The 144179-nt window shown below is 45.5% G+C and overlaps 5 protein-coding genes and 2 non-coding genes across 7 annotated transcripts in view; 5 read left to right on the forward strand and 2 right to left on the reverse strand.

The window, feature by feature from the left end:
* The first annotated feature begins 10968 nt into the window (after positions 1-10968).
* LOC115310904 (probable serine carboxypeptidase CPVL) lies at positions 10969-19675 on the forward strand. Its single transcript, XM_040223240.1, has 4 exons — positions 10969-11150; positions 12459-12633; positions 13382-13712; positions 18867-19675. Exons 1-4 carry the CDS (start codon positions 10969-10971, stop codon positions 19673-19675), a joined length of 1497 nt encoding a protein of 498 aa, XP_040079174.1.
* A 6586-nt stretch (positions 19676-26261) lies between these two features.
* Positions 26262-35194, forward strand: LOC115310905 (probable serine carboxypeptidase CPVL). Its single transcript, XM_040223241.1, has 5 exons — positions 26262-26268; positions 26722-26818; positions 28169-28349; positions 29542-29884; positions 34380-35194. Exons 1-5 carry the CDS (start codon positions 26262-26264, stop codon positions 35192-35194), a joined length of 1443 nt encoding a protein of 480 aa, XP_040079175.1.
* Positions 35195-40962: 5768 nt separating this feature from the next.
* LOC8040364 (sodium-dependent proline transporter-like) lies at positions 40963-82235 on the reverse strand. Its single transcript, XM_040223229.2, has 14 exons — positions 82064-82235; positions 79178-79309; positions 77265-77466; positions 72429-72572; positions 63658-63790; positions 62762-62896; positions 60755-60858; positions 52838-52962; positions 49951-50063; positions 49736-49864; positions 46328-46427; positions 45145-45245; positions 44900-45055; positions 40963-41388 (listed from the first exon to the last, which is right to left on the reverse strand). Exons 1-14 carry the CDS (start codon positions 82233-82235, stop codon positions 40984-40986), a joined length of 2151 nt encoding a protein of 716 aa, XP_040079163.2. The 3' UTR covers positions 40963-40983.
* Trnap-ugg lies at positions 46599-46671 on the reverse strand. Its single transcript has one exon. It is a non-coding gene; the product is annotated as a tRNA-Pro (tRNA).
* On the forward strand, positions 47158-47230 carry Trnap-ugg. Its single transcript has one exon. It is a non-coding gene; the product is annotated as a tRNA-Pro (tRNA).
* Positions 82236-103274: 21039 nt separating the features above from the next.
* LOC121045674 (serine/threonine-protein kinase haspin homolog) lies at positions 103275-108004 on the forward strand. Its single transcript, XM_040498770.1, has 4 exons — positions 103275-103399; positions 103843-103916; positions 104770-105007; positions 107907-108004. Exons 1-4 carry the CDS (start codon positions 103360-103362, stop codon positions 108002-108004), a joined length of 450 nt encoding a protein of 149 aa, XP_040354704.1. The 5' UTR covers positions 103275-103359.
* Positions 108005-135289: 27285 nt separating this feature from the next.
* LOC115310910 overlaps positions 135290-144179 on the forward strand; it is an 8894-nt gene continuing 4 nt past the window's right edge. Inside the window, exons 1-3 of the mRNA XM_040223233.1 lie at positions 135290-135561; positions 140694-140931; positions 144143-144179. The exon at positions 144143-144179 is cut by the window's right edge and continues 4 nt beyond it. Of these exons, the coding sequence (XP_040079167.1) occupies positions 135484-135561; positions 140694-140931; positions 144143-144179 (353 nt within the window). The 5' untranslated portion in view covers positions 135290-135483. The remainder of the gene's footprint in view (positions 135562-140693; positions 140932-144142) is intronic.

The raw sequence follows: 144179 nt of genomic DNA on the forward strand, positions 1-144179 counted from the left end.
GCTTCCAAACCTACTTAAATTCCTTAGCTTCAAAAATATTGATCCTATTAAGTCATCGAGAGAAGATATTCGAGAATTTTTTTCCAGTGTGGTTTTTTAATAGTACTTCCCAGAGCGTTGAGATCTATAATCCTTCGTGTTTTCTGTGTATATATCTAAATGTATGACATTTTTTGTGTATGTATCCTCTCAATGTATCTATGGTATGTATCATGTATTACATAAATACATAGTTACAAAGAACTCTCAATGTATGCTTCACGTTACTAAGAAAAACGTTAATATTGTGGCCTAATTACTTTTTGAGTGTCATTGCGTCTTGTTTATTTTTTCTTGTACCACTGCTGTTTGTGTGAGAGGGAGGCCGGGGACTCGTCAAGCTGCATGATGCAGCTTATTTCCTCGCTCTCCCTCCATCATTTGTTTGATGGAAAATTAAACGTTATTAGTATTATTATAAAATAACCCGCCTTCTAAGTGACCATCCTCATCGTAGAAAGATTATCGAAGGAAGTATGTATGCGGCGAGCCTGAGGACAAACATGAATGTTTATTCTCGTCACCTCAAGGGTGCCACTTTGGTTACTGTGCTCTGGTGCAGTTTCTTTTTTGCAGTATTTTTAGCAAGCTTAGGTTTTTAAGTTTTTGTTTACTTAATGGGCAAGTTGCAGTGGCTTAGTGTTATACATATATATTTTTTAATGCGTGTTGCCAGTTTCTGTGTTGTGTTTTGTTCGGGTTAGAAAGTTATCAATATCTGTTGTTTTGTATTTTTATGGGTGACTAGTTGTCTTACATCTTTTTAATTCAGTATTCTTATGCGTTTTCTTTTTCTTTCTTTAGTGTCTTTTGATATCTGGTTCGTGCCGGTAATGTTAGTTTTCTTTCTCTGTTCAACTTTTGCCTTGGACTGTATAATCAAAGGGAGGGGCTTCACGCCTCGTCAGACATGACAGACTTTTGTGATGGCCCGCCAGACAACTGTACTACTCGTCGGATAGCCGAATGAAACCTTCATCTGATTTATAAAATAAAACGATTGAAGACGCATCTTAACTTAAAACGAATTCGCCCCTTTCCCGCACCTTCATAGCAAGTGCAGTGGTAACACAAAATTTACTGTGCCTTGCTTCGCAGTGATGTTACTTATGTTGTGCCTCCACGACGCGAGCATCGTCGAACGAAGCGTCTTTGACATGTATTAATGCAAATATCCTTTGACGCAAGGATGACTCTCTGGGAGGCTGAGGAGGAGTAAAGGTCCGTTCACACTCTTGCGACCGAGTACGACCGAGAGAGACCAGACCGGTTTTTAAAGGCCCGTTCACACTCTTGCAACCGAGTACGACCGAGAGAGACCAGACCGGTTTTTAAGCCTCTTGCGATCTCTTAGGACCAGCTCCGCTGCCTCGCATCCGGTCCTAAGAAGTCGCTCTCAGTCGTACTCGGTCGCAAGAATGTGAACGGGCCTTAAAGGCCCGTTCACACTCTTGCGACCGAGTACGACTGAGAGAGACGAGATCTCTTACAACTTCTTAAATGTTTCTAGAATGAGGGAACACACTGACATTGTGGCGCCATCTATGCGGTGACCCTAGAACTGCATTTCACAAAAGCGAAGGTTTTGCGGGATTTCCGAGGTCAAATGTGCGTAATACCCATAGAAAGGCTCGTTTATAACATTGACAAAAGCTTTTCGAGCCAAAAAAGAAAGGATATTGCGCGAGAAATAAAAAAAAATATGCCGGACCGCCGAGTTTGCACTGCTTCCCAATAGATGGCGCCAGTGTGTTCTCTGGTTTAAGAAGTTTTAAGGAACCCAGGTTTAAGAGGTCGCAAGCAGTCGCAAGAGTGTGAACGGGCCTTAAGCCTCTTGCGGTCTCTTAGGACCAGCTCCGCTGCCGCGCATCTGGTCTTAAGAAGTCGCAAAAGGCTTAAAAACCGGTCTGGTTTCTCTCGGTCGTACTTGGTTGCAAGAGTGTGAACGGCGCTTAAAGGGGCACTGACACATCAAAATCATATTTTTTTTTATTATCCGAAACGATGGAGAACGATGCCGGGACATTACCCACAAAATTTCAGATTTGGGAATTCAGTATTCGTGAAGTAAAAAAACAATTTCCAAATGCCGAATTCGAAGTTCCCGCGCGATCGGCGCCGGTGCCTTGACGTCAAAAATTGAGGAGACCTGAGAGTCGACTTCCTTTCACCACTCCCTGCTGTTGCCACGGCGACCCAAAGCGAGGAGGAAAGGAGTGAGCGGCGGCGCGGACCGGTTTTGAGCGGTGTCGCCTGTTTTCCGTTGGAGGATACAAATCCAGGAGACGACACCACAACGAACTCCCGATTTTTGGTATTTCAAAAAGAAGGGCCGTAGTGCGTTCGCAATTGCGTTAAAAAACATGTTTTAGGATTGCCGTAATTAAATGTTCTAGAGATGTCGCCTACAAAGCTTCTAAATTTCCTGATTTTTGACGTCACCGATCAAAAGAAGCGAGGAGGCGAGAGGCGGGAAAATCAAACGCCCAAAATAAAAAGGCGCGCGCGTGCGCAGGAAAATTTTTTTTCGCGATGCGGTTTTTTTTGCGTGTCTATGACTGCAACTTGCATCGTTTTAGACAATAAAAATAAATACGACCTTTGGGGTGTCAGTGCCCCTTTAAGAGCGAGGGAGGGAATGGGGGACGGCGGTGGAGGGCTTGTTTCGCTATGACGGCTCTGTCGCATAAAACCCTGCCAAAGCTGGGGCCCCAGCCGCAGTGAAACGCGAAGTTCACTTCTCTCGTAATCGCACAACTCCAGCTTTATCCCTGCTATTCTGCAACTCCCCGTTTCCTAGCTCCGACGCACTTGCTTCTTCTCGTCCCACTTGCCTCCCAAGCACTCTGAAACCGTGTGTGCAAGCACGCTTGCTCTGACATCGTGTAGATATAAGGACACATTGGGGACTTTTAGCGAACCGTTACCATATTCCGCGTACCGCTCGCAATATAAGTCTCAGAAAAAAAAAATAAAGAAAAACGTGCACCGTTTACCCCCTCAACTCGCAGCCATAACAAGCGGCCACGTGATCTGGAGCCGATTATATTCCGCCAATGTTGATCATAGCCAAGCGCTGGGGTTGGCAAAGCACAGGACACGCGCTGAGTTCAAGACATTGTTGTGGCTCGGCTATTGTCGTCGTTGCAGCGGTTGGACACGGGCCACTACCCGGATGCATGTCGAGGTATCGATTGTCACGATCCCAGATCGAATGCGTACGCAGTCTTCGCGTCCACTGTGTGAGCAGCATTTGAATATCGTCACCACAAAGCTCGATGACGCATTCCCGGGGATTGTACTGTTGCCATTGTCCCCACAGCTCCGTCATCAAATTTCGCGAAGGAGCGAAAGGCGGCTTTGGAAGGAGAGACTGAAAGAAAAGCTCCGCTTTCATCCTTTGAATTCCGCCGCGACGAAGACGCTTCTTGGTCAGTGGTGTTCCGTTCGAGTTTTCTTGGGTCCCACTAGTGCCAGGAAGTTGGTGTAAAGTAAGAAATATTCCTACCCAATGTCGTTGCACAGCCCCTTTAATAGTATGCTTCGAAGTATGCTTCAAATGCTCCGGTATTGCGGTACACGCAACACATTATCGGTTCGCTAAATGCCCCTATTCACGCAGTACCGTTTCCGTACCGTTTGACTACGTTTTTAGGGCTTAAGTTTGGTTCGCACAACCACGTTTATTGACGTTGCATTACGCTACAGAAGCCTACGTCTCCTTACGCCACAAGGCACCGGGACGTAAGAAAACGGTGCCGTGCGAACCAGACTTTACATCGAGTTATGGTCGCGAGTCACCGGGACGTCCATGCTTCGCATAAAGCTTGGCAACCAATTCAAAGCGCTAAAGCTAGAGAAGAGGCGAACTGGTTTAAAACAGACTACGATTGGGTCAGTTACTAGTTCAGTTACGGTACTGCCCATAGACGCCGCTTTCACGAGCAGTACATCCCCCTCCCCCTTTCCACGGCTCGCCTCCTGTCGTTCGACGCGCCAGATTTTTGGCGGACGGCTGCTATGGGGTGATTCCACGTCAGTTCATGCAATGATGGTCCGGGTCATAATTTAGATATTTTTGTTAAAAATATATATGAAAGCCATGTTCTTGGGAGGAACATTCAGCTAGATATGAACGCCGTAACAATTTTTTTCGCTGAGATATAAAATAGAGAAGCTTGAGGCGTGGAAATTGAGAAGATTTCACAATGCTACTTTGCACAGTCGTCATTTCCTTATCGAACATTTCACGGCACCATAACTTTTAGAGCGCAGCTCTTAGGGGCCCGTTCCCGGCTTGAGCGGCGTCGCCGTCGGCGTAACCAAGGTCATCCCAAGGTCACGTGACCCCCAAGGTCACGTGACCCCTCCCAAGGTCATCTCAAGGTCACGTGACCCCACGTGACCCCCTGAAGGTCACGTGACCCCTCGAGGTCACGTGACCCCTTCCAAGGTCATCTCAAGGTCACGTGACCCCAAGATGACCCCACGTGACCCTTTGAAGGTCACGTGACCCCCAAGTCACGTGACCCCTCTGAGGTCACGTGACCCCCGAGGTCACGTGGTCGCCTCCCCAAGGTCACGTGACCCCCGAGGTCACGTGGTCGCCTCCCCAAGGTCACGTGACCCCTTCCAAGGTCATCTCAAGGTCACGTGACCCCACGTGACCCCCAGGTCACGTGACCCCTCTGAGGTCACGTGACCCCTCTGAGGTCACGTGACCCCCCGAGGTCACGTGACCCCTCCAGGTCACGTGACCCCCAAGGTCACGTGGGGGTCACCTTTGGGGTCACGTGGCCTTGAGGTCACCCCCAGGTCACGCCTCCCCGAGGTCACGTGACCCCCTCCCCGAAGTCACGTGACACCCCCCCCCGGAGCATATTAAAGAATGAGGGGAGGAGGAGGAGAAGGGGGAGGGGTCTACCCTCCCCTCAGTACCCTTCACTCCTCCTCCTCAAGAGCTGCGCTCCAATTCGGCGTTACAGGGATTTGTAAACGGCTTTCACTTTTTTAATAGGTTTTACTAAGGTTATACAACACATACATAAAAAATTAAAAATATCCATAAAATATTTCAATGCAAACAAAAATATCAAACATGGCACAAAAACGCGTTTTAGAGACATTCACAATTTTTTTGCAAATAAACCATCCTTCATAATACTTCACAAAACATATCAAAATGCGCGTATTTAAATATTCTTTACGAATATATAAAGATAATATGCCCACCCTTAAACATATTTTTGTTATCAACTCGGAAATTCGGCTGATTTCTCAAAATGTGGCAAGATTGGGCGTCGATATTTAAAAAACTCCATCTTTTATTTTCTTTAAACTGCCCTTGGCACTTTGCAGTGACCTGAACTAACCTGTGATGGCAAAAGATTGAGTAACATATGACCTCCAAGCGGGAAAAGCTACGACAAACCTTCACTCGGAGCGAGCCGACGTCTTCGTCATAGCGGCTTTGCCGCACGGCACCAAACGTTTGGGCGTTAGTTATGGCATGCATTTTATATTATTAAAATTCTTTTTTTATACGCGGTGAGTATTAGTGACGTGAAAAGGAACTTTGAGCTGGAATACCATTAATTAGCTTATAATTCACAGGAATAAAACGGCCCCACTCTGCAAATTCGCTACATATGCATCATGCATAAGCTTAAAACTCTCACTTGCGCGAATGGCCATGTGTACATCTGGCCTCTCGGCATATGATGACTTTCACAGATGAGTTTCCTGGATTCCTTTGACAGGTTTTACGGTTGTCCACTTTGCTTGCTTCACCGCACGAAACTCTCGAACTCGAAGACAGTTGTGAGCACTGCGCAGAGTGGTTTGACGCGATTTGCGAAGTGCTGAAGGCATGTAGTTCCCACCAGGAACGCAAGCGATTGTACGTGCTTCTGCCACCAATCATCCTGAAGAAAACAATATTGCGTCTGGTGTCGGGTGCGACTGCCTACATGATTGATCAAACATGAAAACTGAAGCGCAAAGGTGGTGTTTGGGCAACCCCTGATCCCTACATGGGGAAAAAGGCGAATGCCGAAGACGTGGTGGTTGCAATTGAGTACTACACACGCGACGACCTCGCATGCTCCGTTCAAAGCCCCGACAAAAAGGACGTCGTCAAAGCCATGATCAACGACATGTTCAAAGTCGTAAAAAGGTTTATGACCCGCTCTATTAAGGAAACTTACCAGCTGTTTAGGAAGGACCATCCCCAACCCGAACTAGGCATCTCCAAATTTTATTCCCTACGACCAAAATGGGTAAAAAAAAAAAGTCCCGAGCACGAGGTGTGCGCATGCATATATTGCGTCAATTTTCAGTTGCTTTTAACGGCAATAACAAATGCCCAAAAGAAGACATTTACTGAAGACGACCTCAAGCGCATCTACTTCTTCTGTGCTCCACAGAACGATTGCTTTCTGCGCCGTTGCGAAAAGTGCCCAAAAACTCAGAGCATCTCGCTGCAGTCGCTTCATCTCGACGAAGACGAAGAGATCTGTTTCGCGTTATGGGACGCTGGCGAACTCGTCAAAAAGGTTATGGACACTTCTGCCTTCCTGCGGCAATAAGAGAGCGAAAAGTATATGAGGCATTCTTACATCCTTGACCTTGAACGAAGCCTGATACATGACACAAGAACCGCCTTACCACCCAAGGCAGTGATGTTCCACTTGGATTTTGCGGAAAAATGGACAGTACTCTTTCCAACCGAAGTGCAGAGTTTTCATTGAAAAAAACTCAAGTGTCTCTCTCCACAATAATAATAATAATAATGCTTTATTTCCATCCTTTATGATGGTGGGGCCCAAGAAAAAAAGCTGCAGTAAGCAGCTTGACGAGTCCCTGTGCCCCTAAAATGGACAGCGGAAGCATGCGGGAAAACAAACAAAAAACAACATAATAACGTGCTAGAGGCAATGATGTTACAAATCAGTACACAAAACTAAAAGCACCTTCTGCAAATGTTAAGAGAGAAAAGGATCATGTACAAGCATATAATAAGCGCAAGTCTCTAAAGGCTAGATTTTCTAGGTCAATGTTATTGCTGTTAAGGTTGTTTAACAAATGCGGGAGTGTGGAGCTTAACATTTGAGAGCCATAATTTGTTCGCTGCGTGACCATCTTCCATTTCTCTGGGTTACGGGTAGGATACGGAGGAGAAGCTTTCCTCAGCGACGCAAGGTTTTCCAAAAGACATGTACCTCTTATTTTTTCACTTTTATAACTAGTAGAAAGCCAATACTGATATAAATTGTGACTAGTGATTATTTTAAAGTTCTTAAATAAATCAGCGGTATGAAAGTCGCGTGGCACGTTACATATATATCTCAATATTTTCTTTTGCAACATAAAAAGTTTATCAATATTGGTAAATGTTGACGTTCCCCAAACAAGGTGGCAATACGTTAAGTGGGAGAAAAATAATGATTTATAAAGCAATAATTTAACATTTGTTGGTAACACAGATCTGTATGGATTTATAATACCCACTACTCGAGCTAACTTTGGGATAAGATAATTTATATGGTTATCCCAAGACATACCCTAACTAAAAATGACTCCAAGAGTTTTAAAACAACTAACAATTTCGATTGGAGTAGAGCTAAAAGTGAGCACTTTAGACAGCACCACAGGCTTGTTTTTTGGACGAAAAATCACAGCTTTTGTTTTATGAATATTGATTTTCAAGGAGTTGCTATCTTCCCAACTTTTTATCTTTGATAAGGTCAAATTTGCCATATCGATTAAATCGTCGCAAGTATCGGAAGAAAAAAATACGCTCGTATCATCCGCGTAGATCACGAATTTTGCGTGCTTATTTACGTTAACGATATCATTAATATATAAATTAAATAGAAAAGGTCCCAATATGCTCCCCTGTGGGACCCCTGACGTGATGAACCTTACAGTGGATGAATAACCGTTTACATTTACATACTGTTGGCGATATTCTAGGTAGGACTGCAAAAGCAGCAGAGCTTGTCCGCGGATGCCATACGCTTCAAGCTTTTTAAGTAAAACCACATGACTAAGGCAGTCAAACGCCTTTGTAAAGTCTGTAGTGCGGTACGTCCACAAGTGCGGTACGTCCACGCAAGGCACGCAAAGCTTTGCCGTTGTCACCGATGGTACACGACACATGACACAGCTCACGCTCTTCTAGCCACATAGGCCATAAAAGAGTATGTTAATGTTCATTTCCCAGTCTTTTTTGAAATAATTTTTGTATCAGACGGAGCGGCGGCGCATTTCAAGAATCGCTTCCAATTCCACGAATTGTCTCGGAAGCCGCACTCTTCGGCAAGACGGATCTTTTCAGCCACTGGACACGGAGAAAGCGCTTGTGATGAAGTAGGTGGAAGAACCAACGCTCACCAAGTTGAGACCTTCGCTCAACTCAACGATTGCCACCGCTAAAGACTTTGTGGAAGTGCTACGTAAAAAAGTAACAAATGTCATGCATGTTCCACCTGTCTGTGGAACGGGTTCGAGAGTTTCGTGCGGTAAACCAAGCAGAGTGGACCACCATAAAACCTGTGAGGGGAATCCAGGCTTCTCATCTGTGGAAGTCATCATATGCCGAGAGGCCGGATGTATACATGGCCACTCGAATAACTGAGAGTTTTAAGCTTATCTATGCATAGTTAGCGAATTCGCACAGTGGGGCCGTTTTGTTCCTGTGAATTGTAAGCTAATTAATGGTATTCCAGCTCAAAGTCCATTTTCGCGTCACTAATACTCAGCCCTTATGAAAAAAAGAATTTTAATAATATAAAATACATGCCATAACTAACGCTCAAAACGTTTGGGGCTGTGCGGCAAAGCCGCTATGACGAAGACGTCGGCTCGCTCCGAGTGAAGGTTTGTCGTAGCTTGTCCCGCTTGGAGGTCATATGTTACTCAATCTTTTGCCATCACAGGTTAGTTCAAGTCACTGCAAAGTGCCAAGGGGAGTTTAAAGAAAATAAAAGATGGAGTTTTTTAAATATCGACGCCCAATCTTGCCACATTTTGAGAAATCAGCCGAATTTCCGAGTTGATAACAAAAATATGTTTAAGGGTGGGCATATTATCTTTATATATTCGTAAAGAATATTTAAATACGCGCATTTTGATGTGTTTTGTGAAGTATTATGAAAAATGGTTTATTTGTAAAAAAATTGTGAATATGTCTCTAAAACGCGTGCCATGTTTGATATTTTTGTTTGCATTGAAATATTTTATGGATATTTTTAATTTTTTATGTATGTGTTGTATAACTTTAGTAAAACCTATTAAAAAAGTTATGGTGCCGTGAAAGGTTCGATAAGGAAATGACGATTGTGCAAAGTAGCATTGTGAAATCTCAATTTCCACGCCTCAAGCTTCTCTATTTTATATCTCAGCGAAAAAAATTGTTACGGCGTTCATATATAGCTGAATGTTCCTCCCAAAAACATGGCTTTCATATATATTTTTAACAAAAATATCTAAAATATGACCCGGACCATCATTGCATGAATTGATGTGGAATCACCCTATGGTAAAGGCAGTGTATTCTATGAAATACGTTTGTTTAAAAGCAGAGCGTCTAGATGGCGTTTTACTGTAGTCTATGGAACAAATAAGCTTTAAAAAAAATCTAGATAGCGCTCCAAACGGCGGGAGGCGGACTGCAGGGAGTTAGTGGGTACTCTGCGTCAGTTCCACAACGGAGTAACGCTGGGTTTGGTTTACAGCATTACCTTCGAAGCGTATCAAATCGAGCGGGAACCAATCACACGCACCGTGCCTCCCTCCTTCTTCCTTTTCTACCCATCTCCAGCCAATAACAACATTCAAATCTCGATTCTATGCGACATGGTCGCATCAATATAAACGCAACAATTGCAACCCAGGAGAACGGGTAGAAAGGTGGACGGACGACACAAAACTCCACACAATACAAGTAGTTGGCACGAACATATAAACCACGGATGTGCTGGCGACTTGACGTTGTATCACTTGCGTCGTGCTCCAAATTTACTCAGTCTCACGCTGCAGTAAAGGTTTTGCACTTTGACGTTCAAAAACCCACACGTGCCTACCATCGTTACGTCTAGGTTATCTTTCCAAATGGCTCGCGAGAGTAACTTGGATCTACTTGAATGAGATAAGCAACACGTCGAATGTAGCACAATCGAACGCTGGTGTGTAAATGGCCTAAAAAGTCCCGTAACAAAATAAGTATTATCGCGCAGCGGAACTGGTGATGCATAATTACTAAAAAAGAAGAAGTAAACAATAGACACGGGACGAACAGTCGTTGCAGTTCTGTCCCCGTTTTGTGTTTGTCCCGTGCCTTTAGGATTTGTTTTTTAATAATTTAGATTGTATTGATGAATTTTCTCTTGGCTACCACTCGGAGGTCAGTGCGGTGAATATCGGACACCAGTTTTGCATCAGAGTTTGGATAATACTCGTGTTCAATCATTAACGACGCGAGTTCTAGCCCAATATTGTCGTAGAACTCGTGTGGCGAACTTCCGTAACTCTACGAAATCGGCCTAACAAAATTCACTCACAAAATATTTTACAAAATCTGTGCCCGACGAAAAGGCAATCGCTATGCTCACAAAATTTCTTAACGCGGTCTTTGGCCTTGACACTCACACGCCTCTAGTGCACTAAAAGCTATTTCTGTTGACACAACGACGAAATATATATATATATATATATATATATATATATATATATATATATATATATATAAAGGGAACCAAGATATATCCGTATTCAACACACCGAGAAGGAAATTAGCAACGCTCCGCAAGAGGTCGAACCTTTCCTTTTTTCTTACTGCGTTTCTTGATGTGAATTTAAGTATAGAGGGACATAATAAAGCGAAATTGCCTGTTTTAACCTCCACTGCTTCACCACCTATACCGGCAGATGACGGAATGCGTCTTCTATGCATACGGTTGCAGCTTCATATACGTCTATGTTTTGTCTCAGGTGGAGTTCGTCGGGCTTAAGAACAATGCCATGTCGTCGCAAAACAATTTGATGGGTGGTCCGATCAACTTGAAGGAAGAAAGGCAACGGAATATGACAGTCTCCTGGTTTAAAAAAAGGCTAGTCTGGTTTTCAAAAAAACAAATCCTTCCTTTCGCTTTTATTCTCGTTGATCGTATATGTGAACCACAACGGCTCATATCGCTTGGATGTCCGTCAAGGTTTAAAACTTTCCGTACAGGCATAAACATGTGCCTCAGGTAGCTCACATTTGAGGTGGATAATTTAAAAACATGGCCAGCCTCTTGGTGTTCCCACATTTAGTCTTTTTAATTCTGGCACCAATATCAAGTGCAAACGGGTGAGTCTGCAACCTTTCGTTAAATGGGAAATATATTGCAGCTATATGAATCTGAGGTAGGCAGGTGAAGTTATGTTTCGCTTACGCTCCGTTTCACGATAAACCTCACACTCTAAGAAATGCCTGCGCGCATACTTACCCGCAAAACACTCGAAGAGCCAATCTCTGCGATTTGAGCTGATTTCATAGATCGCAGAGATTGGCTATTAGGTTGAAGAGTTAAAGGTTTCTAAATGTTAACGCGTTTAGAAACCTTTAACTCTTCTACACTGAGCATGGTGTAACGTCGTGCTTGCTACCAAAGCGCTGACTGCCTTTTAAAGCTCTGTTATAATCCGACGTTGAGCGCAGCAAACGCAGCGTAGCGCAGGACGTGCACCTTTATTGGGCCGCCGAGCAGGAACTGGATATCGGCGTCCAGTCTGTATCTGTGTGCGCTGCTCTACAGCGCGTTTACTACGCTCAACGTGGGAGTATAACAGAGCCTTTAGATTTGAACCTATATTGAGCTTCGCCGTTCTTCGAGCTCGTTCCGTTGCATATCAAGCTAACGAGTACTCATTCGAGCGAAACATTTCTGAGCAATGATTTTATTTCGAGGAGAGTCACCATGCTCGAATGAAGTATCTTACTACAGGTAATAGATCTCACTCCGCGAAAATCTAATAGCATCAGTGCTTACAGCGTTTGCGTAGTAAAAACGAATGGACAAGGGCAGCCTCTGAGTTGGGAGGGGTGGCTGCCACCGTCTATCGTCGTGGACACAGCCTTCGAGAGAGTCGAGACAGCCGTCTTTGTTGTCTTGGCAAATCCGGTATCTCGGTGACTCGTCGGCGGTCCCCTCCCTCGCCGCAGCACGAAAGCGCGTCAGCGGAAACAGCCCAGTACGCATAAAGTATCTCAGAAGCGGGCCGTCTTCACCCTTAAAGGAGGATTTGGTGCTGTATGTGCGCTCCTTAATGCAAATGAGCGGAGTAAAATCTGTTCTCCTAGTAATGCGTATGCTCGAAATTCAAAAGAGATTGTAGCTCTTTGACGTTTACGTCAAACTCGCGTTTCTTTTCAGAGAGAATTCTCTGTTTCTTACGCCATACATCAAGCGAGGAAACCTCGATGAAGCAAGGAGATTAAGCTACGTGGAACTGTTCAGCAGAGCTGCAGGCGCGGCAGCCCATTCGGGATACATCACGGTCGACAAAGAGTTTAGCAGTAATCTCTTTTTTCTGCTTATCCGGGCAAAGGTAATATCCTTAGATAAACAAAAACAAGCAGATAACAATCAGATTTCGTTTTACTTTATTATATTGAGCGTGTTTTTCATCATTGAACAAGTCGTAACCCATACTTTTGAGTAAATGTAAAGTAATGCTATTTACAAAATATGTAATACTTTAGTATGTGGTTAAATGTTTCTTCCTCTCCTTCTCAGTGATTTGTTACTTGGTCTTATTTGTTTGTAAAGTCTATCTAGTGTGCCAATAGACATTTTGCCCAAATCCCCTCAAAAGTTGCGAGCGTAGCATGCAACAAATTATGGGACCGTTTTGTTTGCTTTTCCTCATTTTTTTACATCTTGAACCCGTTACACCGAAGAGAGCGAGAAAAAACAAAAAGGAGGAGAGAGAGAGAGAAAGCACTACTTTTACTTTTGCTCGCTTGTACTCGGTTGCCTTCCTGTCCTACGTCACCTCCAAAGTCGGCTCCATCGTCAGCCAAAGCCGGTTCCATTAAGGCTGTGCGCGGCATTAATTTCGGTAACGCTGGCGACGTTGCACGCTTTGCAAAACGTGTATTGAAGGCTGGCCTTAGCAACGTGTTATATTGAAGTATAATGAGCAACTTCATCCTCAGGACTGTTTTTAGTGACAAGAAAATCCTCGTTCAAATTCAATATTTAACAAGTTCTTAGCTTCACGAATGTGGCCAGAACCAATACTTTAAACTAGACAAGCGCTGATTCGTAAATAACCAAACACCCCAATATTTCAGGAAAGCCCATCGACTGCGCCATTGTTACTTTGGCTTCAAGGAGGACCGGGCCTCTCCTCGCTCTTTGGGCAGTTTCTGGAAGTGGGACCCGTTGGAATCGATGCCAGCGGAAAGATTTTTCCGAGAAAGCTCACCATACAACAACGGATGAATATAATATTTCTGGATGAACCTGTTGGCGCAGGGTTTAGCTACACCACATCACTACAAGGTCTCGCTTACTCCCTCGACGAAGTCAGCAATGATATGCTAGAATTTCTGCAACAATTTATCCTCTTGTTTCCGGAGTTCAAGGACCGGGACTTCTACGTCGCGGGAGAATCTTACGGAGGTAATGATTTGCTTTGGGTGTTTGTGTTCGTCTCGGTCACTGTAAAACCTTTGAACCTAAAATTACTAGCCACAGTATGACGATTTACTTCCTCATTCAAACGACACATATTTAGCTGATCGCTTTAGGGCAGCATTTTTAGTACACAAAAAAAGGCCCACTTACTTCTTGCTATAAGGGTGGTTTCTTCATGGCTTCTCAAGGAGCTCATTCAAGTTCTAAGTCCGGCTCCTATATAATGATTGTACCAGCGTTATTCATTTTGTAGGTGTAAAGTCCATATCCACTTTGTAGAATGTTGCATACTTTTCAGTTTAAAGTGTTTTCTTCTTCATTAATAGTGAACGAACGTTAAGGTCAAAGGCACAAAAGTTTCCTGACAGTTCTATTTTTTTTAAAGAAAGCTGTGGCGCGCGATCTAAATTGTCACTCAATAAAGCTTTGAAATTCTGCTTTTGAACCTCCACCAAACCCCTTTCATGTGCTAAACAAAGAGGTGAATAAAACAATAAAGCTGGCGAAATGATTGACTGGTCAAGAATATACCGGATGTTTCAAGTAGCAACCAAGCTCTTAAAATCCACTGCAAAATTCGGCTTCTTAACCTATCGTGCTGCGATTATGTACAGAATTTCCCACAGGTGGTGTATTTGTCCTATAAAATTTGCAAAGAGCGAACTTACTTGAGGAAAAAGAAAAAAAAGGCTTAACTCCTATGTAAACGCAGCGAAGTCACCGGTCCTCAATCAATAGGGCGCCCTATTGATTGAATACCGGTGGCTTCACTGGGTTTCCATAGGAGTTAAGCATTTTTCTTTCTTTACTTTTCCTCAAGTAAGTTCGCTCTTTGCAAATTTTATAGAAAAAAATGCACCACCTGCGGGCAACGCTGCACAAAATCGTAACGTGATAGGTTAAGAAACCGAATTTTGCGGTCGATTTAAAGAGCCTGGACGCTATTGGAGACACACGATAGAAAGGAAAACGTTCAGCTGACTCTTCAAAAACCAGCACATTTTGAAAGTAATAATAGTAAGTTTACTGAAAAAAAAAAAGAAACGCATAGTGTACACGTAATTTTTCGGGACCTGCCATTAAAAGCCCTTTTGTGCTTGCGGGCATGACTCGACATCCAGCAGATACATGACCACGACCAATGAAAATAAAATAAAATAAAGCAAAGAGAAAATAAACAACTGTAAAACTATTTGGTACGTCTATACCTTCCCGTCAGGCACTTGGGAGAGTCGACGGCTGTAATCTACGAAGGAAGCTCGGCGAAGGACGAGGCTATAAAAATGTGTCTAGACCTATAAAGATAGTACGTACTGTTAGAGTGAGCCTGGAGGAACGATATGCTTCGTGTAGCAGCGAAAGGAGTTATCTTAGGTCTGAACTTTCTTTGAACCTTTCCGTACGCCGAGCTTTGTAATTGGCCACGATCGTCACGCTGAAACAAGGGCTTGGTGGTCTTCATACTATCTCCAGAACTCAGAAACGTTGAATTCAGCTTAAAATGCATGAGTACACCTCCAGCGCTCTATAATAAAACAAAAAAAAAATATTGTGATTTATTTTTATTTTTTTCTGTAGAGCACGCTGGTACCGATCCTTTCGAAAAAGAAATGACAAAATTCCGAGTATAATAAAACATTAAAAATATGAATCCGAAAGGACGTTAAGAGAGTGAAATACCATGCCCATTAGTTCTTCCGAACTTGATGTGTTTCCTGTTTAATCGCGTTTCGACTTTTAATGTTTTCAATAATTGGTTAACCGCCTTCTGTGAATGACGCTTCTCTTTAAGTAAAGGGTTGAACGAATGGAGGGCCGCTAACTTTTCTAAAAGCGAACAGCTCTAATAGCTCCCTACAGCTTAACAAACGCTGGACACGGCTCATTCTTTTCAAGCGTTATATGCTTCGTATTTTCTGCCTATGCGTTCTTACCTGCCAATACTATGGTGCCTGAAACGCGTCTCCGACTGGTGTTTTTACCGCGTTCAAAAAAATGACCCCTCGATTTCCGCCTGATGACGTCAAAGAAGTGACATTTTGACGCCGGTCGCGACCCTGGCGGTGTTTCAGCAGCTGTGGTGGATATAGCAGACGCCTGTTCTGCGGCAAGTCGCTCTTCATTTTGACAGTCACCGGAAGCTACAGAGCAGCCGGAAGTTGGGACGCCTGGAACGCCGTGACAACCGCGGCATTCGCGTTCCCTCGTGCTTTTCGACAGAATTTCTACGACCAACGGCCAAGACCGCGGCATGTAACAGCATGAGACTCCGGCGTCTCTGACGTCATTTGTGGCCCCTTCAGGAGCGTTTTTTATGCATGGGCAGGATAGGACGCTAAACACACTAGTCAGAGACGCGCACCAGGCACCATGCGAATACTGCCACTGCCTCAGAAGCCATAAAACAATTTCAAAGCGACCAAGGCACGCTCAAGCCTCCGTATTTTCTTTTTTTTGATCAATTATTCACTGAGAACTTAAAGAGATTGTCCGGTCTAATTTCGTGCGCGAGAAAACAATTGTATATAATTGTTACTGCCTCGAAACCATAGTCCCCGCAATATCTTTATTTATATGCCCCTCTGCATGAGTGATTGAATGTGAAACTGTTACAATCGGCATCCTAGCGTAAGCGGTGCTTTCGTTGGCAACATTGTAGCTCTGACGTCACATAACGGAAACTGATCATTTCCGTCTCGTCGTTTGCCTGCGAGTGAATGCCGCAATGTGCTTACTTTTTGTTGTTGTGCTCAAGTTGTTTCGTGAATCGGTGAGAACTGTGTTCTGCGGTTTGGTGCCACAACCACCGGGCAGCATCTGCGATCCGCGAGACGCTTAGCGACGAGCAAAATGGATCGTCGCCGTGCGTAGGAAGCATAAGGTTCTCGTCAAAATAGCAGAGCTTGTCAAATTACTCATATTTTGTAATTAAATGACATTACTAATTACTTTGCTGAAAATTGCTGAAATGTAATTAGATTACATTACAAATTACCACAGCCAGAAAGTAATTAATTACCATTACAAAATACTTTTAAAAGTAATGACATTACTTTCGCATTACTTTTGCATACGTTTACAGGCTGCGCCTACACAGGCCCAGCCTGTGTAGGCGCAGTTTCAAACACTGCTGGCGGCTAAATTCTCGTGTTTTCCCACTGCATTTTGTGTTTCATTTTGCATGTATTTTCCCCAGGACATTGGGAAGCATTGTACCACATTTGAAAAAAAAAGCAGTAAACTATTTTTGTTGGGTACGCGCGCGACAGAACAAATTCGACTGGAATGTTAGTTATTGTTTTTTTTTGTTTTTTTTTACGGTAAGTTTTGACGGCGCCGTTCGATTAGCCGCGTGTCAAACGACAAAGCGTTTAGCTGTCGAAAATAATTTACAAAAGAAGATAGCCGAAAGGCGTGCATTTTTCACGCTCACAAATAACATGTTTACCGATGAACAGAGGAACGCACGCGACTGATCCGTTTCCCACCCCAACCCGGACAACTATTTTTGGAGATGATCGAGGACCCTACGCGGATTATCTCTGGGAGGGGGGGAGAACAATTGTCATTGTTCGCAAAATCGCGTCGAGGGCCGTTCCACCAGGGGCCTTAGTTTGACCTACTTCCCCTCCTTCGTTTCCCGAGAATGTCGAGCAAAAAAGCTCGAATGGCAGGCACTTACCAGCCCTATTTCTCACAGTGGAAGATAACACAGAGAGGGTACGCAGCATACATCAGAAAAAGTAAGCGGAAACTTTCAAAAGGGGCCAGAAAACATCGAATGCAAAACCGCAAAACATAGGTAGAGAATCGCGCTGAGCGGGTTTTCACAGTTCAAGAGAGTGGAAGAAAATGTCTAGCTGATAGCGGGCGCGAGAGTCGCACCAGCCGCATTAGCATCAGCAACATAGCGGCGGCCAAAGAGCGTTTTTTGGAAAGGTGTAGAGGAAAAAAAGAAGTAAAAGAAAAAGAAAAGCGCTTTTGTGTATTGTGGACACAAAAATATGCCTGGTGCGAAAAAGTAATTAGGTAATTTAATTACAATTACCGTCGCTGGAGTAATTCATTACATTACTAAATTACCTGCTCCAAAAAGTAATGAATTACATTACTAATTACTGGAACAAGTAATTAAATTACTGTAATTTCATTACAGTGATTACATTACTGCCAGCTCTGCAAAATAGGGATCCATCTTATGCAGCGATTATTTTACAGAAGACAGCTACGAGCTGAGCTCTAAGCGGACAAAAGGCTCGTAAGCTGAGGTGTGATGCTGTGCTAAGGATATTCAACTACGCGTCCACTCTCTTGCCGACCAAATCGAATCAGTCGGTTTGATTATGCAGAGAAACCGAAAACTCAACAGCTAGGCCATCTTGAAACGATGCCGAAAGTTACATTTAGTACATGTGCAGCCCGATTCTGTTTGACCCGCGTGCAGCGGAGTAGCTAGGCCACCCGGCACCTTGGGCCCTTGTGCCTTTCGTCGCACCCCCCCCCCCCCCTTCCCTCCCCTATTAACTCCCCGAAATCCGATCGGTGGCCTACGCAGTTATGTAATCGTGAAAGGGCATACGTTTGCTCTAAGCTAAAGACTGTTTTCGAGCAATATCCTTCTAAATAGCGGGACTTGTTCGCACACGCTTTTTAACTGCATAACAGGAGACGCATTTCAGTAGGGTACAACCTAGGAGACTATATGATTAAAAACAAAATACGAGACATCCATCGACCAACGCTCGTTACCCCGACCATCTGGCAATCCTTTGCGTTATGTGTCGTCACGCAGTAGATATGGACGTCAGCCATTGACACTGGATAAGTTCAAGGTGCAGTTTCGTATGCACGCTCACGAAAGCTTTAATAAAAAAAAATTAACTTGACATTTTTCCATATAAAGGCTTCCTTGACGTAAGGAGTGCTTTGGGTTTCGATCGGATAATCCCTTTAAGAAATGTGGCGCGTTGTTTATTATATTTACGACCAGTGCTTCGTGACTCGTGCTCTGAAGTTCTTATTGGTCAATGCCTCCATCTCATTGGACTGCAGAGCGATTCAAAGATTTCCGAGACTGGCCATACCCTACGTTTCTTAATTTGTCGGGAGCTATAAGAAAAGTTTTATTCTTGTTTGCAGCGAGATACACGGTCGGCATCAGCCACCTCCTGCACAAGGAGAGGAAAAAGAAAGTCGTGCCGCTCAACTTGAGGGGCCTGATCTGCGGCGTGGGATTCCTCGGTCCCATCCTCGAGGTCGCCGACTCTGCAGAGTTCCTCTTCCAGAACTCGATGATCACCGAGAGGGGCAGGTCTCAATTCGCGACCAGATTCAGCCGCCTCAGGACCACGGCCAAATTCAGCGAGTCCATGGCCTTGCTGCTGCTGATGCGAACCATCTTCACGTCGGACCTAAAGCCCACACTCTTTCAGCGGCTGACCGGATACCAGAACCACGCCAGCACCCTGTACTCGCATAAACCTCCGCATATGACGGCGTACGAGAAGTACGTTCAGACGAGGGACTTTAAGAGAGCTGTTCACGTGGGCTCCGCCGTCAAGTTTGAGAACAACATGACCAAACTCATGCTGGGTCTGAAGGCTGACTACCTGACGGATATCACGCCGCGAATTACTGACCTCCTGAACAATTACAAGGTTTTGTTTTACACGGGTCAGATGGATGCCCTGTTTCCGTCGGTGAATCAACAGAAGTTCTACCGGACTCTTGAATGGAAAGGTGCAAAGGCTTTCCAGAAACAGAGTCGTGAGGAGTGGATGGCGGGAGAGGGCTCTAAGCACTTAGCGGGGTACAAGACCCAAGTCGGCAATTTTACGGAGATGGTTCTAATCAAGGCTGGACATTATGCCGCAGTGGACGTGCCAGAGGTCACGTATCACATGATGGCAGAGTTTTTTGGATACACAGACGAAAGGAAAAAATTATAAGTAAAGGGAATTATCTCACGCTTTTTATTGGCCTATTGTCGTGCCGTACCAAAGTTCATGCGCGATTTTTATAGTTTGAGGTGCAATCTAATAAACCATTCTGCAACTGGAACCATGACCTTGACACGCGTGTCGGGATGATTATTCTAAACCTTGATTCTAAACTGGATAGAGGAACTAGGAAGCTGTTGTTTTTGCTATATGATATTCCAGAATACATATGTGCCAAAAAGTTTCTGGATTGAAATTTGCCAATATATTTGGCACCTATCAACGATACATCACTCACCGCAGAGTTTAATAACGCCTTAATCTGAGTTAATTACAAAGCAAGGGGTATCGCGAGTTTACTCGTAAGAAATATTAGTTAATTAGGTTTCCTGAATGTTCGCGTAAAAATTGCCTATTGCGGTTTGTCTCTTAGGATCACATACGGTAGGTTGAGTGAAGGGGACTCTGTAACGTGACTGAATAAATTTGAGTATTCTCTTCATCATCGTTTCTTGCGCCCAGTTGAAGCCGTCCTTTGCCTTATTGGGACATATTGTTTTTGGACATTAAGACACACCATCTTTTTGTAATATCTTCTATTACTTGGAGGCTCTTAAAAAATTGCGCGTTTAAAATATTAAACATTTTTGCGAATTACGCGTTTACGCTTCTTAAATTACGTTTTTATGAGAAAATTTAAAAAATGCTTTGATTATTGCATTAAATACTAGGTGTACGGATTCTCGTATAAAAAAAAACAGTAATATTTAAAAAAAATGAGGGCCATCGAGGCATCCCAGCTGCAATCCGTAACGTCAGCTTTTGACAAGCCGTTTCCTTGAACTTCTATTTTCTTTACGGTTTCACAATAGGTTGCTCAAAAATAGTTCGCTCCACATCTGCAATAAGCCCCGTAACCTCTATGTGCGCAGTGTAGGAAGAATGTTAAAACGTAAAATATTTTCATGAAGCATGGAGGTGCGTGTAGAGGCATTCCTGCTCAAGAAACCAGGATTCGACTATTTACGTGTGTCACTAACATAAGATTAATGAATGTTTCAAACAGGTTCTTAAGGGATGTTGCTAGCTGACGATAACGAAGGTTGTATGCAATACGCAGACAAGATATGTTCCGCTTCTACGGGCGGATTCGCGCCGGCAGCGAGCGAATTTTGGAGCCAGGTGGCGAAATGAATTTGTGGCTGGCGGAAAATTTGAATGGGGATCCCGGACCGATGCAAATTTTTCGCCAGTGACGAGCGGATTTGGCCACGCGGCCCCAATATCCACTCGTCGCCGGCGCGGATGTTGCCGCAAATTTGTAAGTATATACAGACCGTAAAGGATGATCGTGATGCCGTTTATAGCCTTAAAAAGAAGGTCAAGACATTCTTATATATATATATATATATATATATATATATATATATATATATATATATATATATATATATATATCAGAGTGTCGAACCGAAAAAAATACGAGTTCGGTTACGGTTCAGGTTCATGTAAATTTATTTCGTTCCGATTCAGTTCCGGTTCGATTAATTCGATCCGCGAACCGGTCCGCGAACCGGTCCGGGGCGCTGAACCGGTTCGCGAACCGGTTTGGAAATTATAACTGACAAATTGCAACATCAAAATAAATTACCCATAAAACATCTGAAATCAGCACATACGAAACGGGATACATCGTAGTGTAAGGCTCAGGGATTTCTACCAGGAATGGTTTCTTTATGTGCACTCAAAGGTTACCTCACCGACGTTTACGCATTCGGACTTCATCTAATTGGGTCCGACGCAGTAGCTGTAAAATCCGCGACTTCCTTACAAACCCACTTACAAGTAAAACTCGCTAACTATCCCGCCACCTCGGCGTGTAAGCAATTGAAGGAACAGTGGGGAAAAAATACAGCTTTCTTTATTTGAACTAGCCTTCGGTAACTCAAATTAGAACCTTAAAGAAGCTTTCATTAAACAAGATACGGAATATGAAAAACACTTCACCGAACGCAACGCCAGAAAGACGTAATAGGATAAATATTAAAATAGAAGAGTTCGCTGTCTCACAAATATGTTAGCTTCTAAGTGCCTATACGAAACCGGATGCATTATTATCAAACTCCACAGCCTTTTCTTTTCTCATTCCGATGGAAGCAAGCTTCAAGAACTCGCGCGTTCTAGAAACGTGTTATGAAATGAGCACACAGCAGCATTTAGGATTTACGAGATTGTAGGAAAATAAAATCCCGTGACGCGATTTTTTTTTTTTTTTTTTGCACAGCCTTCCAATTCTCTTTCTTCCGTGCAAGCCGCGACCAGCGCAATACTGGTTCCTATGTCAAGATTCATGGATGCAGCGTTTGTCAAGATTCATGGATGCAGCGCTTATATTCCTAAGACTGAGTGGAGAAGAAAAATATGTAAGCGAGGTGTGTGTCAGTTGACGGCACTTAAAAAACAAATGGCATTGATAGAACCTTCATTGTCAACAGCGCGTGGCCGAACCGTTTTGACATGAGCCGGTAACCGTTATTTTTTTTTCCGGTTTAGTTCCGGTTCGGGTTCATCGCGATAACAATATAACGGTGCGGGTTCGGGTTCAGTTCCGGAAAAAATACCGGTTCGGTTCCGGTTTTCGGTTCGGTTCGGTTATATATATATATATATATATATATATATATATATATATATATATATATATATATATATATATATATATATATATATATATATATATATATATATATATATATACTTGTCCAGAGCTATAAACGAAACTCGAAGTACTTTCAATCTATCCGAGTCAAAGGCAGTCCAACTGTACGTGGTAAGCAGTAGCACGAGACTACCACACAGCAACCTGTCGTTCGATTTAAAACGCGTTCCATGTCTCTTTTGCGGGAAGTGCTCGTGTGACCGGGAGGGTGGTGGGGGGGGGGGGGGGGGGAGAGAGAGAGAGAGGACGGGGAGAGGAGGGAGCCGCGAGCCGCGCTTTGACACGCGAAGAGCCGCAGCTTGGCCACCACTGGTCTATGTTGTTGCGGCAGCCCAGAAACACTTGTCTAGACTATTGTTTCTGGACTGCCGGCAGGAAAGTCAAGAAAACAGATTTTAAAACGAATGGACAGATTTCAAGATTTCGCCTAGTGGCGGTATGTGAAGCTCCGTTGGAATGCCGCTACGTCATCGGCATCTAAGAAACAGCGCCAGTTAGTTGCAGTATGGCTCTCCCATGGAGTTACTTAGTCCTCGGATGTGACTTGGCAGGGAATGCTAACGAGTTTACAACGCTGTATCTGTTAACTTCCACAGTGCTTCCGCAACCTGCATTCCATACCATCAAGATGGTCGTTCTGTGCAGGCGTTAAGTAGTAACACGGTGAACCGAATGCTCGTGGCACTTAAAATACTTGTATGGCCTTGAATTATGTTACGGGCAAGCTATATATAAGCGATAATGCGTACAGTCGTCAGGTATTACTATTAGGCGATGCCGGTTGGTGGCGTCAACGCGTGACAATTACTAAAGCCCCTTGATAAAGGTGTTTTCACAAGTACCGCCAACCATTGTTGTGGAAATGCGCAAGACACGTGCCACGAGCGGGTGCTCCGCCGCCATTCGCTTCCAAGGGCCGCTCATTTCAGTGCTGCGCCGCCATTTGCATCCAAGGGCCGCTCGAGACCTGGGCCACGTGCGCTCGCGCATTTGGCGCTACTTGCAAAGACAAACGAAAACATATCGAGGGGCTTTAACAATTACTATTGCCACGCGTTGACGCCACCAAGTGGCAACGTTCGCAACTACAGTACCCTTGGTTGTACAGGAAATATTGACATCACGAGCGCGACACGGATTGCGCTTCTCGCTGGCCGACTTTGAACCTAGGGGTAGAGAGTTCGTGGCCACGTCATTTCGTTACCGTACCCCTTCAAGTAAAGTGCCCATGAGATATAACCCTTTTTTTGCAAATATAAAATTAGATGACGATTTCGGATGTATCTTTAAAAGAACAGGCTTCAAATATTGCCTTCCCTGCAATATCAGGAAAATAAAATCGCTCAAAAGTTTATGTATAACCACCAATGAGTTCGCAAAGTAAAACTGAAGTTTTGCGGGTGGCTATTTTTTAGAAATCTGAGAAGGCGTCGGTCGTGAGATGTACACGTCTTGTATCGATGATGCTGGCTGTATGTGACGCTTGTTTAGCAACGCGAATTCAATGCTATATCTCATATTTTTGTCTGTGAGGTATCATCTTTTTGGGGAATTCAAAACCGTTTACTCAGACTTCACGCATCAAAAGTATCAACGAATACATAAATGGTTCGCCGTATGTACTGGTGGCGTCTTCAGTATGAACTGACGCGATTGATGCGAGACCCTCAATTGCGTGAGTTCTGACGTAAATGAGTCGAGTGCCAGTTCTTGCACGAGAGCGTCAGTTCCTACGCGATTTATGCAAACGAGGTTCTCTACTCATTTGCATCAGTTTCTACTGAAGTGCCACCTGCTTAGGTGCCGAAAAGTTTTTTTTTTTGTTTTGTTTTATGAGGTATACTGCGCTGCGAAGCTACACTGAACACTTAAACACGCAAGCTATGGGACGATATGGTAGACAGAAAAGCACATGAAGTACATGTGAAAGCGCAGGCTAAAAACTGTTTATTTTGGGTTTTTTTCTTCCTCCTTTATACCCTTGTTTTAAAGGACGAAGATTGCAGATAATTCTCGGATGATAACTCTGGATGACTAATGTCATCCTCGACGAATCAGGCAATCGTCATCCTTCATAACAAGGGTATAAAGGAGGAAGGAGAAGAAACGAAAAATAAACAGTTGTTATGCTCCGTTTCACCTTATGCTGTACAGCTGCGAAGGCTAGAAACACGTGCTCGTAGCGTTGGCAGCGGCCCTTATTGCACGAGAGCTTGTGCCGCCGAGATGTGCCCTAGAGCAAGGAGCTCGCGCTTATAGCATTTCCTGCGGTACATCATAAGGTGAAATGGTGATATAGAGTATAGTCTGCGAGTTCACATATACGGCGTCATGTTCTTTTCTGTCAATCATATCCTCTCAGAGTTTACTTGTTTACTTGTTCAGTCTCACTTCGCAGCGCAGTATACATCATAATGTCAAACCGACAAGCCTAACTTTAAGCATTGTTCTATTTTTGTCGATGTCTTTGTTGTGTTATGTCGCAGAAAACGTTTCTAGCCATGCATTCTCCCCACTAGTAGAACATTTTTGCTGTTATTGAATGTCAAAATTTAGAAAAAACTGACATTTTGATAACTTTTTTTTCAAGGAATCATTGTTTTTTTTCCTCCGACGGCGATCTTGACAACTGTAGTAGCAACAACGCTCTGCTGACACTCAGCAGAGGTATTCACAAAGGAGTAGGAGAGAAACACTTGTCCTTGGTTAGACGTCCGCGGAATCCTGCTGTGTTTTATATTTCATGGTAGTTGACTCAGCAAACTGTCGAAGATAACACCGCGGGAAACAAACTGGTGGTCAAGGTAAGGGTAACACATTGAAACACATTTTGGTTTCGGACATGCAGAGAAGCCGACAGTCCGACTGGTTGTGCTACGGTCATTAGCAGAGGTGTATACTGCCGTAAAATCTATTAAGCCACGCCGAAGAGAAATATAAAAAGACAAAGAGAAAAGGTTCTAACATTTTTCTATTGTAAGTTGCAGTACGCATTTTTCTCATTTTATTGCAAATGTTCACTTTTTTTTTTTTATTTTCGCAAGACGGAGAGTTAAATTTATAAAAATATTTCTACCAGCTCTTAGCGGATTTACACTACCTTGCTGATGTCTCTAATATAAATTTAGTTGCTTAAAGAAAAAAAAAATTAAATCTTGATGTGAAAAGAAGATTAACGCAATTGACTCTCGGCAATGTAAAAAAACATTTATGACGTAATTAAGTTCTAATAATTAAAAACAATATACGAAATTGGTACTTAAACTCGACTTCTGAATAAAGCTGGCTTGTAATGTATTTCCCAATGCCGAACAAATGCAGTTTAAGTTTCAGAACCTCCACAGACGTCATGTTTATCTTCCTTTTATTTTAGTTTGTTATAAAGCTATAAACCAATCACAGCTAAAAGAATAATTTCCATCGTGTGTGGCAAACAGGAGTCAACCTGGTCCCGCTTCTAGAGTTATTGGCCCCGACCGGGACCGATTGGAGCGCTGTGATAGCTCGACCGTGACGTAGGATGGGGGATCACGCGGTAAGGCTAGCTAATACGCCTTGCTTTGGTCAGGGTCTTTGGAAACCGTTCGGTCGGTACATTTCGCATTCTTTTCTGTGTTTGAAGCCTGATCAGTACACGCGTGGATCGGCTTCGGCAGTTGTCCAGCTCAGGGAGCAATGGTAAAGTACTGTTCGGTGCCGCAATGCCGCAGTTACGCAAACGATCCAAACATCAGCTTCCACATCTACCCCAAGGAGAAGCAGCTGCGCACGGAGGGGCTTGTAAAATCGAGAGTTGGCAAATTAAACTCTAAAGAATTCAACAGTGTGCAGCAAGCACTTTTGAGATGAAGCTTCGTGTAGGCGGTTGGAGCGAAGATGTTGGGTGAGTTATTTCAGTGAACCTCCACAAAAGTGTGCGTGTGTCGAAAGGGGGGGGGGGGGGGGGGATTTTGTTGGCAAACGTAAGAGAACGACGTTATCTCGCATTTTGTTCGAAGGGGTATTCACACGAGGGAGAAATTCCGGGGATTTCTCCCCGGCACGCGCGCATCACGAGATGAAAACGCGAGGCTTTTGCACATCGCAAAGCCTGACGTTTTCGTTGTGGGATGCGCGTGCCGGCGAGAAATCCCCGAGATTTCTCCCTCGTGTGAATACCCCTTAAGCGACAGACACAAAAAGTTTTCACAGAGAGTGATGCCACGCATTCGTGTATCACATCATTCTTCCATTTAGTGTTATCTACAGCTCGTGCAGGTCTGGAGTGAGTGCCGACGTTTGGAGAACCAATCCAAGGAACGTGTAGCAATCCTTATCCAGCTTCATCATGTTGCAGGAGAACACGTGTCCAACTTCAAGAAATTTTTCTCCCTCGAGCAACAGCCGGAATGTCTCGTAGGCCTTGTTTACGAACGCATTGATGCTGCTTTCAGGTAGCACGATTGAAAGGGGATACACAGTTGTAACGGAATGCTCGGTCGAATATAAGTTTAAAAAAATCCCTTACCTTCAACGGTAGGTCGCACTTCGTCAGCATTCATTCCGGTGCACGAGACAGCTGCCAAAAACGACAACACGTTGGTTGCAGCGACCGGTTTCCTGCTCGCCTGCAAACAGCTCACCGACCCCCTGGAGACATTGGTACGGTGGCCGATTTAGGAAATTAACGTGGTCGAGTGGTGAAATGTAAAATTGGGCTGAAGGAAGCCTTAAATACCAGCAGTCTTAAAAAAAGAGATGACCGAGACACTCTACCCTTGACGCAGAGTGCAGCAAACGGTCACGTGATCCCGCGACCTACGTCACGACGATAGGCCCGTCAGGTGGCGCCACGCCATGTTCGCGGGGCTAATAACAATCCGCATCAAGGATACGTTTTGGATTATTTATGTGCTGCATTATGTAAGAGCATTCGGATAGTTCATATGCTTACATTATTTTTTGTTGTTTATTCTTGCAGGATTTAATTTAGATTACGATTTATGATGGCATCGACCATGCTTAATAACTTGGCAATGATCCCCTTTTTTCTTGGGCTTGGTGGGACAGCTTATTTTATGGAAGATGAAGAGCCTTCCTTCAGACCACCATCTGCTCCCGAGTTCGAGTAAGAGCACGAATAAATTACTACTCTATAGTAGAGTAATATCTGCTTCAATTATTACCAATAGGTTATAGGTTAATATGTATATATATAGGTATATACAGTGTAGGAAATCTGAAGGGTTTACTTTCCCGCAAAGCACTTGAGGGGATCAGTCGCTGCAGTCAACAGAGGGATCTCGGCTAATGATTAGACTGATACTGATAACATGTTTAGAACTAAAAGACAGTCTGCGTTGTAAGGGTTGAGCATGGCAAAACGTCGTGCTCACATCTGGACAGCATTTCTATGTCTATGTCTATGATAAACATCCTTACAGCCTTGTCCTTCGACTACCTCCCTCCTTAAGTTGTAGCGATTAACTGCACAATGCACCCTAACCTTCAGGTTACTTTTTTAACTGCGGAAGTCGGGCATCCAGTCATCATAAACATAGAGAGTTATTTGGAAATCTAGTTCAACATTAACTGAAAGAATGAAGAAAAGCGCACTTTCAATTGTAAGCTGGTGTGAAGCACATAGCCTTGAATCTCCCAAAAGTTACACAGATAGCAGGTCTGTAATGTTAACCGCTTTGGATCTAGCCTGAGCAACCGAAAATAACCATATCGTTAAAAGTCCCGCCCTGAGTTCTAAAGGAAAAGTAAAAGCATGTAATATTATGTTTTATATACTACAGTGACTTTGGACCATTGCTTTTGTCAAAGTACATCGAGAAGGGACACGTTAAACTGGGCAGGGAAAGAAGCAGAGTCCATTTATTTCAAGAATATGGACACTACAGAGCATACTCTGGATTCATCACAGTACAAATTGGGGAATCAAAAGCCAATTTATTTTTTCTCCACGTCGAATCAAGGGTAATGTCCATACACTTTCTCAATCAATCTTTTTACTTCAAACTATTCCCTCGAAAGCACCGTTTGAGAAAAGCGTATTTGCGTTTCATCCATTAGAATGACGTGAAAACTTCAGTCTATATTTAAGGGCCATGCGGAAAGCAGGTCGTCTGCTTCTTGAGCTGGGGTGTCGGCGAAGTCAGAACGGCGCAGAATACTCATTGGCTTCAATTTGAAGGATATATAGACTTCAATGGCTAGATGCTTTGAAGTCTGCCCACTTTTTTCCAATCAGCCAATAAGAACTCGGCGTTCTGACATTACAGCAACCTTTCTGCAAGAAGCAGGCGAAATTTCGCTCCGCATAGTTATAGTTTCGTTGTGCTTGTGTTTAGTCAGTCCGAGTGGGCGGTTGGTGCTTCTGCTGTAGATGAGACATGTAGCCAGTGCAGTAGCACTACTAGCCCGGTGTCTTTAATTTGCATAATATTGTGGTGATGCACGACCACACACCGGTATGACTCTAGTCCAGATTGAAACTGTAAGGAAGATCGAACCCATGATCCCTGTGTTCCGCATAGCTATACCCTTCGCTTCATCTCCACCGAACTGCTTCATCTCCACCGAACTGCTTCAACTTTACCGAACACGACAACCGATGCCACTCTTATACAAGTCAGAAACCTACTGAGCATAGCTGTCCTCGGAAATCATTAATGCAACATAAAACGGCAAGCTATGAACAAAACAAAAAGTTTTTTGCAGCTAATGTCTTTTTTTTTTTTTTGTCATATAAACATATTGAAATTTTGACTCTGGCAGAAATTTCGAGACCTTGGCTGAGGCTGGCCGTGAGTCTTGCCATCAGCCTTCCCTTTGAGTAAGCTAAAATGTGTAGATTTTGAATACAAATATCTTTGAGACTACGACAGATCGTTAATCCGGCTCCTTAGTCAAAAATTTGAATCAGAGCATATTTTATTCCATATGTTTCAGAATCTTTGAATTTTTCAGAATCTTCCAATTTCAGAATCTTCAGAATTTTGAGAGCTTGGCTGAGGCTGGCCGTGAGGCTTGCCATCAGCCTTCCCTTTGAGTAAGCTAAAATGCACAAATATTGAATACAAATATCATTGACACTACGACAAATCGTTAATCTGGCTCCTTAGTCAAAAAGTTTGAATTAGAGCATATTTTATTCCATGTGTTTCAGAATCTCTCAATGCAAAAACCCCTCCTGCTTTGGTTTCCGGAAAAACCCGGACGGTCTAGTCTCTTCTCCCAGTTCGGCGGAAATGGCCCCGTTGGATACAGATTGGGGGAAGAAGGAAGATGGGTTCTATTTCACCGACAGCCGTCACTGGCCGATTTTTCAAATATAATATACATCGACCAAAGTGCCGGATGCGGGTTCAGCACCGCTACTTCTCCGAAAGCCTACGCCAAGTCCATGGAAGACATCGTTCAAGGAATCTTCCTCTTTCTTGAACAGTTTCTGCTACTGTTTCCGTGGTATAGGGACCGAAAGTTCTACCTGGGCGGTGAAGCCTACGGAGGTGAGTCAAACAACCACAAAGAGATTAACCGAGAAAAATATTTATTAGGTAGCTGGGTCTATATAGTCCTCCCAAAAGGGAGGGACGCTCTTGACAGATGTATTCCTTCAGAAAGGGAGAAGCTTTCGTCCCTGAAAGCTGGGGAGCAAAGTTCCTCCGTCGTCTGCATCTCATTATGGCGGCCCCGAATCGGGCGAATCCAGCTCAATATGGCGTCGCGAGGACGCTATACGTCTATTGTACGGGGCGAGAGGCGCAGCAACTAAAGGCGTAATACGAGATTTCCGCGAAATGTATTTATTTCCGAAGCCAGCTTCTCCCGCAGGCGAAAACAACTTTAGTTTCGAAAGGGATCACCCAGTCTTCTTGTCGTCGGCAGTGCGATGTTAAACAGAGACAACCGATACCCAATTACTTCACGCGCTTCACGCCTTGCTTTGCTATTTCTCGAGCCACAATTCCTTCGTCAGCACCTCACATCGCGGAGGAGTGGTAGATCATTCACGAAACCAAAAGCCGCTCTCAAAATAGCAAATTCGAAGCAGCCCTCGGCTCATCGTTGCACGGTAACCAGAAAATATCATGTAGCGAAGCGAAAATGAAGGTTAAATGGCTCGTCACCGGATGTCAGGGTTAATCAGAGTAATTGCAGGTAGCAAGGCTAGGTGGCGCTAGTTACCACGCAATTCCATGTGCTGCAAAAACATTTTCTTTGCTCACGTCACCATTACGCTTCAGGAACCTTTATTATACGCACGTGTAGATACGTTACGCGTGCCACAAGCATCAGCTCAACATACACAACGAGCGCATACACATACCCGACACATGCAAACATCAATACAACCATATACTATGAACCCGATTACTACTTCCGAGCGCTGTGCTTCCGTCTTTTATACCCGTCATTTTTAAGGTACGGATTTTTTCGGTGCGCACCTAAGCAATAAATTGTATTCCCAGAATACTGATTTATTTTTCAGAAATGTCATATACCTCTGAAAGTATATTGAACAGCTGATAAAATGAATCATTTAGTAAAAAGGAAACGCTCAAGCCGTAAGTATTAAAAAGACAATAAGACAAGACGCTCGACTGCGGTTCCAAACCATGTGTTTGCTTCCCCGCACAGCAAGTCGTAGCCCTTTTTCCTACCGTAGTATTTATTTTTCTATTTGTTCTGTTCGCGTGCGGTTGAAATTGTCGTCTTCAATTAATTCCCGTACACTCTAAAAATTGGCTGCTCGTCTACTTACCTGCAAAACTCTCAAAGAGCCAACCTCTGCGATCTACGAAATCAGCTCAGCGAATTATGAGGCGGAACATACGTTTAAACCTAAAAAAGAAGTCTGTGCTGTTTCATTGCGCAATGCAAAGCGTCATGTTGACGCCGACGCCGACGCCGACGCCGACGCCGCTCAAGCCGGAAACGGACGCCTAAAGAAAAGTTCACAATCTTGCGACCGGGTACGACCGAGAGAGATGAGACCTGTTGAAACCTCTTAAAATTTCTTAGGATTAGAGAACACACTGGCACTCTGGCGCCATCTATGTGGTGACCGTGGAACTGCATTTCAAAAGAGCGAAGGTTTTACGGGATTTCCGAGGTCAAGTGTGCGTAATACCTATAAGAAAGGCTCGTTTATAACATTGACACAAGTTTTTCGTGCCAAGAAAGAAAGGATATTGCGCGAGAGAAATAGAAAATATGCCGGACCGGCCAAGTTTACACTGCTACCCAATAGATGGCGCCAGTTTGTCCTCTCATTGTAAGAGGTTTCAAGGCACCGAATTCTACGAGGTCGCAAAAGTAAACGGGCCTTTATGTTTTGCAATAAAACTTTGGTTAAGGCTAGTTGGTTCATATCGATTAAAAGGTTAAAAGGCGCGAACAAGCAGGACGAAAAAAGAGACACGCACGACACGGACAGGCGCCAACTTCCAACTGATTTATTAAAACACGAATCATCGTCAAACTCGATCCCAATCGCCTAAACACAAGCAACTGATAAAAATTCCTATCTCTCATTACACACGTCCTTCAAGAAACACAATTTCTTTGGTTAACAGATAAAGAGATGGCATGCTTACGCATCTGTCAGCCGCTTTGCGTACACAAAAAGCCTCGATTAGTTAGTTCTCTTTCCATTTTTTCATTCCCTTTCTTGATAAACCTTGTGCGCTCAAACAAAGGATCGCACACATATCGTTTGCAGTGCTCCGCAAGATGCCCACCCGAATTATTGCGTACGGCAAGCTTCTGTTCGCGCGCTCTTTCATTAAAACATCGGCCGGTCTGACCGATGTAAACTTGGCCGCAACTGAAAGGAATTTCATGCACCACCTTAGTCACGCATTAGGTGTATCTTGCTACATGTTTCTTTGAGCACACTACAGACTTTCGTTTAGTCATCGCTTGGCATATCTTTGAAAGTTTGCACGGGGCTGAGAAGACGACGTTAACCTGTGTCTAACAGCCATTTTTTTTAAATTGTGGGACACTTTGGTGCAAATACGGTATCACCTGCACTGGCATCTTGTCTGTCTTTTCACGACTTTTGTCAACACCCTTTCGTTTAATTTTCTGTAAGAGCCTTTCACACACACTTGTCACGGCCCGCTTGACGAGGGCAGGTTACCCGAAAAGCTTAGTGACAAGTGTCTGTGAAAGGCTCTTACAGAAAATTAAACGAGAGGGTGTTGACAAAAGTCGTGAAAAGACAGACAAGATGCCAGTGCAGGTGATACCATATTTGCACCCAAAGTGTCCCAAAATTTAAAAAAGATGGCTGTTAGACACAGGGTTAACGTCGTTTTCTCAGCCCCGTGCAAACTTTCAAAGATATGCCCCGCGATGACTAAACGAAAGTCTGTAGTGTGCTCAAAGAAACATGTAACAAGATACACCGAATGCGTGACTAAGGTGGTGTATAAAATTCCTTTCAGTTGCGGCCAAGTTTACATCGGTCAGACCGGCCGATGTTTTAATGAAAGAGCGCGCGAACGGAAGCTTGCCGTACGCAATAATTCGGGTGGGCATCTTGCGGAGCACTGCAAACGATGTGGGTGCGAACCTTTGTTTGAGCGCACAGGGTTTATCAAGAAAGGGAATGAAAAAATGGAAAGAGAACTAATCGAGGCTTTCTGTATACACAAAGCGGCTGACAGATGCGTAAGGATGCCATCTCTTTATCTGTTAACCAAAGAAATTGTGTTTCTTGAAGGATGTGTGTAATGAGAGATAAAAATTTTTATCAGTTGCATGTGTTTAGGCGATTGGGATCGAGTTTGACGATGATTCGTGTCTTAATAAATCAGTTGGAAGTTGGCGCCTGTCCGTGTCGTACGTGTCTCTTTTTTCGTCCTGTTTGTTCGCGCCTTTTAACCTTTTAACCTTTATGTTTTGCTTTTTCATACCCGCGTGTCGACTGTAGCGCCGCCTGGATCGGCCCAAGATAGCAGACGGCCTTCCTATACTTGAGTCAGAGCGCAGGCAAAGGCTGAAAGACACGCAAATAACTGCACACAGGCTAAAAGCGCACTGTCACGGTCTACCAGCCTCAAAGGATGTGCTCAAAGAAAGACGATGAAAGCCGTGACGTTGCACAATCGGCGTTATTTGATTGGCGACATGAGCTCATAGCATGCGCTGCGCTCTGACAGCATAGGCATTCCTTTTCCCTCCTCGTCCCTGATACACAACTCTATTGCTATATTTTGCTCCTTCGCGCTGACGCGTTGACGGTAGCGCCGCCTGGATCGGGCCAAGACAGCAGGCGTCATTCTTCAAAGGATGTAGCTACTTTTCCGTATAAAGGGGCTTTAAGCAAAAAAAAGCTCTTGGTCGTTTCAATGGGAAACTGAAGCGGTTCTGTATTAGAGTAAAACACTCAAATCGTCTTAATTTGGCCTCCAGGATCACGAATATTGAGATTATTTTTCAATTTGGTGCAGGGGGCTGCAGGAAATCATTTTCGAAGCGCCGCAGAAGCCCCTCTTTCCCAGAGCGTTGCGTCATATAAGGAGTTTTTCGGAATCTCCACTCTCACGCATCTTCAACGCCTATCAAAGCTAGCTATGCATATGCGCTCTTGCTAGTTTCAAAAAGAAGATAAAATGACGTCACGACTGGTGTCAGTGCGGAGGAATATACCTAAGAAGCTTGCATTTGAACGTGGTGCTCACACGAGTGACACTGGCTTGGAGGCCGAAAGATCCTTTTATGACGTAACGACAGGTCAGATGTTTTTTCGTGTTTTCTCGCGTCCTCGGGGGAACGAACATCATATTCAAATTTACGGGTTAAAAATACTCTGGAATTAACCTCTATCTTGTTTTCTTCAAGAACCTCTTCAGCTTCCCTTTAACTACCAATCTTGAACTAATTCCCGCATATCACTTACGGATACAAGTTCCTCCCCCACTTTTGTGCCCATTTAAAATTGTCACTGAGCATCTCACAAAACTTCTGTTTTATTGCTCTCTCTTTAAACAGCCAAGGTAGCAGTGGCAGCCGCTGGCGCTTTCCACCAGCGCTTTCATCGCCTGAAGTTGCAAGGAGTCATCGCAGGGGCTGGACTACTGGGTCCCTTGCTACAGCTGGCCGACTCGTCAGAGTACCTCTACCAAGTCGGAATGCTAAACCGCAGAGGAAAATTGCAGTTTCAGCAAAGGTTCGCAGAAGTTCGACGGCTCAAAAAGAAAAGCAAACTAAGAGAAGCATTCAAACTTCTAGAAAAGACAATATTCGCCTACACATTTTCGGGATTACCAACGTTATTTCAAGATCTAACCGGATATAAGGACTACGATAGCGTTGCTCAGTCCGAGGAACCTGAAATATTTAAAGTTTTGAACCAATTTTTTCACGCAGACAAATTCAAAAGAGCCATTCATGTTGGAATTGACGCTTTCTTCCAACAATATTACTACGACGTATCAGTAAACCTCATACCCGATTACTTTGTTGACTCGTCACAAACATTCGTAGAAGTCCTTGATAGATACGAAGTCCTAGCTTATTCGGGGCAGTTCGATGTGACTTTTCCTGTTGCGAACATGCAAAAATTCTACGAGGGTTTGAAATGGAAAGGAACCGAGGATTATGCGAACGCCGAACGAAACCAATGGCGCAAGAAGATTCAAGGAAACGATTTTCTGCTAGGATACATAACGAAAGCAAAAGGATTCACAGAAGCGGTGTTACGACGGACGGGGCATCGCGTATCGTATGACTCAAGCTACCTTGTTGCTAAATTGATTGAAATATTCATGAATGCTAACGTGACTGATCCTAATGACTATTTGTAAATGAAAAATAAATAAAGCATACTGTTCGAAAAAATTTCATGAGAACAGGAAAATATTGTAGTTTGTGGAGAACCTTTGAATTGGCCTCCACGGGCCCGGTGCCGAAGCTAGCCCACATTCCCCGCCGTTGTGAACACCTGTTGACTTCTCGAAGACCTCCAGTGCCAAAGCCGACATTTCCCGCCAGCCCGGGACCCTTTGAACCCCGTCACGTAAACAGCGCCGAGGATAGCATGCCCCTCTTACCTAACGCGAAGATCCGTTGACGTTCGCGTTGTATTACCGAGCCGAGATTTCCCGCCAGATAGGCGCCATGGTTCTCGCCTGTGGTCTTATGAAGAAAGGGTAAAAGCACAGGCGAGCTGGTGAAGAACTTCCATCGTAAACCGGAGACACGGAAAAATAAAAAAGAACGGACAAAACAACAACAAGTCTCAACTTGTTGTGTTTTTGTCCGTCTTTTTATTTTTCCGTGTCTCCGGTTTACGATGGATGTGGTCTTATATGGGCTTGAGACTCTCCGAGGGGGCGAAGGGGGCGGGAGACAATATAAGGCAATATAAGGAGGTAGCAAACGGGGGTTTGGAGAGTCTTCATTTGAGAGCCTTTGTGTGACGCGCTTCAGTTATGGGTCCAGAGTTAGGAGTCTTTGAGGGACAGACTCCATGGGAATTTTATCGGGAGGCTTCCCGGAGGTCTTGAGTAGAAAGAGTCTCGACTTCTATATATTTTTCAGTAAAGGGCCTAGATTGAAGTCCTTATGAAGGTAGTGGATTAGCTGCAGCCGCCACCGGAGGAGAATGAGACTTGGACGACGGAATGGTGAGTTATGGTGAATTCCGGTCGCAGATCTCGAGCGCTCCAAAAGCGCTCCATTTGGAGCGCGCGTATTCCGCCGCTCGCAGGTCTGGCTTGAGTAGGTCATCGTCCGCTCGCAGATCCCTGGCAGCTCCCGCCCCGTGGAGCGCCCCAAATCGTGCCACAGGCGCTCCGTGAAATCCCACAGATCTCGGACGATGTTGACAGAGCGCTCTACGCCATTTCCTTTAACTCGGCGTTGCCCATGAGCGGGGAGGTGGGCGAGGTCGCCGGCCGGGCCGTCAAGTCGGATCTGTTTGGATACGTAGGATGTTTACGCGGGATTGTGACGGCTCGAACGCTTTTACCTCGCGTAGATAAGGGATGCAAAGAAGGGACTGGAGCGTGGCAAATCGCAAGTGCTGACATCTGTAATCGTGAGAGGAATAACGAGAAACAGAACGACAGAAAAACCGGAGGCAGACGCAAGGTTAGGCCTGTTCATTTTATCGCTACTGATTGTTCACTTTTTAAACTGTTCTCCCCCGGCGTGTTCTCGTGCAATAAAGCAAGAAGAGATTAGACAGCGACCGTGCAAGTGAGGGTGTGTTACCTCATCGTGTTTATTAAAGTCGAACAGCAATCTTAACTCCATCGATGGCAATCACTGTGCGTGCCTTGTCGTTTCGAGGCGGCCGAAAGGCATGTGACGGTGGCGAACGCGGACGTGTTCCTCGTTATTTGAGACATGGACTCTGTTATTTGTGACATGGGCTCCGTACAAATAACACATGACACAGGCTGGGCATCGCCCAGTCTATGTCGTGTCAGGTGTATGATTCCTACGGCTAAGCAGTGTCAGTTGTCACGAAACGAGTTTTCCTCCACCGGGTCGCAGGCATCGGGATTCAATCGTCGATCGTAACGATCGACGATTGAGGCCTTTAGTTATGAACTTAATTTTCTTACCAAATGAAATTGCAAACTTTTATGTTCGAGAGACAATATATTGATGGTGGTTCTGAGGCCAAATATTCAGGTTTTGCAGCAAATGCTAAGAAATGCTGTATACACTAATTAATTAGGAATGCGTTTTTTTTATTTGTCTGCAACTTCAAAATGTGCTCTAGTAACATATTCATGTTTCATTGTACAAGCCGCTCGACAGGTCAAGTTTCTGTTTCACATTAACAGAGGAGAGTCCACAAATTTATGAATGAAGGGAAAATGAATACGACTCTTACCGTGTTGAAGCCTTTTTTATGACCAAAAAATTACCTTATAGAACAATTGGCTTGTATGACCTTGCATTTTTCTACTTAATCTATCACAGTAGGATGAAATATATATTGCAAACTAAATGCCCAGCTTTCCTCCACCCTTGCAAGACTGTACATTGGACGGGCAAAAACAAAAAAATCACCCAACTCTTAGGTTCTGCCCGATAGTTAAAAATAAATCTAAAAAAGTAGAATTAGCTCTTGCCACTTCAGTCTATCTTTGTTTGTCGCCCACCCGCTTTATTTCTTCACCATTTAAGCCAAAATTTTGAGCCCGCTGCCTCCTACCACAAGAGAAATCATGCAAACGATGTCTCAATGATCTTAGCTTAAAAATATACTGAACCGAAATTTAGATTTTGCAAAAGAAGGTCGCAGAAGCTTTGAAGGGGACGCTACAAACTCAAAAACGGCACTCATATATCCATATCTCAAACAGATGGCCGTACTTTTGGAAAAGAGGGGCGCGATCAAGCGAGGTCTTCGACGCCATTGTCCTCCTGGAAAATTTGAGAATGAGGGGAAGCGGCCTCGCTTCACTCCTCCTCGCTTCGGCTCACCACCTCGACGGGACGAAGGGAGGAAGAGAAGTCAAATTTGGGGGTTTTACGTGCCAAACCAACGACGGGCATCTGGCACGCCCCAGCGGAAGACTGAGGATTAATTTGGACTACCTGGGGATCTTTTGACGTGCAACCGAAAGCTCGGTTACACGGCGTCTTCTCCGCAATAAGCCTCCGTCAGATTGCGGGCCCCTCGGCCGGGATTCGAACCCGCTACATGGGGAACCATAAGCCGACGCTCTCGCCTCGGAGCCACCGAGGCGGCTCGAGGAGGAGAGGGAATGAGAGTCGTGACGTAACTTATCAGGTCGGTCTTGTCGGCCGTGGTCAATCGCGCACTTCTTTTCCGAAGATACGACGATCGGTTAACGATATTGTTGTACCAGTGATGTTTTGGGGCTTTGCAGCGTGCCGCCTATCCGGCCAGCCTTGCTTTGTGAGCTCAAAATTTTGGTTCAATATCCCTTTAAAGAGATGGGGAAGGAAATTTGGAAGTTTTATTTGACGATTGAGATGGGCATCAGGCACGTCTCAAACAGTGTTGACCAAGTTCTAGCCCGAGCAGACAATTGCGTTCCGCACAAATCAATTCAACAGGTATGGTCATAATCGCGCCGGGAACGATACCAAAGAACTCCCGTGACAGCGACAAAAACGTTAACTAAAGCGCTGCGTGACGTCGAAGCATGACGACAATGGGCTCTTTGTCAGGCGATTGGTTCAAACGTATGACTTCCGCCATCTTGGAACTACCACCCCGCCACCTATAAGGCGTTGCAAATACTCTGTATCACTCCAAGTCCGACCGCCGCCAACGCTACGATCTGATCGAGCTGTGACGATGTGCTCCAAAAGCGCATCGTCTCAGCGCTCATCATCTTTGCGCAATTGCAACCACGAATTAAACAAAACACGCGCAGTGAACGCACCGTGATCCTGCGCTTTTTTTCTCGCTTTAGAACCGCCAGAACTGACTTTGTTTTAATGCGAAAGCCTTAACTGTGCCATGGAGCAAACCGACGTTATCAGCTTTTGAAGCCGCGCCAAACGGCACCTAAATTCCCCTGTCCCAGGGAGCGAAGCCTGCAGTCTGTAGCAGCGAATTGATGGATAAACTCCCATTGGCTGGCGCGTGGCATAGTTCCAAGGAACGCCACCCCGCAGAGAAGCCCTCTGTATGGCGCAGCGGCCCGGCCGCCGGAAAGAGGGAGAGGACGGCAGGCCGCAGAGCCCACCCGGGCAGCCTATGCACAGGGCGCTCAGCTGGGCTCAGGGCGGCGCACAGCTTGTAGGAATACGCTACGTATACGAATGCTTTCGCCTTCATACACGTTAGCAATCTTAAGTGTCTTTCTGGTATTTTTTGTTTGTTTCCTCTTATTCCGTTCGCTTCACTTCATCATTGCCCCTGCAGGACAGGTTGTTGCCACTTTAGGTGTTACTCTGCCCTTCACCATTGCATAGACCTTTGTTGAGGCTCGTCAACGCCAGCTTCAGTTGCTCGACATCTCGGTTAGACTAAAGTCACTGGATCCTGGGAAAGTAGCGCCATTGCCTTCCCTATCTGCTAGCCGGACACAAACGGATACTGACATACAGACGACCCAAACCTCGCAAGGCGATTGGCTAATCGGTCTGCGTTGCCATGGAAATCGCCATCTTGGTCCATTTAAATCTTCGGAGTTTCCAGGGGGTCGTTCTAAACCAGTCGCGCCAAGATCACCATGGAGCATCATCGTACTGGAAGCGTTCCTCTTCAATATAAGAGTCTTTGGCACTGTGTATGTAATCAAATTATTAATCAGGCCCATATCCCTGGATCTCTTAAAATTATGTTATTCTTCTTGCGTATTTCAAGACAGTAAACTTATTTTTCAGTGCCTCCAAGCACCGACACAGCATCTGGTGGTGGTACGAACGTGTACGCCTGTTTCGCCGGTGTGTTGTAAGCAAAATCTCGCTATACAAAAAAGACTCAATAAAGCTACCCGTCACCAGCGAATCTAGATAGGCTCACCAAGAACGGAGGGGTCAAGGAGAAATTGCTCATTTCATGGACCAAGATGGCGACCATACGCGGAGCTTGGCGTTACTTTCCCAGGATCCAGTGACTTTAGGTTAGACAAGAGAAGGTCGGCAGTGGAGGCTCATTCTGGCGCGTGTTTAAAGGGGTACTCCACAGGCTTTTTCATTGTCTCTGATGTGCTTGAAATTTTGCTAAACTCACCAACAAACATCTCTAAAATAGTATCCCAAATATTAGGTCAAAATATTCTTTTTCCGTGAAGTTGTTGAATTTACTGTTTCGGTCCTCACCGCGTTTTTCAAACTGAAAGTCTCTACTGGCAACAACAAATAAGTGACGTCAGTGGAAGGACGGGGTTTACTCTTTGGACTGTAGATTTTGTTCCGAACTCATTCGAAGCAGTTTCATGGTGTCGAATGCTTTGGAAGCTCACTCCAGTACCCGCGCTCCAGCACGGAACAAATGATTGGTATATTCTATTTTTTAGACTGCTTGCTCTCGACTGGCAAGCATGCCTGCCACTGACGTCACGGCACTGAAAAGTGCGGGTATATTTGAATGTTGGTGTTTGCATCATTTTCATTTCCCGATTTCACAATAACTATTATGAATTTCACGATACTAAATAATATACCGGAAAGGGTGAAAACCGGGGAGCCAACGTATAGTTTAGGTGAGGTATAAAAGCACGCTTCCCAGGCTCTGGTAGTGCGGTATATGCGGAAAACGGTAACGGTTTGCTAAAAGTTCCTAATGGTTCATGTAGCATCGGCTGAGTGCGGACTTAAGAGTGAAACGTAGTGCAATTCCACTTTGTCGTCATGTTATGCGGTTCTAGACGTACATGATACACAATGTCTTTTTTTTTTTTTTTTTGTTCAGCATGCAGTGTTTTATCATTCGAAGAGTCTTCACGTGGCTTTCTTAATGTGCCTTCTTACTGGTTAGACAACCTTGGCTAGGATCAAGTGTTTCCATTGAACGAATATTCGTTCGAGGGAAATATTCTTGAAACTGAAAATCATGAATTCTCAAAAATAAAGCGGTTTGATGACATATACCGAACGCTTCGCAACAAAGACATCAGCACCCGAAACCCGGTCCCTTTTTAATCGGAATGCATCAAGCCTCCGCGGCCATGTTGGCCTCTTTGTCAGCTGCAGCTGCCGCGGTCTCGATGCCTTCTTCTCTCATGCCGTGAACCGTGCCCGGAGATGCGGCTCGCGACGGCCCTCCGGACCCGCCGGACCGCTTCTTTCCCACGGCCGACGAAGAGGGAGAAGTGAACGTTTCGTCGACGCCAGCCGTGTCCCTCGTGGGAGGTTCGCTCTCCAGCGCTCTGGATGGCGCCGCTTCCTCTTTGTCGAGTTCCGGTACGGGTCCCGCAAACTGAGACGCTGGTAGCGGGGGGTGTCCGGACGCCGATGGTATTGAGGTGCGGCTGTTCACGAAGCTCGTGTACTGGTCGAAAAGTGCCTTGTCACTCGGTCCCCAGTCTTGCGCCGGATCGAGACACTTCACTACGTTCTGCGTATGTTTGTGTTTAGAAAGTTCTTAATTAATCGGACGGCTATAGTTACTGAGAACTCAAGAAACGTAGGGCGTGTTTTTTTTTCAACTTTCCCGTTTTTTTTTGTTCGTTCTTCGTTCTTCAGCACTCCAATTGACTTATGTCTCAAGCTCATTGGCTAGTGAACGATTAGAAGAGGCTTCCGACATGGCACTCCCTGCGTTCCTCATGTAGTTGAATCGTCCCCTACAAGTAGAAAGCTCACACTTTGTCAGAATGTGCCCTGGGCACGTTAGTTTTACCGTGTCCGATTTCAAGACGTTGTTCTCCTTCTGTAAATAAATAGAGGAACAAACTTGTCAACGCCGGAGGCGTTCGCAGACGACCGAGTTAGCGACGCTATTAACTTGGGGCGACATCTCCCGATAACGGTAGCGAGCAGAAGACGTACTCAGTCGTCTGCTCGCTGTGACTATCGGGAGATGACGCCACAAGTTAATAGCGTCCACAGCTCGATCATCACTCGCAAACGCGCTCGACATTGCCTTTGGCGAGTTTGTTGCTCTCATTTTCTACAGGAAACTATCTACGCCTTTAAATTTCACACGGTACAACTCACTGGGTCAGTGCACAGTTGGTGAAAGTTGGAGCTTTGAACGAGCAGGCGTCGATATTTCCGGCTCGATTCACAGCGTTGAATCCGCTTGTGCAACGTTACACCCCAAATTACGATCAACAATAGCGAAGGCTCGAAGCCCTCATTTATACGTGTAACAGTTACTCGAAATCCGTAAACGTTCGTACAGGCCCTGGCCCATACAGCCCAGGTGCGCCCTCGAGAAAAGAGTTCATGCCCATGGCCTTCTCTGAGGTAATCCTAAGGCTTTTTCGCATAATTGGGTTTGAACGTGACCGAACAGTTTGGAAGCTTTTCGGGCTTCTTACTACGAGAGAACACATAGGCGCCACCTATCAGGTATAGCCCTGGAAGATCTTGCAGCTGTCGCCAGAAAAAGGCAAAAAACGTTTTTCACTTGTCCTGCCTTCCAAGGCGTGTTTCACACCTGCAATAAAGCTTCGCTATCAATGCTAGGATGCAGGCGAGCTGGTTAAGTACTGATATTTTCTAACCATAGAAAGTGGGGAAACATAAAGACAAGACAACAAGAATGTCCAATGGAGATGGGTGTTATCCTGTCCCTCTGTTTCCTCACTGTCCGGGGTTAAAAAAGTCAGGGCTCCGGTGTCTCGTAAACTTCGAGCGTGCAAGCACAGCGAACGAAAGAACGCATTGAGCGCGTGCTGGACGTTCGGCATACGAACAAAAACGCACTGCGATTTTAGTCCCGTCAGTGACTATAAGACGGCGTAAAGGAAAGCACTACCAAAGCTAGTGCTCAGGTTGAGTGGCCCTTGACTCGCGTCTCAATCAGTACTCGCCTTTTCCCCAGTCTCTCCAAAGATTCCATTCGCTCAGTCTTAACGAAAACGCGGTCTCTACCCAGGCGCCCTGTATCTACAGTGGGTTCCCGATGAAAACAATGTAGTATTGTTTTTGCACCTAAAATTACACTACTCATCACCAAATGCCAAGTACCTCCGCCCAAATTAACGCCAATGGTGCGGACCAGATGTCAAAGTTTCAAAGATTGCCCTGATATTATTGAAGGGCTATATGCGATTTTCAGAACTTTTCGATTTAAAAATGGGTGCTGACGAAGAGGAGGAGGGAGGAGGAGGAAACTTTATTATTGTTCCGGGTTCAGGTATTGGGGGTGGTGGAGGCCCAGAGGGCCGCCGCGACCGCCAGGGCCCGGGAGGTGGTCAGGACTTGGGCTGACTCCTCCGGGTCGCGCAACATCTGCTCCCAGAGGTTAGAGGAGGGAAGAGGGGGCTATGGGCCTGCGGGGCATTCGCAAAGAGAATGCCGTGAATGTCGAGTGCCCCGCAGGCAGGACAGGCGGGGGTGGTAAAGAGGTGTGGGTGAGTGTGTATTAGTTGTGTTCGGTGGGAAAAGTGTGCGTTTGTAGGAGACGCAGCATGTGTGCTCCCTCTTCGGAGAGGTGGGGGTGCGGGGGTGGGTATTGGTGGCGGAGGAGGCGGTAGTGTAGAGTAATATCCCTGTATTGCAGGAGGGAGGTAGGCTTGCCTGCAGGGGCATCGTGCGTAGGCGCAGTTGAAACGGCGGCTCGGTCGATGAGTTCGCGAGCACGATCGTGCACCATCTCATTAGCGCCTACGCCTGTGTAAGCGGGTGTCCACAGCAGGGTCACGGTGTCGGATGTAGGGTTGTTGGTGAGAATTTGGAAGGCCATGGGGGAGATATTGCCGCGAATAAAATTGCGGATGGCCTGCTGAGAATCAGATAGGACGAATTGGGGGGGTGGGGCTCTGGGCGAGCGCAAGGGCAATGGCCGCTTCCTCCGCCGTGGTTGTGTTCGTTGTGAGGATGGTGGCTGCCGTGACTTTTGGTGGTGGATCTTGGCCGAGAACAGTTACACAGTGTGCAGGTTTGTGAGGGTAGGGTGTGGCATCAGTGTATAGTGTGCATGGTGATGGTGGGTATAGTTTGGCGTGGATGTTGGCTCGTGCTAGTCGCCGGGCTTTATGGAAAGTTGGGTGCACGTGGTGAGGGATTGGGTGGACTCGGATGCGGTTACGTATGTGCGGTGGAATGGGGCGTGGGGGATTGTAATGGTAGGGGGGAGTATGTTTATAGTGTTAAGAATGTAGTGCCCTGTGAGCGAGGATGTGAGGCGGGTGAGTTGGGACATGTGGTGGGCGTCTAGGTGTTAGCGTATTGTGTTGTGTATGCTGAAGTCGAGCAGGCGGTGCGTTGGGGCGTGAGGGGGGAGTAGGAGAGCATGTCTATATGTTTTCCTGAGGAGCGCATCAAGGGAGTCGAGTTGGGTGGGTGTAAGGTTAAGCTAGGGTAGCTGGTATAGGATACGGTTGAATAGAAAACTAAACGAGTCGGAGGCGGTCCTGTTCCTTGATGCCGTGGTGTTTAGTGGCGATCCTTCTAATGAGGTGTGAGGTTTGGGTAACATATTTCTTTACGTATTGGATGAACTAACGGATGGTTTCGAAACTTTGGTATCTAGTCCGGATCAATAGCGCTACATTTCGGTGGAAACTGAGCATTCGGCTATGCAAAATTCATTCTCGCTGTAGAAAGAAAAAACAGAAAAACTTGGAAATATTTCTTGGGACACACTAAATATTGGAGACTCGTTCGGTTAAAAGATGGTTCAGACGACACTGTGTTCTTACGTTACGAGGCTTACGTACGCTAACGTCGAGTAACGATCGCAAGTCACCCGCACACCCGCGCTTCGTACCTTAGCGCTGCAACCAGTAGCAATAAACCGGTCCCACTAAGTGTTCCACGCATACATGGCACCCCCATAACTCTGCCGAGGACTGGAGTCGTAACTCGACGTTAGCGTATAGGTAAGTTTCGCAAAGTAAGAAAAGGGTGCGGTGTGAACAAGCCTAAAGCCCTACTCCGAAATCTGAATTACGTACGAAGTTGTTCTTTCGCATGTAGAAGAAAGCAAACAGGGGAATCTGGAGCAGTCCGATAAGAACAGTTGCCATGCCAAGGACGTCGGCCCAATAGGGATAGGCGTAAGTACCCAGAGTAGTCCTTTTTTGGGTGAAGAATGTCACGATGACGATCACCTGCACCAAATGAGGAGAGTCATTATACGGTGTGCTACGAATCAATACGTACAAAGAAAATAGGTGGGAAGTGCGAGGGAACTACTTACAAGGAGAGAGACGGGACAAAATATGCCCCAGCAGATCTTCAGAAAGAGACCCGGTGGAGACCCGAGCATAAACTCGACATCCAGTGAAAGCCTTTTTATTCCTAAAGGGAAAATAAAAGAAGCTTATATTAAACCAAGTGATTTTTTAAACATTTCTCGCAAGGACTGCAGCACTGCCGAGGCTACTAAGTGATATGTAGGTAGAATCACTTGGTAACTTCCTCAAAGAACTGGGAAGCCGCCTCCATGGCTCCGAGGCAAAGCGCCGGCCTACGGATCCCCAGGTGGCGGGTTCGAATCCCAGCCGAAGTGCCCCCGATCTAATGGAGGCTTATTGCGGAGAAGGCGACGTGCAACCGAGCTTTCGGTTGCACGTCAAAAGATCCCCAAATGGTCGAAATTAATCTTCAGTCCTCCGCTGGGGCGGGCCAGATGCCCGTCGTTGGTTTGGCACGTAAAACCCTTCAAATTTGACTTAAAGACCTGTGAATATCGTGGTGAAGGAATGTTACAATATCTTTTCTTATCTTCAGAACCCTGCAGATAAGGCTTATGTCTTATCTGCAGGATTCTGCCCACAAGCAAAGAGACCCCGGACTAACACCACGACAATGTCATCAGCAGTGTGGATCACGTTTCACTACGGGCAGTTTGGTGAGTGCGAAAGCGAACAACAGGGAACATTCAAAATCGCAACATCATTGCGACAAACCGTGGCATTCGATCGAGTCTCCACGCAGAAATAACGTATCTTCGTGTCACCAAAGCTGCTACAGAACCAACGTTCGTGGCAAATATCGTGAAACACTCAAAATGTGCAGTTTACAATTTAGGCACGAGTCTGCAGTCCGAAGATCTAGGAATGCTTATCGCATCTGAATCGCCACAGCCATAAATTTTCCTTTTTATCAGAAGTGTAGTATGTATCGACGTTCTATTTACCGGAAAGCGAAGAGAATGTCAGATTGGCTGTAATGTTTTGTACGGAAGAAAAAGATTGTAACCCTCCTTTTCGCCCGAGTTGGCGTAAGACTCCCTTCTTAATTGCTTGACGCCTCGCGCACCTCGAAAGTGCGCGCGCAGACAACGCACGGCAGAAGGACATGGAGCGGGAACTGGAGACCGGGCGTTCGAAAGATATACCCTGCCGTTCCCATTTTCTTCACGGGTTCGGGTAACTCACCGTACATCCAGCACACCGTGAAAAGCTCAAAGGCCGCGATGATAGGAAGGATCATGCCTCCTATGTACGTGTCAATGAGGTTCAGTACGTACAGTCCACCCTGCAAAAATAAGATGAAAAAAAAAAAAACACACACACAACGTGCGTTCACCATTTCGTGAATAAATATACGAGATGCTATAGTACGCCTGGAGAAGGGGAACAAGAGGGACAAAGGACAAACATAAATCTCCAAACACAGCTAGGTGACTGGTGAGCGACCGAAAAAATCCGCCTGGTCCGGGTATCGAACCCGGGACCTCTCCATTCCAAGTGGAGCGCTCTACCAACTGAGCTAACCAGGGGTTAGACGTCAGTAGAGCAAACGGGTTTTATCAGCTGCCACCAGTCGAACACCAACAAGGGTGAAGCTTGCAATTTAAGGTTATAATTATAATGCAATTAAATGCAAAGGTGCAAGCGAGCTGGACAATAGTGACGAAAGTAATCCCTGGAGAAGGGGAACAAGAGGGACAAAGGACAAACATAAATCTCCAAACACAGCTAGGTGACTGGTGAGCGACCGAAAAACCTTAACCTTATAACCTTATAACCTTATAAACCTTATAACCTTAAATTGCAACCTTATAACCTTATATTTATAACCTTATATAACCTTATATAACCTTATAACCTTATATAATCTTATATAACCTTATAACCTTATATAACCTTATATTAACCTTAAATTGCAACCTTAAAACCTTATAACCTTAAATTGCAAGCTTCACCCTTGTTGGTGTTCGACTGGTGGCAGCTGATAAAACCCGTTTGCTCTACTGACGTCTAACCCCTGGTTAGCTCAGTTGGTAGAGCGCTCCACTTGGAATGGAGAGGTCCCGGGTTCGATACCCGGACCAGGCGGATTTTTTCGGTCGCTCACCAGTCACCTAGCTGTGTTTGGAGATTTATGTTTGTCCTTTGTCCCTCTTGTTCCCCTTCTCCAGGGATTACTTTCGTCACTATTGTCCAGCTCGCTTGCACCTTTGCATTTAATTGCATTATAAATAATGCTATAGTACGCCATAAAACCAACACTGTACGCGAACATGATAGCTCACAACCCACTGGCAAGAGTATCTCCCGCCAAAACATTTCTACAATGTCAAAAATGTATATATATATATATATATATATTAGAAATGACAATAATAAGTTACAATGGCCTTGTTTTTTGTTACTTTAGTTCTACTTGCTTCACTGTTAGCTCGTCCCGTATTTCTCAAGCTGGTCAGTGACTGTCGGGCAGTTTTTACATGTTTTAATGGATCTCGTGTGGCAATTTAGTTTGCACACTCCATTCATATTAGAGCTTAGCTTAAAGGGAAACTGAAAAGGTTCTTGAAAAAAACGAGTTCAAGTTAAATTTTGAAGTATTTTTTTCCCTTGATTATGAATATCAAGTTCGTTTTCCCGCGCAAGAAAACACGAAAACCCTACTACCATTCGTTACGTCATTAAAGGATCTTTGGGCCGCCAAGCGCGTGTTGCTCGTGTGGGCATCAGCGCGAGAAATAGATCTTTTGTCGTATTACCCAAACATCGAAAATAATGCCGGGACCACCCGCTGCGACTGCTGGCGTCTTCAGATCTAACTGTTCGAAAACAAAAATCTAAAACAAAGGGCACTCGACAGGCGCGTTCCAGGGACGCCTTATTTTCGTTATTTACTTTGACCCCTTTCTATAGGGAAGGCGAGCACGTGCAGCGCGTGTACCTACGTTCCCAACATTCTCTTTGGTGCTTGGGTAATTTAGCGAAAGGTCTATTGCAAGCTTGCCAGCTATACTCCCCCGCACTGACACCAGTCCTGACGTCTTTTTGTGACCTTCTTGAAAATAGCAAGAGTGCGCGTGCATACATTTGATAGGCACTGAAGATGTCATATCCATAACTCTGGATATGGCATCACGCTCTGGGAAGGAGGGTCCTTCTCTGCAATTCGAAAATTGTTTTTGGCACCTCCGTGCACGAAATTGAACAATATTCTCGATATTCGTGACCGTGGGGGCCAAATGAAGACGATTTAAAATTTTTTACTTAGATACAGACGCGCGTCTGCTTCCATTTAATCCGTATTTTTGGTAGAGAATAAATCAAAATTATAGTTGCCTTTTAGGCAACTAATTTTTTTTAACCGAATAACGTCAGAGAATGTAGTTTAAATATTGAGCTGGAATATAATGCGGAGAAAGGGGGAAGAGAGAGTTCTTTCTGCTGACTAGTGTGCGAAAGCACTAACAAACAAATAAATAATTACGATTTTGCCGCCTTTTCAAAGCACAAATATTAAATCAATAATGGTTATAGTACGAGCCGAATTAAGGTCAGCGTGTCCAAACTAATGGATGAATCGGAACAATATATTGTCACAAATGACAGAAGTAGAAGCACCGAATATCTCGTTTCGAACTGAAAGGTGACTCGGCAAACTTGTGGCAAACAAAATAAAGAACGAGCATCGAGACAGCAGAAAAACTGGCGGTGATTCGGCGGCGTAGCAGCAAGCATGAGGAAAACTGACTCGACAAGGTCACGCACAGGTCCTAACGTAATGTGAGTAGGCACCTGAAAACTTCGGCCCAGAAGGCTCGAGTGTCGAGCGTTCGGTGTGACAATGAACAGGCACCTTCGAAAACAAGAAGGTAGGACAAAATAATAAAAGTTACGTCTCGAGTAAGAATAAACACGAACCTTGTTGAAGTCCGTGACCAAGCGTTCCATGCCCGGCCAAGCTCAGCCCCGCGCGCAGCAATATAAAGCTTCCCCTCTTCTTTTCTCTCGACCTCGCTATGACCCCCACGAATTGTAACGAATCGATCTACTGCTGCCATTAAACACGTCTGTGATTGGGTAGAAGTGGAGGAGAGATGGGGATATACTACTCATGATTGGGCACCCTCTCCAGTCAATGCACCTCGGTCACAAGCATGTACACGTGGCCTATATTCCTTCGTCCCTAAGCTGACAGGCTGGCCAGAGCTAAGCGTTCACCGGACCAATCTACCGTTTTTTTCTTTAATCGCCTGCCCACGCTCTATGCGTGTGGGTGCGTGTGTGATCACGTTGCCAAAGATCGACGTATGATTGGTCCTACCAGCTCGCAGCTTTTGCCGTGCTTTCTGCTTAGGGGTGAGCGGAGTATGCACCTTTCTAGCGCTTTGTACACGGGCAAACACTGCCGAGTCACTGGGCTCTTTCCAGCGAGCCTGGCGCCTGATTTTTGCAAAGTAGAACTTCTGCGTATGGTAGAGGGCGTTCCACAAGAGAGTAGAAAAGACGGCAATGGGCAAAAGGCGAATATTGGTATGGTCCATAGAGTTAGTTGAGGTCTGTTGTCTGCACAACGCAGGACGGCGTACCACATACCTTTGTTGCCATGCTCAATCCAAGAATGAAGCTAAAGGCGGAGGCCCCTAACGCCATCGAAGACGGATACAGCCGTAACAGAGGAAATTCATCCTTGAATGGCACCAGGACCGATTCGAACATAGAGAACTGCGAGAAAAAGTTTCCCGTACAGTTTGCCTCCATACAAGTATGAAGACGATTTATTTCCAAACAAAGTCCTCGCGAAAAAATACCTGACTATCCACCGCTAGCAGCAGCAGCATTAGGAAGAAGGCCAAAGCCCAGAGGTTGGGCCAGGCGATCAGGCTAGCCGCCTCGGGATAGGTGACAAAAGCGAGGCCGTGACCTAGAGAAAAAAAAATTGGCGACGTCAGTCCGCATTGTGATTGTTATTTTTTACTCCAGCACTTTCCCAGGATCTCTTCTCTCAATAATGTAATCTTTCAAGCCTTTCCTGAAAATCCATAAAGAGCCAAGCACATGAACGACAGAAGTGCCGGTCCGTCATATAAATCTGACCACATTGAAATATGTGTCATTGGCCTCCGATATTCCAGGTGCACTAAATGCGCAGAGGCAATTTTATATTTTTACACTCGTCAGTTGTATTGTTGTGCATATGTCTGGCCATTATACTTTAGCTCATGACGATTTGCGCGTTTTGTTCTGACCATATTGACTGGAGACGTGAGCTCGGGGCGAAGGCAACTGGCCCCCTAGCACGAGAAGTGGCGCAGCCGTGCGCGTTCCACAGAAAGCTCGCGCAGAGAAAAACAAGCGCAAGACTATGGTGCCTGGAACGCGTCTCTGACTGGTGTGTTTACCGCGCCCAAAAAAGTGGTCCCTCGATTTCCGCTTGATGACGTCATAAACAAGTGTCATGCTGTCGGCGGTCGCGATCCTGGCGGCGTCCCAACATTTGTGGTGTATGTGGCAGCCGCCTGTTCTGCTGTAGGTCGCTCTCTACTGTGACAGCCAACGGAAGGTAGGCCTGGGACGCCATGACGACAGCGACACTCACGTTCGCTCGTGCTTTCGCCAGCATTTCTACGCCCAATCGCCTGGATCGCAACAGGCAACAGCATGACACTCCGGCTACACTGTCGTCATTTGTTGGCACTTGGGGACCTTTTTTGATGTATGGGCGGGATAGGACGCTAAACACACCAGTCAGAGACGCCATCCAGGCACCATAGCAAGACCAGGGATGCCAACTTCAAGGTATTCGCCTTTTCGACAAGGGTGCAGCCATCTTGAAAGTCGTCAGTTTTCGTAAGCGGTAAAGCATTGTTTTGATCTCTCTACACCGCTGGAAGGTGTTTACGAAAAATGGGTGATTGTCACACATTCTTGTTTTGCCTCACTTATATTTTCTTTCATATTCCAGGTTGAAATATTTTATTATGTTTTCGTCCCACATAACAGATAAGAAACCCACGTGGTTGAGAACGACAGGAAAGAGAAAGCGCCTATAGAAAAAAATAGCACACTTTATCCAAACGCAAACACAAACGACTTCTCGTATTGATGTACAGGTTTGGAAGACGATCCTTCCGCCATCTGTTGGTTCAGGATCACACTAACCAAGGGCGGGGTTCCACCTTAAAGGGACATTAACAGGGTGTTTATGCTCGCCAAGGTTTTATATTCGTACATGACATGCGAGAATCCAGCTGCCCAAAAGCACAATTTGCGGCTCAATATTCTTTTTTTTTTTCCTCCCGAAACCGGCCCATCGAAAACTGACCGGTTTTAGTCGCGCTGACTCTCCTCTTCATGGCTATGTGCGACTTGGAAACCAAACAATCACCAAATATAACCAAAGTCGTGGGTCATCGAAAGCACATATTCGATAATATAGTAAAAAATATGAAACCCATTTTTGTGGCTTCAAAAAAGCTGCCATTATGTTGATTGAAAAAAAAAATATGTTGCAAAGTGCCGAAAGCACATGCGCTGCGTAATTATCAACATGGCGTTGTTCGTATCGCGGAATTGCGAGAGCAGCTCGGGAGTCGCAGGCTGGATTGCTGTACGAAGCGGACTAGGCGATACCGGCGAAGACGGGTGTGGAACCTCTACTTCAGAACTGTCCTTCACGGTACCCTCGAGTCTGTCTGGCTTCAAGATCGGAATGCTTAACCGATGAAAACACTGAGGATTTATTCTGTAAGACACGCCGTACCACAATGCTGATCCACACAAAGACGCCGCCGAGTCGTCGCCCTCCTCCTGCCTTAAGACATCGCGCTTCTTGCGAATACGAATTGGTAAGACCTTGAAACACGCGTAAAAGTCAAACACAAAGTGCGTACTTTGTGTAGAATGGGCATGCGTACAGTTTATTCACTACGCGCAAATCTGAACAATGCGGGATGCTGCCCCACTTCGAGCCTGTGGAGTGCCTTAGCAGCAGAGAACTGGCAGCAAACTTCTTGATCTACAGTCGACTGGCTGCGTTACTGCGAAAGAGGAGTTCTCCCTCGTGTGCTTGACCATTACAATGCTAAAAATGTCGTCTGCTTCACACAAATAAAAAAGCGGAGGAAAAAAAAAAACGCTGTCTGGTGTAGCCACGTGACTTCCGTCCAACTCTCTCCTCCTCTATATTTCTCCCTCCTCTCTAGTGGACATGTCGCCCCATTACTTCTTGCTCTTGTTTCGGTTTCGGGCAGTTGCTTTTTTTTTTTGGTTTTATTAAAAATATGCGTGACTCTGTAAAAAAATTATTGATTGGATACCTTTCTGACATCATATTAAATCGTTTTTCAATAAATAAAAATAAATTCGGGGGGGGGGGGGGGTGTCAGTGTCCCTTTAATGTACGTGATCCATGCAAGAGTAAGCTATTTTACGATTAAACAGGGTGTTTTACTTGAAACAATGCGGCTGTAATAGTTAAGCCACGAATGCTAATCTCTTGGACACCCTTTCTGTAAGCCTAAGGGTGTCAAAAGTGTTAGGTGTACAAAGCTGTTCATAACTCTTGCGAGAAAATGCTGCTCGCAACTTATCACTGATTGGTCTGCCCATGCTCTCCAGCGAAGCTACAAACAGAACACTTGCGTCGGCCAGTGGCCGACAATGTGACGTATAGTTAAGACCGACTTCTGTTCTAACCTCCTTCGGCGACATCTGATATGTCGAGATCCAGATTGTGAGCCATGTTTCCAAGAACAGAGAAGACGACGAGCCCGCCGATAAGGCTGGTGAAGAAGTCCGCTGCTGTGATGTACATGATGTCTCTAGAAAAAACAAAACCAGAGCAGAATGATTCCCAAGGCTGCACTCCATTTCCAAGCCCCAAAATTGTATAACGTCTTATAAGAGCTCTTTATTATTCAGAAACTATGAAGACAAATGCCATGAATATCAAATAGATGCACATTAGAAAGCTGAATTAATCAAAACTCAACATATCTAGATAATATAGGAAATTAATTTATACCGTTAAAAAGAGATATCGTGGTTATATTGGCACCGAAGAATAGCTAAAACTAACCGAAGATTTTTGTGTTTGTGGGCGCCGCGTAGTTCTTATGGGAGCATTAAGTGAGTGCCATAATTCATAAATGCGCCCGTTTACATTCTTTTACATCCGTTTACAGTCCAGCAGCTGACCGTGCCCTTTGCAGATGTGCTGTGCATTGTTTCGCACACCATCAAGTTGGACCCCAAGAGGCTGGCGCACCCACAGGGCAAGACGCTGCTTGGGCAGGAGTTACTGGAGGTGGTGGAGGCACACCCCAAGGGTCTGCCCGCCATCAACGTCACCAAGGACATGCGCATCCAAGCCATGGACTCTGTCGATTTGGTGCAGCGCTGTCAGATGCTGGAGGAAAAGCTGCTTTCCAGTGACTGTCTGGGCTGCCCACTCTTCGAAACACACTTTGATCAGGGGAGGCGTCGGCAGCGTCTGACGGAAGAGCTGGCCCGCATGCGCCACCTGCTGTCCGAAGAGAGCTTGGCCTCGATGCCGGACTACCAGAACCACGTACTGGCCTTGGAGAAGCTGGGCTACCTGGAGCCTGAAGGGGCTCTGACCCTGAAGGGCAGGGTGGCCCGTGCCCTAAGCAGCTTTGAGGTGATGCTGACAGAGCTACTGCTCCAAGAGTCCCTGCTCACCCTGGGGGCTCCCGAGGTGGCCGCCCTCTTCTCCTCCTTTGTCTTCGAGCAGAGGACCGAGGATGAGCTGGTCATCCCAAAGTCCATGGCGGCCGCGGTGCACAAGTTTGGAGAGGTGGCACAACGAATTGGAAGGGTGCAGCGGGAGTGTGGCTTTGACGAACCACCGGACCAGTTCGTGGAACAGTTCAGCTTCGGCCTGTGCAACGTGGTCTACCACTGGGCTAAGGGAATGCACTTTGCGCACATCATGGAGCTGACCAAGACGCAGGAGGGCATCATCGTGCGCTGCATCCAGCGGCTGGACGAGCTGCTGAAAGATGTGCGCACGGCCGCCGGCATCGTGGGCAACCCCGAACTGCGCGCCAAGATGGAGGAGGCCTCCCGACTCATCCGCAGGTGATCAACCAGACGACTCGTTCCTCGGGGTCAAACAGGGTTTATTACCATGACTCTGGTCCAGACTCGGGACAACAACTGCCCTCGGCCACACGGGCCATCCCTTTTCTACCCTGTCGGCGCCGGGTGCCGCCCCCCCGCTAGTCGCCGGTTTGGCCGCCGTGTGGCGGGCCGAGCGCCCCACACCTCCCCCCCCTTTTAGAGGTCGAGGTCTAAGATGGCCTCCTCGTGGGCCGGGTCGCGGAGCAGATCCGGGCGGACTTGGCGGAGGATCCGGATGGCTTCCGCGACCTCCAACGGGCGGGGGGCTGCCGGAGGTGCAGCAGGAGGTGGCGCGGCTCGGCGAGCCCAGTCCGCCGCGACGCGGGCCTGGTGCAAGGCGCCCGCCAGGTGGGTGGGGCGGTGGAGCTCCGGCACTCCGCAGACGGGGCACAGCAGGCGGCGCTCCGCCTCGTTGTATACGGCCGCGGGCTCGTGCGGGTGCCGGTCCTCCAGCGTGTTGCCCCGGAAAGGCTCGGGGACGGACTCCGGGGGCGCGCCACGCTCGGGCCGGGGCTGCTCCCTCCAGCGTAGCGCTGAGGCCCAGCCCACCGGGCGGTCCTCTACCAGCACAGACCAAGTCGCGACGGAGGCACGCTCACGGCGCGGCGGGAAGCGTGCCGCCAATCGCCTGAAATGATAGGCGTGGCGGGAACGCTCTTGGTGGCAGTGACGATCCTGCGGAGGAAATAGAGAACGGGCACACGAAGAAAAAGGACGAATTAACGGGTCTGGTTGTGATACGTCAAACATGCTCGGAGACACTCGCGAACAGAACAATCCCTTTGTGAAAACAAAGGGCAGACCCGCGGGAAGGAGATGGATCCTCTCCCCCCCTCTCCGCGAAGAGACGCAGCCAGCCAAAAAAAAGGATATGAATAGAACAGGTGATGAGTCACCGAGGGCGTAGGTTGTACCGCCTGGGCGTAGTTCCGTTGTCCAAGGGCTGGCTGGGAGCTGGGATGTCCGGGACCTGCGGAAAAACTGCTGGCTCGCAGTAACGCTTGAGCTCAGACACGTGAATTGGGCCGTACTGCTGTGTACCATGCAGTCGTGCTAGGCGGTAGCTCAGCGGGGAAATTGTTTCCGTTATGCGAAAGGGTCCATCCCAACGGTTGGCGAGGGATGCTGCGAAGCCTTTCGACGCATCGCTGAGGGGATGTGTCCGACGAAGTACCAGGTCTCCAACCTGAAAGTGGACACTGCGGCGGCCCTTGTCGTACTGGGCGGCCTGTTGAAGACGAGCGACGTCGAGGTTCTCTCGTGCTTCACGAACGGCCGACGAGAGTCGGTGATGGACGTCCTGGGCGAACTGCGCGTATGGGCGTCCATTCTGCGCAACATCTGTGTATAGAAATGAATTTTCCATTGGGAAGGTTAGCTCCTTACCAAAGTTGAGACGGGCAGGCGTGAAACCAGTGGATCGGTTGACCGTGGTGCGCGTTGCAAATGCCATCTCGTCGAGTTTGACATCCCAGTCTTTGTGACGGGCTGTGTGGGAAATCAACATCATTTTGAGGTTGCGGTTGATCCTCTCCGTGATGTTGGCTTGCGGATGATACGGCGAAGTCAGCTTGTGCCGTATTCCAAGCGCAGCGCAGGTGTCGATGAAAATCTTGCTTCGAAAGTACGAAGCATCGTCCGTGATGAGCTCTGCAGGAAAGCCGAATCTCGTGAAAACGGACAGAAGGCAGTCCCAGATCCGCTGCGAAAGAAGCTTCCGTAAGGGGAACAGTTCGACCCACTTGGTGAAGTGGTCAGTCACAACAAGTAGGTACCGATTTCCGCGAGGACTACGTGGAAACGGTCCCATGACATCACATGCGACAATCTGCCAAGGCGACTGGCTAACGACTGGCTGCATTAATCCTGGTGGTTGGCCTCCGCGAGGTTTCGCCTTCTGACACACTGGACAACTGCGAGCATACTTCAGTACATCCTGCCTGATTCCTGGCCAAGTCGCAACACGACATAACTTATCGTAAGTCTTACTGCCGCTGCTGTGACCCGCTAATGCTGAATCATGGAAGTACCTGATGAATGATTTGCGCAGCTTCCGAGGTATCACAATCCGGAAAGGCGATCCATCGCTGTCGTCGTCTGCCTGGGGGATGTAGCGGAGAAGGAGTCCGTCCTCGCTCAGCAGGTACGAGTCGAACTCGTCGTCGCTTCCGGTGCCGCTTGCTCTTCGTGCCGCAAGCCTCTCGCACACGCGTCGACAAAGTCCATCTTCCTGCTGGGCCTTGCGGAGGTCTGCTCTGCTCACCAACGTCCCCCACCGTGACTCCGAAGTGCGGGCCACGATGTCGGTTAATCCCACCAACTTCGGTTCCGTCTCAGTGGGAGGGACCTGCAAAGGAGCCCGTGACAGTGCGTCTGCCACAATATTAGTTGCTCCTTTCCTGTAGGCGATAGTGTAGTCGTACGCTTGCAGTGTCAGAGCCCATCGTGGAAGACGTCCGGCTGGATTCTGCAAATTCTTCAGCCAGGAGAGCGCTTGGTGATCCGTCTGTATCTGAAAGGAAGCGCCATCGAGATACATGTTAAACTTCTTGAGGGCGAAGATGATGGCGAGACACTCCTTTTCCGTCACGGAGTATAGTTTCGCTCGGCCGCTGTCAGCGTGCGGCTAGCGAAGGTGACTGGGCGAAGAACGTTGTCGTGTTCCTGAAGGAGGACTGCGCCCAGGCCGAAGTTGCTGGCATCTGTTTGGACGACAAATTGTCGGTTGAGATCCGGCAACTTTAAAGAGGCGACGTCGGTAATTGCTTTCGAGAGCTGAAGGAAAGCGACGCGCTGATCCTCCCCCCACCGCCATTTCTCGCCTTTGCGCAAGAGCAAGGTCAGGGGGTTAGCGATTTCGGCGCAGCGAGGGATGAACTGGCGATAAAACCCAATCAATCCAAGAAACCGCTGCAAACTCTTGACGTCGTGTGGCTGCGGATACTCTGTTATTGCACGCAGCTTGTCCTCGTTGGGGTGAAGAACTCCATTGTCCACTACAAAGCCAAGGAGGTTAATTTGTGGTGAAGCGAGCTGCGCCTTGTCAGGGTGAATCGTCAGGCCGGCGTTGCGCAGGCGCTCGAGGACGATCCCAAGATGCTTCAGGTGTTCCTCGAAAGTCTGGGAAAAAATAACGATGTCATCCATGTATGCCATGGCGAATTTATATTTTGTGTCGCCGAGAACGATATCCATTAAGCGCTGGAAGCTAGCGGGTGAATTGGAAAGGCCAAAGGGGAGGCGGGTAAATTCAAACAATCCTCTGTGGCAAGTGAACGCAGTCTTTGGCACGTCCTCTGGATCAATCTCAATTTGCAAAAACCCTCGACTGCAGTCCAAAGTGGTGAACACTTTCGCGTTGCCAATCGCGTACATAACCGAGTCAATGGAAGGAAAGGGGTACGAATCTCTCACCGTCACTGCGTTGAGGCGGCGATAATCCACGCAAAGTCGTACCGAGCCGTCCTTCTTCGGAGCCAAGACGACGGGGGAGGCCCTTTTACTCTGGGACTCTTGCACTGCTCCGGTATCCAGCATCTCCTGTAGTGCTGCGTCTAGTAGGGCTCGCTTGTGGACGCTGAGGGGCCTAGGGTTGCACCGCAGTGGTCGGGCGTCACCAGTCTCGATGCGGTGTAGCAACACGTCGGTCTTGCCCGGGGTTTCCATGAACATCGTTGCGAACGGCTGCAGGATGCTCTCGAGCTGCTGCTTTTGCGAGCTGGTTGCTGGGCACGCGTTGAGGGCGTCTCGGATGCCATCAGGAAGAACTGCAGCTGGCCGCGCTGTGTAGTGGGTCGGAAGGGTTGCGCCGGTGACGCAGTCTTCACGTCTGGTGAAGGGGGTCACGTGTGGCTGGTTGTCCAGCCGATACCCGCCGGCAGCAAAGTCGAGCGAAATTTTTTCGTCTGCAATGAAATCTCGGCCCAAGATAACAGGTACGGCCAATCCTGGCAGATAAAGGAAACGCTGACGCCGCGTTTTTCCGTCGAAAGAAATCCTCAGCCTTACTGCGCCTGCTGCTTTTGTTTGCGCGCCTGACGCTAACTGCAAAAGCGTGCTCGAACAACGGAGCTTAACATTTCTTGATTTGCAGAGTTCAAAAACGACGTCGCCGATAAGCGAAACTCCCGCGCCGGTATCGAACAGGGCGGCGAAAAGAACTCCGAGCAGAGAAATTGTTATCCTAGGCTCGATGCTGTGGTTCGTAGGTCGTACTCGACATACAGAAGGAAGTATTGCCGGCGACTTACATTTCCCGGGGCTGGTGGCGGCCTTGGGCGGCGAGGTCTCCGGGTTCAGCGCCGCGGGCCGCCTCGGTTTCCCTGGTCAGGCAGTTCTCGCTGCTCACGGGGCCGCCGTTGTGGGCACTGGCTGCGGAAGTGGCCACGCTGTCCGCAGTTGTAGCAGGAGTCATTCTGCCGCTGGGTTCCCACGTTGCCCCGTTCACTCCCACGTCGCCGGCTGCCTCTCGGCTCCGCCGGGTCATTCCCACGTTGCCAGCCGCCTCTCGGCTGGCGCTGGGGCCTTTCGGCCATCTGAAGATCTCGCCGAGGGTCATGCAGCCAGCTTTCGCTCTCCGGGAACTGCAGCCGGTCCCTCTCGGGGTTTCGCGGCACCCGCGGCGGGCTTCCACCCAAGTGCGGGCCCTGGGGGGACCAATCCCAGGCGCCTGGGGCTTCCCTCGGTCGGGAATTTAAGCTCACGCTGACCCCAGCCGGTGATGCAGCACCGAGCCTCCCGCCGCCATCCCGAGTGCACTCAAGGGTGTCCAGGGCGCGGGGCAAGTAGGCGTAGGCGCCGACCCTTTCGGGTGGGCGGTGAGTCGGAGGGGTGCGTTCCAGGGCGGTGCGTGCAGGTGGCGACCACGCGCACGATGGTTCGAGGGCTTCTGTGGCGGGGGGCGGCGGCCGGTAGTCCACGCTGGCCAGGATCATGTCTTGCACGCCGCGCGCCGCACGAACGAGGTCTTCCACGCTCTCGAACCGCCGCCCCTGAAGATAGACGTGGTAACGGGGGTGGCTCTGTCGGATGATGCGTGCAACCCTCTCCAACTCGGGAGCAGCTTTCGCCGCTCGGTTGAACAGCTCCTGCATGGCCCGGATGTATTCGACGAGGCCTTCCTCTGGATGCTGGGTACGTCGTTCGAGCTCCCGCTGGACTCGGGAGTCGTACCCCGGTGGCAGGAACTCTTCTCGGAAGCTACGGCGGAACGCCTCTAGGGACGGAAAGGGAGTTTGCAACACCCACCATCGTCTCGCGCTCGCTTGTAAGGCGAGGGGCAGGATGCGCTCGAGCACGTAGCTCTCCGAGGCGCCGGACGCTCGGGCGTAGACGTCCAGCTCTTCCAGGAAGTCGGCGACGGACTTCCTGTCGTCGAACCCCGTGTACACGGGGACCGTGAGCCGAGGGTGAAGCTCGGGCCCACGCTGCTGCACATGGCCGCCGGCTCCTCCCGTGCCGGTTGCGAGGCGCTCCGTCACCAACTGGAGGGTGGCGGACATTCGGGCCATGAGCGCCAGGACCTCAGCCGACGACGGACCGGGCTCCGCGTCTTCTTCGCTGGAGTCGCCGTGGTCGGACGGGGGCTGGGACTGTTTCTTGGGAGGCATGGAAAAAAGAAAAACGCGCGACAAGGGAAAAAAACAGCACACGCGAACACGAGGGAAGAAAAAAAAAACGCGCCAACAAACTACGCCAAGAAAACCGCACCGTCAGCGACGTGCAGACCGCGGTGATAGGCGAGCGCGCAAAAAGTCACAATGAACAAGAAAAACACGATGCGATATAGAAAAAATGAAAAACGCGAACCGCGACGAATCAACGACCGAAAAGAGATTAAGAAACGCAAAGTAGAAGAAAGGGAGGACGAACCGTCTGGTCGAGATCACCGACGACGGACGACAGAGTCCACGTTGGGCGCCAGATGTGGCGTTCGCCTTCCACCGTCCGCCGCAGGTGATCAACCAGACGACTCGTTCCTCGGGGTCAAACAGGGTTTATTACCATGACTCTGGTCCAGACTCGGGACAACAACTGCCCTCGGCCACACGGGCCATCCCTTTTCTACCCTGTCGGCGCCGGGTGCCGCCCCCCCGCTAGTCGCCGGTTTGGCCGCCGTGTGGCGGGCCGAGCGCCCCACAACCCTTCTTCGGTCAGTGCCAGATGCCGCCAGGCTGCATTTTGCGTCAGCTTCTGTTTATTTAACCAGCAGGAGGATTGAAAAACTATATATCGCTTTCTATCAGGAAAGGCCACCAAATGCGGTGACAAACCTACACAGTGATGCTGTGCATGAGCACAGCATTAGAGGCACCATTCTTATTTTTTTTTTCTTACTATCCTCTCGATCTTGGTCTTTCTTAAGGAAAAATACTATATAAAAATGAAACTTTTTGTGATATAGGAGCCATGCTCGGTGTTGCCCTTCAAAACTATGTTGACGAAAACAGTAGATATATCAAATATTCTCACATTCTGAGATCGTTGCGAAAGTCGTTGAAGCTTCCAAGGCAAATGATGGTACCCATTGCCGCTCCCAGGGAGTAGAAGATCTGTTGGCACGCCTGCTGCCACACCTGATTTTGAGCACGGGCGTGCACAGAATAACGTAATGAACATTGCAAGTTATGACTGGCAAACTCGGTGAGGATGTTTAGTACTTTGTCAAAAGCCGTTCGAACAGTAACGTTTGATTACATTCAACTACGTTGAATTGCATCAAGATACAACTGTATGACTAGCAAAAACACCAACTGACACGGCGCTTGGTTGCCATGGTAACACAGAGTCTTATCCCGGAGCCGCCATCATTTGAAACCTGGTCAACGCTGTGTGAACGGGTCCTTCTCAGGGCCAAAACACTGCTGTTTTAGTATTCTGTCAGACGTTAGGACTAAGGAGGCGAATATTGCAACTCTGGTTGGTGACAAGTTAAATATGCCGTAGACAATCCCCCTCCAGCACGCACTCGTTGGCTTCTGTTGAACTTTGACTGCGCTTGCACCGAACCTCATAAAATACTGCATGTTCAAACTGGAGGAGGAGGATGAACTGCGTTACCAGCCTGTGACCGACTGTAGCTTTCTTTACAGTATCTATAAGAAAAAAAAAAAAAAACGCCCCGTTCCCCGTGCTTCATTTGTGTGGTGCAATTTTTTGTGGTGCCGACAAGGATTTGGAATAAGAATGGTGAGGTGTAAGAGCAACGAACTGGAAATTTCGCTGTTCTTTCCAGAACAGTGCTTCGTTATTTCTTTTGATTGTCGTCCCTTTTAACTGGATGACTCAGGAACACAAGTTGTTTGACTTCAAAGATCATGATGACGAGCTTCGTTGAAGTTTCATTGTTAAGGCAAGACAAGCTTCCTTTGATTGAGATCCGCCGTATATAACGGCACGAGACCTAACTAGCGCGATATTAATATGAGGGTAAGGCATCGCTCAAGCTTAAAGGGATACTACATCGAAATTTTGGCGCTTATATATGGTCTATTTGTGTTCCAGAGAGCAGTACCCCCTCAGACACACCAGCATCTTGTTAAAAACGAGACGAAAATAATTTTAAAAGACATTAAACGACTAGCAAAGACTACGTGGTGGATGTCGCTAATGCCTTGCTTGTAATGCCCGTCTCGGAATCTTGACAGGTAGTGGCGATACCTGTCTCACCTCCGACCACCACGAGAGAAGTGGGGAAGGAGTATCTCTCCTCTCCCCCGAGACTCTCTTTTGCGTGTCCCAGATGTCGGTAATGTCGCTGTACGAGATCATAGAAGATTAACCCGTCACCCAAATTCGTACAAAAAGCAGCTTTGGGGTTAGTTGCGGTGGTTCGATCGTTGACGTACTTCGGCCGCTTCTGTGGTTAGGACATCCTCTAAACGTCAGCCTTGTCGCAGCCTTGCTCGTCCCGAGACAATCTACGTCACGATAGTGGCGGATATCACGTGCTCTCCGCTGACTTCTCTCCGAGCTCTTGCCAGAGAGGGCAATTTATAACGAAAAATACAGCCATGAGGCTCGAAATACAAACGTGCGATTGTCATTTACGGATATTGTGGATCATATTCAACCTATTTCTGAACACGATATTTCAAATTTTGTTAAAGTATTCCTTAAAAGTTTAAATAAAAGCGGGAGAGCATGTTGGTTACATATTTTTCTATGATTTTTAAACAGAAAGGCGCAACAACGGACAAACAAAAACACGTCATACAGGGATGCATTGTTGAACAAAACAACTGGTTTGAATATAATGCGGGGTACTGTCTGTATGAAGTGGAAAAAAACAGCTGAAGAAGGAATACGGGTAGAAGAAATATACATAGTGCTGCCTGATTCCGATTGGTAATGAACGGAAAGGCAAGAAGCAAATCAGAAGCTTGCTTCGTGTTGTTTCGTCACTTCTTTAGATGCGTTTAGTTTTAACAACCATAAGACTTTTGCGTGTATTCAGGCATATCCCAAAGTGTTTTTCACCACGAAAGAGAACATCTTCTCCCAGCGCGGAAGGAGGAAGTACTTGATGCCCTTCATGGACCCAGGAAGGGTGACACCGCGGATAAGGAGCACCGTCAGGATGAAGTACGGAGCAGGAGCCGTGAAGTACACTATCTGCGCACAAGACAAAACAGGCAATTATATGGCAATGCGTCCCTTCGCAATGCGTCTGTACATCGCTCATACGCTCAACACTCCTGGCACACACATGTTGTGGTCGTTGAATTGAACATATATGTCCATTTATTTTGAGGGGGTCAAGCTAAGGGGAGACATAAAATAAGGGCACAAATGTCTGACGAAGCTATCTGTCGCATCTGCAATTCTTAAAGGGAGTAAATAATGCATAGGCAAAACAATCATACATGCAAAGTTTTTGGGTAACAAGCTAAAAAATAATCTAAATTTCGCTAAATTAGCGACTGAATAAAAATAACAAAAAAATTCATGAACAGAATTAATACACGATTTAACGTTTGCAGGGATATAGACGGCTACAGCGTGATATACGTGATATCCAGGAATGTTTTTGTATTGAAGCGCGTTTGCGATAGCAGGCGTTATTCGTCTACATAAAGAATGGGTATTGCTTGGCCACTACTTCTTAGTAAAGTTATCCGTAAACTACTCGTAAGTATTCAAACAGGCAACGTTAGGTCCTGAGTCTTTGGCCTCTCACCTCAGCCGCAACCCTACATTCGGGGAAATATACTGAGTATTCAACAATTCATAGCTTAATTTTACGGAGAAAACAGCGCCATTTATAAACCTTCCATACAGCCTGAACAATTGCTCGCGTTAATTACACCAGACTACACTGACGTGTTGTCAATAAGAGGGTTCTATATCTAGGCTTATACGGAATCCTGCCTCACCTTTCCCGAGGTCTTGATTCCTTTTATCAGCGCGATATAGACGAAGACCCAAGACAGGAAGAGGGAGAACGTTAGGTCCCATTGAAGCTCTCCGGGAAATTCGATGCCTTGGCTCATCGAAAGCACTTGTCGGCTGCAACAAAATATACCTCATACTTCGTTAGGGAATATCTATTCACATGCTCTGTTTTACCCTTGCCTGGTAAATTTGACTAGTGGTACCATTTTTGGATTAGTAGAAATGTTTTCGCCAATATCAGTACCAATTTTTTTTTAAGAAACTTTGCCTTTTGACACACTTTGTGTGGACTTGTTTGTAAACAGTGCGTTGGCCTTTATCTACATGACAATCCTAGTAAAAAGAAAGCTTACTAAAAAGCGAGAGATAAATTAGCAACAGGCTAAGCCTCACTGCAGGATGTTTTTTTGGGGGGCACAGCTGGCTGCTATCATTGGGTGTACAATACGCAATTTCCCGGACGATGCCATGTCAGACAACACATGGGCCCGAACACACTCTAAGAAAAAGTGAGCACCCCCCCTCGTCATCGTGCGTTTTGACGGCTGTAACTACCCCACAGGCTTACTTAACTACCCGCTGGGCTCGAGCCATTGAGAGTTAGCACCCTGTTGGCAGGTGACAAGCATGGGGTAGTCACGTTTTATAAACTCTTGAATTGAACATTCAAGTGCATGCAGTCGTTCAATAGTAAAAGTCACTTCAAAAATCTAAAAAAAAAAAAAAAACTTGAAACGTGTTTTTTTTTGTGCGTTGGTTATCATTTATTCAAATTTGAACCGGTCGAAACAAGCGTGTGGCTCAGTTCGCCTAAACTGGCAGAAAACAAACAAGTACAGGCAACCTTGGTAGGCACCTGCTAAAACCCGAGGCAGATAAAAAGTATCGCGGTTGTCCTTTTTGGTTCCGTCGCGGGTTTTAGCATGTACAGCAGTAAACAGCTGGCAGCTGGCGTCGTGCTCGAGGAATTTAACCAAATCTCTAGAAAAGCACAGGAAGCTACGCACAGGCGTGAGTTGACTTGAATGTTCGCCGGACGAGATACTCTCGTCGTCTTTTATTGTGCGGCTCAGTAAAGAGCGTAATCTCAAAAAAAGGTGTGATCGGTCAGTTCTGCGTGCAGATCAGTTGCAACTGGCCTCCTCGGTTCCGCCGAACTTGCGCGCCTGTCCTACCCAATTTTTTTGCTTTCAAGTGCAGTGAAGTATGGGGCATTGAACACCACGACTGAGGCCGGACAAGACGAACGTACACAGATATCTGGGATCATGTCCGTGTATTTCACTATTTCTCTGTCTCGAGGTACATGATTCGCCTTCTCTGGTTCATTTGGCACATTTCATCGAGCATACTCGATAAAAAAATGCTTCAAACAAGGCCGGTTCAGACACTAGCGTTTGACAGCGTTGCGTCGAGAACCGAAAGCCACTCACCGGCACGTCTGTGCTTCGTATCAAGCGTGGAATCCAATTCAAGGAATCATCTTGGCACGCGATATAAGCAGCAGGGATGTCCTGATTTCTTGCTGCCGCAACGCAGTCAGACGCACGCAGTCAGACACTACTGTCTCGAGCAGGATTTAGATAATTTAGCATACGTATTTCGCGTTCGTTGCAGGTGAAGGCACGGGCCCGAAAGCAGCAATTCTGCACTGTCCTCTTGGCGCGAGCGCGAATACATAGAACGGATATTTAGCGAAAAGAAGAAAACTGAAATAACGCTTCGGGGAGGACCGGCGGACGGGCTTCGCTAAAATCACCTGCGCGTGCTCAGTGTACTCAACGTGTACCCAACCGCCGCTAAATTCAGTCTGGATATGTAAAAAGAGAAAAGAAAATGCATCAGTATGTTCAGAAAGTTGTGATTGCAGAAATTGGTTTTGATAATTAATACAATTAATTAAACAGGCTTCTGTATATTTGAAGTGTAGGCAAGCGAGAAAACGAAACTGTTCAAAATGTGACGTGTAGCAACTATTCAAATTTATTTATAACCTGCAGTTCACTTTTGCAATGGCCCTACATTAGAGATACGAGCGCTTTCCTAAGGGCAGTAGAGGAAAAGAACATATACGGCTAAATCTTGCACAGTCTTTTCGTATTTATGCGAAATATGACAGTGGTCACCATCCTAATCGGTCACATAAAATACAGCAGTATATAAGCTGGTGGTGTCGACTACCCTTGTGTATAGGAATGTAGAGTGTCAACATGTGATGTTGTATCTTGTGCTGTTTCTGAATGCGTTGATGTAGTGATGTCTGTATGTCGCGTATGAGTGAAGTGTGGCGTGGGATATGAACGTACGGCATTGTCCGGCGAGGCGCTCAGAGCAAGAATTGCTGGTTTCTTTTTTTCTTTAGTTTGAGCGCTGTCCGTTAGGTGGCGCGTGTCGCCGCCCAATTCAAGGGGTTGCGCGTTTATGTGTCTACTTATTTGAGTGAAAAACATGGAGGCTTTCCATGGCTCCACGTAGCAGCCACAAAGGGTTCGGTCTGGTTCGGTTCTCGGCCTCTCGTCCAAATGGGATCAGTACCATAGCCAGTTGAATGGGTGTTCCGTGCGGTGAATAGCGCCAAGTGCGTGCACAGACGGGGTGAGGATTACCAGGGACTTCAAAGTGGATAACGAATGCTAACAAGTGGGCAGGAGCGTTGAACGATCGGAACGGACGCCGCTTAAATCGGTGATGCTTCGCCTCGCCGCTGTCAACCGAAAACGCCGGATCACTTGCGGCAAGCCCAACAAGCAGATGCTCTGTGCAATAAAGACATCATTCCATTTGTCGCTATTTTGTTTCCTTCTTTGAATGTTTTCTGGCCGCGAAGTAAATGCAGCCGGCCTCGCGAAAGCAATCGCGGACAAACCCCCTCGAATGCGCCCCCCCCCCCCCCCTCCTCACATCGTCGCCCCTACTCGTATTAGGTGCGGTGCCGGTGCTTCGAGGCGCGTTTCGGAGTGCTTTGTGCGCACGGAAGGCAGCGAATGGGCGTACGCACTTGAGAATCGTATTTTAGCAAAAAGCAGTCCAGCTCGCTAGGCCTCACTCGTATTGCTCCACTGTCGCTCGCCAGCCGCCATGTTGCTTTTGGGGGTGCTCGCTGTGATTACCTGCTGATTGCGTGCCGTGTGACTGCCCATGGGGTTGTTAGTATAACGAAGCGGGGGTAGCGATATCTGTGACGGCTTCTGACTACCCCAAGTGTAGTACCCTACGACAACCCTTTTGTTGAGAGTGCACAAGCTTGGTAGCAATATGGCGCTGCCCAAAAGCAACTTTATTTTTGTTCTTTCGTAGCTTACGTTTAGGTTTGAGGCTGTGGCGGTGCGGCCGAGAGGCATAACGGCGAGCACATTCCTCTCCACCGACACGTCCCCCAGACGGCATTCTCAGAAGACCCCGCGCGCAGCAAGGGCCAAGACCCGACCTGCCGTTTGGGACTACCACTCTCCCTTCGGCCAGCTGAGCGATTCGCTGCGAGGAGGTGCCGGGAGAGGAGGACGCACTGAAGACCACGCGCAAGCCAGCACTAGGCGAGGCGATTTGGGACCAGCAGCCGAGACAGAAGTTGACATTGAGAATTCATCGATATTCCCAATTTGGAGATGTAACAATCAGTTAAATACATTTGATATTTTAGTAGAACACACGTCACTACACTGGTGACTTCCAGAAAGCCTAAACCTTTACTTCCCACCCCACTGGGGCTTTCAGAATCGAGAGCTTATTCATTTCCGCCTTTATAGTGTCTGAAAGAACTCACACAATGCGTTCTCAAGCGGCACCGCTCTTTGGGCGAAAATATGGTTGTTGTCTGGGAATTTAGAAAGTCCGAAGAAGCCAAGGAAGAGCCAAACTTGTTCTTCTTTGGCAAAGGCCTGGGTGTGTTGGCCCTAATTCGCCAAGCAAGTGCCAAAGCTATGCTTCGGTTTTGGTAGTCTGGCTGCCATCTGGGCCGGCTTGCTAGAAAGAACATCTTAGCTGAGACTGCGTGAAAGAAAGCACTGCAAAGGCTGGGGGCCCGCGAGCGTCGTGAGATATGTGGTTTGAGTCACGCTCAGGTCGTGCGCTGGCTTTGACAGTACTTTATTTCCCCCCAGTCTCAGCTGAGACGCCGTTTAAAGCAAGCCGCGGCCCTGGCATCTTCGGGCCTAAATCGTCAAGCAAGCGCCAGATTGAGGCATAACCACTTCTCATCGTTGGTCTTCAAGTGAACATGTTGGGCATAATTTGCCAAAACAAGCGCCACATGTACGCTTCACTGCATGATTCTTCGGTTTGTATACGTGGTATCTTCAGGGAGTTTTCGGAGACCGCGATTCCTCCTCCGTTAAGCTCTCCGCAACGAAGAAGCCGCTGCTGCGCCCGCGAGCCGATGGCCTTGACTGTAGAGTTCCGGGTATCGCAGTGAGTTGCGGAGACCGTTGCGGGACGGCGAAAACGATCTACGAAAACTCCCTTTTGTCTGAAGTCTGGCAGTTCGGCAATTACGCGGCGAGCCAGAGCAGTTGCAGAAAGGCAAAAGAAAAATACTCTGGCAGTAATTAAAGCCTTAGAAAAAAACCGCATCCTGCGCAAGTTAGACCCCTTGGGCTCCCAGGCTTGTGCCAACTTAGGTGTTTATCTGGCGTGTTTCCCATGGGTTCAAAGAGAAGTTTGAAAGGACGACTGAAGGGCATATTTGCATGCAGCTATAGCATTTCACCGCGATCGTTTGACAGCGTTACGTCGAGATATGGCCGCGACTTGAGGCCCGTTACCTCACTGGAGACTTCTTAGAACCGAATGTATCGAAACCTCTTAAAATCTTTTACGACGGGATGACACGCTGGCACCTCCTATCGGGTAGCAGTGGAGCACTTGGGGGTCTTGTATAGTTTCCATTTTTTTCCCCGCATCATTCTTGCTTTCTTGGCTCGAAATCTTTTTTTTATGTTATGAACAAAGATTTTTCATAATTAGTACATATATTTGATATCGCAATTAACGCCAAACCATCGCTCTGGTGCAATGCAGTTCCAGGGTCATCGCAAAAATCACGCCAGCGTGTCAGTGTGTCCTCTCGTCGTAAGAGATTGTAAGTGGTTTTAGAGCGCGCGCTCAGTTCTAAAGAGTGACAAGTGTGTGAATGGGCCTTTCGTGGGACATCCATGTTTCGTGCGTGCCTCGTACCAAGGAGAATCCTAAAGATGCCAACACACGTCATGCCGCGTTCACTTTGGACCCCTTTCGAAAGTCACACGCCGATTATTAAAAGGTTGAAACCACCGCACGATAGCGGAACAACAGACATCGTAGAACGTTTCAGTCATTCCATAAGATAGTGAACGTAGGAGCGCGGCCAACCCAAGATGCCGACGAGCCAATCAGACAGCGTCAAAAGTGCAACGTCACTTTACTCATCTCATTTTCTGCGGGAGCCTTTTTGCTTCCTTCTAATTCAACCAAACGCATAAAGTATGCCGTGACGTTGCGGTTTTAGTTCGACATCGCCCTTACGAAAAATGAAGCGATAATTATAAAGAATTCACTCAGTACACCAAGTTGAGTCTCAATGGACCTTTTCCATATACCGACGGCACCAGACGGTGGCTGCACGAACTAAAAATCGAGGAAGTGACCTAACTGCGCTACCAATCGGGAATGGAAGCTACGGGGTCCATATCACAAGAGCGAATGACATTTTAGCGAACGGCGACATTTGAGCGAATGGTCGTTTTAGCGAATAACGGGGGCGCGCGTTAACCCATCCGTCGCGCTGCGCTTTACGCCGCTTCGCGGCGACAGTCTGCGGCAACTCATTACAAAAATATGAACTCCCTTGGCCCACCCGAAAACGCCGCTTCGCGGCGTCTGACTCTTCGCTAAAGTGTCATTCGATGAAACGTGGGCGTTCGCTAAAACGTCATTCGATCAAGTGAGTGCCTCCCGAAGCTACGCTACCAGTTTCTTCGCTCTCTGAGCTGCGGATCGTGCCCAACGCTAGTTTAAAGAGCGGCATCCGTGGCGTCCACCCAAACGTCGTGTTTTTAGATGCGGAGCATCTCTTGATCGGGTCTATGTCCCGCGGCGTCGTAGTCCGCACTCACACTACGCACGCGCAACACTCCTCCTTCCCTCTTTCCAACAGCTGCGCGTTACTCTCTCCGCTCTCACTCTCTACCAGCTGCGTGCACTTCGCGTGCGTTCGCTTCTACTCACACCGCGCGCGCATGCGCAACTCTCCTCCTCTAGTCTCCTCTCCTTCAAGTGTGAATATAAGCAGCGGTAGCGCGCTGCACGCGTTCAGTTTACCGCTGTTGACTCCACTTCACTTCGTTCTTCCGATGAAGTGTGATGGAAGCAACAGTCACGTCAGTTAGTGGGCTGGCGCAAGCAAGCACCACCCCACAAACTAACAGCAACGCTACGTCCACTGAAGACAAAGCTGCACAGCGAAGGGCACGCGACGCTGAGCGCAAACTCTTGAAGCGAGCGGCAGACCCTGAACTACGGCAACGAGAAGCGGCGTCCATTCGTCAACGTCGAGCGGCGGATGCTGAACTACGACAACGTGAAGCAGCGGCGGTTCGAGAACGTCGAGCAGCAGAACCTGAGGTTCGGGACCGTGAAGTTCAACGCAAACGTATGAAGCGAGCGGCGGAACCCGACCTTCGAGAACGGGAAGCCGCGTTGGTTCGTGAACGTCGAGCAGCAGAACCTGAGGTTCAGGACCGTGAAGTTCAACAACGTTACTAACACCGTTAATAGCACCGTTAATAACGATCCGCGATGCTCCGCATCACCCCATGGTTCCCTTCGGGAAGATGGTGTAATACAATATATATATATATATATATATATATATATATATATATATATATATATATAATTGCATATATATATGTATATATATATATATATATATATATAATTGCAGCACATATATATATATATATATATATATGCTGCAATTACGTGTTCTACTCGCTGATCAACAGCCTCCTTCGGAATTCCCTCGATTTTTCGTGCCGACTTCCACCGCTTGGCATCGGACGCTCGCGCGTGCGCAGAACGTTCGCTTCTTGGAAACGATCCATTGAAACTCAATAGTTTCTTTTTTTTTTTTGAGTCATATTGTACCTTCACAGGCTATTCGACATTGCGTTTAATTAAATGTTTAGCGATTGCACTTTATTATTTTTTAAATAGTGTTTTAATTTAATTTTCGCAATAGAGTTTCAAAGGAATATTTTAAATGTTTCAATAAACGTTTTTCTAACTGCATTTAAAAACATCCTGCCATGTGTGGGGAATTTTCATCTTATAATTCCTGAAAGCATAGAATATGGAGGAAACAATGCACATTAAGGAAACAAACAGAAACATCATAATGTAGTCACAACGCACTAATCACTCTCCCTTGACAACTCCACCACCTTATTACGTATAAATATATAATAAGGTATTCATTTGGCCGGTGACCACCTCAATATTTATCGGGGCTCTTAGTATGCTATCCCCTCCTCAAAAGTCTGGTAAATTATAAACAGTGTTGTGACGTTGTTAGACCCTATCTCTTAGTAAAAACAAAGCAAAGCAACAACAAAAAAAAACGCCTTGGTACAAGTAATGATCGTTCGGTGCTGTCGCTAAATCCACACTCGTTTGCATATCTAATAAATAAATTCAAATAGATGGATACTGAGCTCTAAACACGCAAACCCAATCGAATTATTCATGAGGAAATTCAAACGAATATAGTTTGCACTCTTAATGAACAAACTCAATCTCATTCTTCATGAGTAAATTCAAAATAACCAATATTGGGTTCTTAAAGACCAAACTCAATTGCATCACTAATGAGCAAAGTCAATGAAATTGATATTAGGCTTCTTTTGACCAAACTCAATCGCATTCCTAATGAGTAAATTCAATCGAATCGATATTGAGTTTCCTATACCAATCTCAATTGCATTCTCAATGAGTAAATTCAAAAGAATATTTATTAAGTTCTTAATCACCAAACTCAATTCCATTCATAGGGAGTAAATTCAAAAGCATCGATATTGAGTTTCTTATGACCAAACTCATTAGACGTTGAGTTTGTATCGAGTTTCAACTGACTCTACAGAAATACATTAGAAACTCAACTGAAACTCATTGATCATTTTTGTAAGGGCGTGCAGGGTTTCCAAAGCTGCCACCCGAGAGCAGTCGTTCGAAACGGGGGTCCACACTCCGTTTCGCATTTAGTCCGACGACCGCATCCGACTCAACGGTCCCATGGAACTATTAATCAATGCCGCGACAAAAGAGCATCGCCATGGCGCTCGCCATCTTTCCGCGTTTGATATCTGCGGAGAGCAAGTCGTCTGCTTCTTGCCCAGGAGTAGCGGTGACGTCAGAACAACACCGAGCTCTGATTGGCTTGTATTGAAAGATTAGTGGGTAGACCTCGATGCTAGATGCCTCGTGGTGTACCCGCCATATTTTCATTCAGCCAATAGGAGCGCAGCGTTCTGACATTGTCGCAAGCATTGTGCAAGAGGCAGACGAACGTGCGATCCACATAAGGAGTCTTGTCCCCGTGCCATTTTTAGCGTTTGCGAATAAAGGCACTTGGTTTGCTCACTTTCTAAAGCGACGAACACGCGCGATGGGCCGTAGATTTGTAAGCGTTGAATGATAATTTCAGATGCCCTCGCTATTTAAAAAAGAAGTAAAAAAGAATAGCAATTGCTCATTTTATGCGAAGAAGCACTGTACTTACTAGAAGAACTGCTCTGACGCTGACTGCGTGGCATTGGTACAGCCGTAGCTCGCGTTGATGTAAGCCTCGTACGGAACAGGAACGGATTTGCTGCCGCGAGTAACCGTTACTGTCCGGTTCGCGGTGACGACTTGGTCGACGTAGCTTTAGGAAGGAATAAGAGAAACAGTCAGGGTAGGTAATTGCAATAAGAAGTGATACTGCGATGGCCCTGGCCACCGCCATCTCAGAATCGCGTAGTGTCTTGCAGTGTTGGCTGTTACCCCTTATATGTAACGGCGTTACCGGTAACGCCTTATTTTTACGGTAACGTAGTAATTTATTTTTTTTATATTTTCAAAGTGGTAGCGGATAGCGCATTTCCGTTACTTATGCCAAGTATCGTTTAACGGAGTAACGTTACGCGTTACTTGTTTCCAAGGTTTAAAAAAAAATTACACTTCAATTGTTTTCACATTTTTAAGCGCCAACTCATACAAATTCGGGCAGTGACCCAACATACTTTCAAATGTTTGCCTCTCTTTTCCCTGCACAAACGCTACCACTTTGGAGAAACCCCAAAGACCGCGCCTTTTATCGCGGTGTAGAAAAACGCCCTCGTTCTCTAAATAAAAAGTAATACAAAATTAACCTGCGCTACTACTTTTTATTGGTAACGATAACATATTTCTTTTATAGTAATGTAAAGTAGGTCGGTGACGCTTTATTTCTATTTTATTAAGAGGTAATGAGCAACGTATTCCGTTACTTTTTCTTCTGTGACGCCTACAACACTGTTGTCATGACAGTACCGAGCACAAACTGAAATCAATGAGAGGTTGTAAGAAAACTAAACAAATGCCGTCAAACATACACCATGTTTTCGATTTCGTTTACATAAATTCTGAATATTTTTGGTTTTCCAACTTTTATATTACACAATCAAGCGGGCGCGAGCTCGTAGTTCTCGACACCAAGCAAAGGCCTCAAACATTCATCACGTCTAAACCGCCATGCAGCATATGTATTTAAGGCAAGTAGTCAAAAATAGGTTGACCTGCTTTAACGACACCTGGTCTGCCCTCTCCTTTTTTTACATTTTGTTCTGAACTAATTATTTAGTTTCCAATGCAAAATTTTTGTCAACTAGTCTTGCTGGCTATTTTCCTTCATTTTCCTTCGCTTAGTTGTTTTTTGTTTCTTCCAAAGTTTATGTCAATCATTTACGAAACAATTTTATATCTAGAGTCAGCCACTTCAAAATTTACCATAGATTCATTTCCTTTTATAACTACCTGAGCCTATGCGAAATGAAGTAAGTGTTAATGTTTAAAGGTTGACGTGTAGCCGTATTCCTTCTATAATAAATATAAAATGTGTCTTCTCGATTATCACGTTTACATCTTACTTTATGGGTTCAGTGCGCATCTGAATTGATTAGAACCAGCGATAGGTTCCGTCCGCTTTTTGTAAATTGATGCCGGACCCAGTCAAAACGTTTTAACAGCATTCTCTCAGTGGCATCCTTTGGTTTTTTTTTTTTGTTTTTTTTTTTGGTAAATAAAATGTGGATTGTTTCACTAAACCTCCTTTGCGTTCTTCGTAATAATTTTACAACACAAAATATAATTCCACAACGAGAAAACAATTTATTACGCCTGCCTAACAGGTTCAGCGCCATTTGTTTTAAACTAGCAGGCGACCTGACTACTGCTGTAGTCATTGACAGCTCATGAAACGCAGCAATAGACCCTTCTAAATGATGCACACATTATGTGCGGCCGCCATTAGTTTGTCATGCAATATGAGCGCACACTGGACACGAGCGCTTTATCAGCATTCGGAGTGCACTCGGATCGAAACGCATTCCACACGAATGCTGCGTCAGCGCTCGGCGTAATCTCGGAACCAATTACGGGCTTGACGCCGGAAGCGATGAGACCAACAAATGGTGGCTGCGCATAATCTATGCATCATTTCACCATTTTGTGGAAGAGTCTCTTTGTTCTCCGGTGACCTTATTCGCTTTAGTACCGCAATCCTTTTGGCCGCGGTGCAAAAACAACGTGCTCGAAACTCGCCACGCAATGCATTTATTCAGCCATCAGCGGTCATAACGCTCGCATTACAGAACAAGTGGACACACCGCAGCTTCGCAGACGTCTGGGCCATGAATGAATAGAGAGCTTTAGTATTGCGTAAAATAACAGACGCAACCGCTGTACGTTTGAGCTAGCATCGCGTGCTTCAAGCTGCGAATGCGCACCGCAGTTTTAGGACTCCCGACGCAAGTGGAATCTGGCACACGCAACGCTAACGCAAACGCACACTGTTTGCGTTTGCTATAGTATACGCAATAACAAAACTTACTAATATTGTGAGAGGGTACACCCCCTTCCCTTCCTTCCTTTTTTTATTGAAGTTTATTTACTGAAACTGCAACTTCCTGATCCTCTTTGTAGGCTAAACTCCTCACTAGTGATTAAGGAGAGACCGTAAGAAATGTGCGAGTCTGAAGTTTGTTTCGCGTAGTTTTATTGCTTACACAGTTCCTCGAGTACCACCGTCGGCTTTGTATGCGCCGAGAAACTGACTGAAAGGAGGAGACAAGAGCGCGCGGGAAACGCCAGAAAGCCGAGCTCTGATTCAAATAACTAGTGCGTAGACCTAAAGCTAGCTGCCTCTGTTTCCGCTGCACTCGACGAACACGTTCAAATGCAAGATCCAAGCGCCGGACGCAGCCGTTCCGTGTTCTAAAGCGTTCGACGAGTGCAATGGAGACAAAGGTCCCTATTGAAAATTCCATCAAGATACGTAATTTGGGACACTGACTGCCAGTCAGCAGCCTTGGTGGAACGTGATGGACCATCAGACGTCATCTGATGGTCCATCAGATGACGTTTGACTGCCACTGCCAAGGGAATTTCGTGAACAATGGCAGCATTTATATAAGAGTAAAGCTATACGCACTCATAAATATCGCCAAATGCCTCGATAAAACAAAATGTTCGAGAAAAAAAAAAAAGAAGGAAAAAGCAAGACCATCGCAGATGGAACCCGTGACCACTTGCGTACAAATCGGACACCTTAACCTCTATGATATGCCATCGCTTTGGAATCTCGATTTTAGCATTCGTTTTATACGAGATGCTTCAGCTGCAAATGCAGTTAAGCCTTCAACATGTTATGCAAAGCACTCGTACATCACTCGCCGTACTTCAGTTCTACTCACCTGCCAGGTAGAGTACTTTCGCGTCGTAGAACGATCCTTTTGTTTGCGCGTCTCCGGCCCAGTAGACCTGGTACACATTGTCGCCTTCAACTACGCCGCTAAAGTCCCTTACATCGTCGGAACTCACAAGAGGCTGGGTCTTGTCGAGTAGAAATTCTACTAAAACATAAGACATTGTAGAGCCCGGGCAGGATCCACAGGTTGGAGCAAGCGGGCAAACAAAACGAGTCGAGAGCGACCGTTCTTGAAAGCTCGGCAAAGCCTCTATGGGCGAAGCGAAGTGGCATGTTCGGCGTTTAGGCGGGCTTCTGATCAAGGTCGTCGGTCGGCTGCGTGTCATATCTCTAACATCAGCGGTTTTATGGGCTCACGTCCCTAAATCGTTTTCTGGTGCATAGATTAGTTTTCGTATTCATAGATTTAACGAAATAGTATCCGAACGAACTTTACGTCCTTTGACCGTACGTCTGTCTGCACGTCAAAGCTTTTTGACGTACAGTCAGAGACAATTGATGTACAATCAGAATCGCCACCAAGACATCTTAATGGCATTTCGCGGCGGCCGACTGCCACCAGGAAACCATCAGAAAGCCGACAAGTGGAGTCTGACTGGAGTTTGACTGTCGGTCAGAGACATGCTTGACTTACAGTCAGGCACAGTCAGCGGTTCACTAGGAAACATTGACTGCCAAACAGGGTTACATTGATGGATTTTTCCTCTCGGGGTAGCTAGCTTTAGGTCTACCCACTAATCGTTCCAACCAGAGCTTGGCGTTTTCACGTCCCCTCTCCTCTTCCTCAGTTTCTCAGTGCACAGAACGTACAACAGTTTGAGCAGTCAACTATGACGGCGGTGTCTACAGCGTCCCTAAATGTTGATTTCTCCGTAAGTCCACAATTACATACTGAGCCAAAGGTGCAATTATTCAGCAGCTGGACCAGCTGGAACAAGAGCCCTGGGTCAGATGGTAGCCAAGAAGAAAGATAGTGATAATCTAGGCTCCTTTCACGCATAAACTGAAAATTGTGTTAATGCTACATGCTCGTTGAATGAGTTATACGTAAATCGTTCGCCACGTAATCACCCGCACCCACGCACGTGCAAGGAGGGGATTCAGGAGTTGAAACGGAGAGGTTGGTTGGCCCGGCAAGCGCGTAGCTCTTACCGCTCGGTCTGCTTCGAGGTGAGCGTAGTTTTATCGCGGAGATGCTTCGATGGCGCCCTCTTATGTCTTGCATTCGCGACGTCACGACCAGGGTTTCCATCGGAGTGACGTCGAGAATTGTGATCCTCGCTACTTATCATCATTTACGATGAAGGAGTGAGGAGAAAGCACCGTGGAGGCTAGGAGCCATGTCGTTCTTAAACCAAAACACGGTCAGACTTGAAAGTCTAAAAAAATATGTTATGCCCGTCATTTGGTCAATCACGGTAAGCCAGGCACAACAACGCTTTAGGTCCCGCACATATCTTTTAGGAGAGAATGCTGCCCAGCAGTGCCAAGGTCGCCCGAGAGCGGGCGATCACGTGACGGATCGCGCGGCGAGGGTAAGTGAAATAGGGCCCTCTACATGCTCACGAAGTTCGCTCAACAGTGAAACGAGCTGATGTCTGCGTGCGTTACTTGTCAAAGAGATGGTGATTCACGGTTCGGCAGCTGGTCTCGTTCCTGTCAAAGCACATCTCGTTGGCCCATTTCTGATCGCAGGAAACCCAGGGAAGCGGGCTCTTCAGGGAGTGCACGATGTAGATGAGCGCATACGCCAGGATGACGTTGAAGTAGAGGCAGATGAAGAAGCAGGTGTAGGCCATGCACACGCCCAACCCTGCGAAGCAGTGACGCGAGCGCTCATGCTTTGCATCGTCACACCGACGAGCAGTGTGGTGCCACACAAATCCAGCCTGCAGAAGCGGTCTGCTATATATCCCCCCTCCCCATGTTTACAAATTAACAAACCACCTTGCAATCCGCACAGTCCAGCGTGCGCAGGTTCGTCGCTTCGTAAAACGAGTGAATCATGCGCCACACGCATAAACACTGAAAATCGAACCGACCAGATGCCCTTTTTCGTAAATGTATAGACCAACACACTGTTTCCTAACAAGCCCAAACCAGATGTGGGCAAAACAGGCAATTCCCAGACTGTGCGAAACGCAAGTTCGTCTGCTTTTTGTAAAGGGGTTGCAGTGATGCCAGACCGCCGAGTTCTTATTGGCTGATTGAAACAGATAGTGGGTAGGCCTCAAGGCATCCAGTATTCAGCTCTACCCACAATCCTTTCAATCATAACCAATCAGAGCTGGGCGTCGTTCTGACGTCATCGCAACTCCTTTGCAAGAAGCAGACGACTTGTTTTCCGTATAAGTGTGGCCGTTGGGGTGCGTAAGATCCCGATTTGCGTGAAGCGTCTGCGCATATGCGCCCAGCCAATAGCAGTGCCGAAACAGCAGACTGGCGTTAGGGCCGCAGCGGTTTGTGTATACAACATTTCTACGTTTACAGAAATCACGACTCAAACAGGCTAAATCGCAGCTCAGCGCGCGCCTATTCGTCCCCTCGGCGATCAGAGCATACTACGTGCTACAAAAACGAACGGTGAAAATGGAACCGGCCTGAAGCCCATTTTTTCTTAGAGATCTATATACACCATTCTAATTTTTAAAAAAATCACAGCTCACACGTGCTACATCACAGCCCAGCGCGTTCCTATTCGTCCTCCCGGGGGTCAGAGAAAACTACGTGAAACAAATAGGAACTGTGAAAATGGAACCCGTCGGGAGCACTTTTTTTTCCTTAAAGATCTACATGCACCATTCCAATGTTTACAAAAATCACAGCTCACACGTGCTAGATAACAGCCCGGCACGCTTCTATTCCTCGCTTCGCAAAGCGAGCAACCGTACGCACAAACGCTGAAATAGGCACCGGACAGAAGCCCTCTTCTTGAATAGCATATATATGCAAATTCGTCGGACGACATTATTTTGGGGTACATATTCTGAGCGTAAGCTCTTAACGTGCTCCTAATTGTAGCGTGGAATTGACGTTGCAAAACATAGTGGAAGCTCGCCGTTACGTTGCGAATCAGTAGCCAAGGACCAACGTTATTAGCTCAACTCAGTTACGGAACTGCCGATGCTGCATCCACAAAAAGTGCCGCACTCCCGCAAGGTTCGCGACCCACCGATTTGTAGACGGGGAACAATGTACATGTACGTTATGAATTACGGAGGCTTTAAAGCACAGCATCTATATGGCGCTGAAACACAGCATCTAGATGGCGATTCAAAGAAGGGGTAGCGGATTTAAGGAGGGGGGGGGGGGGGGGTACCCTCTCCGGCAGGGTTCCACGACCTAGTTGACCTAGTAGCGTTGCGAAGGATTCAGCTATTACTACCAGTGAATACTTCTCATAGCCATAAAACCTTGTCGCAATAGTGTGTCTTTGAACGGTACCAAACGGAAACAAAAAAGTTTATTACGAAACAACGCAGGACAATCGAGGACAATTTACATAGGACAAAAAGCAAGCTGACCTTTGGACAGGGGGAAGCAGTTGAAAGCCGCCGTGGGACCCAGGTTCTGGAACTGCCCGAGGATGAGTTCCAGGTAGTACATCGGCTTCCCGACAGTAATCATCAAGATGATGTACGGTATGAGGAAGGCCGCTGCAACATGTTTACTCAAATAAGCCTGAAGCACGTGCTGGCCATCAACTGCACGACTGTGTGCTCGAGAACAAAATGCAAGATATGTTTGGCCACAGATACGTCATGTGTAAACAGAGAACACAACCGAAAATAAAATATAAAACAAAACGAACAGCAAAATTTGATACACCTGGTGTTAGAACCCTATATGCACCCTCTCTTGAGTAAATCGGTTTTCTATGTCCCTTTTCCTTGGTCGGAAAATAAGGCAGCATGAGCTAAATATCATGCTGCCTTATTTTCCGACCAAGGAAAAGGGACATAGAAAACCGAAAACTCCGCCACGCTGCTAGACTCTCCTCTTAATTAATGAATCGGTTCGCTCTTTTCAAATGCTGCTGGTTTCACTACCAGAAATGGCGAAATAATGATGGGATAGGACAAGAATCAGTGCAATATAAAAAAAAAAAACAATAAATGAAGATCACATAGGTACATTGCACTAGGTATTTATGACGAAAACATTGTGTCTTTTGACTGAAAGGGCATAAGAACGTAATTTTTTCTATGACAGAATGTAATCGTGGATGGTTGAGCTATAGGTCAATACCAAGAAAGGCATGACATCTGATGGGCTGTCAATGGAAGCGACGGATCCTTACGTGTGACTGTGCTTCTAGGTATCAGCTTATCCGCAAATTTGGAAGGTGCCCTGATATATCTGCCATAATAATTTTCAAATTAAATACGACCTCAGCCAACACAAAGATCCGAAGTAGTCAATCAAGCAGCTCTAAACCTGTGTCGTCACGGAGCTAAGGGGCGCCACTGAGCAGCGTGTGAATGTAACGTAATATCTGGAATCTGAGGATGCCGGATTTTTTTACATCGCACTCCATACGTGGTCGCTTGCCTTCGGACGCGGCGCGTTAGTTCGTTAGTTCTCTCACCGGAGGCGCAAGATACGCGACCGAAAGAGCTTCCATCCATATACAAAAGAAAGACAACTGGGGAAGTAGAGATGATAACTTTAAGAATTGTAAAAGGGTGTTGGCGAGCGCGACGGTGTGTTCGAATCACTTATCAGATGCTTTCACGACGACAACCCTTGTGTGAGCACGGGTACCGCTGGACCATGCGGACAACTCACTCTTTCATCCTGCTTGTACCACGTTTACGCTAAAAAAACGAGTGATAGTTCTTTTGCAGGGGCTCCCGTGCCCACAAGTGTTTCAGAAAACCGTGTGCGATTGTGTTGATACGGTATGCCTTCTACTACAGCTTTCAGGAGAGGTCGAGTCTAATGCTGGCTCTATGATTAAACCTCAATTAAAGCAGTTTAAGTAAATGTACTCAATGTTAGAAGACGTCAGCGTGCGCTTACTGAAGATTGATCAAGCTCAAGTTGTAATACTCGCTTCGCCAAACAAAATGTTAACAAAGCCAGGAATCTTTGAAAGGGTGACTGTCATGAAAGTAGCCGTTGTAAGCCTCGTGAGGATAACCCCGTGACCCCCGTGAGGGTAACCCTCGTGACCCTCGAGAGGGTAACCCTCGCAACCTTCGTGAGGGTAAGCCTCATGACCCTCGTGAGGCTTACCCACTTGAAGGTACAGAGATTTGTAAACGTCTTTGAAGTTCTTTTTCAATTTGAACTGTGTATAATGGCTTGTTTTCGTGCTTTTTTTTTCTTTTTTTCTAGAAATTCCAGTCGGGCTTTTCAACTGCCCGCTTCTTTACAATGCAAAATTTATTTTTGCACTAAATGTAAAAACTCACATGCATTCAAGCTCTATATGCTGGGAGCTTTGACTTTTCACTCTAATTGCCAAAATATTAAACGTGGTGCTGCTGCTGATTTGATTAAGCTTGAATGTTCAGGGTCTGCATAAATGCAAATGAAAGCAGGACTGCTTCTGAGTTTTTAAAGATACAACGATCGGGACAGAGAACTAGTAGGTTTTTATCTCAAGGGAGGAAACCAGGACAACAATGGTGGCATAATTGTTTTCCAACAAAGTGTGACAAGAAATGTTTCTGAAACTGTAAATTAAAGTTTGAAAAAATATGTAAATTGAAAAGAAATTACTAGAGCTGAGCGCCTTCACCTTGCTTTGCCCAGTGCAAAAAAATAAGACCACTACAGTTAGCAGCATTAAAATCAGGGATGAAGACCTGCGAGACGCAAAATTTGTAATTATCCAGAACAAACATAAAAACATGGTATTGAACAAAAAATGGAAAGTTGCTAGCGAGACAGCGAAGCTGAACGAACGCCCGTTATGCGTCCTCATTACGTTGTGCCGGGGTTCCGCCAGATGGCAACACAGAAACTTCTTGCCGTCAATAGTCGTTGGCAGGTTTAATGTTTAATGTTTTTATTTGCTCAGGAGAGCGCGGCACCGCAGAAAGGCAAAAGCCCGTACCAAGGAGGCCCGCGGTGCCGTGTCTAGTGATGGTGATTATGTGATGATGTAATGTACAGATGAAAGTGATGGTGATTATGATATGGTGTGTTAGGCCTAGCAGCAATCTTCGCGGTGATGGTTTTCGTGGTGCTGCCATGGGCTGCTTACTTCTGGCAGGCCAGTCTCAAGCGCCTGGAGAGGGTTCTTCGCGTGCCATACTTGCAGGTTAAAAGTTCAGTGGAAGCTCCTCCCACCTCTTTCCACTTTAGCAGAGCAAGCGCTGCTGAGGAGGAGACCTCCTCTCCAGCGTTTGCCCTGCTAAAGTGGAAAGAGGTGGGAGGGAGAGCAGAGAAGAATGTCTCACCTCCGCCGTTGACGTAGGCCATGTACGGGAACCGCCAGATGTTGCCCAGCCCGACCGACATCCCGATGCAGGAGAGGAGAAACTCGAGCTTGTTGGCCCACTTCTCCCGCTTAGGCTGGCCCTCGTAGCGGCTCAGAGGCAGAGGGTTCGCGGCCTCCGCCTGAGCCTGCATGTCACTGGTAGGGACGGGGACGGACGGGCGAACGGTCCAGTCTACTGCTTCTTCGTTCTTTGCACAGCGCGTGCCTCTTGCGCGTAAACGAAGCTCGCGGGATATGGCGTTTCTTTCTCTTTTCGCTTTCTCTTAAAAAAACGCCTGGCGGCCGAAACCTTCTGGCGGCCGAAACCGAGATACAGTGCAGCAAGCATCGCCTCCGAGATTCTCGGAGACCGTAAGAATCTCGTAGGCCACGAGAAAGGGATGGAGGGAAGCAGTCGTATTGCGTACTCAAACTTTCTCCGCTATAGAGCGTAACGATGTCGCCGGACTCTAAAAGGCTACGCTCCCGTTGCCTAAAAATAGCAAGTTTTAGTAGACCGTGTTTCCCCCACCGATAACCCTCCGCTACGAAGAAACCGCCACTGCACCTGCGCGCCGATGGCCTTGGCTCTAAAGTTACGGGCAGCGGAGGGGGTTAGCAAAAGGGGAAGTACGGTCTACTAAAACTCGCTAATAAAACTAACGACTATTTAGGACCTGAAGATTGCACTTGGGCGGCTGAAGGGGAGGTGCGTTCAGTGCCTGCTTTTATTCATGGCTTGAGAGATTTTTGGCGTACTGGCTGCGCTCCTTAGGTCACGATCAGCTCTATACTTACGACTGGAGCCACTAAATAAGCTGCGCTTAGAGTATCGGCACTCCGTTCCACGACATTGTTGTGGGCGCCGCCATTTTGGCTCGTATGCAGAACAGACGCAACGGCCGATCGTCATGATTCAAAAGTGCGATTCCCTCAGCATTAGATTCGGTGCTAGGAAGGTCATGTAATATTGCTTTGCTCTGTCGCGAACGGTTTAAACATTTGTGGAGGGCGGAAACGCATTTCCTGTGATTTCAGATAAAGCTTCAGATAATAATAATAATAATAATAATAATAATAATAATAATAATAATAATAATAATAATAATAATAATAATAATATTTATTTTGGTTCAGGAGAACCGCGGTGCCGCAGAAAGGCAAGTAGCCCATACCAGGAAGGCCTGCGGCGCCGCATCTAAGGACGATGGGATGAGCGCCGCTGAAACACGGCCCTCCTTAGAGTTCTTGTATACACCAGATAACTGGCAACCATGATTTTAAGACACAATATGGACAAGTGCCGTTACTCTGAAGCGTAGCTTATTTAGTGGCACTACTTACGACCACGCCATCTGGGCGTTCCCTGTGGAAGAGCCACACCGGATATCTCGCCCTTCAAAAGACACAAAGCAAACTATTCGGCGGAATAATGGCTAAGATGTCACCACTCAAACAAAAGCGCGTGTGTGTATGAATGTACTATGTGCGCTTTCGACGGCTTCCTTTTCACGAAAGCCTTTTCCTCGACCAACTCAATACTAACGACCACTCCATCTGAGTGCTCCCTATGGAAGAGCATGCTCCCGGCTAAGGACCGAGTTTTAGCGCCGCCTAGTGACAGGCGTTCTCACTAGGCGGCACGAAAACTCGGTCCTCCTACCTAACTCCTACCTCATCAGGTTCTTCTGTTTTCCGTGGATGCGTGCCAGCTCATCGCGTTTTCTGGTTTCAAGAGCGTTCATGCTGTAATATGTTTTTCTCTGTGTAAAGGATACTGAAGGAGTCCAATTTGTTAACCAGTTTGCTTTATTTCAGATTGCGCAGCCAACACCTGGTGGTAATGGCTGCGCCCGCGCGCCGCCGACGCTATAGAGGCTAACACAAACTGGTGCAGCCCGAAAAAATACGAAATAAAATACCGAGTTCCAGACCCCGCTACGAGGCGCCGCTGAAACTCGGCCCTCCTTAGAGTTCTTGTATACGCGTGATTAAAGCGTCTATAAGACGCTTTAATCACGCGCCAGATTGAGCCGCCATAGCCGACCTTCTCTTGTTTTACCGAAATGACGAGTCACTGAAGCGGGCATTGACGAGCTTCCACAGGGGCCTATGAAGGGAGAAGGACGCAGTAGCACCTAAAGAGGCGATAACCTGCCCTGCAGTGGCAATGATAAAGTGAAGCGAACGGAATAACAGGAAACAAGAACTGAAGGTCGGTTATGGCGGCGCCCATGCACAGCCGCCTGAAAGCGTCTGAAAGGAGGCTATGGACCGAACATAAAAAAAAAAAAGAGTTATAACTTTTTTTTACTTTAGTGTTTTTTTTAATTTAGATGTGATGTTTTTACCGCCATTGGGCCCTTCTGTAGTAAATCCTAGTGTGATACTTTATCAAGCGGACTTATGAGGTCACTTTATACGCTTCACCCGGCTTCGGGATCTCGCTGTAGTTACAAAAACCAAATTGAATAATTGTTCACTATTTTTTTTTTCTTGAGGGCAAGGGCGAGGTTTAGAAGAAAAAGAAGCGGAGTTAAGTCAATGTCCACTTTGCAAGCGTGGGCACGAGGCGAGTGTTGCAGAAGGCAATCTGAAGCAGCACAACGCTTTGAGCAACACCATGCTAGTCGCAATCCTGGTGAAGGTGGTCGCCCTGGTGGGAGTGCTCTTCATGTTCCACCACATGGGACCCGTGCTTCCAAGCAGCAGACGCATCACCCACTTTCCCGACGACGCACCTCTGGGAAACGACACTCCGCTTCAAGGACGTACGTAAACTGACCGATATATGTGGTCTATACGGGAGAGACGAACCCTAGAAACACAAGACTTTTCAGGCCTTCCAAGAGACTTCCGGCCACTGGGTTTCGGCAGGTCGTCCTATCTTGTTTATGCGAACAGGAGGTATTCGCTGGACGCCATATTTGAGGGCGCTGTTTAAAGCGCATGCTCAGAACGAGCTGACATTATTAGGCTTTGAAGATGTTCAATCTTGATCGTGTGGAAAGCACGTTGTAAAAGAACTGTGGAAGCTCGCGATCAGCACGCACTCAGCGGTCGAGCACAGAACAATGGCCACAAGTAAATACTCCATATATACTTTGTCTCTCCTTAGTATGGACTATTGTTAGCCGCGCGTGCTGAAAGCGCGAGCTAGTTGCTTCGAATGAAGCCTCGGCGACTGCACGAGCGCTCGCGCAGCGAGTGCTTCAGACAAGGCAGTCAAGGCTAGCCACTCGCGCTAGCACAGCATTTGCGGTTAGTCCATGCTAAGGTGAGACCAAGTATAGACGCTTGCAAGCATGGCGTCCAGACAGGTGCCCAATGCGTGCAAGCACGCACAGCATGCACGTGAGGATAGCTTTGGCAGGCCGGCAATTGCAGGTGCTTGCTCAAACAAATCGGCCGCCAGATACCCTGTTTCAAATCGTCTATGGGAGGTATTAGAGCCACTAAATCAGCTACGCTTCAGAGTAACGACACTTACCTATCTTGGTGCTTAACCTTATGGTTTTCAGTTATCTTAGGCCTTATCTGAAGTCAAAGGAAACGTTTTTCCGTCTTCCAGAAATGTTTTAGCAGTTCGCGACAGAGTGAAGCAATATCACATGAGCTTTCTGACACTGAATCTAAAGCTGAGGAAGTCACACTTTTGAATCCTGACGATCGGAAGTTGCTTCTTCTCCGTGCTAAGCACCAAGATGGCGGCGGCGACCACAACAGTATCGGTGAACAGAATGCGGATTCTCTAAGCGTAGCTCGTTTAGTGCCTGTAATCGTCAAGACGCTCGTCTCCCTTCTGCGTTTGCTACCACCAGCGAAAGCAATTCCCTCGTAGTAAATGCACCAAAGTTCACCTTTTCCGTTTCAGAAAATATTATATGTTAAGTGATTGAAACCTTTCGTAAAAAGCTCATTCAAGAAACAAATGTTCGCCTTGAACGTAAATTAAAAGGCAAAATTATAATTGTTGATAAAGCATTTGTTTTTGTAAGTAGGCAATTTATAATGCCGCCGTGTTTACAATCTTCGTGTGGTGTAGGTCAAACGGAGGATTTCATCAACAACCGCGTCAGTACAGTCCTGGCCATGATGGACACGGAGCGCTTCAAAACGGCTGCAAATGCTCTCCGGGCTGCCGCGAACGCTGTCGCCATTGCTGACACCATGGAGGAGAGGCTTTCTCCTACGGTACTCCTGATCATTATCCCGGTGATACTGAGCGTTCTGTTTGCAAGGTACTTTCTAATGTTATACGTAATCATTGAAAACAATTTATTGCAAACTTTTGTTTATATGCTTGACAGAAAACAACACACACATCGACTTTAAATAGCGCTGTAAAGACTGTCCGAAATTGTTGACATAAATTGCAAACAACAATTCAATATATATGTATACAAACATGCGACATAATATAAAAGGGCTGAATGCACTCGTTTATTAGTAGTGCGATCGTCGTGTCAAGCTGTGAAAAGCACTCATGCTGACAAGCATTTACAGCTTAAAGGGGTACGGACATGAAATGTTTTGCACTTGTTTCTTTGTTTAGAGGTGGTCTATGTTGTGCCGGCAGCCCAGAAACACTAGCCTAGACTAGAGTTTCTGGGCTGCAAGAAGAGAAGTCAAGAAAACCAGTTTTAAAACGAATGAACATATTTCAAATTTCGTCTGGTCGCGGTCTGTGAAGCTCCGTTGAAATGCCGTCACGTCATGAGTTCCCAAGAAGCAGCGCCACTTCGCGGCAGTACGGCTCTCTCGTGGATTTACTCAGTCCTGAATGTGACTTGCTGGGTAACGTGTTAACGCGTTTATTATGCTTCAATCACCCATAAGTTGAAACTGCAGCCAAAGGTATACAAGCGCGAGCTAGTCCGCGCTTGTGGCTTTGAGAGGCATTTCTAGCGCGAGTGCGCTCGTTCTGCGGAAGGACGCTTCAAAGCAGCGACCTCGAGCTCTCGCCCTCCGATACTACTGCCAGGCGAGATTGTTACGCGTTGAGGGGACCAAGCCGCAAGTGGCACAACTACAATGCTCTTGACCGTGCATGAACAATTGACGTCAAGAGCGCGGTACGCATTGTGCTTCTCGCTGGCCAACTCTGAAGCAACGGGCAGAGAGCTTGCGCTCCACGTCAATTCGTCTCCGCACCCCTTTAAAGGGGCCATGAAAGGATTTCTCTACTCCTTCCTTCTTAGCTTTAATCCTAAAATCGAAGGCGAATCGAAAAATGACGTCGTCGTGACATGCTTGGGCACCGGTGCGATGACTCCAAGCTTCAACCCTGTTTTTTTTTAAACCCACCATAGAACTTGCCATTCGCAGTTGCGCATAAGTTCTGTCAGGGCACTCATTGGCCACGAACGCGAATCCAAGTATTCGTTCACGGATTGATTGTTGATGAGCGCATACGCCCTTGTGACGCAGTTCTCGTGTCCAATGCGTAAGGTGGGGTCGGTTAACGTCAGGTTGGCACCGCTGACGCGCTTTGGGAACCGCGGATGTATCCTAGCGAAAAGGCGGAGAACTTTTGAAGAAAAAAGGTACGAAATAGTCCGCTACACTTTCAAATGTTCAACCGAAAAGCTGGCTTTTGACTTTTTACCCTCTTTCTTTTGGAATACTACACGACATGCCATTAATAAAGTCCCAATTAAAAATCCTTTATCCCAGCCCGAAATTCGTTTCATGGCAACTTTAAGGGGCTACATAACCAAATATTAAAAGACTGATTAAACTTGATTGTGTTCAAAGAGGAAACCATAATGTCGAACAATTTCACAATTAATGGCAGCATGTGTCTTTGTGCCTTAAGATGGCCAGTTGGGCTAGTAGGTTGTACATTCTTCAAGTAAAACGCCTAAAGACTGGGACAGAAGAAAATAGATGCTGATAGGACACGCTAGCTGTACTTTCAACTGAATTTTTATTTCGAAAACACACAAGCGAAACAACACCTCTTCGCTGGCGCTCTCTGATGAGGATTTAGGGTATATCCGCAATTAGCAAGTCATGGAATATCGGGTGTAGCCTTTTTATTTTTGATTTTTTAGCCGTTTTTTTTTTCTCGCTTCGCTGGTGTGTTTTCAAGATCTGAATTCAGTTGAAAGTACTACGTGTCCTGTTAACTTCCATTTTCTTCTACCCCTGTCTTTAGGCGCTTTATTTCAACGATGTATTTATGCCTCAAGCTGGATTCTTTTCTGTGACACTTTCGCGGTGCTCCTGTTCGAGTCAAAGTAAGCGTAAATGCTTTCGATTATGAAAGTAAGATTCACCATACAAAACACTCTCAGTTAGCTTAGCGTACAAGCAGGGTAAGTGACACTTTTGTCGGAAATACCACTAACCTCAATTAATTACCGCTATCATTGACCCGGTAAGTGTGACGTCACTGCTCCAAACTAATCGTTGCTAAGGACATTGTTTTGGACGAATACATGGGGACTTGAATTCGCTTCGTAAGAACGATCGGTCAAAAAGCGGACGTTGATTTTAAACTTAAAGAAATAATAGATATAGGGAGCCTAGATTTCACGCTTAGCACGATAAACGTTTGTCGAGTATTGGCTGTTTCTGAAATATTTGCCACAACTTCCGATCCTCAAGACGTCTCGAGATGCCGGCTGCAGTCGACGAACACATGACAAACGCACACCGAAGGACTGAAGTATATGGCGTCTGCAACAGTTTGAATCGTTCGCAGGATGATACGATTTCTATTTTGCATTTATTTGGAACATGGCAGGCAGGCCTAAGAAAACTCCCCATGTTTATAACAACGAATTGCATTAGCGCACCATACAGGATACAGTCTTACCAAAATTATCACACGCATGGAGATCGGCTAAAAATACAGCAAGGAGAGCATCTGTTTAGAACTTGATATCGAAGCAGCGTTGAGCCCTCTCTTTGATTCTGCAGATGAAGTGCATTGTAATGAAGGAGCAATTATTTTGACTCCAACATGAGTGGTTTCAGAAACCAAACTTCGCTTTTTCATGCTCGCATGATGGGTGTGTTTGCTTCGTATCTGCTTGTAATCATCCCACTGAAAAAAAATCCAACTCATTCTTTAGTTTTAAGTAAGACTCCAAAGAGCGAAGGAGCTCGATAATAGGGAGTCTTAGAATATTGCACACTTAAGCTTTGCGTGCGCAAACCCACTGCGCATGGGCCAAACGCTAACCACGCTTTACGTTTTGCGTGCGCTATTTTAGCGTACGCTATTTTTCGGAAATTGCATTTGTCGATAACGACGGCCCTAGCAGCGGTTTGTTTGGAGCAGAACGCCACATTGTGACGTCATCGCTAACGGGGGAAAGGGGGGGGGGCAATGGCACACCGAATCTTTCATGTCACGCTTATTGCTCTGAAATTCGTTCTTCAATATTCTTATCGGCAGATGCCACGATCTGATTGGCTGCTCAGAGGTAATACGGAGCGCAAGTTCGTCTGCTTCTTGCACAGTGGTTGCGATGATGTCATAATGTGGAGTTCTCTTTGGCTGATTGGAAGAAATAGTGGGTAGATCTCAACGCACTTAGCATAGAGGTCTACTCACTATCCTTTCAATCTAAGCTAATCATTGCTTAGCGTCGTTCTGACGTCACTTAAACGCCTGTGCAAAAACAGACGACTTGATATCCGCAAAAGATTCTCAATCATAGCCCCACCCGGCATTCGCTAAGCGCTCAGTGAATGTATACAGCGATGTGAATTCAGTTAGAAGACATTTCGTCGAACACCACAGCTCATGTATCCGGAAGAAGACGGCGATGGATCTGGAACCGTGGCAGTCACCGGAACCATTGTTGCCTACGAGGGAGTCGGACGTGTCGGCAGGTGCTTGGACCCCGGTGCTACGGGGTAATAACCCTACGGGCGCACGAGCGAGTCAGCCACGATTTCGTGCGTACATTTGTCACGTTCGTGAATAGTTCTTAGAATTTTTGAAACCTTATGTTTGAGTTCTTGGTTTGAAACAATACGCCCTTTGAAGACAGAAGCATTGCTCTTCTTTTGTTTGTGATAGAATTTGTAAACTTAGAACTTTGAGTCAATGAAGTCAGTCTAAAGGAATCTTACTAGGTAAGCCTTTAGGATGTAAGAGATAATTAAACATACATGACTTTCGCGTAATGTGTAATATCGCACATACGAGTAGTCATTTTTTAGAGTTCCCCTATTTTCCCCTTTTTTGAGAGTTTTTGTCCCGTTTCCCTTTTCTTCCCTAGCCTGGGGTTTTGTTTGTAGTCATAGTCATTTCTACCTCTTTTTCACGAGGAAAACGAATTTGTGGTGCGAAATGTATAAGACCGAAGGTATATATACGCTCAGCAGCAAGTTCGCCTCAATGGCAGCTGATGTGACGTCGTGTGTATTGGATAAAATAAACTAACCTGAAATTCACGCCTATACCTTTTGAATCAGTTGACAGCGTCATAGCCCGCGAAGCTTGATTCGTCAAAGACTGAGTACTAAAGTTTTATGACTGATAAATGATGTCTTTCATAAGCTGAAGGGTTATAAACCTGTTGTTTGACAAAGGCATATTCAAGGACGATAGTTCTTCATGTTTCAAATTATTAAAGAAAAAAATTGTCTTCAATTCTTTTTTATGAAATGTGAAATAAGCTGTTTTATATTCAATGTAGGTATTGTTGAAATATTTTTATCTCCTAAAAAATCACAATCAGAGCAGCTCTTCACTTCAAAATGTGTCATGTTAAAGGAAATTGTTAATTCTGCAAGCAAGTTCTCAAAGTTTAAGTTGCCTTAATCAGCAGTTGTTATAGCTGGGGTTAGGAGAGGCATACGGTGCCTACACCATACCCGCGTTTGAGCTTTCCGAGGCAACTGCAAGGCGGATGTTAATGATATAGGCTTCTATGAATTCTCCAAATTATATAAAATATGCCTGCGTTTTTAATATAAACGTTCATCATAAACGAACTGAGCGCAAAGCTTGGCGAAAAATTATGTATGAAGTGTTGGCAATTTAGAAGTGTATCAGGGATCGTTACTGAGAAAACAAGCTGGTTTTTCGGCCTTTGTAAATAAAATATATATCATAGAAGGCTAAAACTCTGTGAGAATATGAAGCTAGCGGTTCGGATAGAAAGCAAAATTTTGATAGCATGAGGTTACCTGGACCACAATATAATTATGGAAAACAAGATTTCTCCATGAACCAACGTCCACCCAAGCTTAATATCGTCAAAAAGAACTCGACATTGTGGACGGCTGTGGCATTCATACCAGTAGAAGACTGTCTTGACTCTTACCCTCTTACTGTCTTACTCAACAAAGCATTCATCTGCATTTTTTATGTTTTTCGCTTTTGCTATTATCTCGGCAATATTCGCAATTTTTTTTTAATGTCAATAAATGTCAATATGAAAAGGACATTATTTTCTTTCATGCTCAGAAGGTTTTCTTGTTTTGTTTTTCACTGAAATAAATGTTTCAGGTGCCCACAATGACATTTATCGTCTTGGCGATATTAGGTTTAAGTAGATTTTGGCCCATAAGTAAATTTAGTCTTTCAAAATTATCTTGTGGTCTTGGCAACGTCATGTTCTGAAAGTGTCGGATTTTATCTTACCATTAGTGTTACATTCTCACGATGTCGGAGTTTTCTGCGATGCACATTCTATTTACACAAGCCGAAAGACGGGTATCCTCTTTTCTCGAGAACTTCCTGTATAAGTAACGTTTGTTAGTGTTTATTGTTTTCTTCTTTTTTTACATTGTATTTTATTACTAAATGGACAGGGCGGTTAACGTCTCGGCCACCCTTTTTGAGGGATATGCATCTTCCAAATTGCATTGATTCATCAACCACAGGTAAGTCTCCATCTCATTTTTTCACGGGTTTAATTTCTTGAACTGAGGCACGTTCTGTCGCTTATCCTCTTACTGTCTTACTCAAGAAAACGTTCATCTGTAGTTTTATTTATGTTTTTCGCTGACGCTATTATCTCGTTAATCTTCGCTGTTTTCCTTTTTCTTTTTTTTGACCCAGTCTCGGTGTTTTTGTCGAAAAGACTATCCCATCACTGTTTGACCTCTAGCTCAGTTGAACAGCTTTTCTTCCGTTGTACTGACCTCCTCTAATTGTCTTCTCTAACCACATTTGCGGAGCGGACTCTGGACACAGGGCAAAATACGTACACAGGATTATTTTTATAATTAACGCACAGACAGCTGCCGTGTTTCGAACATTTTTATGTTTTTGCTGTATTTTTTTCTCAATTATTGATGAGAATATTATCCCGCGTTCCACATATCTAAAGTTTATCCCTTGGAAGTACATAACGGTTAAGCACAGCCATCAAAACGACTTTGAATTTGTTTTCAATACTGGTTTGTAAGACGCATCTTACACATTCGAACAACAGTGATGATCAGTACCCTAAAAAAAAACTAAAAAAAACATTCGTAATTAGATTGCAAATGCATGGGGAATTTTAAAACCGGTCTTCAAGAAGCGAATATGTAGCGAAAAAGCAACAAAATTGACTCGACGGCGCTTGCCCTGCGCGCGGTGTCAGAACAGTTGGTGCTGCGCCACGCGAAAAAAGAACATGTCGCCCCCGGGCAAAGTTGCCGGTTGTTCACCACATACACATCGATACACTATTAGCGTAAATACGACATCGGCACTTTTTAGTCTTTCAGTTTGTTTCCAAAGAGTATCCGCAGGCTAAAATCTCGTACCGCGTAGGTTAGCGCCCCAATCGATCACTTCAAACTATACAGGTATAGTTTTGATGAAGGTATTTGAATTCTACAAAAGAAGAAACATGAAATCTGGTGATTCAATGTTTCGCTAACAGTGTTGCGCCATGTACCCCATAGCATTATGAGCTGAAACACCTGACGCAGCTTTCTTTCGCACCTGCGGTCCTCACAAGCTTTTCTTGAGAAGTATATGGGACCTAAACTTCCTATTTCATTTTAAGTTGGGAGCACGGCTTTCTGATAAACTGGCTCGTACAGTGCTTAGCGATATGACCTAGATTGCGCGAACGGCGACCAGGCAGTACAGAACACGCTGCCTAGCAGTCAGCAACTGAAGGGGCAGAACGGCAAGGAAGAGGGGGGGGGGGGGGGGTGGATTGAATGTGTCCACTCACCCGCCACGAGCCATACCTCTTCACTCCCAAGGCACACATGGTAGACGTGGGAGAGCTTGATTTGTACTGCCTGGTCGCCGTTTACTTATTCTAGTTCATATCGCTAGCCACTGTAAGAAAAAAAAGCTTGAAGAACTGTTTCAGCTGCGTAGCCCTTCACTTGCTACTTACTGCTTAAGAGGTTCCAGTGTATTACATTTCCGTGAGTCATGCCAGCTATATCCGCTAATTTTGGCAGTAGAAGCATTACCCGCCAAACTTAGCGGATTTAAATGACTTGGGTATATCTCGAAGTTTGGTTATCATCGTACTAGTGCCATCGCCGCCACTAGGCCTTCTTAGGGGAGCCGCGTCGCTCCTATTGGCTGGTGTAAACGATCATGTGCCCTTAGCTACAACCAACGGCGTTCTCGTCACGAGTCGTGGTATGTGTCTTCATACACGGACAATTTCACAGGGATTTACCAAAAAAACGTATTGCATGTATAACGATTTTTTTAGGTATGAGCACCAAAGTAGTGTTGCATGTTTTAATACTAGGCGCAGCAACCACCAGTGAAATCAGAAATTATCTGATTTGTCTAAGTCAGCACAGAATAGGAGACTTTTCCGCAACGCCAAGAAGAGGATAGCTATTTTACGACATTTGTAGAACGATGTTCTATTCGTTGATGACTAAGAACTCCTTTTATTCATTCGACAGTAATCATGAAGAGCAATCATTACTTTTATTGTCATCCGAACTACGTAATTATAAAAAGTTCAATGGTTGCTCTGCTTTGTATGTGAGAACAACTATCTGGACTGTGGTACGCAATACTGTATAAGTTCAATATACCCACAAAGTGGCCTCCCCGCTTACACCGATTGTTCTATTTCCGTGAATTGTCTATTTTTCGTAGACACGGACGGATCTCCGGAAAGATGTATTGATGGAAGTGACAGAAGCGATGAAGAGGTCATCAAAAAATCTCCGGGAGTAAGCTCGTCCTCCAGCATGTTCCGTAAGACATCCTTCTTAAATAAACCTGTCCTGTCTCAGCCTTCTTTTTTGAATGCTATCTTTACAAACTTTAGAACATAATTAATGGCCACCAGAAAAGAGCCGGTTATGAAACTTAAAATTAATGATGATCAATGGTCCAGCTCTGCGCAACCTTCTGGATGGCGTGTTGATTATTGACTAAAACTGGAGACCGCAGTACATTCCAAAAGCTAAGCACTTGCGGATTTTTTAATGATTGCATGTCGTGAGACGGTGGAGTAGGCAACTGTCTTAAATCACACTTAAGTAACGTTTTTCAAATCAAAATCAACGTTGCGCAAATTCTTCCGCTCAAAAGCAAATTAACTTATCAGCGAGATTTAATAGCCAGCATACTTGATGTCACTGCGCAGGTATTGACGTGGACGTACCAAAAAAAGAAATCCACGCTGCGCTGAAGATCCAGAGATGGTTCCGCTCTAAACTCCAATACAAGGCGGAGAGCCACTGGGAGCTTACTAATGTCATGCAGCCTCATGATGCGGATCGTTCCGAAGCCACCCACGCTTCAGAGTTTGTGAGCTTCGGCAATCAGGGCCTCAGCGATGAAGTCTACTGCGATATGCCGGGTAACCGGGCTTCGCGCGTAGAACGGATTGAGTGGAATCTAAATCATGGATATGGGGACGAAGGAAACCATACTGGTGACTGCGCTGACGTCGAAGCGATGAACGACTCAGGTAAAAACCGACTATATGAGGTAAATATATAAACTATGGTTGTGCGAATAGTGCTACGAATAGCAATGAATCACTCATAGCCTTCACAGGGAAGATGACAATCAGATGTAAGGAATTTTTCACAGTGTTGATTCCAGGAATGATACGACCCTATTCGATCCTCAGCATTAAGGCCCGTTCACACTCTTGCAACCGAGTACGACCGAGAGAGACCAGACCGGGTTTTAAGCCTCTTGCGACCTCTTAGGACCGGAGGCGGTGGAGCGACGCTGGTCATAAGAAATCGCAAGAGGCTTAAAAACCGGTCTGGTCTCTCTCGGTCTTACTCGGTCGCAAGAGTGTCAACGGCGCTTTATTCACATATACTCCTACTATAAACTGTTCTAGCGCGTAGGCACCTAAGAAATATTCCACATATGAGAGACGTCGGTATCTTGCTATCACACTACCAAACTGACACTCAATTTGGGGGTTTACGTGCCAAACAAAGACACTGATCAGCCAAACCATTTTGACCACCTACTTAATAATATGATTATTCACCATGCAAAACAGTGGCAAGGGTCGTCTGCTGCGGGGTGCCATATACAACAAAACCTGATGAACTGTACCCTGAGAAACACTTCTACATTGAACTGCACTATATTTAGCTGTCAGCTGGGCCGTAGGTAGCCGCCTATTTTGCTTCACCAAGCGGGAATGCCTCTGACGCCCACATTCTGTGATGAGACATGGACGTGCAGCACCTCAGCATCTACTAACATTTTCACCATCGTTCTTCCACTTTTTATATGTACTAACGACGGCTCGCAAACACCCGTCGAGCTCTGTAGTTTCTGAGATAGTTGTTCTGAGCCGTCGGGCCATCACTACTTGCGCTTTGTAAAAATCGCCTAAATTAGCACCCTTTCCCAATACATGCACGCGTAGTCGAAATAGTAATCCGTCTGAACCCTCGCAGCCGTTAATTACCATCCAGATAGTCACGTGGTAGATAGGGCGGATGGCGCGACAGCTATAGGTGCGCTCATTCACGGACTGTTGGGGCGGTTGTAATGGTTTGGCTGATTATTATATGTGCTACACTATACCAAATTGCGCAAAGGAAGCTAACCGAACATACTCCAGTCCGTACAAACGATTAGCAAACAAGTTGATTGAACACTGTGGCTTGTCACGAACTAAGACAAATTTGTCTTATGAGTAATGCATCCCATATAAATTGCGAGTGACCCATTTGTTTTCCTAAAACTTATCTGCCGTTTTACATATACGTTCGAAAACTAAGATTTGGCTGGTCTTTTTTTAAATCATGAGACGCTTGAACCTCAATAACAGTGTCTTTTTTTTTAGCTCAGGTATCGATAGCTGTTTTTAATATGTATTTGCCTAAATTGCTACTTTTGCAGCTCCATAGCTTGGTCACTACATGTAGTTGTCGTCTGTGTGGGCATAACGAAAACTCCGTAACTATTACTCCATCATTGCGCTTGGACAAACAAATGCGACTGGGCATATTCACGGAATCTCAAAGCCTTTAAAACGGGCCAAGTAATAGGCACAAAAGCACTGTAATTAAATAAACAGCGAAACCAATCGCCAATACAAAAGGATTCAAAGAGAACGCCATTTTTTAACGTTGCAGTCGTGTCGGAGATAAACGGGAGCTTTTCGTCGGACGAGAGCGCCTACGCCAAACTACCCAATCCAACGCCGTCAAAAGATGTCCTCGAAAGCCTCGTGGAAGACGCGCTGCAGTTCGGCACGCTTCAACCGGGCTCGTCGTCGAAGATGGTTTTCGGTGACCTCCTGGGTATGAGCAGGCACCGAGCCCCCGTTACGTTCAGGGTCCTGCTCAACGAACTGTAAGTGACTACAAGTTGAGTGTAGAGAAAGTGGCACTGACCATAGACTAACTCGTTTTATGCAAACAAGCCCGCATTTGCCCACATTAGGTGTGGGCAGTGCGCGCGCGCAGTGGAACGCCGTCTACGCATGCGCAGTGACGACAGCAGCGCTCCGCAGCGGCGTGACGTCAAAGCTGCGTGTTTGTGTATACTTCGTTCCACGTCAACGTCAAGTCGGAAAGCTGTCGAGGCCTAGAAGACACACTAAAAGGAATCCACGCAAACTAAACGCCTAGTTACACCGCACTTTGCGCCTGATTGGAAGAGCCGGTTAACGAGAACGCGCAGAAAGACGCCGAAAACCGTGACGTGGCGCTTTTGGGCTATGCTTGACTGTCCCCTCGGCTCATAACGTCGGGTACGCTTTAAAAATATTATCGAACGGTTTGTTGCGTGCGCAAGCTCAAAACTAGCTCTCACTCATCGTCTGCCAAACACTACAAAGACTTACTTTACTTGTTAGTGAGCGCGTTCGTAATGATGTAACTTTCGGAAGAGTTTTGTACATGAAGACAGGGGACGAGACGACACATCAAGATCTGTTGTCCGCTTCCCTGGCTTTACGTGTTAAACCCTTTCTAAACTTATATACATTACTGATGGTGTGGGAATGCAAGTTGCGGAGCTCAGCAGCCAAGAACATATGTTCCCGAGTAAATACCAGCTACTCATAGTAAAAGTAAACAATGAAATTAAAAGAAAAATGTGTCTTTATATGAAACATACGTAAAAAAATGGATCGGCCATTTTTTTCACATTTTAATCTTAAATGTTTTTTTACGTTTCCTCTATTCTCCGTTACACCCTTCCTCCTATTTCACCCAAGTTTTATTCATAGTCAAAGTCACATGTCTGTGCGTTCATTTTTGTAATTGGCCTACATGCCTGCATTTACCATCATATTTTCTCGTTTATGTTTGTCCAAACGTCAATGAATTAATATAGTGCGAGACTTGCTGGAATAATGACATCTTTTATCCAGCCACCGTCTCTTAAATATACGTATGCATGTGTAAACATTTCTGGCGCCCGTCTTCAGCGCAAAAGTGTAATTGGGAATTGCTTGCTTTGCAGGATTTTCTTAGATCGCCCTTGATGTAAAGTGAATGCATATCTTTTTTCTCCAAATTAAGAATCTGATATTGAGCCTTACAGATCAGCTGTTAATTGCGAGGACAACATATGTGACTACCAGTGAAATCCAACATCTATATTTTATTACTTATTGCCTACTTTGACTGTGTAACCATACGATGTTGTGGAACTGTTGGCAATGGTGAATTGATTACCCGGGAGCTTTATGCTCCATATTCCCTTGTTTTTACCCTCCACTTCAGAGGAATCGATGGCTGCGTGAAACTGCGGGAGAGTTGCCACTCGGAAGTTTTCCGCATCAGCGGCATCCGAGGCATCGCAGTGCTCAAGGTCGTTCACCTCGAGTACATAGTGCGCCACCTGCAGCATCTAGTCAACGAGGTGCAACTTGGCCTGTGAGTCCAGCGTTGCACTCTATAGCATCCAATGATCATTATACTTAGACACCTTAATCGTTAATCGTATACTCGCATTTCATCTGAAACTGGCTACAGTGCCGCTTGTATTCGCAAGACATAGGACAAAACAATTCCTGACTTCAGCCAATGCCACCTAGAAGATAAGGCCAGCTCGTGACGTCATCGTTCGATGATCTCCGACCCGCCTCAGGCGGCAAACACGCCAAAGCTTGGCGAGAGGGCGCCACCATGCGGCAGACGCATGCGTCTGGCGTCACCGCGTGTTCGCGTCGCGTTCGTTGGGATACGTCGCAAGACGGGCTGGCAGCGATGCTGACGCAATGTGGGTGCCACTGTGTGGATCCACGAAAGGCGCCGCAGCCTTGTCTTTTAGGTGGTCTTGCTTTAATAGGCACTTTAGGCGGCCCCGTCTCAAGACTATAACGATTTGTAGAGCTCGCGGTGGCTTGGGGCCGACACATCCATCGTGCCATTACATCCATCGAGCAATTACGTCCAATTTCGTGCCATTACATCTATCGTGCCCGTACATCCATACTGCCAGCACATCCATCGTGCCATTAGATCCATTTCTGGCCAGTTCATCCAACGTGCCATTACATCCATCATGCCGTTACATCCATCGTGACATTACATCCGCCGCGCCATCACATCCATGGAGCAACTTCGTCCAAAAGCGTGTCATTACATCCATTCTGCCGTTACATTTGATCGTGTCATCATATCCATCGAGCAGCTTCGAAAAAAAAATCTGAATGTTTTATAGAATCAAATTATGATATACTAACGTTCTAGGGCTTCTCCTTTGTTTCCTGTGGCTCCAGAACCAATGCAGAGAGCAAGTCGTATGCTTCTTGAGCAGGTGTTGCGGTGACATCAGAAAGACGCCGAACTTTGAATGAAGGACAGTGGGTACTTTAAAGCAAGCTGCCTTGAGGTCTACCCACTATCCTTCATTCAGAACCAGTCAGAGCTCGGCGTTCTGACGTCACCACAACCCCTGCAAAAGGACGAACTTGCTCTCCACATAAGAATGTGAATAACGCAAAAAGCCCAGTGTCGGCCATCTTGGCTTCTATGGGTGCGCTAGAATGATGGATGTAATGGCATGCTATGGCGTCTTAACAGGAAAGATGAGCAATTGCATCCATCGAGCAACTACGTCCATCGAGCAACGACATCCTACGAGCAACTACATCCATACAGATGTCAACGCATCCAACGAGCTAGTATATCCACCGTGCCATTACATCCATCGATGGATGTAATGGCTCGGTGGATGTACTGGCTCGATGGATGTGTTAATACGTAATCGCTCGCGATCTAGTTTACTAAGACGGAAGGCAACCATGGGCGTCCGTAGAGGGGTGCAAGGGGGAACAGTTGCCCCCCTCTAGAATATTGAGGGGGGTGCGAAAAGGGGTTGGGGAGCTGTACCCACACCAGTTAATGGGTACACCGGCGTTTTTTTAGCTACCCAAGACAACTACATTTCCTGAATACCTTTAATTTACTGTTACCAACATGCTATTTAGTATCTGAAAATTATAAAATGGTTATTAGAAAAATTTAAACGGCAAAAGAAAATTGCCAAAAAAAGTTTTGATTGCGCCGCGCGCGAGACCGGCGAAACTTGCTTTCTACGCGTTGTGCCTTTTTTCTGCGTCACTGCGCTTCCGTAAAAATGTCCACGTGTTCTCAACGGCAAGTCTCACGGCATACACTGGGTTTATAAGAACTTGTTCGGTGAATGATGAAGAACGGGTAGAAAATGTCTTCAGCACGCTGCCGCCAGCCTCCGAAAGGCTCCGTAAACGCAATTTTTCGACATGCAAGATGGCCGTCCGGGGGCTTCACTCGCGGGAGCGGGATGCGCGATCCAGTAATTATCATTGAGATTAGTGGTTTGTACAAGGAAGTTAGAAGTACTAGGGGGGGGGGGGGGGGCGGGGGGGGCACGTTGCAATATTGGTGAAGCCTAGTCATAAAAAGTTTAAACGATGTTGTGCCCAACGTAACCCCTAGATCCCTCAGGCTATTGGTGCGCGTGACATGTCACACGTGGGATGGATGGATGATTGTAGAAGGATTCCTTGCAGGCTTCCGCGCGCTCCGTCCGGTAGGTTTTATCAGATCGAACTCGACTAAAGCTAACTACTGTCATGTGATGTGGTCACGTTGGCCGTGATAAGTGAGGAGAGTAAGGAGGAAAATGAGAAAGAGGCAAGGCGTCAAGGGGGCATGGCTTGTGGAGGTTACGCGGCTAGCGTCATGCCCTCTCCCACCCTTCTATCGTCCTTGGGTTTGTAGCCCCAAGTTCAGGGTGCGGCCGTGAAAGCAGGTACAGAGTAACGTGGAAACGTGCTGAAAATAGCCAACATCGTCAACATTCCGGGAGGGGGGGAATAAGTATGCACCCCCCTGGAAAAATTTCTGCGGACGCCCATGAAGACACGTTAAGATAATGCAAGGCCGCTTCAAAGTTAGCCTGCCGCCGCCAAACGTGCCAGACCTGACCCTAGGTTATGGGAACCATTACGCTTCGTCGAAGTGGGCTATTTCAAATCTTTTAATGCCACCCCTAAGGTTGGGTCAACACACTAGAGCGTGCTTTGACCGCGTGTAGTATTAAGCCGGCAAAGAAGACACTGCGATAGCACAGGGTCAACATGGATCCAATAGCTGACGGAAGTTAGGTGTGATCGAGTGTTATCCGCTCTTTCAATCTTTTGTCGAGGGCCGGCTTACGTGTTGGATGACGCTAAAGGTCAGCCAACACTTCTGTAAAACTGACATTTCAAAGGAAATTCAGCCGAATGCATTAAGGTCAAACAGTTCGCAATCTCAAGTGTGCATTTTCTGTACTTCCCGGAACCTTTACCAGTCTTTGGTTTGAACGACATTTAAAATGTGTGACCAAGCCGTTTAACTCAGCCGGAAAAACAAGATAACTTTGTATATTGAAAACTTATTGAGACGAGTCGTCGTTTTTGTTTTGCTAGAAAGCCCACGTCTAAGATATTCTCGTAAAAAAATAACAATATATATACGTGCTTATCTAAATTAAAAAAATACAAAAAGATCCATTCGTGGAATCTTAGGGAATACGTTTTAATGACCCTTGGAGACGCCACACACGTCCCCATTTGGGAAATGCAAACGCCAAAACCTCAAATTTTCTCTTTTGGCTTTCCCTTTTGATATCTTTATTTCTTGCTGCCTCTTTTTGGCCTCGTTGCGGAGTCAGTGTTAGCTAAGAATATACCAATGGTTCTTCCTATATTTGCTCCTTTTCTGTGCTCTGCTTGTCACCGTACGTCGACACCCTGAGTACGGTCATCCACGTAACTCGTAGAACGAACCACATCCATACCACTGGTGGAAGTAACCGCATCCATATCACTCGTGGAGGGAATTGCGTTCATCGTTTTAACTACACACACACAGTGCAGCCCACGCACCGTTACTATACGGAAACCCAGAGCGAAGAACAACCGGCGACGGCAGAGCGGGAACTGGGCACGCGCGCATTCCACCGCGCCGCGGCGCAACACTTCCTAGTTAGCAAATCCGTAGTACTGAATGAGATGGCGTCATCAGAAAATGCCAACGCTGGGCACAGGGTGGACATGAAGATTGCGTCACCTTTCGGCTCAAAGGTGACTCGAAGCCGAGCGCTGACGCAGCACTGTTTTCGAATATGTGTACTGCGTTGGCCTTTCCTGACGACGCCATCTCATTCAGCACTACGGCTTTGTAATCTAAAAGGTGTTGTGCGGCGCCCCCTCCTCTCTGGCTCCGTGCCAGCGATGGGCTTGACTTCGACGAAAACGAAAGGGTTCTTTTCGACGGCAACCCGGCGGTGTCTGTCAGTTTGTCAGCACCGGGGAGAGAGGGAGAGGTTGACGCGTGCTGACGTCAGCGCTTCGGACCAATGGAATTGTCGCACGCGTCACCCTCTTTCCCTCCTTCTCCCTCTCTCCCCGGCTCTGACAAAGGAAAGAAACCTCCGGGTTTGCGCCAAAACAAAACCTCTAATGCTAACGCATTAAAAAAAGCTTTGCCATTTTTATTTTTAACATTAGGACGTTCCTAGCTGGTGTTTAGCTCTAAGAAAAAAAAAATGTGGTCAAACAATCATATGAATCATAAAACACACACACACAAGCACATCGTGTCATGCATAAAACTTTCCTTATCTTACTATAGTGCTTCGTCTTACTATAGGCCACTCGCTTGCTTTGACGACAAAACACGGGGCGTAGCTTATTATATCCTTACTCAACTTTCTTTGTGATTCGTTCCTTGGCGTTCTTATCCTCTAATATACTTCAATTTGATTGGCTGCAAAAAGATAATGAGATTCTCTGGACTCGGCACACCCAAAATTTCTTAAGCCGCCCATGGCTATATGTATAACTGGCAGGAGATACCTGGTGGTTTCGATAGCCTGAGTACATCCGTATTTTATTTAATTTTAAGCATTCTGGTTTCAAAGGTTTCAGTCTTCTTTTCTTCCTTGTGAAACCGATTTGTGACATGCAGGTTCTTGAAGGACCTGAGGGAGAGTCTCGATAATCGGACCACGGGATTCTCCGAACTTCGAGAGTGCGTCTATTTTTTTAATTAATTTTATATATATAGAAGTTAGTAAAGCCGCGGTCATACTGCTTATACATCAAACAAAATACAATCTGCCAGACATCAGTAACCGCGATATCCGTGGTTTGAATGCCGCGTGTCGTGTTTTTCCTTGAACTCGTTGCCATGCAACATTCGAAGCACGGATCTCGTGGTGCCTTGCGTTCGTATCTGTTGGCAAAGTGTCTTTTGTATGGCATATAAGCAGTGTGACCCCCGGCTCAAAGCTAAGGGTTAACGTATTTAGGCAGAGACCAGCAAATACATAATACATTGTTTTGCCGACGTTTCAGCACCTACTGTATCTGGGACAAGTATCCGAGCGTTCTGGACCACGCCTGCAGGATGTATTATAGCAGAAAGAACTTCTCCCTCTTCGGAGAAGGTAGGATGTTCTCAGAAGCAATCGACGAGATATCATTCTGGAAAAAGAATATTAGATTGATACGCATCCAATTTTTTTCGTAAAACCGGGATCAAAGCAAACGGCAGGCTCCTTTTTATGCGAATCGTCACAGAAACCAGAGTCCGCCGTCTGACGTGCGACAGCCGATCGCAAGTGAACGCTTCTCGCGCGGCAAGTGGGCCGATCAATGGCTACCTGATATTCAAATGTGTGCATTTCACGCGCGAGAAGCGATCCCTCAGTATTGGTTGTCTCACGTCCAATAGCGACCTCTGTATTCTGTGCCGAAACGCAGAAAACGGCCGTGTTGCGATTCTCAATAACCTTTTTATATAAATAGACCATCTCGCAAACCACTTTAGAGCCCCTATATTCACAAGTGAAGTTTCATTCAAATGGAATACATCTTGGTGCTGTTTCAGATATCAGAGATCTGTACCGGCCCTATTTTGTAATGTACATGTCATTTGCTGGACAGCCGCTCGCCAAGGCACAGGTAGGTTTGACGGTTGACAGCTACATTGTGATATATGAACCTAATGCCGCCACTTTCACGTGGGCTAGGTGCATTTCGTTACGTAGTGGGAAAACAATTCGCATATGTCGCAAATTTAGTGAGAAGATAATTCTCAGACGTCGTAAATGTAATGCCCCAACTTTATTAGTTAGAAAAAAAATTAACATGAATAATTTTTTTCAATAATTCATTGTTCAAAAGATTTTTTCCCAGCAAAATAAATATTTTGGAAAGTATAACACCGATGACGTCAGAGTTAAACAGATTGTAGAAACTAGACAGACGAAACTTTAAGAACTCAGAATCATTCTCACAATAAGCACCATAAAAGAAGCTGATTCAACTGTGTTAACAAATGTGCACTCTTTAAAGGGTGAACCCTAGTTCTGTGTTCTCGAGTATAAAAGAAAAAAAAAGTTAGGGCGTAGATACAAATTTAAAATCACTTCTTTTTGTTTACCGGCTTGGCGAACATCGCGTCATAACGAAACACACGTCCACAATTAGAAGCGTTCTTCTCTTTTTGGCATAAAATTTTCTTAATTCTCTGCTCACCGTTTTTTTTTTAATACGATCTGTTTAACGAAAATAGAATAAGTGCGAAGGTGATCTGGTGCAAGCATACCATTATGTATTTAACCGGTGTCTGGCAGAAAGAAAACAAAAATTTGACAGTGTAGAAAAAAAAAACTGATATACAAATATTCTTTCTACCATTGTCAATTTCTTTTTTCTCTTTTCGCCCCAGTCGGGAGATAAATACATCATAGTAATTGTTTTGGACGCTTTTTAACGAGAAGTACTAAAATTCCCAGAGGTTCCGCCATTTCAGTTCGACAGTGCTCTCCAACTTCGCTCCGTGATCGAGCAAGTGGCCATGACGCTGGCCGTGGGCGAAACCGCCTTCCAGTTCGAGCACCGTGGGCTGACCTCCGGCCACATCCTAGTCAAACCGAGCAACGACCAGAGAGTCCAGTACTGCATCATGAGGAACAGCGTGTTCGTCGAGCTACACGGCATCGAGGCCAGCATAGTGGATTTCTCCATGTCCAGGATGTGCCTCACACCCGGTAGAACTTCCCCGTGTTTTTCCCTCTAATATTCCAGTGATAGTTGAACGTTGTACCCGACCCGGTGGAATAACACTGAGCCAACGGTTTTACCAACAAAACACTACGTACAATTGGACATGGACGATTATATTACTAACCGAAAAACCAAGGAGCACCGGCGGCGCCTGAGTCCAGCCAGCGACTCCCTCTGCGCCGCCTCATATTCGTCTTATCAAGGCGGCGCACGCGATGTGCGCGTGGAAGACTTGATTTCGTTGCCACGCGGGAAAGTTCGCCACCTGTGCCGCGCAGTCGGGCAACTGGGCTGGGGAGCCGCAAGGGTGCCCACAACGTTTCTCTAAGACCAAGCAGATATCATTAGTGTCTGCTTGCTAATCAATGCGGTCATTTATACTGGCGGTGAAGTCACCCGCAAAAGAGATTTTGTGGTTACTTGACCGTGTACACCAGTAAAAGAAACAAGTGTGCCTTGCGTTCCAGGCAGACTGCTGCCGTAATTCCGTGCTCATTTTTATCATTAAAGTCCGAATTTGAGCTCTGGTGAACAGGCTTGAAACGTGATTGAAATGAATTCCATTCGTATGCTTTACGAGCTGCACGCATATTTTATCATACGGACGTTCGTCTTAACTTTTAAGCGAGAATTAATCTAAGCATCAGGAGAGGATTTCGTCTGCTCGCTGAGCGGAACCGACTGCACAGAACGATCGCCATTTTTTTTTTCTATGAAGCTGGAAATGTGATTTTAAAATTTGTCTGCGGTTATTATACCTGCCGGGTCATATAAAGCCGCAGGGATCAGCAAACTAGCCGAGGGTCGTCTTAATCGAAACTAAAAGAGACGGTACACTTTCAGCGAAATGCGTTGACGAGGCTATGTCGGGGTCCTCGATCGCGTTAGCTACGACAGGGATGTTTCTTTAAGCTGTCATTCAGCAAGACCAACTGATTTGTTTGAAGGTATGCTGGCCCCATCGGTGTCACGCTGCTCGACAATAGAGCGTGACAACTCAAGCGCAGGATTAGAAGCAACATCCGACGCCGAACAACTAACCTGAAGAACGTGCAGCCTAGCGAAGACGCGAAGGCATCTTCGTAAGGCACGTAAAAACTTGTTCTTATTTTACGAATACCGAGATATTGCAAACCTGCGAATATACATTTGCGCGCATGCTGCATGTGCTTGAGGTTGGTTGCTGTCGGTCCTTGCTGTTTGTTACTCTAGTAAGACCAGCTGGCAGAGTCCGAAATAGTTTTTTTTTTTTTTCGGGAGATTAAATGTCTATTTTTCGCCCACTCGGATGGCACACGTTCTGCAGAAAGATATCTGAACGCGTTTACTAGGGAAGTAAAGGACAAAGAGGAATACACGTGCAAAGTGACTTTTCTTTAAAATTTAGAGTTTGTATTTGCACATCGCCTAAATATATATACACAGCATAAATATTTGGCGTACCAGTCAGGTAGCAAAAAAAAAAAAAAAAAAAAAAAAAGAAAACCTCATTTAGCCCAGTGAAGCTTACAGTTCACGCGTGCTAGATCAAATGCCGCCTAAAATACAAGGCCTGCTTATGACATCATCGTAAGTAGGTCGCCGGGCTGAAGTTTAAAAAAGTACGCCGCAGGGCGGCAGACGCGTGCGTTTTGATGCCGACGCCCGTTAACGCTGCGCTCGTTTTGAGGCTCTGCGAGACGCGCTTGCGGTGACGCTGACGCAAGGTAGACGGCGCTGGATGGATCACCTAATGAGAGCGTCTGGGGAAGTGTAGGGAACGGAGGCCTTCAGGCCTTGTTATCTAGGTCGAATCGGCTAGACCTAGCTCCAGTTAGTGAGTGCTCACAACCACGGAGAGTCACAAAATACTCCTGCGAAACGTAATAACCCAGCACACGAATGCGCCCTGAGACTGTTTTGTTTAATTTTAAATGCATATATGTTAAGAGGAACGTTCTTTCGGGATATTTTATTATCTCGCATACTGCAGAGGAGAGCGGATCTATGCCATGAGTTACACTAGCTTTGAGGTCACTGATTTTCTTTGAAAGCTTATGTGGTAGCATGTTCCAAATCGAAGAGCGCGAACTTCTAATTACCTTGTGTTTTACACTAGTTGTGACCATGTGTTGTTTTCCCCTGCTGTAACCGCGATAAGAATTATCGGACCGCAGAAAGAAGCCCTCGAAGAAAGGCACGTTTCCTATATACTGCTTTTGGCGCTGAAGGCCAATATCAGCAGAAAAAGCGCATTACATCCCTACTGAAGAAACTCTAAAGGCACCCTATGTCACGTAATACAATATGAAACACCCGTATGACGAAACATCCAAAAATCATGTACCCCCGCCAACGAACTTTCCAATGCGAAGTGGGTCACGGTAATTGTTTTTTGTCTTAGGCACACAGTATGAAGATGAACGCACAAGGTGTTGATAGTGTCGTGCGCATCTATTTTGTTAAATTATCACAAACTGAAATAAAAAATTGAAACAGAGGTGGAAGAAAATATTTGAATTTGCGTGCCATCTAATGGGAAAGGTATGGTAAATCATCAGGGCCAAACATCAAACTGACCTGTGCGTCCTTCATTGAGAAAAATTGGTATAACATATCATATTGATCCTTTGAATGGTATATACTTGGTCGTGCGAATGCATTTGATTTGTCGGTCTAATCTCCCTGAAACCCCAAGAAACAGATAGGTGGACCTCTTGAAATACCTTCCTATCGTTTCTTAAAACAGAGAAACAAAATATAAATAAAACGGTTCAGAAGAGGTGAAATCACTGGCGAAGCTTTTCTTTTTAGGCAACACACGATCCTCAATACTGGAGCAAAAACTACAAAACTAAACGCTGCATTAAAGTCTTTTCATACTGACGTCGTCCTCACTAACAGATGCCGAACCTCTCTACTCCGATCTCCACCGGGTGGCGGATGCTAAGAGGTGCGCAGAAGGGGAAAGCTTTTTCAAGATATATGACCTCGTGCGGTGAGTGGATATACCAGAAACAACGAATTCGTATACGAATGTCCCTCCTTCATTACCGCATCCTACTCACCATCAGGCTCATTTACCCAAGCTGATTGGTGTTTAACCGTGCGACGCTATTTTTTTTTCCTTTATTTGTTTTGCGGGAAGTTCCGCGTGGGGGGCAGAGATAAAGGCTTGTGCCTGACAGAGCCTCTGCCCCCCCGTACAGTTCAGCAGTGCAGTACAAAAACACAGTGGAAAATACATCAGAGACACAAAATGCGCCATTTGCCAAACCGATCTGCTAGTAGTAAATAGAACGAAGCAGTTGTGCAACATTCTAAAAATATATAAATAAAATTAGAGTTTCATATACCATAAGAAATAAAATAAGAAAAATAAAAAGACACTGATCATCGAAAACGACCAGGAACAAAGACATGCTTCCGTTGTAGACTGCAAAAAAAAAAAAAAAAAAGTATACAATACATCACATTAAAATTTGCCACCACACAGTGGTATTAATAAAGAAATCAATAAAAAGTTTTTTTCTCACACTTAAACATCAAGAAACAAGCAATTGAAATATGCACAAAAATCAAAGACATATTTATAACACTCATAAAGTTTATGGCACTAACAAAGATGAAAAAGCAATTTCACTTGCCACAAGCATCCTTCTACAAGCACATTTAAAACTAATAAAAGGTTGATGGAAATCTACGGACATATCTTTTCTATTCAGAGATTTATTTATCTGGAAATTTAGCCTTTGTCGGCCATAGTTAGTTCTTATTGCCGGCATTTTCCTTATTGGGTTTCGAATATTGTACGTGCTCAGATTGTATGTTGGTGTAGTGTGGAGCTTGTTTCTGTGTATCATTGTAATAATTTGAAATAAAATACTTGATCTGCTTTTAGCATATTATATTTATTAAAAAGTGGTTGCGTGCTTAAATTTCTTCTTTCTCCTTTATAATTTTCATGCATATGCAAGATTTTTTTCTGCAAGCTAATTAGTCTGTTGTAATTAGTTTCTGCCGTAGTTCCCCACACCAAAATGCCATAGCTCATTTTCGAAAAAATAGAGAGTAGTATAATGTTTGTTTAAGCCAGGTCGGTAGTAAACTGTGCACTTTGTATATGCTACCAGTAGCTCGGGACAGTTCAGTCTTGAGCATATTAACATGAGTTGACCAAGAGAGGTCCTCAGTAAACCACACCCCCAAAAATTTTTGCTCTGTAGCTTGCTCCAGCAAGCTACAGAGCAAAAATGCCGTCACTAAGATGAACATACAGTTGCGTATATATGGCCCATTCCCTAAAGGAATATTACTTATCTTTTTTTTCAGTATAAGCACCACAGTAAACAATGTTCGCTCCCTTGAAGAACGTTAGCAATTTTCCGCCTTACTTGGTAAATTATTATAAACAAATATAGGATTGAGAAAAGCTATTTGGTACTATAATAAAACATGCAGATATCAAACATAAAGTCGCAGCGTTTTTTAGAGCTGAAATGCTTTATAATGGAACCCTGTTCGAAATACTTTTCCTGACCCTGCGTCCACACTTACCCCATTGCACGAGAAGAATGTGACGTGACGTTTTGCTCATTTCGAGCTACGTCGCAGTGTCGCGTGACACTGCGAGGTTACATAATAACGTCATAGCGCATTTATTGCCTCTTAAACAAATTTAAAGCCATCGTTCCTTTTATTATTAAACTTCGGAGGTAAGGGTCGCCCATATTTCGTTTAACCAAATTTTGTAAAATCTACTTCGCGCTGCGTACAAACTATGCCCAAAACTTGATTATTTAGCTAACAGAGAATATACGTATAAGAAGTTTAAGGATAGGAGCGGCCGGTATATTGTTATTTCCCGTTTATCCTCGTCAAGGAACAGAGGCAGAATTTTCGCTAGCCAACCGTCATCTCGTTCATGATGCAGCCATGAGGATTTTTTCTGGTTTCGAAAAAAATGAGGAACACAATCTTTCTTGGTAACTTGACCTAAATTGCTACAGTCATATTTAACAATCTTGCATCTACCGCTAATGTACCATAAATTGCGCGTAAGACAGACAATAAAGGCCCAAACACAAAGACGAGAGCCCTTGTCATGTCTCCGTGTTCTTGTCTACATCTGTTCTTCGCGCCATATATTGTTCGTGAATCATAATGCTTACCAATCTAGACCACCTTATTATTTTAGTTCTGATAATGCTTCTTTTTGCTATAGTCACTGACAGGTCAAAAACGACAGAGAGGTTTTTAAGTTGTCCACGCTTCCAGCGCAAGCTTCCTGGCTTCGATAAGCTTCGGCGTCTCTCTAGCCTTGAGCATGCTCGCGCAGCCAAAGCACGGCGGAAGGCGACGAGCGCGTGATTGAAGCCGGGCATCCGAAAGAGACGCCCTGCCATTTTTATTGGAGATTTGGAGTAAATCGTTGTGATATATCCGATAACAATGCCCGAAACTCCGACGGCGTCTTTGCGCATGTATGATATCGATATCGAGAATCGTTGATGCTCCGATAGCCCCTATCAGAACGGTCTACTAAAACTCCTTGTCATCCCAGTGACTATGAGTCAAGTTAAATCAAATCTTTTATAATTAATCTGTTCCTTCAATTGACAAGACCACGGACAACGAAACCAATCTTTGAAGGCATGATGAGGTCCGGGTCCCAACTGCCTGTTAGATGTTGACAGAGATGCAGAAAAATAAATCATAAGCATAATATAGAAAATATAGCTCAACGGTTTTCATAAAGCAGTGCGTAGTATACAAAAACTGTGTATTGTGAGTTGAAATCTAAACTATTAATGTCGATGTTGTATATGGAAAAGTGATTGTGTATGATATGGATTTGCTCACAGGGACGACCTGTCTAAGTTCCGCCCATGGACCAACGTCATCTTCCTGAGCGACGTGGTCAGACAGCTTCGCCGGACGTACCACGAGTGCTTCAACCATCCAGCGTCCGAAGCCGAGTCCCTGGCCTGGCGAGACGTCTGCCTCTGGGCCGAGGAACTGCTCAGCTTCAGTAGCGTGACGAGCTTCGTTCTCGCTCGCGTGGTTCCAAAGGCGCACTCTTTCAGGGGGAAGTCCGTAATGGAGTTTCGCACTTGCATGTGACGCAGAAAGCCTTGTTGTCACTCATGTACAGCTCGAAAACAATATATAGAATTAGCGTATCAAAGCACTTCATTCTCTCAAATTAATGTCACGCTAACAGAGAGTGACACGTTTCAAAGGGGACATTCCCGCACGCGTAAAAAACACTTGAGGTTGCCACATATAGCCTTTACAAATCAAGGGTATGAAGGTCGTTTGAAACTCAGCATGATATAAAATGCCTGCTACCGTATCAACTTCCTTTGTTTTTAGATATTAGTTAACCTAATGGCAGGTACATAAACATAGCCATCTTACAAATAATGATTTATTGATCCTGGAGAAATAGATTCTGATATCTGAACGATTTTTACAATTTTATGTTATTACATCGCGTCAATGTCAAATGAGTTGTGTTTTAAGGATAGCTTTTATATTTTTGCCTAAGGTAGTGATCTTATACCCCTGTCAGACAAGGTAATTTTGCGCACTTTAACTAAGTGCACTTCAGCTCACTGAATGTCACTTCGTTTCTGTGCCACACGATATAAATTAGTCACTCGGAAATTATGACAATACCGATGGGTAAATTACTATTACACATCTAACACGTTAAAGTAAAGGCGTAAATGTCTCAGCAATATCTAGTCCTTTTAATAAAGACACGTTACAAGACAAAGTTACGTGAATTGACAATATTTACGCCAATTGGATGATTCCGATTGACCTCACAAGCCAAAGTAAAGAAGAAGATAAAGAGGAGAAAGCGAACTCGCTTGAAGCCGAGTGTGCTCTTCAGGAAGAAGCGGTGTGGTACACTACACAAATGACACTTAAGGCGAAGTGCACTCCGTTGAAGTGCACTTAATTAGCCCCTCTGACCGGGGTATAAAAGCGTTTCTAAAGTGTAGTACGGCCGAAAAGTGAAAAGCGCTTGACGATCTGCCACCTGTTCTGAAGTAAACCGTTATTTTATTTTGGTAGGAAGGCAGTTAGGAAAATGATGCGGGTTGGTGATTATATTGCAAAAATGACGAATAAGAGAAGATAAAACTGGGTGCTGCTCACGCTCATTTTGTTATATCCGTCCTTACTGTGTAAACCTATACATATTCAAATAAAGTGGTTGTTGGGACAACGTTGAGAGCGCCCGTGTAACTAGGGTATAATGCCGCCTGTCTATCTTGAATGTTTCTGAACATGAGGCTTCCCGTTTAATTTTATTAGCATAAATGCCCCGGACATGATTACATACCAAAATATTCAGGGGAAGGGAAATTACTCTCCTCCGACTCCTCCCTTCTTCACTCCCCCCCCCCCCGCCCCCCCCCCCCCCCACCAACGCACACACACAAGGGTGCCCTCCTCCTCCCTAAGGCGCTTCCGTTTTCTTCTATTTCATCTTCTTCTGGCTGTGGTCGTACATATTTTTTTTTTCTCCCGGGTCCTTTCTCAGCATTCCCCGTCGCCCCCTCATCTCTCATACACTTCCGGCGTCAGTGACCCCGGTAGCGTTATTGACGGTGTTGGTAGATGAGTTCTAAAACTGCATACACCGCGCACGGCTTCACAATATCACAAAGATTTCTTCCTCAAATAAATCCTTCCCCAAGTTGTGAAACGTCCCTTTGACGTCACCGATAACTTAATAAAAACGACGTGTTTAGCGACGATAAATTTCGGAATATTTACAGCCCGCCTACGGGCACGACGTCATCAGTCCGGCCGTTCAATCGGCTGGTCCCACGGTGTTGCTCGCACGCGCTCCGAAGAAGCTCGCTACGACTTTGTGTTCCACAATCGCGACATTTAGTCACACTGGCGTAAACGCAGGGGTGAAAGGGTACTGAAGGTTCAACTTTGAGGGACTAACGGGAGAGTCGCGAAGATTGCTCCCCTCCCCGTTACTCCGCCAGGGGACTAATAGTGGTGGTGGCGCATTGGAGGGACTAAATACCGCTCCCCTTTTTCTTAGAGAGTAGGAGCTTAAGGTAGTACTGCTTTTTGCATACATATCATGCTCACTTCTGTGGGCTTCAATAGCGGGACCGTTCTCGCTCGTGCGATTATCAGCTTCCAATCTCTACCACGTGACAACCTTTTCTGGTAATGAAACCAAAGCTATGGGCATAGACCCTTTTACTGATTACAAACATGAACCGCTGTCTGCGTCCCGAGCGACGGCCGGTCGCTCCGTCTTTGCGAACCTGTTGAGCTGGCTTATAACACGAGTGCTAGAGAGCGGAAACGCTACACGGGCAAGAAAGTTGGAGATTTAGCGACGGCTTTCGGCTGTACGATTTAACGTCATGGAGGGGACAAGCTGGATTAACGGAATATTAAACAAAATTTGAACAGATCTCGCGTTTCTTTGTCTTTTTGCCAATCGCCTGGAGAATTGGTGATTAAATGATTCATCGACACTTCAAGCATCCGCTTTGCTCTTTCTTTTTATGAAACGAAAGTACGACGCCAAAGACCAGAGCCCTTTCTGGTGGCGTTTGCTAAGGAAAGGGCTTATACCCATGCGCTCGGGTATTTTGAGCGCCCATCAAAGCTGCGCACTCGCGGTCTTCGCTTCTTCTAATATGCCAGAAAAAGTTGTCCCCGAGTATTGCCCACTATAATATAGTGCCGCTATGTCTGAGCTATATTCACATCCCTCTCTGTCTCTGTGCAATCAAGCTATGGTCACACGTGCGCTTGCACATTTTGAGCGCCCTAAGCCTTTGATAAAATTTAGGGTTCGCGCTTTTTGCAAGTACCGACAACCATGTTCTTGCAAACGGGCAAAACACTTACTTCGAGCGAGTGCTGCGTCGTCATTTGCTTCCAAGAACTGCACAACGCGCGGGCCTCGTGCTTTTGAGTATTTCAGGCTACTTGTAAGACAAACACAACAAACGGCTTTGTAATGCCCAGAGTCACGAAACAGAATTCACAGTATTCTGTGACATTAATTGCCCATAGAAGCTGTTCACGCGCTCACTCTTCCCTTTTGAAACGTCACAGAACGTTGTCGAAAGTTTAGGAGACTTTCAGTGGTCAAAGTCAAGGGACGGTGCACGCGCGAGCACGAGCTGTCATTTATGGCCAAGCCTTGGTTAATCTCTGAGCAAGCCCAAAGAACGTTCGCAAACAACACAATAGAACCAAATCGCTTCCACCTCAGCTCAGAGTCGGTCACAATATAGAGGCTTAGGGTAACGTTTTACACCTAAGCTCGTTTGAGCCTATGCGATCACCAAACGACGCGCCCGAAATGCATCCACGCTTCAGTCCCAACAACGTAATTTTCCTCCCCTCTCAAAAAAAAAAAAAAAAAAAGAAGGAAGACGAGGGAAATGTGTGTGAAATGAGCCTCCTTTGCCTACAGAAGGAGCGGCACGTAGAGGTTCTGCTGAAAAAGATAAAAATAAGCAAAAAAAAAATAAAGGAAAACCAAAAGGCCCTAGTCCTAGCTCCGCAAAAGTAGTTTAGAGACTTTCTTCATACACAGCCTAAACTTCTTCTGCACTAGCAAGCTGCATCAAGCTTTCCCGGCTCTGTTCCCCTGGATATCCGCCTGTCGCCCGCCTACTTAAAAACTCTTCCGCATTATTTGTAATATTTATTGTCTAAGTTAATATATTTAATTGCGTTTCTTTTCTTTCGGGTCCTGTAGCAAAGCATACATATCAGCGTCGGAACTCTTTTTCCACAAACTGGTGCCCTCGAAAAAAATTATCTGCTTTAGACAACACTTGCCACCTGGGCCGTGCCTGAGTAGACATACAATAGGAAAACGCCGTTCCCTGATATTTCATATGTTCGAAACTATGTCTCACTAAGATGGCAGACACCGAATTTTGTCTGGACATATAACACACAAAAAAAAAAAGAAAAAGCTCTGAAAAAGTTTGCAAAGCGCCCACAGCACCTTTTGTTCTCAAACATGCTTTCGGTGTGTGCATTTGTGAAGTTAAGTGCTAAAGAAGTATGTCAACGGGTTTTACTTAAAGAGGTCTTGAAAAGTCCGAAAATTCGAACCTATATATTTATTTAAAACCATGTTTTTAGATTATGTAACCACGTGGGGTTGCTTGATCGTCCGAATCCATCCACTAGCCTAAACAATTATTTCGGTTTCCCGGGGACCTTCCGCCTCAATTTTTGCAAATACCTCGCTGCAGGAAACCAATAAGAAACTTTTGTTGCCGGTACAAAATTGCGACGTAGACCGGACTTAGCGTCTGATATCGCTCCATCTGCGGCGCCATGACGGCACGGCCAAGCCTCAGGGACAAAGCAAGGCCTCCGAGATCCCGAAGCGCGCGAACACTTCTCTAGCCTGCGAAAGAACTTTGCGAAGTGCTTTCGCAGAACAAGAGCTTCCGATAGAGCGTGCACTATAGCTCGCACCTGTCGCCTTCAACTGCGCTGTAACCCTGGAAAGCCTTCGGCAACACCTTCAAAATGGTTTCATTCTTCAAGAAAGCCATAATCTTACGAATATAACACAATTCCAGGTTTTTTATTTTACTGAGATTTCGAAAATGCGATATAATCTAAAGACAGCTATAGTCTATTGCAACGCAAGACCAGCAGTAGTAGCTCAGCCTCCAGTGCACATTCATTACCTTCCGTACCTCTTAGCGCGTGCTCGCGCACGCTCATTTTATTCAGGCTGAAAAGCTTGTGCTGGGATAGGGTTAAAAGGCTATACATCTCCATCAAATCATATAAAATTGGGATTTCTTTTTTTTCGGTTGACCCTCTATATGTTTATTGTGACAAGCATTAACGTGCCTTAAGTGCTCACTTCTCCAATTTCGAAAGAGTGCAAAAGGTTAATGTAAAGTCAAGCATGGGTGGTGACATCTCTTATAGAGGTACTAACAAAATCAAGAATGTAAAGGCAACAATTGATTATTTGCTATATCTTTATTTTTGACATGTATCGTACAATTTTATATCTGGCATTTCCCTCTAAAAAAGCAAGCCTTAAATATAAACAGCTAATTTTAAGATACTTTCAATTGAATAGCCAAACAGGAAGTTTATATATAGCATAGTACTGCCCTATGAAACATGAACAGGTTATGAACAAAATGAACAACCAAAGCATTTAACTTACATGGAAATTTTGAACACTGGTGGTGCCTTTTGAATGAACAAAAAGGTAAAGTAGGAACAGGAACGATAAAGAATTACAACATTTAATGCCAGTTATCTCCATTTCTAGGAAAGTGCCTTAACATAAGATTAATTTGACATGTCGTAGTAAGGGTGCTGAATTCCAGACATGGTGACAGAAACTGTTTTGATAAAAAATTATGCCTAATTGTTTTCTGACTAGGAAACAACACAGAAGACAAGAGAAATGTGATGAATATAAAAGAATATAGCAGGTCATGAATTGAAGCATACTTAGATATGTGAGCCACACAACTTGCAGCCGCCATCTCAAGAAAAACAAAGAAAGTCTTTAGAGAATCCGAAAATCGAAAAAATCATGGTAGGAGTTTCGCCAGACTTAGGCGTTCGCACTATGTGGTCAGCAATCAGGCTGCAGGTGTTTTCTTGATTGTATTAATCACCTTTATTGTAACTACCCGTAGCTGCGAGTAGGTTAGAATAAGACAAAGCCTACCAAGAAGGCAGCTCGTATTGTATGTTTTCTGTCCATGGGCGAAGCCGGAAAGCCAGTAGGCCGGCCTGACCGCAGTCAAGCCATACTCTGCATCTTGCACTTCGAAAGCCTAACCGTATCAACGTGTATGTTCATGCGCTACGCTGCCTCCACATTGTAACCTGAGAAAGCAGCGAAGGGTGTCGTCGGGGATGGTTCCCTCCTGCATATAAAAGCAGAAATGATTCCTTCAGAGAATAATAAAGGTTGCCCTGAGGAGTATAATTTTTACCACGAAATGATTTTAGCTCCCGTTCTCACCAAACCAATGAGGTATCCTTTCGGAAACGAACGCAAAAAATCACCTCCAAATAACCCAAGTTTCGAAGTTGCCTTTGAGGTTGGTTTTCCTATTTGAAACCGACTTTGAAACCTACTGGGTCTCGAAGTCAGTTTTGGATAAGAAAGGTGTGCATTGGCAGGGTTCAAAATTTGCTGGAGGTGAGTAAACAGATTGCCTGACACCAGAGCTCCCGGCCATTAACGCATGTTGTTTGGTGTGGTTAGATTTGCTGCTGAAGGCTGTGCGAGTGAGTGTTCTCAGGGCGTTTAACAGGAAGAAAGCCGCTGGTGGTGTGCAAACTTCTACACAAGGAGACGTGAAAATGCCGACACAGGCATGTCCAAGCCGCCCTTTGGGTACTTCAGTAGGTATATAAAAACTATCTAGCCATTGAAATGAGGGGTGGAATTGTTCATCACAGTGAACCCATTATATATTGGTCTTTAATTAGAAGGGGTATCAATATGTTAAGAAATTATAAAAATGTTCCGAGGAAGCGGGGGGGGGGGGGGGGTGGGTAGCGACGGCGCGAAAGGAGGAGTGGACAGAGAAAAATAAAAGGTGCAATGCCCTCGACATCGTCGCTAGTAGCAGGCATTCTCAACCTTACATGGTAATTTCTGACTAGAACTAACCTTCAGTAGACTTGTGCGTAACCAAACGGCTAACCTAAAACTAACTCGTAGACATGTATCATATTTTTAATGGACTATGACCACGTGCCCAACCGCACTCCTAGTTGCTCTCCTCGAGAATATGGCGAAGGGTGCACCTTTTATAGGCATTGTCGGCTGGGCATGTGGTGTTTACGACCACGTAGTGGCGAAAATGTGAAACGCACATGTGTGTTTAAAGCAAGGCATGAACAGAGGTGTTCGGGTAGTTCAATCAAGGGTGGCTTCTACAACGATCCCTCTCCGCGTCGCATCGGTGGGCTCCGCCGTCCTTTTGTGCGTTGCGAGGTGGTTGGCGTGGCGGACGGGGTCCCTCCCACTCGTTTGGAAAGTGCGGGAACATTTACGTATTATTCAGCCATTGCATAAGATTTTTTTTTTTATTTTGTGTTAAAAATTGGATACGTATAATGTTATTATATAAACACTACACACAGAATTGTATACTATCTCCGAACACTTGCCGTAGGGAAGTTGAAACACATCACGAAGGTAGTTAAGCTGGTAGAAACAGCTTGAAAAAGAATATCTTATGAATCTCATGAAGGAAATCAATGGTTAGACGAATTCATTATCTCAACGTTGGCTGTCATTCCTAAAGGGACGACTCAACGGTTTTCGTGCTTTGCGAATATTCACAGACTTTGCTTGCAAACAACCTAGCTGCCGCCAGCTATCGGCGGACCCCTGCGCGCTTCCGGTTTTACTCCTCTTTTTCTTTTGTCTCACATCCTTTTGTTATTTTTACTAAGTTATACAATGCGCCCAGGTTCCTACAAACGTATTACAGGTAACACTTCTAAGGAAAATCTTTTCACCCGTTCACTTAGCGTTCCTGACGAACAAATAAATAGACTACCGGAAGTCTACTTGGACACCAAGTACTGTGGCGCCCCTGTAGTATCAACCCCTGCCGAATGCGGTGAATACCGCTTAGAACAAATATCTAACCTTAATTATCTACTGTCGAGATCGTTTAAAAACTAGTCAACGGGAATCGGCAATCGCTTCGCTATGTCCGCTTCTTCGTTATATATGAACTCATACAAATAACATGAAAAAAAAAAAAAAGATAACATGGGTTGTTACGGGCACATGTTTATCGAGCCTGCAGAAAGCGGTCAAGGCTTCCTTGCACGCGTCCTCTGCTAGATCGGAGCCGCTGCTTGCCAACTGCGAGAAGCTCCAGTCGAAAAAAGAAATCCTGCTACGTACAGACCGTGTCGACAGCTGCGACAGCCCTGCGGAGGACGCCGGCGGTGGACGGAAATCTTTACGTTTATGCGCACTCCGTCGAGGATGGCACGCTTTTGACTCAAGGAAATTCCCTTTGCCTTCAATGTTGAGGTGACGGCGGTGCAGGGACTCTCCATCGTTGAGTGGCGATGATTCGCCGAATTGGTGCTTGAGCGAAGCAGACTTTCGCGCAAGAGTGACCTCACCGACCAGACGCCGACACGGATCACGAAGAAAACAAGGAAGAGCGCACGGCACCGAGTTCGCGCTCAAGATTTGTCGGTCGTCGGTATAGACCTTTCCAGCGGCAGTCTCGAACGGAGTGATTTGCAGCGCGCGTCCCTGGTTTTGAGAGCGTACGTCAGTGTTGCCCTACTGCGCTGAACTGTGGAGTTTCTCGTCAGTGGGCTGTGGCAGGCCTGCGTAGGCGCCATTCCGGACGCTGGTAGCGGCTGAATTGCCGCGTTTTTTTTTTTTTTTGTTTTGTGTTTTGTGGCGAACATAATTTATAGAGGTCCTTAAGGAAGCAGTGCTCTAATTTTTGGAACAAAAACAAAGAAATGAAAGCTGTTTTGGTGAGTCCGTGCGCGACAGAACAAATGCAACTGGAATGTTTGTTTCATTTTATGTTCATCGTTTTACGGCATCGTACACTCAGCCGTGTCAATCTATATAGGTCAAAATATTTGACCACACAGGATATCCGAACTGCATGGATATTCCCCGCCCACAACATGAAATTCAACGAGTCTCATCAATCGAACAGCATATATTGCACGTACCCCACGGTGCCGCGTTATCCGAACAGGATTTGAGAAGGGTCTCAAATAACACGGCAAATCCAATACAGTGTCGACGATAGTCACTTCACGACAATCGGATGGAATCCGGCGTGTTTTGGGGAACATATACACCTTTCCAAAAAATGCTCCTAGGCCGGCGCCATGTTGCTGATGCTGATGCGGCTGGTGCGACTCTCGCGCCCTCTATTAGCTAGAAATTTTCTGCCACTCTCTGGGACTGTGAAGACCCGCTCAGCGCGGCTCTCTGCCTACATTTTTGCGGTTTTGTATTTGACGTTTCCTCGCCCCTTTTGGAAGTTTCCACTTAATTTTTTTTATGCGTGCTGCGTACCCTTTTTGTGTTATATCTTCCATTGTGAGAAAGAAGGCTGGTAAGCACCTGCCATGCAAACTTTTCTGCTCGACATTCACGGGAAGCGAAGGAGGTGAAGGACGTCGAACGACCCTCGACGCGATTTTGCGAACATTGTTCTCCCCCCTCCCAGAGATAATCCGCGTAGAATCCTCAGTCATCTCCAAAAATAGTTGTCCGGGTTGGGGTGAGAAACGGGTCAGTCGCGTTTGTTTCTTTGCCTTGGTGCGGTTGTGAAAAAAGAAAGCTCTCCCCAAAACGTGCCCCAAAACGAAGTCGTCTCGGATTCCGTCCGATCGTCAAGATGTGACTGTCGTTGACTGTGACTGTGTGATTTGAGATCTTTCTCATATAAATTATTTTCGGATAACGCTGCATCGTGTGGTACGTACGATATATTGTTCGAATGTTGACACTTCCTCAATTGTATGTCCGTGTCGTGTCCATCCGTAAACACGTTATTTGTGAGCCTGAAAAATGCACGCCTTTCGGCCCTCTTCTTTTGCAATTTATTTTTGTCAGCAAAGCGCTTTGTCGTTTCATTTGCGGCAAATCCCGCGGCGCCGTCAAAACTTATCCTAAGAAAAAAAAAAAAAAATCTACCAGTCGCATTCGTTCTGTCGCGCGCGTACCCAACAAAAATAGTTTACAGTTTTTTTTTTTTGCTTTTTTGTTTTTTTAAATGTGGCACAATGCTTTCTTCATGTACTCGGGAAAATACATGTACCATGAAACACAAAATATAGCCGGAAATGACGAGAATTTAGCCGCCAGCAGCGTTTGAAACTGCGCCTACGCAGGCTGCACCTATTGAAATCACAGTCCACTCGGTTAGGGTTAGGAGGGACGCCGGTGAGAGAGTAGCCTCAAACTCAGTGACTGGGATCGAAAACGGTTTGTTGCCCCTGGGGTCGAGTCTTTTTTTTTTGCACAGCTTCAAAGCACATGAATGAACGTGTCTATTCTGTCCCCACACCCCGGACCCGACCCTATCAGCTATTTTTCCCGAAGACCCGGAACACAGCCGGGAAGGTTTTTTGGAGATTATCTCAACGGAAATAATCCTCCAAGAACGCCAAACTGCCTGCGTCACGGGCCGCTTGACGTTCGGTCTCTTCGTTCGTTTCCTGCGAAGGCCGAGCAGGCTATGAGCCCTGGTATTCTCTGGTTCTCACAGTGGACGATAACATGCAAAGGGTAAGCATCCTAAACAGGCGAATGAAGAAAAAACTTCCAAGAAAAGCCGGCGAACTCCGAATGCAAAATGTAGGTGGGGAGTCACGCTGACGGGGTTTCCACAGCTCAGGCAGGTGTCAGAAATTTCTGGCTGATAGGGGTCGCTCGATTCGCAAAATGGCGGCGGCCAGAGCGCCCTTTTTGCAAAGGTCTATAGGAAGCCTAGATTTAAGAGATGAGGCAAATGTTCGATCAGGTTCACGTGGTTTGCGGGTCGCGTTTGCAAAACGATCTCTGCAGCGTGCAAGGAGTCGAAACTCAAAAGCGTTTACCTACTGCAAAGGTATCCGCCTTGGCAAAGCACAGGACACGCGCTGAGTTTCAGTCATTGTTATGGTTCTGCTATTGTCGTCATTGCAGCAACTGGACACTTGCAATGGCACGGGTCACACCTACCCGAAAGCTCGTTTGAGTATTGATTATAATGAGGCCAAATCGAGTGCTCACGCAATGCACGGGGAGTCGGGAACATCTATGAGCCGCACTCAAATATCGTCACTGGGGGATACTGCGACACCCTGGATACGTCATCAAGGTTTGCGAAGGAGAGGTTGAAAGACAAGGCTCCCTTTTGACCTTGAAGCTACACCGCAACAGAGCAGTTTCTTGGTCAGTGGCGTTGCGTGCGTGTATACTTGGTTCCCACTGTGGCAGTAAGCGGCGTGTAAACTGAAAAACCTTCCAAACGAATACCGTTGCAACGCCCCTTTCAGCTTGAGGGAGGTTTATTTTCAAGACCGTCCATAAAACGTGAGCATATAATCTACGCTGGTGAGACATAAAAAGAATCTTCATGAAAAGTTTATTTGTTGGATGAACTACATAACAATATTTTCACAAGTCAATACTTTTTAATCAAGAACAAAAATCAGTCACATTTTCATTTTTAGCAAATAATTACTGGTTTATGTAATTAATGTTTTCCGGGGTACTGAAATCTAAGTGGAAGTCATTTAGAGTGTCAAAGCATTTATACTAGTAGCCAAACTTCATCTAATTCAAGGTCGATGCTGATATAACAAGCTGGGAAAATATTTCATTACCCTAAAGATTAATCAGATAGTTCATTCGTCGCCAACTATTTTCTCAGTCGAATATTTGGCAAAAAGTGAAGCATGTCTACCTACTGAAAGAATGTAAATAAACACAACTAAATCCTATACTCTATTGCGATTTTTTGGCGAGCTTTTTCACATTTTGAAAGGTAAATTCCTGGTGCATTTTTTTTTTATTTACATTACGCCCCCTTGAAGTGTCTGAAACAATAAAGGCGTATTTATAATGGGGTTATCAGTGACCTGCTTAAAAGCGAAGAAACATTAAAGATGGGCGACCTCGAAATGTTGCTACTGATTTGGAACGACGCATTCTAAAGAACGACGAGAACCTAACTCGTTCTTTTCTGAAGTAACGCGTTAGCTAGGTTTTTTTTTAACCTCGGCAGCGAGCAAAGCACTCAGTAACGTTTTTATTAAGTAGTAAGCAACATTTGTATTTTTTGTTTTTTTATGAGTAACATTTGCATATCACCATAGCGCTCACAAGCAGAACGACTACTCCTCTGAGTCGGCGGTTAGTTTTTTGTCCTCTCAAGAATGACGCTATAAAAACCAGCCTGCATTCACCTTTTTCTGACTTTGAACTTTTTGTAAGGATATCTTCGTATTATGACATTTACAATTGGGAGCGCCATTCCACACCCTGCAATGACTGCACGACTTTTAGATCACTCGCTAAGGAGAAGTTCAAGGGGTCTATCGGGACTTCTAACAACAACTGTTTTCAATTACTTTTCGAGTTTAGCGATGAACAATGCGTGTTTCCGGGTTAGGACTTGAGATTCATTCTTTTTCTCTGACGAACGTGTTAACGTCTATGGCGAGCAAATGAAATATGATGACGCGCAATCGTGGGCGAACTTTGATGACTTCTTCCAGACCGATGCATCTACCGAACTTGTAAACTCATTGTTGCTCAATAAACAATGCTAAGTTCAGGCCTCATGACGCAAACACTAAGCAGGATCAGTGGTTTTGATATTTTTTAACCTTCTGATTGAAAGGGCAGTAACGAATCTCAAAGCTCATCCCCAAGCACAAGACTGCAAGGGAAAGAACTAATGACCAAAGTATGCGCTGGTGTTTAAAGTCTACATAAAGGTCAAAATTCAATTCTGAGTGCAAACCGAAATAAAATTTAAAAAAAAACAAAAAAACGATGAACATTTTGAGAACTTAGAACAGGCTGTTTCACAACTAGGAAATGCAATTGTGGCCCAGGTACCAACATCTAAAATCAAGTATCTACTTTGCTGCATGAAATTTCTGGCTTGAAAAAAAAAATATGTAGTCTCCGAGGCTCGACCAGGGGGTTAAATTTCTTATTTGTGGGAATAAATGACACCGAAAAAGAAATATAGCAGAAATTCGAGAAACATCTACAAAACCTGGGCCTCGATAAACTAGGCGTTGAAATTGAGACATTGGAAATAGAAAAGGCTCATCGTCTTGGTCGTTTAGGTCAGAAAAAAAATCGCTCCTTTGTTACGAAGTTGTTACTTCAAACAGAAAGCTGCTCTTTTGTAGTCCGCCTATAAGTTAAAAAAACGCCATACTTTTGAACGACGATTTTTCTCTTGAAATAGAATAAACATTCATACAAAGAAAAGACCATACAAACCGCTGGACCAACAACTGAGTTTTATTTTTCCTCCTCTTTTGTTACGAACCCCACACGAAGGAAATATTATTCTTTCTGATTTTGCCATTCTGCTTCACTGAATATTTACCCACCAAAAGAACTTTTTCTTTCTTTCTTTTGCAGCGACAAAGAAAGTGCACTAACGCAATCATAGCCGTTTTCCTTAACCAAGTGGGCCTCCAGGATATCACGTGCCAGTTTTGTCCTGTCCCTTGCCAGGATTTTTAAGTCGCAGAACCGTGCAGAACACTGAAACGCACGACAATTGGTTGGCTTCGCAAATGTACCCGTGCTGACAGATATTTCACTCATGTAGCTCCTCCCTCGTACGATTGCTGATGCATCGCCCGGTTTGTTCAATGTAACTTCGGCCGCATGTCAGCGGAATGTGGTAATCCACGTCCTTTTCACACAGGGCGTATTGAGACTTGTGAGCTGTGCCACATACCCTCTCGTTGTTGCTTCGTTCCTGCTTAACCTTGCGACACATGGAAGAGGCTTTGTTCGAAGGCAAACACACCACCTGAACGCCTTTCCGCCCAGCATTCTTTTGTAGCCTGTTGGTCATCCCGTGAACATAGGGCGCCACCACGAACGATCGCATGCCGAGTCTTTGTCCTTTCCTTTGTGGTTTCATCTGTGCACCAAAATCCGCGGTTAATGGTCCTGCAGAGCGGCTCGCAAAACGCTACGAGGAGTGATTTTGGATATCCAGCGTCCTTTATTCTCGAGACCCGAGTTTTGAACTTCGCTCGGTCTGAATGAGACAAGTCTTCTTTATAGCGGATAAAAGGACTGCGGGGGACACCCGTTGTTTTTTTATTCTTAAAGTGTCCTGAGTCGTAAGGTAGAACGCCTTTGCATGACCTGGCTTGGAACGTCAAGCACACGTGTTTACCTTTGAATTCCAATGCCAGGTCCAGGAATCTGATGGAAGAATCCTCGGGGAGCTCATGGGTGAATGTGAGCCCTAGCAGTTATGTTCAAAGCATCGCATGACTGTGTCTCGGCACCCGTCCATTGCGTCATCCACCATTGCGTTGCATAGAATGAGGAAATCATCGACGTAACGGAAGATGCCTTCAATCCTTGGATATTTTAATCTTGAATAGCCCTTCCGAAAGCCGCGAGGAAAACATCGCTGAGGTACGGGACCACGCGTGACCCAATGCACACTCCACTCCTTTGTGCACATGAACAATTCTCTTGTGACACTACCGTTGCCGAAAGGTAAACACTCAGAAGCTACAAGAAACTATCCAGATTCATTCCGGCGCTGTTTTCTAAGGCTATGAAATTCTGCTGTTCGATGGTCGTTAGAATAATTGATAGCAGGCTTGAATGTGGCATGGAGTAGTAAAGTCCTGAATATCGATGGAAAATTTGGAAACGATGTCAGGCCCCTTCTCCCGAAGAGAGGCGACCACACGTTTGGAGTTGGAAGCCTGAAAGGATCTTGCACCATACACTGGGGCCTGACCAGTGTATTGTCAGGCCCCAGTGCCAGTGCCTTGCCCTGAAAGGCAAGGCACCATACACTGGGGCCTTGCCAGATAGGTCGACACATGTCTTTGCCATGTGTTCTGTTATAAAACTATAGCCTGAAACGGAACGCCGCCTTTGTGTATTTGGCTGAAAAAGAAACACATACAGATGGGTCTCGTTTCTTCCTTTGATTTTCGTCACGAGACTTCTTTGAATGTTGTCTTCGAATATCTTCAAAATGGCCCTTTTAGCTGATTTCGTTCTTTTTTCTTCCGCTGGGAGGAAATACTTAGCCACGACTTGAGTGCCCTTTTCTCCATACTTCTCAAAACCCAGCACCACAAAACCCTCCCTCCTTGTTCGATACACAAAGCCAGAGGTACTTGGTCTGCAATTCATGTATTGTTGATCCAAAAATGAACTTTTGATGCGCTTGGCCTTTTAAGCTTTCTAGGCAGTGAATCCCTTCAATAATAATTTGTGATGGTTTCTCTTCGAGAGCCTTTGACGCAATGTACCGTACTAGCGTCACCTTGTCCATGTCTTTTATATTTGGTAGAATTGCAAACGTTGGTAACATTGCAAGCACACATTCTGCCTGCGCCAAAAAACTTCCATCTCCGATTACACGGATTGGGGAAATATTTGGACAGGCCTTGTCCTGTGTTACCATATGAACTTTCCATGTAGGAGGAAAGCATTACGTATTTCTAAATACGCCCTGTCATGCATTTTGCCTTGGTCAGTTGGTTTAGAAATTTGTTGTAGCCGGGACATTCCACTCTCAGCAAATCTGTGTGTAAGCGGAATTGGCGCCACGGCTGTGAACTGAGAATTTCCGAGACTGGCTGCGCATGTCCCTGGGAGGGTTCAAATATCACAAAGAATTGCTCTACCTCCTCTACGAGGATTTTTTTTTTATTTATACTCTTCAATGGCAGCCTTGCCCGGCAAGTTTATTATTGTTCACAAGGTTTATTCTTGTTGAGCTGGCCTTGTCTGAAATATAATCAAACTAGCTCATCTTAAGCCCGTGAGTTTAAGCCCGAAAAACTAAGCTCTTAGATTATTGGAGGGACAAACTCAATTCCTCTAAGCTATGGTGTGACAGAGTGAATTATGTTAATTCGGTGTACATAAAGGACGCATCGCCTGAAAAGGGCAATCCATTTCATCGACACCAGGCACCAGAATTGCATGATGCAGGAGAGGCGCTGGAAATGCGTGAAACAAGCTCAAAGTACTTAATATGAATGTGAAAGAATTGTTAACAACACCCACACTGTGGAGCATATGATATACTTCATGGGCCAGGCATAATCATGCTGACAGAAACCGGACTAAACACTAAATTGCTGCATAAAAATATATGAGGTCATTTTATGATGTCGCGTAACGTGTGTCACAGGGACAGTAGCAGCTCGGCGCTCGCGTAATTTACTATTCTTATGAAATCGGTGTAGTTTTTACGCCGCGGACTGAAGCCCAATTTTGAAAGTTTCCACTCCCTTTTTTCTTCCGTTCTTGATTCCTCTCTCGTGCCTCATCCTCACTCTTGTCTGATATAAGCCACCTTAGAGTGCCGTAACTGAAAGTTGCGTTATTCGAACCGGCTACGAGCTTGCTGAGGTGAAGCCATGCAGCTTGCAAATTATTCTGCTAAGGTAGTCGTGCGCATGCGCCGGTATAAGGACGAGTCAACTCAATATCACGCAAAAAAAAAGGCTAGACATGACGTCATTTTTAGTAAATCCCAGAGCCTTCCAAAGCGGCAATAGCGCTGAAGCTCAACTGAATCCTCTAGTGACGATGTCTAGAAGAGGGTGGAGGGGCTGCTCTAGGTGGTATTTACTCTGGCTTCCCCTGCACACTGGAAGCGTGCGAGGCGCCGAAGAGTTATAAAGGGTAAAAAAAGATGGAATGTATATCGCTTTTAATTGACTGCAATTTCCCTTTCGATAGCCTAGTTGATAAAGCGGTTGATTTCAGAAGACATGATTGCGGCACTGCGTCGGTCACTGGTTCTAATCCAGCTTGACGGAAGGAACATTTCGACTTTTCAATAGGTTGCCGTCAGCGGCTTAGAGCCATCTGGTGATTGATGTCATCGGAAGTTTTCGCGAAGAGGACGACCATGGATTTCCCGGAGGGGGTACCGCCAGCACTACTAAGTTACTCAGTTGGGAAACTTACACTTGAAGCCCGAAACAGTCGCGTCCACCAAAACCAAACTGAATACGATAACAGCGCCGCCGTTTAGCGAGGAGTCAAAACATGTAAGTTGCTTTATATAGCTACTCCGGAAATGACACTTTGAGGTGGCGTCACCGGCCCTCGCGCGACTCTACTGAGCCAATACGTGCAGCCGTGCTGTTCCCGGAGTGGCCGCTGCGGGAGAAACAGCAGCGTTGCAATCGCCTTCAGTTCGGTTCTTGAGTACGCATCGGAGACAATTTTTCAAAGAAGGCTCTATGGCAGTTTCCCAACTGAGTTGTTCTAGAAACGCTGGTTGCCACTAACAGCTGTCGATGTAAAGAGTGATTCGACCAGATATATAAGCAAAGGCAGGGGAAGCCGAGTAGTAGGAGTTGGCATTCTACCATAAAAACACGTCACACCTTCAGGGAAACTTTGATCCGCCTAAAGTCCAAGCGCAGCCGATATGTACGAGTCGAGTGGCCAGTCATGCAGGGCAGACATAGCAACTCCACGCCTTCTGTGCGTGTTTGTCCGGCGACTCATCGAATCAAGTGCAGACAGTGCGCTGTGACTTTACGATTTTAGTCTGTGTGTATACACATGTTTGTCTTTCGGGTGTTGGACGTGCTTGAATTTAAGGCGAAATGAAGTAAAGGTGACCAAGAGTCAACAGAAATGCTGTTGTGCAAAATGTTACTTGACGGAACATTCCCCCAAGTAGATGCGGTTTACAAACCTGCTGGCAGCCATGCTTCATGCTTGCGAGGCATAAAGAGCAATTTGCTGAGTCATGGACGTACAAACAACCGAATTTGTTTTTTTATATACAAGTTTGAAGTTTTTTCAGCGGGTGTACAAAATTATGACAATTCGAAATGTCTATCAATACCGCGTTTATATTCCATTTACTCTATTACCACGAAGAGTTCAAGGTGAAATATAATCAACTCTGCATCTTCTGTGTTAATCATGAACTGTCTTCATAATCTTGTTATTTACTTTAGAAAGTCTAGGTGACCATAAAAGGGTACTTAATAAACCTTTATTAAACATTTATATGTTTAAATCTGGAATTAACCGGAAGGCACTTCACCGAAAAGAGCACTTGCGTACTAGACGCTCTCAGTGCCACCTATAACGAATTTGTCTCCCTCTGTTACTGTTGACGACTTTGCTTCCAGACTCGATGAAAACAAGCAGGCTAACGTCGTATTTTTAATTTTAAAAAGCGTTTGTCGTTGTCTCCCCCATGGAAGCTGCTACAAAAACTTTATGCTATACTAAAATGAAAAAAAAACCCTTAAACTAGCTAGAAGTGTCTGTGGCAATTAGGCAGCAATTTGTTATTGTTTGTGCTGTTGCTGTTCTTTCTTTTTACTCTGGAGGTCCTTGTTTTAGATAGTTGGAACGTTAATTTGATTTTTATTTTTATTGTTTATGGATAATATATTTATATATATTCAGATATGAATGTCAATAGAAAGCTGTTTTTATGATTGTATTTTGTACCGCATTGTAAGTTTAAACTAACGATATGTTTATGCGAAATCGCTAGCTGGTACAAAACCTTGCAGATAATTTTGAACTCCTTCAAGTGTATAATTATGAACATCGCGCAAAAGGAAAAATATCCTGGCGTGTATAACCACAGCTTAGACGGACATACACTTCACAAGATCCTTCAGCAGGAATAATTTACATTCCAACAAATTTCTCTTGAAACTCCCAGATTATGTTTGTCACCTCAGAAGCTACAAACATATTATGGTATATAAAAATATTACTCCAAATGTAAAACTTTCAAGTTAATCACTCGCTCTTAAAGCATCAAGTTGGCCTACACTGCAATGTGCTAAGGTCGTTTGGGAAACATACCCAACTTATATTATACATAAAATTGAAAATAATACACATGAGGACACTATTTTCTTTTTTTTTAATTAGAAAGGCGTGACACGCCGTCGCCATTGTAAACGCCAACGGATCCAGCTCCTCTTCAAAACTATGCGAGAAATGAGAGACTGAGTGGTCTCTACCAAATCATCGTAGGAAACTTTCACATTAACACCGATTACTAGTCTAGTTTCTCGACCAGAGACAACACTAGAGCTTCACATTCAAAAACATAAATAAATTTCAGTTTCTTATTGATCATTTTAAATTTGTTGGCCCTCAAACCATATATGAACTTCCATAGCGTACTTCAGATTAGCACCAATTCAAGTTCTCTCGAGGGTGTTCTACACTATAGACCCTTTGAACATTCGCCAAATTACCGCAGCCAATGCTCACACTCTCTTGTCTTTCCCGGATGCCGAGTCATTGAAGCGGGTGCTGACGAGCTACCACAAAAACCAATGCTGGGGAGATGGACATGGTAGAATCTAAAATCGCAATAACCTGCCCTGCTGTGGTCATGACGAAGTGAAGGAAACGTAATAAGGGAAACAAATATTGAAGGTCGCTTATGGAGACGCCTAAGCACACCTCCTGTAAAGAAACTTTAGTCGGTGACAACCTAAGATTTCAGTAGTAGCTACTCCTCCAGTACGCACTTGTTTACTTTCACCTGGCTTCGGCTGCACGTGCGAAAAGGTGTTACCAAAAGCCGAAAGATTGAGATGGAGACGGAGCACGCACTGAATTATTTTCCTTTCCCGACTACAGCTGGCCGCCATTTGGCATATGTTAATTTTTTTTTAATTGTATTGTATTAGCTGTACCCCTCTTCTAATATACACCTGTATTCCTTACTGAAAAAAATACATATGAATTTATTTCTGATATGTTTATTGAACACACTTTTCATGTCAGAACATAATTTTTCATATTAATTTCATATGTCGCATGTCAGTTTCAGTTAGGCTAGGTGGCGCTAGGTACCGCCCAGTTTATGTGCTACAAAAATATTTTTATTTGCCCACCACAATTACACACACATGTCGATACATTATGCATACCACTAGCATCAGCTGAACATATCACATATTGAGCAATACACATACACGGCACAACGAGCGTGACTACTACTGCACACCCGATAACTACTTCTGAGTTCTGCGTTTCCGCCTTTTATGCTGGTCGCTTTGAAGCTACGGATTTTCTCGGTTACAACCTCTGCAATAAATGATATATTCTTATAACGTTGATAATTTTTTTTCAGTAATGTCATACCCTTGAGAGTATTTTGAATGGCTCAGGGGATGAATCTCTTAGTAAAAAGTAAACGCTCATGCCGTTAATATTTGAAAGCCAATAAATCAAGCCTCTCCGTTGCGGTTCCCAGCAACGTGTTTGCTTGCCCGCGCGGCTCGTTGTATACTGAAAAAAATTATATGAATGTGTTTCCGATATGCTTATTGGACACATGGCTAATTGTGACATGAAAGTCCTATAGGTTATTATTTAAATCACATATGAAATTGTGTGTTGCTTATCAGGGGGCATATTGCCACGCTCGCCGGCGAGCGACCGCGCGCATGACCGAGTGGTTAGCGTGCTTGACTGTCGCGCAGAAAGTCTGGGTTCGATTCCAGTCAGTGGAATGATATTTTATTTGTTCTTTCAACATTGCGTTCTCGTGTGTTCGAGAACATTCTCGTATGATCGAGTTCCGAATGTTCCAGTCGCCGAACAATCTAGGCCGATTGTTCCAGAACCCAACGCGCGTACATAAGGGACTCCGCCTCCTGATCTGCAGTCAGTTTCGCTCCAGCGTTCGACTCTGCTGACACGCCGACTTCGACGCCCGCGACGCTCTGCTTTCTTCTGTTTCCTTCTTTATTTTTGGCACAAGTTCGCCACATTAAGCGTTTATTTATTCCTGTTCATTTCTAGTTTATTGGTCACCACCCGTGACATTTTGGTGGAGGTGCTGGGTACCGCATGCCCGTGCAGCGTTCCCCTCCAAGGGCCGCAAGCACAGCGACGCCGACTGCCTGTCCAGAGCCCCCGTCGAAACACCTTCCGCCAGTAGCAACGACGATGACGACGAGTGCTTCCTAGGTGCAGTAAACACCGACGACATGGCACGACGTCAAAGAGATGATCCTGAGTTGCGCGCGCTAATCGAGCACCTCGAAGGACGAGGGGGTAGTGTCCCCCGTGTCTTCTCGAGAGCCCTGCCGACTTTCGTCCTCCGACAAGGTGTACTTTACAAGGAGAACTTCGGAGACAACAGCACACCATGGCTGCTGGTAATCCCACCGACCTTAGAGCGGAGATCTTCCAAGCCTGCCACGACGACCCGACGTCCGGACACCTTGGTTACAGCCGTACGCTGGCCCGGATCCGTGAAAGGTATTACTGGCCCAAGCTGCCGAGGACCGTTCACTTCTACACACGGTCCTGCCACGAGTGCCAGCGACGCAAGAAACCGCCGACGAAGCCGGCAGGTCTCCTGCATCCGATCGCTCCCCCGACCGTACCGTTCCAGCAGATCGGAATGGATCTACTTGGTCCTTTCCCACCATCGACGCAAGGAAACAGATGGATCATTGTCGCCACAGATTATCTCACACGGTACGCCGAAACGAAAGTCCTTCCTGTAGGGACTGCTGTGGAAGTCGCCAAGTTCTTTATCGAGTCCATCGTCCTCCGGCACGGCGCTCACGAAGTTTTGATCTCAGACCGTGGATCATCGTTCATGGCCCAGCTGACGCAAGAAATCCTTCGTCTCAGCCACACCAGCCATCGGCGCACAACGGCGTACCACCCGCAGACCAACGGGCTGACGGAGAGACTCAACAAGACTATCGCCGACATGATCTCCATGTATGTCGACGTAGAGCACAAGACGTGGGACGAGGTGTTGCCGTATGTCACGTTTGCCTACAACACGGCCGTGCAAGAGACCACCGGGGTGACACCCTTCCAACTGGTTCATGGTCGCAAAGTAACGACAATGCTGGACGCGATGTTACCCCACGAACCGGCTGTCAACGGAAGCGACGACGCCCAGGTGGTTGCCCAACGAGCAGAAGAAGTCCGCCAGCTCGCCAGACACCGTATTCAAGGCCAACAACGTGTCGACACTGACCGCTACAACCTCCGTCGTCGGGACGTCCACTTCCAGCCCGGAGACAGGGTGTGGGTGTGGACACCGATACGTCGCCGTGGTCTCAGTGAGAAACTCCTAAAGCGCTACTTCGGACCCTACAAAGTACTTCGTCGACTCGGGGATCTGAACTACGAGGTGATGCCCGACGGAACACGGACTTCATCACGCCGCGCTCCACGACCGGAAGTCGTCCACGTCGTGCGCCTCAAGCCGTACTACGCGCGATAAGACTGCGAACTGTGATCTTGTGCACCGCTTGATAGGATTGTGTTTGGCGAGCCTCCGTATGTTCCCATTTTTTTTTTTTTTTGTTTCGCTCTGTTTTGTTGTTTTTTACGTGGCATCGAGACGATGCCTTTTTAAAGGGGGGAGTAATGCCACGCTCGCCGGCGAGCGACCGCGCGCATGACCGAGTGGTTAGCGTGCTTGACTGTCGCGCAGAAAGTCTGGGTTCGATTCCAGTCAGTGGAATGATCTTTTATTTGTTCTTTCAACATTGCGTTCTCGTGTGTTCGAGAACATTCTCGTATGATCGAGTTCCGAATGTTCCAGTCGCCGAACAATCTAGGCCGATTGTTCCAGAACCCAACGCGCGTACGTAAGGGACTCCGCCTCCTGATCTGCAGTCAGTTTCGCTCCAGCGTTCGACTCTGCTGACACGCCGACTTCGACGCCCGCGACGCTCTGCTTTCTTCTGTTTCCTTCTTTATTTTTGGCACAAGTTCGCCACATTAAGCGTTTATTTATTCCTGCTCATTTTTAGTTTATTGGTCACCACCCGTGACAATATGTCGCAGATAAGTTCTTATACGTCGCACATCAGTTTTTAGGTATTTTATATCAACTTTATATGTCACATATCGGCTTTTGAACATTTCATATCAGTTTCATATGTCGCATATCAGTTTTTTTTATATTTTCTACCAGCTCTTATATAGATTCATAAAATTTGTTTCTGTAGGGTTGGCGTACTAATATTATCATATAAATAAACAAATAAGTTCGGTCCCTTGTACAACTCAATTTATGCCATCTATACTCCTTTTCAACTTCCAATGGACTGGCACGAAGGTTGGCAGATTGAACACTGCCTCAGAAAATCTTGCATCCGCATTGTCAAAGAGTGCGCGAGAGATATTGCGATACGCAGACTACGAAGAGCACTTACCTAAAGCATATGGTTCTCTGTTATGATAGCGCGCTATTTTATATAGGTGAAATAAAGATACATAGTATTTAGTTTCATAAACGTTCTTGCCATATTTGTAAACATGTCAACTGTAGGGGGAAGTTGGAAGGCGCGCAAGCAACACTGACGAAGTCGCCTCGTCTTAGCCATAACAATCCAATCCAATCCAACTTTTGTGTACGTAAAACATGCCCGGACCGGCATCTTCCTTCCCCACGCGGTCCACACATACGCCGCCGTGTCGAACACTCTGTCGGACTCATCTTTATTTCTTAATGGCCACTAGTTCTGATCGCGGGTTCTCATCGCCCCATCACTTCCAGACGGTATTTAATCCCATCAGTAGTCTTCAGTAGTAGCAAGCAGACGGAGCCGCCGCGAGGGCTCGATAAGCAGACGAAGAACTCGCCCCCGCATGACGCGTCTTGGCGCACTGATGCGTACGAAAGAGCAAATATACCAAGTGGTTTCTAACAGCCTCGTGATTGGACATGGCAGCCTAAAACGTTAGTCCATCGTAGGATGAGACGGGGTATTGGCGGCCGAAAAACTAAAAAAAGCTACCATTATCACCGACTTCTTTCGCTTCTATACTCGTGATCAATGATCGCGACATTCCACTTTTTTTTTAATTAGCAGGAAAAAGACATGTTGCTACCTTTTATTGCGTTGTTAAGAAAACTACATCGTGCATAATTTTGGGATTTTATTGCACTTAAGCCGCAAAGATGGAGTTACCGCTGTAAAAGACAACCCCATCAATATTGTAGTGTCACTCTGTGAAATATTTTTTCACAAAAAATATGACACTCATGTGACACTCACTAACCGTCGGTATGATACTGCTTGAAGCTTCGAAGTTCAAGAAGCATATTTTACGAACTTTTGACCGTAACAACCATACCGTGTCCGTATTGACATTCGCCGTAAGAACATCGTTCACGGTTGCACATTAAATGTCACGAAACAAAATACATCCTATGCTCAAAACAAAACGATGATATTGCTCTTCTATTTTTTACTTTTTTTGAGGTGCGAAAAAAGAACTTCCTTCTGTCATCCAAAAAGGTCACATTCCATTTTAATATCTGCTCTGTAGAAAGAGAGAGGAGAGGCTGTTTCTATACAGAGAGAAACCGAAGAGGAGGAGAAGATGAGAACGTGCCGTGACGTCACAGCGCCGAGCACTAATACGAAGAACTAATGGGTAGGTGCAAAGACTAGCTTTCTTTGTCTCTAAATACTACTCTCCTTTCCCTGTCCAATGAGTGGGAAGAAGGGCGTTGTAATCCCCTCGCGCAAAGCCTGGCATTTGAGCAAAAGTAGACAGCCTTTCCATCTACAAGCTATCCTTCCAATCAGAGCTTGAAGCTCTGAAGTCACCGCAAGCTCTCACCCCCTCCCCCTCCTTCAGTTTCTCTCCATATAAAAAGAGGTCGGGATTGGTTTCAGGTTAAAGTGTGACTGCAGATTAAGCAGCAAGAGCCCAGCCATGAAGACATTTTGCTTAGCGCTTGCTTTGACCGTCATCGTGGCCGCACTGTTGGCAGATGTCAACGCCGAATTCAAAGTAAGGTTTATTTTTTTTTTTTTTTGTATTTGAAGAAACGTCATACCTGCACTAGCCTCATGCACTCTTAGGCTTATTGTTGACTTTTGATACTCCTTCTGGCATTGCTTAATTTATATGATTCTAATGTCGATCTCTCTATATGCTTGAAACTTCTTTGGTTCGTCCGGTGCTGTATTGCAAGGTTTTGAGTGAATTCGGTTGGATTTTGAAGTTGCATGAACCCTCTAAGGTGACAAACAGGAAACCTTTTCGGAGACAGGTTGAATATACGCATTGTTGGTAACTGCGTTGGTTCCTGATCGCCCCCCACTGGCTTCAAATGTGCAGCCGTGGGAGCAAGTGACCTTCCAGACTATTTCTTGAGGTACCAAACATACTATATCATCTTGTCGACTGACAAAACGCCGGTGTTTATTACCCTAAGGTATTGAAACTCCTTAACATACAGATGTTCACGTCACCTTCCCGCTACCTAATGCATTGGAGTGTGCCTCATCACAATGAATCTGTGAACTGGAGATTCACCGTAGCAACTATTACCAACGTGTTCGACACTAAGAAGTGTTGTTGTTGTTATCGTCGTCGTCGTTGTCATTGTCGTCATCGTTGTTTTTGTTTATTTTATAAACATCAACGACAACACAACGACAACGTGCGTCGTTGTGTGGTCATTGTGTTGTGCCTGTTACAAAAGAAGCGCCGATGTATCGGTACTCGTTAGTTTGTCAAAAAAATAAAACAGGCTAGATAAAGTTTTTTCCTTCTTCTAAAACGTAACGAAGTACCATTACCGTTGCTTCTGCAAACTAAGGAACGTTGTCTTAGCGTTTCTTTAGATTTAAGCATTTTGCAGCGACAAGCTTCAGTCACGAATTCCGACAGCAATTAACCTTTTAAAGAGTGATTTCAGGTATTTTTATTCTTTGTCGATCAAATTTGCAGAATAGAGCATGTTTCCGATTGTGCGTTGACACTTTAAGGGCACCGAAAACGTGAATAACTTCTCTTAAAAGTAAAGACTAGAGGGTAACGTAATTTGATAGTAGTACCCTAAATTTTGTTTTACGGTACTACTAAAAAAAAAGTAAAATCTTTTTCGTGGCCTCTCTGCTGGCCGGTGTGATTTCATCTCAGGTAGGTGTGAGTTTTCTTCGCCCAGTATTGTAGCTTGCCACTGAAAAGACGCAAGTAACGCTCAGAAGCGATTTGAGAAAATATTGCTAAATTTAAAAATAATCATACGCCTAGAATACATGCAGCAGTGTATTATTTTAGTCAGTAAGAGCAATCTTCAGACGAAGCAGATATGATGGCGAGGCAAAAATCTTGGTAACCCAAAAATGATGATTGCATTGTAACAATAAGCATTTCGCTAGTATGCGTTTGGACAGTGACGCAGCGCAAACTTGATAGAGTTGGGGCAATTCCTTTCGGTCTTGCCTTTTGCTTAATTAAATCTCAGTGATCTTTTTATTTGCGATATTTTCGGTGATTTCAATATTTCCAGGGTCTATAGCTCGTTACAAATGAGGAGGACATACAAATTCACATTGAAAAAATTAGCACAATCAAAAAACAGTAGATTTAATTTTTGCTAACCATGAAATGGCACAGTTCACGTGTACCGGCGATGTACACGAGTGAATTTCAGATCATTGTGCAGTCATTTTCAGCTGTTCCCTGGATTTATTCCAGCAGAAACCAAAATATGTAACAGTGGGCCGTACTTTGATGGGGCCGATGGTGAAGGTATTTTAGACATTCTCGACGTTCACTATTCAGAATTTGAAAATTTTGCGAAATCTTTAACTCCGTCGACTGACCTCCTCTGGGATAGGCTTTAGGACTCAATACAGGAAGAAATAAAACAGTTTGTTCTCCTTCGTGTAAAGAAAAAGCATACAAACATGTTGTGGATAACGAGAGACAATCATACACCTAGAAACAAACTTAGAGAACAAACACCTTTTACTGTGGCGCGAGTACTCCCGATGGGAAGGCTGAAGTGTCTGCGTTCTCTCGAAAGCTGAAAGATGCGGTTCGCTTGGCGAAGTCCTTTTATACTGCAATAAGGCGTCTAACTTTTCTGAAATCAGCTCCCGATAAGTTTTGGCGGCATTTATCTCCAAGAAAAGAAAAGACTTAGCGTAAAGTTTAACTGAACAATCGGAAGCTACCGATACGGACGAGATTGCAAACTTGCATAACGAAGCTTTTCAATCGTTGTTTATTAGAGATGATGGTCAAATGCCACTTTGTTATTCTAATTTGTCTTCCCCTTCAATTGATAAAAGTCAATTAAGTAACACAGGATGGAATATTTCACCAATTGTAGCGGTTGAACGTAAAGAAATGGTGCCGAAAAGATGACATCCCACTAAAATTTTTGAAAAGGTATGCAGAGTGGCGTTTTCACTATCTAACGTTGATTTTTGTTAAATCTCTGGAAGACTGTGCTCTTCCTGTCTACTGGAAATGTGGTAAGGTCATCTCGATAGATAATAATCTTTATTTGGACTCCTTGAGTCTCAGGTGGAGGGGCAAAAGGTAAACAGATTTACCTGACGAGGCCCCACCACCCTGTACATTGCTCAGCAGGGAATCAAAACAGACTAGAAAGAAACACAAGTAAAAACGACAATAAATCTTATCAAAAAATGTGTCACTGTGCAAAACCAAAAACGAAACAATCCTTCTACAGAAAAATAAATTATTAAGGTACAAACTGGCAGGAGCAATGAGCTTTGAAGCGAATTAACACAAATAACGGGGATCAGAGCTGATTATACGCTATTCAAACCAATGCTTAACCAAAACCCAATTTCCTATTGTAAAATACAACGTTTCATGTTACCTTTGAAGGCAATAAGGGAAGTAGCATTCCTCATTAATTCAAAAACACTTGGATGATCGTTCAAAATTTTCTTTCTTAAGGAAAGCAATACTGCACTACTTACAAATTACCATCCGATTTCATTAACAAGCACGTCTTGTAAATTTCTAGAACATACAATTGCTAGAGAATTATCAAATTTTGTGGAGATTAAACAAATGTTAAGTAAACATCAGCATGGGTTTCGAAAAGAACTTTCCACCACTACACCGCTTATTGAGGTATTTCTAGATTTAAGCCACTACATTGATAGTAGGGAAAAAATAGATGTAGCAATTTTGGATGTCGCCAAAGCATTTCATCGGGTGTCCCATGAAAAGCTGTTATGTAAAATTGCAGGTATCATTAAGGACCGCCAGCTGATCGGCTGGTTGGGAGCATATTTATTTGGAAGAACCCACTTTTGTTTCAAATTGAAAACGCGAAAGCTCTGCCGTTGCCAGTGATTTCCGAAGTTCTACAAGGGTCCGTACTAGGGCCACTGCTGTTTATTATTTATATGAATGACATGTGCGTAAAACTCAAACCGGCAGAAAAAAAAAACATTGCTGATGATACGAATATTTATACAGCCGATAACGCTGAAAGCGTTCAAATCAAACAAAATCAACAATTGGATAAATTTTTGATTGGTGTCAAGCGTGGCAAATTAAAATAAACAGGTCAGAAACTGTAAGCATGATTATTACACGTAAGCGAAGTATTTTACTGTTCCGGTACTGTATTGACAACGTGCAGCTTTGTAACATAAGGGAGTACAAAAACCTAGGTGTGTACATGCAATCAAACCTCTCATGGTACCTGCAAGCGGACAAAGTATGTAATAAGGCTATGTTTAGGCTGTGGACTTTAAGGCGATCGCTGTTGGACACAACGCCGGAAGTTAACCACTTTTTAAAGCCTTGTTTTACCAATCATAGATTACGCGAGTATGCTGTGGAAACCTTTCACTCAGAGCAACATCAATAAGCTTGAACGAGTCCAAAATGAGACAGTGAGGTTTATCTATTACCGTTATCATTCCAAAGACTCAATAACAATGCTCAAGGCAAGACGCGCATGTATACAAATCGTTTAAAATACTTTTTTTTTAATTAGCAAATGGGTTGCATAATATCGATATGTCAAGATACGTGCATTCCGCCATCCCAGCTGACTCATGCAGACTTCTTACTCGTATAAAGAATAACAACTATATTCAGGCATATCCGTATTTTACAGACACCTTTAAATGTTTATTTTTCCCACGATGCATAGACGGTTGGAATGAACTTGAGACAGAATTTGCAAATGTCCTACGATAACGAGTGTGATAAGCAGTATGGCACCATTGTAATTGTAATTGTATTCGCGTATCGTTTTGTCAGTTTGTCTTCTTTTTTTCTTTTTACAAGTGTATCTGCACTTTTTTGTACCGCCATCCTACCTAAACGCATTGTCTGGAGCTGGCAGTACTTGTAAATAAATAAAAATGAATAAGATACAAAGTAATCAATTCCCTTAGCAGATAAGTAGTCCGACATGCTAGCAAATAATTAGTCCGACGTGTTAGCAAAGATGGCTAGTTAACGCCTGTGTAAATAGGTCAATGGACCGATATCCCCAACCAGTTTGGTTACGTCACCGCTGCCGACATGCATGGCGGGAACTGTATGTAGCCTTCCTACACGCGCGACAACCCCGCTGCGGCTAGAGAGCCTTTATGTGCGCTTTGCTAGGGTGGTGCCACCCTTTGTAATACCACTCGCCGACAATCCAGCAGTCATTTTGGTCTCAGCGATAATCCGTGGGGCTCATAACCCTCCCGGAAACAAGCACCTTATCTCCCAAGCTAGGAGCAGTGTTGTGGAACCCATGGAGGGAGGATTAGCATTTCCCCTCTCGGATGGGGAGACCGATGGACACAAAGGCCACTTTCCGGCGCACGGGAGACGTACGGAGAAACAATGAGGAACAAAATGGCGGTGGGGGAAAGGGAAACAGGCAGTTGACATCACTCTATGCGAATCGCACATGAAGGCACCCTAGCTGCGGCAACTCGCATCTTTGAACACACTGAGTGCGATCCGGGAGATGCTCTTATCGCGTGCTCAATAGTATAAAAAAAAAAAAAAAAGCCTGGTGCTACATAATAGCTACATAATGGTTTGATGTATCAGCAATTTTCGTGATTTGAAAGACACCCTCTTTTATCCTAAACCTCGCTCGTAACGGTGTTTAATCTTTTCTTTGGAAGGGACAGCAGCCAGTTGTGCCCGACTTCCCTTTCGGCCCTACTCCCCGTCCTACTCCTGGACGTCAAGGCCAGCCGTGTAGCCCCAGCGCGCCTTGCGGGAGCGGATTGTGCTGCTTACAATCACGCAATGGGAATCGTCCCTCTTCCACCTGCCAGCCTAAAGGAGGATACGGAATGCCGTGTTCAGAAGACTCGATCAAGGGCGGCACCTATACTCACCTATGCCCGTGTCTAACAGGTGATTTATGTGTACCTTTTCGTGCGTATTGCAGGCAAGAATCGGTAAAACGCCGCCGTGAGCAGCTAATAACGTCACTACTCGGACGCTTTTATTTTTAGTGTCACACAAGGACGGCGGTGTTTTGGTCGGTTTTAGGTTCTAGACAAGTGTTTTTTTTTGTGTTTTTTTTCTGGTCGGGAAGTGTAATATGAGCAGTGTGGCGGTAACGCGCTACAAGTTACAGCGTTACCGGTAACGCGTTGCTTTTCTTGTTAACGTTGTAACGCACTCGTTACGTTTTAAAACACTAACGGGTAACGTACTCGTGTTAGTTGTTTCAAGTAACGGGTAACATAGTTACGTACCTCGTTTCTACTTCCCAAGATTTAGAAAATGTAGTCTTCGATACTTTTGTGTATCTAGGCGCCGAGCCGTGCGAATTTGTGAGTTTCTGCGTTCTTTTGCGTTTTTACTTCTAAGCGTTTAGGTAAAACCGTAAAAAAAGATCATAAAATAAATATGTTCAGTTTCTCCATGAACATCATTTTTCGTTAAAGAACACATGCAAAGCAAAAGGGCTTTTTCTAACCCTCTAGATGGAAAAAGAATGTTATAAAAAGAATTTACAACGAACAAAAGAAAATTTAGGGATATATTTATGGCGCAAAACGAATATATAGTTGGCACCGCGTCCGTTGCCGCGGGCCACGCGGTAGAGCTCTGCGCGGTGCCGCTGCGTTTCCGCCGCACGCTGAGCGCGGTTCGCCGCCGGTTCAACGCGTTTCCCCACGCCGCCGTCGCCGCCGCCGCACAAGTTCGTCTGCTCCGGTGCGACGCCGCCGTCATCTGACCGGCGCACAGGTCTATCACGTCTGCTTGCGCGTTCGTGGGCATCAGCTAAAAATTGGTATCGCGTCGTAAATATAGCTTTAAAAAATTTCCTTTCTCGTTTAAATTCATTTTAGGACTTCCTTTTCCCTACAAGGCTGCTTTAAAAAAATCGTTTCTTAGCTTGTGTCCTTTAAAGATGCCGCTTATACATACCCGCACCGTGAATTCACAAAAACGGGTTAATTCCAAATTAAAAAAAAAAAGTAACGCAAAGTAGCTTGCGTTACTTTTTATCGGTAACGGTAAGGCGTTCCTTTGATTTTGAGGTAACGGAGGTCGGTAACGCGTTCCTGTTATTTGCAAGTAACGAGTGACGTATTTCGTTACTTTTTTTTCGGTGAACACCTACAACACTGAATATGAGGTACAGTACCTGACAAATAGGAACGGCAGGGACGTCCTTGAGCTGTTCTGCCTCCAGTATGAACTACCTACCTCCGCTAATACTTGGGAGTCTAGTGGCCTCGAGTGTGCAAGCACAGCAAAAGCACGGCGAAAGGCAAAGAGCGCGTGCTAGAGGCCTGGCATTCAAAAGAAACGCCCTGCCGTTCTTACCTGGTCAGTGACTATGAAGAGGTTCAATAGTTCGCAACTTTCACCACATATGAGGTGCACTAGTTCATATAAAAATGACTGTCCTCTGGATTTTTGTTACATAACACGATTACGATGCTGAGTCTGTCCCGCATAATTGTAAATATGTGAAATACGTGCAAAATAAAAGCTTTACCTCATACTTCCACGTCAGGAAGGAGTAAGCAGGCACTTTCATTCGGCAAGCTGATCATCAAGGTGATAGGTAGCGTGATTCTCGCACCGCTGTACCACTATCGCTTAAAGTTTCGAATACGCGCGGAATTTACAGATAACTTCTCTGAAGGTTTGTTGTGCGATGATGAGCTAAACATACGAATGATAATATGTTCGAACTTTAAAGAACGCTAAGAGGTGTAGGATTTAAAACAAAATACGAGGATAATCGGAGATGTTAAGGGCACTTCAATTAACGCACATTGAAACCATCGATGATGCATTTAACTCTTCGTTAAGAAAGAGACGAGCCTCTAAGCTAAGCGCATATACGCCTTATATCTATATCCATATTTCATTAGGTCCAAGTGCCGGCTGCATGCACTCTTAAGCTCCAGGAAGGAGGGGCTTCATCGGTAGTCTGAAAATGGTTTTCTGCAGCCTCAGTGCACCAAATCGAAAAATAATTTCAAAATTCGTGATTCTGGAGGCCGAATGAAGACAATTTAATTATTCTTCCTCAAATACAGAACCGCTTCAGTTTCCCTTTAAGGCTGAGTCACGCAGCATCGTTTTCTTGCGTTGCTTTACGTTAAGGAAGCTTATGTCTGCCTACGCCACAAGTCACCGGAACACCAGTGTTTTATGTTAAGCGTTGCTACTAGTTTAAGCAGATAGCCTGGCACGCGACAATAGAGACGCGAAAGTTACGCTCCCTTATGTACAACGTAAAAAAACGATGCTGTCTGAATTATGTAACCATGACATTCGTTTCTCGAATGTTGCGTATCATGAGATCTCCTTCTGCTAGCGACGCTTAACATGAGGCACCAGAAATCTCGGTGACTTGTGGCGTAAGCAGATGTAAGCTTTCATAACGTAACGTAACGTAAGAAAACGGTGGTGAGTGAACAAGTCCTATACATACACAGCTCACATTACTCTAATTTCCACGACTTCTTAATATATATATATGTTGGAATTAAAATAAGACACCCTGTACAGTTAACATGAATAGGGGGACGCCTTGGATTATTAGTATTGCTACATAATTCTGTTCTTTTCATGGTACTGGCGACGTGCGCGACCGAGAGCGTCAATCCGGTCGGCCTTCCACTATTGGTCAAACGCTTATATGACGTCATTAGTAGGATGAATTCAACATTCCTCAATGAAAATACAGAGTATGCCAGACCATCCACCTTAACGGTGTTGGTTAAGGAAGCTGTCACTCAAGCTTTCACAGTGCTTTTTACACACTTTTGGAATTGTCGCTGGTAATCAATCATCCTAGTCGGGACGTCACAGATAGGAACCATAAGAGGAAGCCACCGAAGCATCTCGTCGCCAATAGCGTAACAGACTAGAACAGTTATATGCTTTTATATACGTCATATATTAAACATAAAAGAACACTAATATGCACGAATATTTTCAGAAGACTAGGCTGGATATTTTTTTCAGAAGACATTTGGAGAACAAATGTAAAACAAAGCATTTTCTAGAAATTTGAAATCGCTGTTTTTGTTCGTTTCTACATGCATTGCTCGATTTGTAAGCACGCTGACGTAATCATTATATTTTTCAGGTTACACCTGCCCATATGGTCCAAACGCCAAATGTCA

This window comes from Ixodes scapularis, unplaced genomic scaffold, assembly GCF_016920785.2.
Source record: "Ixodes scapularis isolate PalLabHiFi unplaced genomic scaffold, ASM1692078v2 PGA_scaffold8__174_contigs__length_109621045, whole genome shotgun sequence".
NCBI classification, from domain to species: Eukaryota; Metazoa; Arthropoda; class Arachnida; order Ixodida; family Ixodidae; genus Ixodes; species Ixodes scapularis.

What these genes read in the sequence shown, in the direction of transcription:
- LOC121045674 (XM_040498770.1), top strand. Translation starts at nt 103,360, where the DNA reads ATGTATTATAGCAGAAAGAACTTCTCCCTCTTCGGAGAAG. An exon ending in CTTCTCCCTCTTCGGAGAAG is followed by an intron (nt 103,400 to 103,842) that starts GTAGGATGTTCT and finishes GTGCTGTTTCAG; the next exon opens with ATATCAGAGATCTGTACCGG. An exon ending in AGCCGCTCGCCAAGGCACAG is followed by an intron (nt 103,917 to 104,769) that starts GTAGGTTTGACG and finishes CCGCCATTTCAG; the next exon opens with TTCGACAGTGCTCTCCAACT.
- LOC115310905 (XM_040223241.1), top strand. An exon ending in TTCTCCACGTCGAATCAAGG is followed by an intron (nt 28,350 to 29,541) that starts GTAATGTCCATA and finishes CATGTGTTTCAG; the next exon opens with AATCTCTCAATGCAAAAACC. An exon ending in GGGCGGTGAAGCCTACGGAG is followed by an intron (nt 29,885 to 34,379) that starts GTGAGTCAAACA and finishes CTCTTTAAACAG; the next exon opens with CCAAGGTAGCAGTGGCAGCC.
- LOC8040364 (XM_040223229.2), bottom strand. Translation starts at nt 82,235, where the DNA reads ATGCAGGCTCAGGCGGAGGCCGCGAACCCTCTGCCTCTGAGCCGCTAC. An exon ending in CTGCTTCCCCCTGTCCAAAG is followed by an intron (nt 77,467 to 79,177) that starts GTCAGCTTGCTT and finishes ACTGCTTCGCAG; the next exon opens with GGTTGGGCGTGTGCATGGCC. An exon ending in GCGTCAGAGCAGTTCTTCTA is followed by an intron (nt 63,791 to 72,428) that starts GTAAGTACAGTG and finishes ATTTTGTTGCAG; the next exon opens with CCGACAAGTGCTTTCGATGA.
- LOC115310904 (XM_040223240.1), top strand. Translation starts at nt 10,969, where the DNA reads ATGACGGAATGCGTCTTCTATGCATACGGTTGCAGCTTCATATACGTC. An exon ending in GTCTCCTGGTTTAAAAAAAG is followed by an intron (nt 11,151 to 12,458) that starts GCTAGTCTGGTT and finishes GTTTCTTTTCAG; the next exon opens with AGAGAATTCTCTGTTTCTTA. An exon ending in CGCGGGAGAATCTTACGGAG is followed by an intron (nt 13,713 to 18,866) that starts GTAATGATTTGC and finishes TCTTGTTTGCAG; the next exon opens with CGAGATACACGGTCGGCATC.